Source organism: Ranitomeya variabilis, chromosome 6, assembly GCF_051348905.1.
Source record: "Ranitomeya variabilis isolate aRanVar5 chromosome 6, aRanVar5.hap1, whole genome shotgun sequence".
In the NCBI taxonomy this organism is placed as follows: domain Eukaryota; kingdom Metazoa; phylum Chordata; class Amphibia; order Anura; family Dendrobatidae; genus Ranitomeya; species Ranitomeya variabilis.
Genome location: NC_135237.1, coordinates 282,411,858 through 282,537,553, shown reverse-complemented (window position 1 = coordinate 282,537,553; position 125,696 = coordinate 282,411,858). Strand labels below are relative to the sequence as shown.

The window sequence follows — 125,696 nt, the reverse complement described above, 5'->3', positions numbered from 1 at the left end:
ACAAATTATCTAAACTATTATTTCAGCATTGGCAGGGACAAAAACTAAAAGAGCCACCTTGGCAGAATGCAGCATTAATGCTGCACAAGGTGGCTCTTTTAGTTACATACGCCTGGGGGGTGACAGGTTCCCTTTAACCCCAGATTTTACATTTTCACAAGTAGAAATAGGTAAAATCACTACACAATTTGTTACACAATATTCCAAATGTGGCTATACAGTATTATTTGGCCACATGGCAAGACTCAGGAGGGACGAAGCACTTGTTGACACTTGGAGAACAAATTTTTGTGGAATTGATTGCAGAATCCATATACAGAGACCCTGTGCCAGAAGAGCAGAATCCCCCCTCAAGTGACACTGCAGCGGCCCAGAGTCCTGGTTGTTGCAGTAATGTCATTCTCCTCTAGGGGCGAGTGATGTTACGTTTGAAGGCAATAAAGGAGATCTCTTTACCAGGTATCACAAACCATGCAACACACTTCACACTCCAGTCCACCAGGGGGAGCTATGCTCCTATTTATTAGGGCACTCTTCACAAATAGGTAAAACTGGTGGCCTGGATAGGAAGTCAGTCAGTTCCTGTCAGGCAGACAGAGAGGAAGGAGGAACATCGAGTAGTTGCTGACAGAGTTGGCCCCTGATAGGGGTGGGATCCTGTCAGAGGCCTAGACAGAAGGCCGCGGAGCTGCGCCTGCCCCACGTGCGGCAGCATCCTAAGAAAGAGACACGAACAGCGAATTGTATTGTAGAGGGTGAGAAACGAAGTCATAGCAAAAGGAGAGGAAACCAGAAGGAGTTCTGCTCTGCAAAGGCTGCCTTCTTCTGAGACGCAGCATCCGGTAGCCGGAACACCGACGGAGCAACAGTCCTTTATGCCTTGCTCCAGAGACTGGCAGGACAGCTAATTTCAACTTACTTATCCGCCCTATACCCAGGAGGCACGGTGGCAACTTGTGGGGGCCAGAGCATGCTAGAGTCCCTGTAAAAAGCCTCAGGCCATCAGTCATACGGGTTTGTACCTATCCTTCTGGGGGACAGAGAGAAACATAACATCTAGAACATCTACAACAGTTGTGAGGACCTTATGAGAGTCTCAGCAGTAAGGTACTACAACACCCAGGTGCTAGAGGAAGGCTACTGATTTCCACCTGGATAAGGGGACTCTGGATTTGCCTTCAGACCGGCCGGACTCTGCCTGCCCTGTGATCTGGTGCTCTGGACTGTGGCTGCTGAAGCCTTCAGTAAAAGGTAAAGAGACTGCAACCTTGTGTCCTCGTTCTTCACTGCGCCTCACACCATCCACCATCTACACACTGGGAAGCCCTGGGGACACACTTCACCTGTGGGAAGGTATACCATCTAGCTGCCATAACATCACCCCAGCGGACCCCTTAAAGCAGAGTCGGTCACCCTGACCGAATACCACAGGTAGCGTCACAAACACTTTCCCTTTAAAGACCTTTCCCCCATTTACAAAGGACCTCCCAAGGGCCACGGACCGGGTCAGCCACCGTGACATCCCCCCTGAGAATCGAAGGACCCGGTACCGAGTACCCCACAGCCCTACGGGGTCGATCCAACACCAATTTGGAAATTACATCCAGAAATGAGCAGCAATTGAAAATTGCAAATCTGTCAGAGTAGTACCCAGTACATTGTAGTGCACAGTACAACTATGTAGAGTTAACTCTTGTGACAGTTTTATAGATTGGGTCGATCCGGATCGCCTAAGGTTGGGTGTAACAGGCCGCTGTATCTGGCAGCCAAGAAGTCATTGTTTGACTCTTGGTTCCATAACAACCATTGATTTTGTCGATGGGTATGAGAGGGATCCCCTTCCCTCTCACAACCTTCCAAATGTTGTGATTGTGGCATCTGATGGGTTAATCAGCCATGGGTGGTGCTGGTGCACTCTCTGGCTGTTACAGTAGGAGCTCGGCTGTTAGCTGCCCTGAGCTCCTGTGGTGATCGTCAAGAAGGTGCTGATATATCTGCTCCTCCTGCGCGATTGGTCAGTCAAATTGAGTGATCGGGGACTGATGACATGGGCTCCTACACATCTCCTGCCGTTCAGCTGTCAGGGACCACTGTCCACACAGAACTGCCACTGTGTGTTTGTACCTAGTGACAGTGTTATTCCATGATGGACATGGCACGTCATGATACGGTAACTTACACCCTTTCATGATGTGCTATGGCTGTCATTAGTCGTAAAGGGGCTAAATAAAATGCAATAACCATAGATGATTATTATTGAGTAGTTTGGTGTGAACTCCTGCAGAAAACAAAAAACACAGTATTTCTGCAACATGTGAACACGGCCTTATACACACAAAAGCCAAATGTCATATAGTGAAGCTTATGTAAAGACTAGCTGTTTCCAGCCAGCTAACGCTCGGCACGCTCATTGCTCTCTAATTAACGCTGCTGGTGATTAAACTAAAGTAAATAATGACAACATTCAATAGCGTTTACGCAGGTGGTAATTCAACTTAAAATGAAGTTAATAACAATAATAATCATTAAAAATCTAAATAATACTAAAAATACATTTTATTCACAGTGTAAAATCAAAAACAAACTGGATTCAGTAAGATGTGCGTTTTTTATTCATTCCATCATCTAAACAAATTTCATAACGAAACATAAATTAAGTAAAAATTTCTCTGTAAACACAATTAAATGTATAGTCATTTTCAAAGAATTTTCCTTGACTTCTACCAGGTACAATTTAATGTGTGGGGACAGGATTGTGTGTCATACTGTGGTGGGGGGGCGGGATTATGTGTGGTAATGTGGTGGGAGGGCGGGATTATGTGTGGTAATGTGGTATGGGGGCGGGATTATGGGTGGTAATGTGGGGGGCGGGATTATGGGTGGTAATGTGGTGGGGGGTGGGATTATGTGTGGTAATGTGGTGGGAGGCGGGATTATGTGTGGTAATGTGGATGGAGGTGGGATTATGTGTGGTAATGTGGTGGGGGTGTGGGATTACATGTGGTAATGTGGTGTGGGGACGGGATTGTGTGTGGTAATATGGTGGGGCGGGATTATATGTGGTAATGTGGTGGGGCGGGATTATGTGTGGTAATGTGGTGAGGGGCGGGATTATGTGTGGTAATGTGGTGGAGGGATTATGTGTGGTAATGTGGTGGGGGGGCGGGATTATGTGTGGTGATGTGGTGGGGGCGGGATTATGTGTGGTGGGGGGCGGGATTATGTGTGGTGATGTGGAGGGGGGGCGGGATTATGTGTGGTGATGTGGGGGGGCGGGATTATGTGTGGTGATGTGGTGGGGGGCGGGATTGTGTGTGGTAATGTGGTGGGGGGCGGGATTGTGTGTGGTGATGTGTTGGGGTCGGAATTATGTGTGGTAATGTGGTGGGGGGCGGGATTGTGTGGTAATGTTGTGGGGGGCTGGATTATCTGTGGTAATGTGGTGGGGGGCAGGATTATGTGTGGTGATGTGGTGGGGGAGTGGGATTATGCGTGGTGATGTGGTGGGGGGCGGGATTATGTGTGGTAATGTGGTGGGGGGCGGAATTGTGTGGTAATGTGGTGGGGGCGGGATTATGCGTGGTAATGGGTGGGGGCGGGATTATGCGTGGTGATGGGGTGGGGGTGGGATTGTGTGTGGTGATGGGGTGGGGGAGCAGAATTATGTGTGGTGATGTGTTGGGGGGTGGGATTATGTGGTGATGTGGTGGGGGGTGGGATTATGTGTGGTGATGTGGTGGGGCAGAGCTACTGTGCAGGGGCAGGATTAGCGAGTGTGATGTGGGGGGCGGGATTATGTGTGGTAATGTGGTGGGGGGCGGGATTATTTGTGGTAATGTGGTGGGGGGGCGGGATTATGCGTGGTGATGTGGTGGGGGGCGGGATTATGGGTGGTGAAGGGGTGGGGGGCGGGATTATGGGCGGTGAAGGGGTGGGGGAAGGGATTATGGGCGGTGATGGGGTGGGGGCGGGATTATGGGCGGTGATGGGGTAGGGGGGCTGGATTATGGGCGGTGATGGGGTGGGGGGGCGGTATTATGAACGGTGATGGGGTGGGGGGTGGTATTATGGGCGGTGATGGGGTGGGGGGGTGGTATAATGGGCGGTGATGGGGTGGGGGACGGTATTATGGGCGGTGATGGGGTGGGGGGCGAGATTGTGTGTGGTGATATGTTGGGGGGCGGGATTGAGTGTGGTGATGGGGTGGGGGGGGTGTGATTGTGTGTGGTGATGGGTTGGGGGCGAGATTGTGTGTGGTGATGGGTTGGGGGGCGAGATTGTGTGTGGTGATGTGTTGGGGGGCGAGATTGTGTGTGGTGATGTGTTGGGCGGCGAGATTGTGTGTGGTGATGGGGTGGGGGGCGTGATTGTGTGTGGTGATGGGTTGGGGGGCGTGATTGTGTGTGGTGATGGAAGGGGGGCGGGATTGTGTGTGGTGATGTGTTGGGGGTGGGATTGCATGTGGTGATGGGGTGGGGGGCGTGATTGCGTGTGGTGATGTGTTGGCGGGAGTGATTGCATGTGGTGATGGGTCGGGGGGCGAGATTGCATGTGGTGATGGGTTGGGGGGCGAGATTGCGTGTGGTGATGGGTTGGGGGGCGAGATTGCGTGTGGTGATGTGTTGGGGGGCGGGATTGCGTGTGATGATGTGGTGGGGGGCAGGATTGTGCATGGTGATGTGTTGGGGGGCGGGATTGTGCGTGGTGATGTGTTGGGGGGCGTGATTGTGTGTGGTGATGGGTTGGGGGGCGAGATTGTGTGTGGTGATGGGTTGGGGGGCGAGATTGTGTGTGGTGATGTGTTGGGGGCGGGATTGTGTGTGGTGATGGGGTGGGGGGCGTGATTGTGTGTGGTGATGGGTTGGGGGCGTGATTGTGTGTGGTGATGGGTTGGGGGGCGAGATTGTGTGTGGTGATGGGTTGGGGCGCGAGATTGTGTGTGGCGATGGGTTGGGGGGCGTGATTGTGTGTGGTGATGGGTTGGGGGGCAAGATTGTGTGTGGTGATGGGTTGGGGGCGAAATTGTGTGTGGTGATGTGTTGGGGGGCGGGATTGTGTGTGGTGATGTGGTGGGGGGCGGGATTGTGTGTGGTGATGTGTTGGGGGGCGGCATTGTGTGTGGTAATGAGGTGGGGGGTGGGATTGTGTGTGGTGATGTGGTGGGAGGTGGAGCTCCTGTGCAGGGGGCGGGATTAGCGAGTAATCACGATGCCTCTTATATATATATACGTAGATGAATAAGTTATGGCTGGTACAAACATAAATGAATAAAACCTGGGATAAAAACAATAAGCAAATACCCTGCAGTCAGTAAATAGCAACAGTACAGGGAAACTACACAATGTACTTAGATAACACTATTTTAATCAAAAGAGCACAAAAGCCATCCCACTGCGACGCACTGTAGTCTGTAGTGTAAGGAAAAGGTTGGGAGGTACAGTCATTTTGGTTTCCAGAAAAGCCCTTTAACCCCTTTCTGTCATCGGACGTACTATTCCGTCCATGTGGGGTGGGCCCTACTTCCCAAGGACGGAATAGTACGTCCAGCGTGATCGGCCGCGCTCACGGGGGAAGCACGGCCGACCGCAGGCAGGTGTCAGCTGACTATCGCAGCTGACATCCGGCACTATGTGCCAGGAGCGGTCACAGACCGCCCCCGGCACATTAACCCCCGGCACACTGCGATCAAACATGATCGCAGTGTTCCGGCGGTATAGGGAAACATTGCGCAGGGAGGGGGCTCCCTGCGTGCTTCCGTGAGACCCTCGGAGCAACGCGATATGATAGCGTTGCTCCGAGCGTCTCTTACCTCCTATCCCTGCAGGCCCCGGATCCAAAATGGCCGCGGGGCTGCATCCGGGTCCTGCAGGATCTACTTCTGGGTCCAGAGCAGGCGCTGGTAAGCCTGCAGCGCTGTAAGTCAGATCACTGATCTGACAGAGTGCTGTGCAAACTGTCAGATCAGCAATCTGTGATGTCCCCCCCTGGGACAAAGTAAAAAAGTAAAAAAAAAAAATTCCACATGTGTAAAAAAAAAAAATCCTAAATAAAGAAAAAAAAAATATATTATTCCCATAAATACATTTCTTTATCTAAATAAAAAAAACAAAACAATAAAAGTACACATATTTAGTATCGCCGCGTCTGTAACGACCCAACCTATAAAACTGTCCCACTAGTTAACCCCTTCAGTGAACACCGTAAGAAAAAAAAAAAACGAGGCAAAAAACAACGCTTTATTATCATACCGCCGAACAAAAAGTGGAATAACGCGATCAAAAAGACGGATTTAAATAACCATGGTACCGCTGAAAACGTCATCTTGTCCCGCAAAAAAGGAGCTGCCATTCAGCATCATAAGCAAAAAAATAAAAAAGTAATAGTCCTCAGAATAAAGCGATGCCAAAATAATTTTTTTTTATAGCTTTTATCGTATAAAAGCGCCAAAACATGAAAAAATGATATAAATGAGATATCGCTGTAATCGTACTGAAAATGTTACCAATAAAAACGTCAACTCGTCCCGCAAAAAACAAGACCTCACATGACTCTGTGGATCGAAATATGGAAAAATTATAGGTCTCAAAATGAGGAGAGGCAAAAACTTTTTTGCTATAAAAAGCGTCTTTTAGTGTGTGACAGCTGCCAATCATAAAAATCCGCTATAAAAAATGCTATAAAAGTAAATCAAACCCCCCCTTCATCACCCCCTTAGTTAGGGAAAAATAATAAAATTAAAAAAATGTATTTATTTCCATTTTCCCATTAGGGTTAGGGTTAGGGCTAGGGTTAGGGCTAGGGTTAGGGCTAGGGTTAGGGCTAGGGTTAGGGCTAGGGTTGGAGCTAAAGTTAGGGTTAGGGTTGGAGCTAAAATTAGGGTTAGGGTTGGGGCTAAAGTTAGGGTTGGGCTAAAGTTAGGGTTGGGATTACATTTACGGTTGGGATTAGGGTTGGGATTAGAGTTAGGGGTGTGTCAGGTTTAGGGGTGTGGTTAGGGTTATCGTTGGGATTAGGGTTAGGGGTGTGTTTGGATTAGGGTTTCAGGTAGAATTGGGGAGTTTCCACTGTTCAAGCACATCAGGGGCTCTCCAAACGCGACATGGCGTCCAATCTCAATTCCAGCCAATTCTGCGTTGAAAAAGTAAAACAGTGCTCCTTCCCTTCCGAGCTCTCCCGTGCGCCCAAACAGGGGTTTACCCCAACATATGGGGTATCAGCATACTCGGGACAAATTGGGCAACAACTTTTGGGGTCCAAGTTCTCTTGTTACCCTTGGGAAAATAAAAATTTGGGGGGCTAAAAATCATTTTTGTGGGGAAAAATAGATTTTTTATTTACATGGCTCTGCGTTGTAAACTGTAGTGAAACACTTGGGGGTTCAAAGTTCTCACAACACATCTAGATAAGTTCCTTGGGGGGTCTAGTTTCCAATATGGGGTCACTTGTTGGGGGTTTCTACTGTTTGGGTACATCAGGGGCTCTGCAAATGCAACATGACGCCTGCAGACCAATCCATCTAAGTCTGCATTCCAAATGGCGCTCCTTCCCTTCCGAGCTCTGCCATGCGCCCAAACAGTGGTTCCCCCCCACATACGGGGTATCAGCGTACTCAGGACAAATTGGACAACAACTTTTGGGGTCCAATTTATCCTGTTACCCTAGTGAAAATACAAAACTGGGGGCTAAAAAATCATTTTTGTGAAAAAAATATATATATTTTCACGGCTCTGCGTTATAAACTGTAGTGAAACACTTGGGGGTTCAAAGCTCTCAAGACACATCTAGATAAGTTCCTTAGGGGGTCTACTTTCCAAAATGGTGTCACTTGTGGGGGGTTTTAATGTTTAGGCACATCAGGGGCTCTCCAAATGCGACATGGTGTCCCATCTCAATTCCAGTCAATTTTGCATTGAAAAGTCAAACGCCGCTCCTTCCCTTCCGAGCTCTGCCATGCGCCCAGTCGTTTACCCCCACATATGGGGTATCGGCGTACTCAGGACAAATTGCACAACAACTTTTGGGGTCCATTTTCTCCTGTTACCCTTGGTAAAATAAAACAAATTGGAGCTGAAATTAATTTTGTGTGAAAAAAAGTTAAATGTTCATTTTTATTTAAACATTTCAAAAATTCCTGTGAAACACCTGAAGGGTTAATAAACTTCTTGAATGTGGTTTTGAGCACCTTTATGGGTGCAGTTTTTAGAATGGTGTCACACTTGGTTATTTTCTATCATATAGACCCCTCAAAATGACTTCAAATGAGATGTGGTCCCTAAAAAAAAATGGTGTTGTGAAAATGAGAAATTTCTGGTCAACTTTTAACCCTTATAACTCCCTAACAAAAAAAAATTTTGGTTCCAAAATTGTGCTGATGTAAAGTAGACATGTGGGAAATGTTACCTATTACGTATTTTGCGTGACATATCTCTGTGATTTAAGGGCATAAAAGTTGAAAGTTGGAAAATTGCGAAATTTTCAAAATTTTCGCCAAATTTGTTTTTCACAAATAAGCGCAAGTTATATCGAAGAAATGTTACCACTATCATGAAGTACAATATGTCACGAGAAAACAATGTCAGAATCGCCAAGATCCGTTGAAGCGTTCCAGAGTTATAACCTCATAAAGGGACAGTGGTCAGAATTGTAAAAATTGGCCCGGTCATTAACGTGCAAACCACCCTTGGGGGCAAAGGGATTAAGCACTATAGTTCATGTAAGTTCACAGTCTCCATGAATGTAGCTATTTATACAAATCATAAACTGGAAACCCGCTAGAGGTGGCCTCATCAAAGATGTCCGCGGCAGCCTCCGTGTCCACCAGTTATGACGTCACTGGTCGGCGACGCACAGTGCTCTGTAGGCCACCGTAGTGACGTCATCAGTGCCACCAGTTGTGGGAGAGCTCTATCTGCACGTGTTATCCTGTGTATCACAGACGCAGTTTTATCCCCGGTGACAACAGCTCGGCACTGAGGACCCTGCCAAGATATTCACACGGCGCTGCTGCCAAGCACTGTGCGCGGTGATGGGGCGCAGAAACTGGCGCAACCGGAGGAGGGATCAGCCCCCGGCAGTGCAGAGGACCCCCGAGGAAGAGGAGGAAAGGCGCAAGGCAAGAGAGCAGGCGGTGAGGAGGTTACACTACGGGCAGCCAGTGTAGTGAGGACCTCCCCTCCCCCACACATGTCCCAGTGTTAGGGGCGGCTTGGTCTGGTCGTGGTGTTCTAGCAGACGTCCCAATAATAATGGGGAGGACTGGTAAAGCGGTGTGGCCACTTGTGTCCCCAAGTAGTGAGTCCATTGGTGGGCTCAGTAGCACAAAGTATAGAAGGGTGTCACTTCCCTTACCAATGTGTCACAGTAATGCTGCAGCCTCTGATCGGCCGACCCCCTTCCTGGCTACAGCTGATCAGTGGCCACTTATTGACTGCGGCATTAATGTGGCATCATGTGACCGCCGGGGACATCATAGAGCTGTTAGCTGTAATCTCATCCCCCACCAAACCGCATATATGGGCTATAGACATGGAGTGACCTTGTGCTTCCATGACTGCACCGTCTCAGTGAGGGAGAATTAGAGGGGCCCCGGTGATCAGGCGTCACCTGTAGATTGGTGATGCCATTCTGGATGAGGACCTGTCTGCTTATATATTTGCATTACCCCTCTAATGGCAAGTTGGGGCCATCTCTTCATACAGCTCTGTATTGCGCTCTTCCTCTCTTATCACTCCTGGAATGTATAACGATAATGAAAAAGGCTGGTACCATTCCCCTTTTAAGAAGGGTCCATGTACAGTTGGCAGTGTCAGTATTGATTGCATAGCGTCACCCTGCTAAAGCACCAGATTCGCTATATACTATTAAATGTGTCTCTTAAACCTGATGAGACTGATGTACTTAACTTCAAAAATCCATGTCAGAATGGCTGTTTAATTCTGCTGTGAAAACGAACATTTTGATCTTAGACTTGTCATCTCTCAAAGAGGATGATACAGCCATTCTGACTTGAATTTTCAGTGTAAGTTCACCAGCCTCACCAGGTCTATTTAATGTAGAATGCAGTTTGTATTGTGAAATCTGATGACAGATCTGCTGTATCATGGGAAATCTTACAATATCACATTGAATTATCTCCATCTCATACAGTTTTTGTGTATTGCGGAAGTAAGCCTTTACATTATAATTAAGGGGGCAACCTCTAGGACCCCTACTGATCTTGAGAAGGTAGAAGGAAGGGGCTGTATCCCTTTTACCTGCACAGTTGCAATTGTGGCCACCCGCCATGCAGTGAAATGTAGGCACCATCTATTTCCCCCAGAATCTATGTATGGTATGTCATTTGTTAACCTCGTAGTATTGCATTTAGTATGTAACATGGACTTTGTGATTGTTTCTAAGGCCTGGGAAAGCGGCTATGCTGAAATCATCAAGGAAAACAAACTGTTTGAGCATTACTACCAGGAGCTGAAGATCGTACCAGAGGGGGAATGGGAGCAGTTCATGTCCGCAATGCGGGAGCCTCTACCAGCCACCATAAGGATCACTGGATATAAGAGGTAAGGCATCCTGAGGTCCAATGTGCAGTTGCCCCAAAGCCAGTATGGGGTGTGCGCTGACTATGTTCTGGGCCAGGCTGCGCCACTGAGCTCGAGTATGAGCAGTGAGCTGTTTGGCCGTGTCTGTGTTTATTTCCCAGGTATGAACTGTTTACTGGTAATCTATATATTTTCTTCCTAGAAATAGTTTGTTCCATTGAGAAGTACATGTCACTATCTGCGGTAGATAAAGGGAATCTGTCACCAAGTTGCTGGCAAATAATGTAAGAGCAGCATAATGTAGGTGCAGAGAGCCTGATTCCAGCAACGTGTCACTTACTGGGCTGCTTGCTATAGTTTTGATAAAATTGTCTTAGCAGGAGATTATTACTGGAGGACTAGTAAACCTGCTGCCAGGTAGTCTTCATGCTCATGAGCTTTGTATAATCCCACCCCCACCACTGATTAGTAGCTTTCTGCCTATGCACAGTGTGCATAAAAAGCTGAGGGTTATATAGAGCTCAGCATTCATAGAACTGCTGTATTTTCTGAAAACTACAGCAAACAACCCAGTGAGTGATACTTTGCTGGAATCGGGGTCTCTACATAATGCTGCTCACAGATGTGGTAGCAAAAATCTACGAAAGGGGTTTCTGTAACTACTTCAGCAGGGTACAGCAAACTTTTTTTTTATTTTTTTTTTTATGGGTCTTCCAACTGCTTGTATATATGTGAGTTCATGATTAGGGTCAGCGAGGTTCCAGCCTCTGAGGTCACTCACTGATCCCTAAATGATGGCAATCTGTTCCTTTCTCCTAACCTGTAGATAACGTATTTTAGAAAGGTCTTTTAAGTAAACTGAGAGAGGCGGGAAGAGAACAATTATTATCCTGTCCTGTACTCTCTGAAGGACCCTACCTGTCCTTGCTTTACATTACATTGATGTCAAAGGCAGAGCAGGAAAAGCCAAATTCACCTCACCTTCAGTAGTGGATGGAGTTGGACCTAAGTAAAATATATCTTTCAATCCTTTCCTGCCTATAAGGGATGTTCTCTTATTCATTAACCTTGTTTAGTAGTAGATCGTAGCTTTATTATGGTATTAATAGAAGCTTTAATGTATTTTTTCTTTTATATTAATATATTTGACCTTTTAAATCTGCACTTTTTTATAGTCATGCAAAAGAAATCCTGCATTGTTTGAAAGAGAAATACTTTAAGGAGATACAGAATATAGAGGTTGATGGCCAGAAGATCGAAGCCCCCCAACCTCTTAACTGGTAAGACTATTTTGCTATGAGATTTGATGCTTTGGATATGCATAACGAATGGCCGCACAATGGGATTTCCACCTCACTGGTCTCTGTATAGTCCATGGCAATCTTGCAGCCAGACACTGATTCATGTTGCCTATGGTTTGGGCAGCAGGAATCGACTGACAGGTCCCCTTTAACCCCTTTCTGACATCTGACGTACTATCCCGTCGAGGTGGGGTGGGCCCGTATGACCACCGACGGGATAGTACGTCATACGCGATCGGCCGCGCTCACGGGGGGAGCGCGGCCGATCGCGGCCGGGTGTCAGCTGCATATCGCAGCTGACATCCGGCACTATGTGCCAGGAACGGTCACGGACCGCCCCCGGCACATTAACCCCCGGCACACCGCGATCAAACATGATCGCGGTGTACCGGCGGTATAGGGAAGCATCGCGCAGGGAGGGGGCAGGTCCCGGATCCAAGATGGCCGCGGCATCCGGGTCCTGCAGGGAGGGAGGTGGCTTACCGAGTGCCTGCTCAGAGCAGGCGCTGGTAAGCCTGCAGCCCTGCACAGCAGATCGCAGATCTGACAGAGTGCTGTGCACACTGTCAGATCACCGATCTGTAATGTCCCCCCCTGGGACAAAGTAAAAAAAAAATTCTCCACGTGTGTAAAAAAAAAAAAAAAAAAAAAAAAAAAAATATATATATATATATATATATATATATATATATATATATATATATATATATATATATATATATATATATATATATATATATATATTATTCCCATAAATACATTTCTTTATCTAAATAAAAAAAAAAACAATAAAAGTACACATATTTAGTATCGCCGCGTCCGTAACGACCCAACCTATAAAACTGCCCCACTAGTTAACCCCTTCAGTAAACACCGTAAGGAAAAAAAAAAAAAACGAGGCAAAAAACAACGCTTTATTATCATACTGCCAAACAAAAAGTGGAATAACACACGATCAAAAAGACTTGATATAAATAACCATGGTACCGCTGAAAACATCATCTTGTCCCGCAAAAAACGAGCCACCATACAGCATCATCAGCAAAAGAATAGAAAAGTTATAGTCCTGAGAATAAAGCGATACCAAAATAATTATTTTTTCTATAAAATAGTTTTTATCGTATAAAAGCGCCAAAACATAAAAAAATGATATAAATGAGATATCGCTGTAATCGTACTGACCCGACGAATAAAACTGCTTTATCAATTTTACCAAACGCGGAATGGAAAAAACGCCTCCCCCAAAAGAAATTCATGAATAGCTGGTTTTTGATCACTCTGCCTCACAAAAATCGGAATAAAAAGCGATCAAAAAATGTCACGTGCCCGAAAATGTTACCAATAAAAACGTCAACTCGTCCCGCAAAAAACAAGATCTCACATGACTCTGTGGACTCAAATATGGAAAAATTATAGCTCTCAAAATGTGGTAACGCAAAAAATATTTTTTGCAATGAAAAGCGTCTTTCAGTGTGTGACGGCTGCCAATCATAAAAATCCGCTAAAAACCCGCTATAAAAGTAAATCAAACCCCCCTTCATCACCCCCTTAGTTAGAGAAAAATAAAAAAATTAAAAAATGTATTTATTTCCATTTTCCCGTTAGGGTTAGGGCTAGAGTTAGGACTAGAGTTAGGGCTAGGGTTAGGGTTAGGGTGAGGGCAAGGGTTAGGGCTAGGGTTGGGGCTAGGGTTAGGGTTAGGGCTAGGGTTGGGGCTAGGGTTGGGGCTAGGGTTAGGGTTAGGGCTAGGGTTAGGGATAGGGCTTGTGATAGGGCTAGGGTTATTGCTAGGGTTAGGGCTAGGGTTAGGGCTAGGGTTGGGGCTAGGGTTGGGGCTACAGTTAGGGTTGGGGCTAAAGATAGGGTTAGGGTTTGGATTACATTTACGGTTGGGAATAGGGTTGAGTGTGTCTGGGTTAGAGGAGTAGTTAGGGTTACTGTTGGGATTAGGGTTAGGGATGTGTTTGGATTAGGGTTTCAGTTATAATTGGGGGGTTTCCACTGGTTAGGCACATCAGGGGCTCTCCAAACGGGACATGGCATCCGATCTGAATTCCAGCCAATTCTGCGTTGAAAAAGGAAAACAGTGCTCCTTCCCTTCAGAGCTCTCCCGTGTGCCCAAACAGGGGTTTACCCCAACATATGGGGTATCAGCGTACTCAGGACAAATTGGACATCATCATTTGGGGTCCAATTTCTCCTGCTACCCTTGGGAAAATACAAAACTGGGGGCCAAAAAATAAGTTTTGTGGGGAAAAAAAAGATTTTTTATTTTCACGGCTCTGCGTTGTAAACTGTAGTGAAACACTTGGGGGTTCAAAGTTCTCACAACACATCTAGATAAGTTCCTTGGGGGGTCTAGTTTCCGATATGGGGTCACTTGTGGGGAGTTTGTACTGTTTGGGTACATCAGGGGCTCTGCAAATGCAACGTGACGTCTGCAGACCAATCCATTTAAGTCTGCATTCCAAATGGCGCTCCTTCCCTTCCGAGCTCTGTCATGTGCCCAAACAGTGGTTCCCCCCCACATATGGGGTATCAGCGTACTCAGGACAAATTGGACAACAACTTTTGGGGTCCAATTTATCCTGATACCCTTGTGAAAATACAAAACTAGGGGCTAAAAAATCATTTTTGTGAAAAAAAAAGAATTTTTATTTTCACGGCTCTGCGTTATAAACTGTAGTGAAACACTTGGGGGTTCAAAGCTCTCAAAACACATCTAGATAAGTTCCTTAGGGGGTCTACTTTCCAAAATGGTGTCACTTGTGGGGGTTTTTAATGTTTAGGCACATCAAGGGCTCTCCAAACGCAACATGGCATCCCATCTTAATTCCAGTCAATTTTGCATTGAAAAGTCAAACGGTGCTCCTTCCCTTCCGAGCTCTGCTATGCGCCCAAACAGTGGTTTACCCCCACATATGGGGTGTCGTCGTACTCAGGACAAATTGCATTTGTGGTCTAATTTCTTCTCTTACCCTTGGGGAAATAAAAAAAATGTGGGCGAAAAGATCATTTTTGTGAAAAAATATGATTTTTTATTTTTACGGCTCTGCATTATAAACTTCTGTGAAGCACTTGTTGGGTCAAAGTGCTCAACACACATCTAGATAAGTTCCTTAAGGGGTCTACTTTCCAAAATGGTGTCACTTGTGGGGGGGTTTCAATGTTTAGGCACATCAGGGGCTCTCCAAACGCAACATGGCGTCCCATCTCAATTCCAGTCAATTTTGCATTGAAAAGTCAAATGGCGCTCCTTCCCTTCCAAGCTCTGCCCTGCGCCCAAACAATGGTTTACACCCACATATGGGGTATCAGCGTACTCGGGACAAGTTGCACAACAATTTTTGGGGTCCAATTTCTTCTCTTACCCTTGGGAAAATAAAAAATTGGGGGCGAAAAAATCATTTTTGTGAAAAAATATGATTTTTTATTTTTACGGCTTTGCATTATAAACTTCTGTGAAGCACTTGTTGGGTCAAAGTGCTCACCACACATCTAGATAAGTTCCTTAGGGGGTCTACTTTCCAAAATGGTGTCACTTGTGGGGGGTTTCAATGTTTAGGCACATCAGGGGCTCTCCAAATGCAACATGGCGTCCCATCTCAATTCCAGTCAATTTTGCATTGAAAAGTCAAATGGCGCTCCTTTCCTTCCGAGCTCTGCCATGCGCCCAAACAGTGGTTTACCCCCACATATGGGGTATCAGCGTACTCAGGACAAATTGTACAACAAATTTTGGGGTCTATTTTCTCCTGTTACCCTTGGTAAAATAAAACAAATTGGAGCTGAAATAAATTTTGTGTGAAAAAAAGTTAAATGTTCATTTTTATTTAAACATTCCAAAAATTCCTGTGAAACACCTGAAGGGTTAATAAACTTCTTGAAAGTGGTTTTGAGTACCTTGAGGGGTGCAGTTTTTAGAATGGTGTCACACTTGGTTATTTTCTATCATATAGACCCCTCAAAATGACTTCAAATGAGATGTGGTCCCTAAAAAAAAATGGTGTTGTAAAAATGAGAAATTGCTGGTCAACTTTTAACCCTTATAACTCCGTCACAAAAAAAAATTTTGGTTCCAAAATTGTGCTGATGTAAAGTAGACATGTGGGAAATGTTACTTATTAAGTATTTTGCGTGATATACGTCTGTGATTTAAGGGCATAAAAATTCAAAGTTGGAAAATTGCAAAATTTTCAAAATTTTCGCCAAATATTCATTTTTTTTCTCAAATAAACGCAAGTTATATCGAAGAAATTTTACCACTATCATGAAGTACAATATGTCACGAGAAAACAATGTCAGAATCGCCAAGATCCGTTGAAGCTTTCCAGAGTTATAACCTCATAAAGGGACAGTGGTCAGAATTGTAAAAATTGGCCCGGTCATTAACGTGCAAACCACCCTTGGGGGTGAAGGGGTTAAAGAATCTGTCATCAGTTGGAGCATGTACAACTGGCCACATCATGGAGTATTGGCCTCAGAGCTGACCATAACTTATGTCCTGGTTCATTAAGACTGGCATTTTATACACCATTCTCAATGAGGGCTGTGATGAATTCATTAACAAACGCTCACATCGTATCAGTGGCGTGCGCCTCACCAGAAATGTTACTCCAGTCAAGGACTGGAGTAACTTTCCTGTAATAAGAATTCCTGCCCTTTTTGATGGATTTAATGGGCAGGCGTAGCCACACCCTGGCTTCTTCATGGCATTCATGACTTTTTCCTTTCTAACTCTCTTAATCTCCTGGCTCTTACTGAAACCTGGATCCAGCAGTCAGACACCACCGCTGCTGCTGCTCTTTCATATGGTGGACTACACTTTTCTCATACCCCAAGATCAGACAACAGAGCAGGTGGAGGCGTTGGTCTGCTCCTTTCACCCAAATGTACCTTCCAAGTTATCCCCCATGTACCCTCACTTATATTCCCTTCCTTTGAGGTCCATGCTGTCAGACTCTACGTCCCCTTCTCCATGCGAGTGGCGGTGGTGTATCGTCCTCCCGGCCCCTCTCATCAGTTCCTGGATCACTTTGCCACATGGCTTCCACACTTTCTCTCCTGTGACACCCCCATCCTTATCATGGGTGATTTCAACATCCCCATTGCTTCTCCCCTCTCCACATCTGCTTCTCACCTTTTATCTCTAACCTCCTCTTTCGGCTTCTCGCAGCATACTAACTCTCCAACGCATGAAGATGGAAACTCCCTTGACTTGGTCTTCTCCCGGCTTTGCTCAGTGGATGATTTCACAAACTCCCCTCTCCTGCTCTCTGACCACAACCTTCTTTCATTCTCTATCAAGAACTGCCACCCCGCTCAGGTCACCCCCACTTTCCACACTTATAGAAACATACAGGCCATTAACACCCGGAAACGTATGAAGAACTTGCAGTCCTCATTGGCCCCAATCTTCTCCATCTCATGTCCTGATTCTGCTCTGAAGCATTACAATGAAACCCTGCAAAGTGCCCTGGATGAAGCTGCACCTCCTATACATAGAACAACTCAGCACAGACGGCGACAACTGTGGCACACGCTGCAAACACGTTTCCTGCAGCGGTGCTCCAGGTGCGCCGAACGTCTGTGAAGAAAATCTAATCTACCCGAAGATTTCATCCATTATAAGTTCATGCTAAAAACATACAACTCTGCCCTTCACCTCTCCAAACAAACCTATTTCAACACCCTCATCACCTCACTGTCAAATAACCCTAAGGGTATGTGCACACGTCCGGATTTCTTGCAGAAATTTCCTGAAGAAAACCGGAATTTTTCTGCAAGAAATCCGCATTTTTTTTTTTGCGTTTTTTTTTCCCGCTTTTTTCACGTTTTTTTTAGCATTCTGCAAGCGTAATTAGCTTGCAGAATGCTAAAGTTTTCCAAGCGATCTGTAGCATCGCTTGGAAAACTGACTGACAGGTTGGTCACACTTGTCAAACATAGCGTTTGACAAGTGTGACCATCTTTTTACTATAGATGCAGCCTATGCAGCATCTATAGTAAAAGATAAAATGTTTAAAAATAATAAAAAAAATGGTTATACTCACCTGCAGGCGTCCGTTCCTATAAATGCCGGTGTGGTTCAGGACCTTCCATGACGTCACGGTCACGTGAGCGGTCACATGACCGGTCTCGACCAATCACAAGACAGTGACGTCATCGCAGGTCCTTCACCGCACACCAGCTATAGAAACCGAAGCGGCAGCATGCAGCTGAGAGGCGGGAAGACATCGAAGGTGAGTATAGGACTATTTTTTATTTTAATTCTTTTTTTTTTGACCAATTATATGGTGCCCAGTCCGTGGAGGAGAGTCTCCTCTCCTCCACCCTGGGTACCAACCGCACATAATCTGCTTACTTCCCGCATGGTGTGCACAGCCCCGTGCGGGAAGTAAGCAGATCAATGCACTCCTAGGTGTGCGGAATCCCCTGCAATTCCGCATTTTAATGAACATGTTGCTTTTTTTTCCGCGATGCGATTTTTTCGCGGGAAAAAAAGGCTACATTTGCACAAAAAATGCAGAATACACTGAAAATAATGGGAGGCATATGTTAGCGTTTTTTTTCGCGTTTTTATCACGTTTTTATAGCGAAAAAAACGTGAAAAATACTGAACGTGTGCACATGGCCTAAACGTCTCTTTGACACTTTCCAGTCCCTACTTAACCCAAGAGAGCAGGCCCCAACCACAGATCTCCACGCTGACGATCTGGCCAATTACTTCAAAGAAAAAAATTGACCACATTCGACAGGAAATCATCTCCCAATCTCTTCATACCATGCACTGTCCTCCCTCCCCCACTGCATCTAGTTCACTCTCTGACTTTGAACCAGTTACAGAAGAAGAAGTAAGCAGGCTCCTTGCATCTTCTCGCCCGACCACTTGCACCAGTGACCCCATTCCGTCACATCTCCTCCAGTCCCTTTCCCCGGCTGTCACCTCTCACCTAACAAAAATATTCAACCTTTCCTTCACTTCCGGTATTTTTCCCTCCTCATTTAAGCATGCCATCATACATCCATTACTTAAAAAACCCTCCCTCGACCAAAATTGTGCCGCTAATTATAGACCTGTCTCTAATCTTCCCTTCATCTCTAAACTCCTGGAACGCCTGGTCCACTCCCGTCTTACCCGCTATCTCTCAGATAACTCTCTTTCCGACCCTCTTCAATCTGGCTTCCGCTCTTTACACTCTACTGAAACTGCCCTCACTAAAGTCTCTAATGACCTACTAACAGCTAAATCTAATGGTCACTACTCCATGCTAATTCTCTTGGATCTCTCCGCAGCATTCAACACTGTGCATCATCAGCTCCTTCTCACTATGCTCCGCTCCATCGACCTCAAGGACACCGTTCTCTCTTGGTTCTCCTCCTATCTCTCTGACCGATCCTTCACTGTATGTTTTGCTGGTTCCTCCTCCTCTCACCTTCCCCTTACTGTTTGGGTTCCTCAAGGATCAGTCCTAGGTCCCCTCCTCTTCTCTTTGTATACTGCCCCTATTGGACAAACAATCAGTAGATTTGGTTTCCAGTACCATCTCTATGCTGACGACACCCAATTATACACTTCTGCTCCTGTTATCACGCCGACCTTTTTAGAAAACACCAGTAATTCTTACCGCTGTCTCTAACGTCATGTCCTCCCTCTATCTGAAACTGAACCTGTCAAAAACTGAACTCCTCGTGTTCTCTCCCTCTACTAACCTACCTTTGCCTGACATTGCCATCTCTGTGTGCGGTTCCACCATTACTCCAAAGCAACATGCCCGCTGTCTTGGGGTCATCCTTGATTCCGAGCTTTCATTCACCCCCCACATCCGATCACTGGCTCGCTCTTCTTATCTGCATCTCAAAAACATTTCTAGAATTCGCCCTTTTCTTTCGACTCTGCAAAAACTCTTACTGTCTCACTTATTCATTCTCGTCTGGACTATTGTAACTCTCTACTAATCGGCCTCCCTCTTACCAAACTCTCCCCGCTCCAATCTATCCTGAATGCTGCTGCCAGAATCATATTCCTCACCAACCGTTACACCGATGCCTCTACCTTGTGCCAGTCATTACACTGGCTACCCATCCACTCCAGAATCCCGTACAAAACTACTACCCTCATCCACAAAGCACTCCATGGCTCAGCACCACCCTACATCTCCTCTCTGGTCTCAGTCTACCAACCTACCCGTGCCCTCCGCTCTGCTAATGACCTCAGGTTAGCATCCTCAATAATCAGAACCTCCCACTCCCGTCTCCAAGACTTTACATGTGCTGCGCCGATTCTTTGGAATGCACTACCTAGGTTAATACGATTAATCCCCCAATCCCCACAGTTTTAAGCGTGCCCTAAAAACTCATTTGTTCAGACTGGCCTACCGCCTCAATGCTAAAAAAAAAACAAAAAAAAAAAACAAAAACATAATCAGGTTCCTCGCATCATGTTCTCATACACTTTATGCAGTTAATAGCACTCTATGTCTGTACTGCTACATACTTAGGCTGTTAACTGGTTCATGCAGCTTTACATGAACACCCGAGCCTTACACTATGGCTGGTCCAAATAACTAAAGCAATTGTTACCATCCACCTCTCGTGTCTTCCCTTTTCCTCATAGATTGTCAGCTTGCGAGCAGGGCCCTCATTCCTACTGGTATCTATTTTGAACTGTGATTTCTGTTATGCTGTAATGTCTATTGTCTGTACAAGTCCCCTCTATAATTTGTAAAGCGCTGCGGAATATGTTGGCGCTATATAAATAAAAATTATTATTATTATAATCTTCCCAGCTTTGTCAATTATGCCATAGCTGCCACTATCTGGTGCCAAAAGTTGCATAATTTTTGAACCACTGAGTTGCGCAAATATTTAGTGACTTTTCAATATGTTTTACTCCTGTTTTCTGATGTAAACACTTTGATCCCAAAGTTTTAATTTTTTTTTTTTAAATTTCTCCTCTGTTACAGAGACATTAACTTGTAAAGAATATGTTAAAATTTGTTTTGTTCAAGGGGGCTGTGTAATTATACTGTTGCATTGTTTTGACAATCCATAAGCAGAATGCCAACAAAAAAAACAACAACTTTATAATCGGACCATAATATGCTTAAAATAATATTTTATTAACTATGATGTAAAACTGGGGTCCTCAAACTTTTTAAACAGAGGGCCAGTTCACGGTCCCTCAGACATTGGAGGGCCGGAATATAGTTTAAAAAAAAAAGAAACTATGAACAAATTCCTATGCATACTGCACATATCTTATTTTGAAGTAAAAAAACAAACAAAACGGGAACAAATACAATATTTAAAATAAAGAACAAGTAAAGTTAAATCAACAAACTTACCGGTATTTCAATGGGAACTGTGGGCCGGCTTCTGGCTAATGAGATGGTCAATGTCTGGTTCCATATTTGTCACTGCTAGTCATAACAAGTGAAGCAATTGTTCTCTTTCTTGACATCATGGTTTTCCTAGGGATTCCAAATTGCTGTTAGTAAAATACCAATATATATATACAGCGCAACAAAAACAATATACCAGCAATAAAATTGCCCACCGAGACATACCGACTGCACTGCCCACAATGCAGTCTGATCAGTGCCCATCAATGCAACCTTGCCAGTCAATATCCTTTCTGCCTCACCAGTGCCCATATTGGTGGAACTCTGCGGTTACCTCAGGCTCAGACTGATGTGGTGCGAGAGTCCCCAATAGGCAGGTAAATGTCCCCAATAGGCAGGTAAATGTCCCCAATAGGCAGGTAAATGTCCCCAATAGGCAGCATAGTCCCCAATAGGCAGCATAGTCCCCAATAGGCAGCATAGTCCCCAATAGGCAGCATAGTCCCCAATAGGCAGCATAGTCCCCACTAGGCAGGTAAATGTTCCAATAGGCAGCATAGGCCCCAATAGGCAGGTAAATGTCCACAATAGGCAGCATAGTCCCCAATAGGCAGCATAGTCCCCAAAAGGCAGGTAAATGTCCCCAATAGGCAGCATAGTCCCCAATAGGCAGGTAAATGTCCCCAATAGGCAGCATAGTCCCCACTAGGCAGGTAAATGTCCCCAATAGGCAGCATAGGCCCCAATAGGCAGGTAAATGTCCCCAATAGGCAGGTAAATGTCCCCAATAGGTAACATAGTCCACAATAGGCAGGTAAATGTCCCCAATGGGCAGGTAAATTTCCCCATTTGGCATGATAGACCGGACCCAGCGTTAAAAAAGCAAAACAGTACTTACCTATGTCCCCCTCTGCTCTGAAGAGGCGCCCACTCAACTCCGTCTTCTTCTGGCACAGGCGGTGTGATGACAATCACGCCGTCTGTGCTGCATACGGAGGGCCGTGCATCGCCTTTCCTCGCCGCCTCGTCGTTCCGCCCGCTATTACAGGGCCTGCCGGCATTGAACTGTAGTGAAGTTCAATGTCGGCCAGGCCCAGGGGCCAGATAAATGTCCTCGGCGGGCTGCAATTTGAGGACTCCTGATGTAAAACATGAACATGATATGTATTAAAAACAAGGGAATCCACAGTTGAAAAAAAAAATGATGGAAGCGTGGACCAGAGAACAATTATACAGCGTGAAGAAAAAATGCAACAATGAAATGTATGAATAACTAGAGTAGTACAATAAATAAGTAGACACAACAGCACAGTGCATGATATAAGATCACATGAAAATTATATACTGGGTGTGCGTGAGGAATACAATAATACAATACAATTTTTTTTTTTTTTTACACACATCTCCAAAAGTTAATAGTGAAAATTACATAGCCTAATAGCTGCTACTTGGGTAACACCTGCTTTATTTGCATGTGAAGTTTATATGATTTGGCACTATGCACTTTATGGACCCATGCGACTCTTTATTTACATGAATATATTTTCCTTGTTTTAATATATGTCCTGTTCATATTTTACATCATAGTTAATAAAATATTTATTTTAAGCGTATTATGGTCTGATTATGAAGTGTTTTTTTTTTTTGTTCTTTATGTCTGTACTTTGAGAGACATTAATCTATATGACGTGTTTATAGGTGTATTTATCAATCCGTAAGCAGGCAATAACATGACAGGGACCCCCCATCCTCCCCCCTATTCCCCACAAAAGCATAGAGCAGGTTTCTCAGTGTGAGACATGACAAATGGTCGGCCCTCCTCACTGATCTCATTGCAGAGCTGTGTGTGATTACGACGTGCCAGGAGTAGAGTGAAGTGTGATAACCTACATCTCACAGCAGTACAACAGAACTGAGCGATTTCTCATTACAAACACTGCAGTCCCCAAAATGACTGGCCTGAGGTGAAAGTCTGTGTAATCGCACTGATCTGTGCTACTCCCAGCACTTTGTAATCACACAGCTTTCCAGTTAGACCAGTCTGTCATTAAAGGGCCACTGTCACCCCCCCCCCCCCCAGCCGTTATAAACTAAGGCTACGTTCACATTAGCGGCGGCGCCGCATGCGTCATGTGCCCCTATATTTAACATGGGGGCGCATGGACATGCGTCGCACTTGCGTTTTGCGCCGCATGCGTCGCTGCGGCGCCCGCGTCCGGGCGCAGAGGACGCAGCAAGTTGCATTTTTGCTGCGTCCAAAAGCAATTAAAAAAAGGACGCATGCGGCGCAAAACGCAGCGTTGTGCATGCGTTTTGCTGCGTTTTTGTTTGCGTTGTGCGCTGCGGTGCCGACGCTGCGGCGCACAACGCAAATGTGAACGTAGCCTAAAAGAGCCACCTTGTGCAGCAGTAATGCTGCAGTCTAACAAGGTGGCTCTTTTAGTTTTTGATTCATTTATTAGCTCAATAAAGCTTTTATAAATTGGCCACAAATACCAGATATTATACCTGGAGGCGGTCCGAAGCGTCCTGTATGAATCCCCCAACTGCCGTCACTCTTCTCTTCAGGGCCGATGGTACCCGCCCCCTTCGCGTTGTTGCTTCTTAAATCCGGCGCCTGCGCTGTGCGTGCCTGCCTGGGGCCTGCGCAGTCTTCATTATCAGTAGCAGCTCAGATGCAGGGTGCCTGACTGCGCAGGTGCGGGCAGTGCGGCCGCCCTGTTACTGAATCCCCGCCCCGCACTGTGTTATTCATTATGCACAGTGCGGGGCTGGCATTCCTGGGCATGCGCACTGCGCTTGTCAGACGCTCCCCCGGTCCCCCGCCTTCCAGCATTGCCCGAATATACAGGTTTCATTGCCGACGTTTGGAACAGCCACAAAGAACAACGCTGGAAGGCGGGGGACCGGGGGAGCGTCTGACAAGCGCAGTGCGCATGCCCAGGAATGCCAGCCCCGCACTGTGCATAATGAATAACACAGTGCGGGGCAGGGATTCAGTAACAGGGTGGCCGCACTGCCCGCACCTGCGCAGTCAGGCACCCTGCATCTGAGCTGCTACTGATAATGAAGACTGCGCAGGCCCCAGGCAGGCACGCACAGCGCAGGCGCCGGATTTAAGAAGCAACAACGCGAAGGGGGCGGGTACCATCGGCCCTGAAGAGAAGAGTGACGGCAGTTGGGGGATTCATACAGGACGCTTCGGACCGCCTCCAGGTATAATATCTGGTATTTGTGGCCAATTTATAAAACGCTTTATTGAGCTAATAAATGAATCAAAAACTAAAAGAGCCACCTTGTTAGACTGCAGCATTACTGCTGCACAAGGTGGCTCTTTTAGTTTATAACGGCTGGAGGGGGTGACAGTGGCCCTTTAAGGTACCTTCACACTAAACGATATCGCTAGCGATCCGTGACGTTGCAGCGTCCTGGATAGCGATATCGTTTAGTTTGACACGCAGCAGCGATCAGGATCCTGCTGTGATATCGCTGGTCGTTGAATAAAGTTCAGAACTTTATTTGGTCGTCAGACCGGCGTTTAACGTCAGGTTTGACACCAAAAGCAACGATACCAGCGATGTTTTACGCTGGTAACCAGGGTAAATATCGGGTTACTAAGCGCAGGGCCGCGCTTAGTAACCCAATGTTTACCCTGGTTACCAGCGTAAAAGTAAAAAAAACAAACAGTACATACTCACCTGCGCGTCCCTCGCCGTCCGCTTCCTGCTCTGATTGAGCGCCGGCCCTAAAGTGAAAGTAAAAGCACAGCACAGCGGTGACGTCACCGCTCTGCTGTTAGGGCCGGGCTCAGTCAGAGCAGGAAGCGGACGCCGGAGGACGCGCAGGTGAGTATGTACTGTTTGTTTTTTTTACTTTTACGCTGGTAACCAGGGTAAACATTGGGTTACTAAGCGCGGCCCTGCGCTTAGTAACCCGATATTTACCCTGGTTACCAGCGTAAAACATCGCTGGTATCGTTGCTTTTGGTGTCAAACCTGACGTTAAACGCCGGTCTGCTTACCACTGACAAACCTGCTGTAAGCTTTTGTGGTGTGTTTTTTTTTTTTTTTTTTTTTTTTTTTTCCTCCTGTCTACTTATGATTGGTCAAATTCATGCAGTGGCATAATTACTTGCCCCCTAGTTAAAAAAAAATAAATTAAAAAAATCATATCTCTGGTAATGCCCCCATGAGTTTTAACCTATTCTTTACAAGGTAGTATCTCTGCAACAGAGAGGAAAACTAAAAACTATGGCCTTTGATTCATCAAAAGCTTTTACCCCAGAATTGCAAAGTCTTTTATGGTCAGCTGTGACAAAGTGGATGGGGCGTGGTGGCCACTGCTCGTCGAATTGATGACGAGCGGCGGCATTCACTATGCCACAAATCTTACTCCAGCAAGGAATGGAGTAAGATTTGTGGCGAGACGTACACTGAGGTGCACGCCACTCGTCCAACACTCCTGACTCTTTATGAGGCATTTGCCTCTTAATGAATTGTGAGCCTCGTTCTCCACATGGCCTCCTCATCAAGACTGAGGTGAAGATCGACTGTTTTGATCGGGGTTTATTTTATTCATCTTTACAGCCACTATTTCATGATTCAGCCAGTTTAACTTGCTGAAATTGGCAAAAGGCCCTCTTTAATGGTTGGAAGCATGTTTTCCCGCTTATATAGTAAGGTTTTAAGTTATATTCACTGGTTAATTCCTTTATCACCTGTCTACAGGATAAGTGATAACTTACAGATCGGTGAGGGTCCGACCACCAGGACTCACTGACCAGCAGAAAGGGTAATTTTTATCCTTGTTGAATAGAATGAATGAAACAGAAGTCATGGGCATTGCTGCTCTATTCTAACGAGGATGAAAGTTCCCTGTTCTTTCGGTGCTGGTCTTAGCAGTCTGGCCCCTGTCGATCTATAATTTAGCACCCCTTCTTCAGATAGGTAGTTTTCTTCTCTTCACAGTAGAACCCCTTTAACATTATGTATGTATTTACTAATGTAAATTGAGTTCCTGCAAACTACATACTCCTCCAAAATGCTATATAGGAGTAATTTTACTCTGCTGTACAGTGTAGCTCATCCTGTGGATGTCAGCGTGTGTGTGATGACGAGCGACCCATATTGGGAGGTATTGAAATTCCATTGTATTGTAGTGAATGGCGTTTAGATTTAACGCCAGATTTATCAAACAGATCCGCTCTTTTTCCAACACTTTTATGTACTGTATGTTCTTGTAGAATGACGTAATTCTGTATGCCTTGGTGGCACAGCAGTGTAATGTTGCAGTGTGTACCCCATTACCTCAGACTAAAAGTCCTTTACCCTGCACATAGGTACCCTGATGAGCTTGCCTGGCACACGAACCTGAGCAGAAAGATAATTCGCAAGTCCCCTGAATTGGAGAAATTCCATCAATTTCTTATTAGCGAGACTGAGTCGGTAAGTTGGTATCCTAGGAGCTTTTCTTATTCTGTTGCAGACTTTGTAAAACTTCTAGAATTTTTTCTGATGTACTTCTATCACAAATATACAAACTTCTTCTTATCGAGGCTTTAGGAATAGCGTCAACGCAAAGATTGTCAAGTCGGATCTTCTAAATGGATTATTTCTATGCAACATCTTGTGTTTTTTTAGGGTAATATAAGTCGCCAAGAAGCAGTCAGTATGATCCCTCCTGTTCTTCTTGGGGTCCAGCCACATCACAAGGTAAGAGGCAGTCAAGAAGAGAATATTGACCCCTTAGTGCCGGTGCCAACGTTGACCTTAACAACCAAACCACATTTATCAAAATTTTGAAAAATTAGCTGTTCTCTTCTTTGAATGCTTACACATTTAAACCAGATTGTCGTCCCACACAAAAAATATTTCCCATATGTTTACTTTACATTACCATCATTTTCAGAGTTTTTTTTTTTTTTTACTTTGTTAGGTATTTTCCATTCCCTTTGAAGTTTCTTTGAGGGCCCTATATATATTGGAACATTCTCAGAAGTGATACCATTTTAAAAACTGCTCCTCGCAAATTAATCCAAACTGCTGTCAGGAAATATTTTAATTCTTCAGGTGCATCATAGGAATTAGCACACAGTGGAATGGAAAAACAAAATTACATTTTCTCCATTAAAATGTAGCTTTAGCCCCTGATTTTTTTATTTATTTTTTTTAAAACTCAAATAGATTTTTATTAAGAATACAATTACAATGTACATGTTATATTCTTGTTTTCAGTACAAAGTTTTCCCCCATACCCAACCCCCATTATTCCCAACTTATCCCGCCCCCTCCCAGTAAGACAGCCCACCTCTTTTATTATCACGACCATCAATAATACTGAATGAATATCGTCCCATTTAGGACCACAGACCTCATATTTAGTTCTCACCAACTCAGGTCTTTGATTCACCCGTCCCCTATATCGAACCTATCCCAATTTCAAGCCACGAAGACCACAATTTATCAAACATTTCTATTTTCCCTCTTTTCTTATAAATCCCTTTTTCCAATGTCAGACCCTGCTTCACTTATTGGAGGAATTCTCTTCTTGTAGGCGGTTCATCCTTAATCCAATTTCGTGCAATTACCTTTCGAGCCATATACAACAATCTGGCAATTGCTATCTTCAGAGTGTTATCCACTCCAATCTCATCCACATATCCCAGCAAACACACCCTCGGATCCCTTGGCACCGTGCACCTATACGCTCCTTCCACACGACTCAAGGCCACCAACCAAAAAGCAGCCAGTCTCGGACAATTCCACATCATATGAAATATGCTAGCATCTGCAGACTAAAGGTACCGTCACATTAAGCGACGCTGCAGGGATATCGACAACGATGCCGATCGCTGCAGCGTCGCTGTGGTCGCTGGAGAGCTTTCACACAGACAGCTCTCCAGCGACCAACGATGCCGAGGTCCCCGGGTAACCAGGGTAAACATCGGGTTACTAAGCGCAGGGCCGCGCTTAGTAACCCGATGTTTACCCTGGTTACCATTGTAAATGTAAAAAAAAAAAACAGTACATACTCATCTTCTGATGTCCGTCAGGTCCCTGGCCGTCTGCTTCCCGCACTGACTGTGAGCGCCGGCCGTAAAGTAAAAGCAGAGCACAGCGGTGACGTCACCGCTGTGCTGTGCTTTACGGCTGGCCGGCGCTCAGTCAGTGCGGGAAGCAGACGGCCAGGGACCTGACGGACATCAGAAGGTGAATATGTACTGTTCTTTTTTTTTTTTACATTTACAATGGTTACCAGGGTAAATATCGGGTTACTAAGCGCGGCCCTGCGCTTAGTAACCCGATATTTACCCTGGTTACCATTGTAAAACATTGCTGGCATCGTTGCTTTTGCTGTCAAACACGACGATACACGCCGATCTGACGACCAAATAAAGTTCTGGACTTTCAGCAACGACCAGCGATATCACAGCAGGATCCAGATCGCTGCTGCGTGTCAAACACAACGATATCGCTAGCCAGGACGCTGCAACGTTACGGATCGCTATCGTTATCGTTGCAAAGTCGTTTAGTGTGAAGGTACCTTTACACCTTGTACACTCAGAATCATCACGCAGACCTGCCTTATACAATACTTCCGGAGATTTGTAGACCCTGTGCACTATATAGAGCTGTGACAGCCTATACGGTTCGCTTAGTGACAGTCGTGGAACCCACTCCAGCACCGAATCCCAAGTTTTGTTCTCCATTGGGCCCAGATCCCTCTCCCACTTAGCTCTCGCATTGATCGGAAATCCCAAAAGGTATGTATGCAGCAAATCTTTATAAAGAGTGGAAATAACCCCCCTAGTAGTCCCTTCGCCGCACACATATTCCAACACTATACAGTCATGGCCAAAAGTATTGACACCCCTGCAATTCTGTCAGATAATACTCAGTTTCTTCCTGAAAATGATTGCAATCACAAATTCTTTGGTATTATTATCTTCATTTAATTTGTCTTAAATGAAAAAACACAAGAGAATGAAGCAAAAAGCAAAACATTGATCATTTCACACAAAACTCCAAAAATGGGCCAGACAAAAGTATTGGCACCCTCAGTCTAATACTTGGTTGCACAACCTTTAGCCAAAATAACTGCGACCAACCGCTTCCGGTAACCATCAATGAGTTTCTTACAATGCTCTGCTGGAATTTTTGACCATTCTTCTTTGGCAAACTGCTCCAGGTCCCTGATATTTAAAGGGTGCCTTCTCCAAACTGCCATTTTTAGATCTCTCCACAGGTCTTTTATGGCATTCAGGTCTGGACTCATTGCTGGCCACCTTAGAAGTCTCAAGTGCTTTCTCTCAAACCATTTTCTAGTGCTTTTTGAAGTGTTTTGGGTCATTGTCCAGCTGGAAGACCCATGACCTCTGAGGGAGACCCAGCTTTCTCACACTGGGCCCTACATTATGCTGCAAAATTTGTTGGCAGTCTTCAGACTTCATAATGCCATGCACACGGTCAAGCAGTCCAGTGCCAGAGGCAGCAAAGCAACCCCAAAACATCAGGGAACCTCCGCCATGTTTGACTGTAGGGACCGTGTTCTTTTCTTTGAATGCCTCTTTTTTTCTCCTGTAAACTCTATGTTGATGCCTTTGCCCAAAAAGCTCTACTTTTGTCTCATGTGACCAGAGAACATTCTTTCAAAACGTTTTAGGCTTTTTTAGGTAAGTTTTGGCAAACTCCAGCCTGGCTTTTTTATGTCTTGGGGTAAGAAGTGGGGTCTTCCTGGGTCTCCTACCATACAGTCCCTTTTCATTCAGATGCCGACGGATAGTAAGGGTTGACACTGTTGTACCCTCGGACTGCAGGGCAGCTTGAACTTGTTTGGATGTTAGTCGAGGTTCTTTATCCAACATCCGCACAATCCTGCGTTGAAATCTCTTGTCAATTTTTCTTTTCCGTCCACATCTAGGGAGGTTAGCCACGGTGCCATGGGCTTTAAACTTCTTGTTGACACTGCACACGGTAGACACAGGAACATTCAGGTCTTTGGAGATGGACTTGTAGCCTTGAGATTGCTCATGCTTCCTCACAATTTGGTTTCTCAAGTCCTCAGACAGTTCTTTAGTCTTCTTTCTTTTCTCCTTGCTCAATGTGGTACACACAAGGACACAGGACAGAGGTTAAGTCAACTTTAATCCATGTCAACTGGCTGCAAGTGTGATTTAGTTATTGCCAACACCTGTTAGGTGCCACAGGTAAGTTACAGGTGCTGTTAATTACACAAATTAGAGAAGCATCACATGATTTTTCGAACAGTGCCAATACTTTTGTCCACCCCCTTTTTATGTTTGGTGTGGAATTATATCCAATTTGGCTTTAGAACAATTCTTTTTGTGTTTTTTCATTTAAGACAAATTAAATGAAGATAATAATACCAAAGAATTTGTGTTTGCAATCATTTTCAGGAAGAAACTGAGTATTATCTGACAGAATTGCAGGGGTGTGAATACTTTTGGCCATGACTGTATCTCCTTGGATTCTAATGCATCCATCCCTATTCTGAGCTCCAAATGCGTGTCTCATCCGCAAATACTGATATTCCCCCGCGGGTCCGAGACCAAACTCCACCTGCAATTGGGAAAAGGATTTCGACTCCCCCTGCTCAATTATTTGATACACATATTGAATTCCCTTGGCCTGCCACTCTGGTAGTACCCCCAGTGCCACAAACTCCGGTAAATTATTATTATGCCACAGCGGGGAGAATCTGGTCAGACCCGTAATCCCACGAGTTTGTTTCAATCTACCCCACAGCTTACATATCAACAATATGGTTGGGTACAATTTCCCCAATGCCCCCAGGGATCCATCCTCCAAACACTGTATTACTGGCCTTCTTTTCGTCACCTTTTCCATCAATTGCTGTACCGCACTGGACGACCCCTCATGCGCCCAGCCCTTTAAATGCTGACTCTGGGCTGCAAGAAAATAGATTTCAAGGTTGGGCAAAGCCAAGCCCCCATCTTCCTTGGGTCGCTGTAGTGTCTCCAGCCCGATACGTGGATAACGTCTCCCTCATATCAGATTCCTGAAAAGGGAATTAATCTGCCTAAATTTCCCACGCGGTATCCAAACTGGAGCGTTGTGAAGAACATATAATATTTTCGGCATCAAAATCATTTTAATAAGATTTGCCTTGCCACCACAGATAAATGCAACTTAATCCAAGCATCCACTTTTGCCTTAAGAATGCCCGAGACCGGAATCGGATTCCTATGTATGAAGTCCTTAAAGGGCCACTGTCACCCCCCCCCCCAGCCGTTATAAACTAAAAGAGCCACCTTGTGCAGCAGTAATGCTGCAGTCTAACAAGGTGGCTCTTTTAGTTTTTGATTCATTTATTACCTCAATAAAGTGTTTTAAAAATTGGCCACACATACCAGATATTGTACCAGGAGGCGGTCCGAAGCGTCCTGTATGAAGCTCCCAACTGCCGTCACTCTTCTCTTCAGGGGCGATGGTACCCGCCCCCTGAGCGCTGTTATCTTCTGAAATCCGACGCCTGCGCTGTGCGTGCCTGGGGCCTGCGCAGTGTTCATTGTCAGTGCGGCCACACTGTTGTTGAATCCCCTGCCCCGCACTGTTATTCATTATGTACAGTGCGGGGCTGGGGTTCCTGGGCATGCGCACTGCGCTGTTTAGACGCTCCCCAGCTCCGACGCTCCCCCGCCTTCCCAGGAACCCCAGCCCCGCACTGTGCATAATGAATAACAGTGCGGGGCGGGGGATTCAGCACAGCGCAGGCGCCACCAACGGAAAACTAAGCAAGATCTGGGGGAAGACACCACGCCCTTTAGACCAGACCAGCCTGATTGACAGGCGAAAACGGCTACTTTGGTAACGTATTTTGGCAGCATAGGTGGGGAATCGGGGTCCACAAAATACACTGTTGTAATGCACAGCTCAGGCCCTATTTAACAGTATTTTTATCTCATACTGAAAAAACGAGGTGACAGGTGCCCTTTAAGTACGCCTTCATAGCTTCCCATACAGTAAGACCATCTGCACTCCCATCATTCAGCTCAAAAAATTCCCTCACCTCCTGTTTAATCTTATCTAAGTCTATACTATGCAACCAGTTAAGGTACCGTCACACTTAGCGACGCTGCAGCGATACAGACAACGATTCCGATCGCTGCAGCGTCGCTGTTTGGTCGCTGGAGAGCTGTCACACAGACAGCTCTTCAGCGACCAACGATGCCGAAGTCCCCGGGTAACCAGGGTAAACATCGGGTTACTAAGCGCAGGGCCGCGCTTAGTAACCCGATGTTTACCCTGGTTACCATTGTAAAACATCGCTGGCATCGTTGCTTTTGGTGTCAAACACGACGATACACGGCAATCTGACGACCAAATAAAGTTCTGAACTTTCAGCAACAACCAGCGATATCACAGCAGGATCCTGATCGCTGCTGCGTGTCAAACACAATGATATCGCTATCCAGGACGCTGCAACGTCACGGATCGCTAGCGATATCGTTTAGTGTGACGGTACCTTTAGGGTGAATCTTCCACTTTCTCCTGTTCACAGCCTGTGTCCCCAGCGGTCGGAACTCTACCTCAATTGGACTATGATCTGAGAGGGCCCTAGGTAAATATCGCACTTCCCCCCACCATCGTGTCCAACAGACGATTGCCAAGAGCCAAGTTAATTCTGGATAGAGTACCATGAGCCGGTGAATAACATGAATACCCCCTTTCTTTATCGCTTCATTGGGGGACACAGATAACCATGGGTGTATGCTGCTGCTGCTAGAAGGCTGACACTATGCAAAAAAGGAAAAGAACAATAGCCCCTCCCCGGCAGTATACACCCACCAACAGGCACTGAGCACCTCAGTTTGTGCTTAGTGTCTGTAGGAGGCGGAACTGGATCTCCCAGATCCGCAGCTAATCATTTTTTGCTTTCGCAGGTTTGTTGTGTTTTACTAATTATTTATTTTGTTTTTCAGATTAAACTTCTAGGGCATCAGGGTATTAATTCACCCTGCCTTCCCATTATTAGCGGCTGAGCGAGCAGTGTGGTGTCACCCACATTGCAACACTCAGGCCTGCTGGCAGGACATTTCTCCCCTGTGCCTTCATTGGTGCCTCAGGGTGAGTTTGGTGGCCGGTCCTTGCGGAATTTCCTCCTCACCCCTCTCCTCGGAGAGGGCTGAGAGGGAGACGGTAGTCACCAGCGGTGACCCCCCCCCCCCCCTTTTTTTCCCTAAAAGGGTTGATGCCGTCTCCTGGAAGAGGGTTCTTCTCTCAGCGTCCCTGCCTTCCCTTGGGCCCCTGGACAACCCTCATACAGCGCTGAAGATCAAGGTAATGAAGATATATCGGGGGGAAGGGGATTGTTTATATTACACGCCGGCTCCCTTCCCTCCCCTGGACCTGTCAGCGCTGCCCTGCCGTCTATTCCATGCATTGTCCATTCAGCGCCGCGGCTCCCCTTTTTTACTTTCACTTTCCCTCAGCTCGGGCCGGTCGGCCACGCCTCCTAATCGCCCGTGCTTTTTTGGCGCCCAGTGATATTTTAATACAGCTCACATGCCCCCTTCTGCCGCTGGACCTATCAGGGGTTTCTCTCTTCCCGGTCATTTGCTGTGCGCTTAACCACTCACCCCCTTCCCCACGAGGCCTCTATTCCTCCTCCATCTTGGATTCTGCTTCCTATCCGGACGCTAATCCACTCGGGAAGGGGGAGGGGCACAGATACCGGCTCAGCTGCAGCTCTTTCCTTCCTGTACGGTAGGCTTTCATCCGTACCCTAGCAACCCTCCCCTGCAGTATTTCATACTCCAGAGGCAGCGCTGCAGTAGTTTAGACTTACACAGGCAGAGCTTTCCAACCCTTTTTTTTCTTACTATAAGCTCACAGCCTACATATGTCCAACTCTATTGGGGCTTCTGTTTCCAAACCCACCATCATTCATTACTCTTGCTCACGCTGCAAGAAAAAGTGGACAGCAGGTCAGTCGTCACCCTTCTGCCAATCCTGCAGTCCAAACATATTTAATGGAAAACATACCAGTCAAATGTATACAGATAGTCACAACAGTTAACACTGTGAAACAAATAATAGTACTGGGTCGGACTGTAGCAGACAAACTGCAAATAGATATGTCCAACAAACACCAACAAGAAGCAGTCTTCAGTCCAATTATATGCAAATTACCAAAAGAACTTTATTAAGTATGTATCTTGTATGTATATGTGAATATCTTTCTCTGACACTCCTGTGTCTGTAATATATGTCAATTATTTGGCTGCACTACGTATATACATGATAGGTTATCACTGTATACATAATGAATAATGGATATTAGGATGTGGACCCACCTATGCCCTGTATTTGCGCATTGAGGATACCATGGGGGATTCTCTCTCTGCCGTTTGTTCACCTGTTATTCTTAATAAAGTTCTTTTGGTAATTTGCATATAATTGGACTGAAGACTGCTTCTTGTTGGTGTTTGTTGGTCAATCCTGCAGTCCGCCTACCATGTCTGCTCCGCAGGAAGCTTCCGAATCTCTGACTTGACTAAAGTATCCCAATCTCTGATCCAGGCCCTTGAACGACTTCCGCATCTAGCTACAGCCACCAGTGCTCCGACCGTCTCTTATGGCGAGTCGCACGCACCTGTTATCGACCCTCAGAAGAACGTGCCGGCCGTTCTAGAAAGAGGTCCCTGTCTGGCTCCTCTTCCAGCTCTCCGGGTCCCTCAGCAGTTCCCAGGCTGCTCACCTCTTCCCAATTCCCCTCTTCGGAGGAGGACCTTGGGTCGGACATAGATTCCCAGTTCGGGTCTGACTCTGACTCAGACCAGACGTCTGGCATACAGGCTATTGTGGATAGTCTCATCTTGGCTATCTCCCAAACTCTTAAGCTTAAACAGGACGAGGTTCCCTCACAGAATCCTGCTGTCTCCTTCAAACGGGTCAGGCATCCTTCTCGCTCCTTTCCCAATCACGAGGAATTTGAGTCTACCCTGTCTAAGCACTGGGAACATCCTGAGAAGCGCTTCCCAGGTAGAAAACACCTGGACGTATTATACCCTTTTAGTGCTGACCTTCTTGCCAAATGGGCAGAATCTCCAAAGGTGGACCCGCCGGTTTCCCGTCTTTCATCCAATATGGTCCTTTCCTTACCTGATGGTGCGTCGCTTAAAGACGCTACGGACAGATTGAGACTCTAGCCAAATCAGCTTTCAAGGCGTTAGGAGCTTCCCTCTGCCCCAGTTTCGCCTCCACCTGAGTGGCAAAGGCCATTTCCACCTGGGCCAAGATTCTTCGAGGCATTTTGGCTTCTGCTTCCCCACAGGAACTGGCTGATTTGGCGGACCAGATTGGCCACGCAGGCAAATACGTTTTGGCTGCCTGCTTGGATGCAACATCATTGCTATACGCCGCATTCTTTGGCTCAAAGCATGGAGCGCAGATACAACTTCTAAGAAGTCTCTCACCAACCTAGCCTTTCAGGGTTCCAGACTCTTTGGCTCTCGCTTAGACCAGATCATTTCTGATGCCACGGGAGGAAAAAGTACTTCCCTCCTTCAGTCTAGACCAGTGATGGGCAACCTTTTGAGCTCGGTGTGTCAAAATTCGCCAAAAAACCGAGCATAACTTGGGTGGTGTGTCACCTTGATAAAAAAACAATTTTGCGACATGTATAGTTTAAATAACAAATATGTATAATTAGAATTAACTTACCTGCTTAGTGACTTCTTTGTTCATCTGTCAGTTGGTTTCTTTTGTTGGTCTTGCTATTATTTAACTTGTGTGGGGTGCCGTGAACTAAGATAAGTGAGGGGGAGGGGGAATTCTTCCAGTGATGGCGAACCTGTGGCACTCCAGCTGTTGCAAAACTACAATTCCCATCATGTCTTTACAGCCAAAGCCTTTGCTTTGAATGGCCAGCCATGATGGGAATTGTAGTTTTGCAACAGCTGGACTGCCACAGGTTCGCCATCACTGATGCCTCCCTCTCACTTATCTCAGTAATGGCCAATGACACCCCACAGTTCACTGGATGATGGTTGCTGTAGTAGTCACAGGGCCTGAGTCCAGACAGCAATCACAGGGCCTGAGTCCAGACAGCAATCACAGGGCCTGAGTCCAGACAGCAATCACAGGGCCTGAGTCCAGACAGCAATCACAGGGCCTGAGTCCAGACAGCAATCACAGGGCCTGAGTCCAGACAGCTATCACAGGGCCTGAGTCCAGACAGCTATCACAGGGCCTGAGTCCAGACAGCTATCACAGGGCCTGAGTCCAGACAGCTATCACAGGGCCTGAGTCCAGACAGCTATCACAGGGCCTGAGTCCAGACAGCTATCACAGGGCCTGAGTCCAGACAGCTATCACAGGGCCTGAGTCCAGACAGCAATCTCCTCAGGCCTCAGAAGTGCAGCCTGGGACTTCTGGTCGGCGCAGCAGGGAGCAGCGCAATGTCGCCCAAACAACACAGATCCGACGCAGAGGCCTGGGACTTCCGGGAGCTGCGCCAAGCCTACCGGAAGTCCCAGTCCTAGACGCTCTGCACCGGAGCTCTGTTGTTTGGACCCACAGACCTCCTGCATGGCATCCGATCCGATAAAAAATCGGATCGGATGCCATTGTTTAGTATTCCGATACCGCAAGTATCGGGTATCGGCCGATATTTGCTGTATCGGAATTCCGATACTGAGATCCGATACTTTTGTGGTATCGGGTATCGGTATCGAAACAACATTAATGTGTGTAAAATAAAGAATTAAAATAAAAAATATTGCTATACTCACCTGTCCGACGCAGCCTGGACGTCCGCGAGGGAACCGGCAGCGTTGTTTGCTTAAAAATCGCGGTTTTCCTTCCTTACTTGAAGTCCCGGCTTGTGATTGGTTGCGTGCCGCCCATGTGACCGAGACGCGACCAATCACAGCAAGCCGTGACGTAATTTTAGGTCCTTCAGGATTTTAAAATTACGTTCCGGCGTTGTGATTGGTTGCGTGCGGTCACATGGGCGACGCAACCAATCACAACGCCGGAACGTAATTTTAAAATCCTGAAGGACCTAAAATTACGTCACGGCTTGCTGTGATTGGTCGCGTCTCGGTCACATGGGCGGCACGCAACCAATCACAAGCCGGGACTTCAAGTAAGGAAGGAAAACCGCGATTTTTAAGCAAACAACGCTGCCGGTTCCCTCGCGGACGTCCAGGCTGCGTCGGACAGGTGAGTATAGCAATATTTTTTATTTTAATTCTTTATTTTACATATTAATATGGTTCCCAGGGCCTGAAGGAGAGTTTCCTCTCCTTCAGACCCTGGGAAAGAAGCAATTTCTATGGGGCCGCGGCCGGCGTGTCACTGAAAATGACTACGCGTGTCAGCACTGACACGCGTGTCATAGGTTCGCCATCACTGGTCTAGACCAAAACGTTTCTTCAATAAAAAGGGCCCTAGGTCTTTTAGGCACTTTCGTCAATTTTGGACCTCTGACTCCTCTTCCCAGCAGGAGCAACCTTCCGCTTCGGGAGAGCGGAGGAGACCCTCTTACAAGCCTGCCCCCAGATGGAGAACTAAGAGCCAACCTTTCAGGTCCTCTGGCTTCCGTTCCGATAGATTTCGTTCCAAGTGATGGGTTGCCCCCACCTCGAATGACTTCCAGGGTGGGAGGCAGACTTCTTTCCTTCCGGGACGCCTGGCTGTCTGTAGTCAGCGATGCCTGGGTCAGAGAGGTAGTTAACTCCGGTTACAAGATCGAATTTTCTTCCCTTCTGGAGAATTGTTTCTTCCTCTCTCGTCCACCAAGGCAACCGTCTCAACTGCCCGGGTTTCTTCAGGCCGTCTCTTCCCTGGTCACAGCTGGCGTAGTCGTTCCTGTCCCTTCAAACGAGCGTTTTTCGGGGTTCTACTCGAACCTCTTTGTAGTCTCCAAGAAGGACAGTTCCCTTCGCCCAATTCTGGATCTCAAGCTTTTGAACCGCACGTTCGATTCTGCCACTTCAGGATGGAGTCCTTGCGGTCTGTGATTGCCGCCATGGAGCCTGGGCAGTTCCTGTGTTCGGTGGACATTCAGGATGCGTACCTTCATGTTCCTATCTGTTTACGGCACCAGAGGTACCTTCGGTTTGCTATCCAGGAAGAGCACTACCAATTCACGTCCCTCCCGTTCGGCCTGGCGACAGCCCCCAGGGTCTTCGCCAAGATCATGGCGGCGGTCATGGCCATCCTTCGTTCCAGGGGGATACTCATCATCCCCTACCTGGACGATCTTTTGATCAGGGGTTCCTCTCATCGAGACTGTGCGCGAAGCCTCCAGATCTCTCTGGACACTGACTCACCTCGGGTGGATCATCAACCAGGACAAGTCCTCTCTGATTCCCTGCCAGCGTCTGTCCTTCCTGGGCATGGAATTCGACACGAAGTTGGCTCGGGTCTTCCTCCCACTGGACAAGTTCTCCGGTCTCCGCAAGGCAGCCCGATTTCTCAAACACCCAGCTCCTCGCTCGCTTCGGTTCTGCATGGCAGTCCTGGGAAAGATGGTTGCCTCCATGGAGGCCATTCCCTTTGCCCAATTCCACACACGTCCCCTCCAACTGTTTCTTCTCTCCACTTGGAACAGATCCATGACCTCACTGGACCGCCCCATTCGTCTGCCTCGGCAGGTTTGGCAGTCACTGACCTGGTGGACCCTGTCTTCATCCCTCCTCAGAGGGAGGTCTTTCCTTCTGCTTCAGTGGCAGGTCATCACCACAGATGCCAGCCTGCTCGGTTGGGTAGCGGTCTTCCGACATCTCACAGCGCAGGGTCGCTGGACCCACCAGGAGGCTCCTTTTCCTATCAACTTACTGGAGATCAGAGCAATCTTCCTTGCCCTACTCCACTGGCAATCACTCCTGGCCGATCGTCCCGTCCACATCCAGTCGGACAACGCCACGGCTGTGGCGTACTTAAACCACCAGGGCGGGACACGCAGCAGTCAGGTAATGGCAGAGGCATCAAGGATACTTCATTGGGTGGAACGTCACGTTCCGGTCATTTCAGCTGTCCACATTCCGGGCGTCGAAAATTGGGCAGCCGACTTCCTCAGCCGCCAGTGTCTGACGGCGGGCGAGTGGTCTCTCCATCCCTCAGTATTCGACCAGATTTGTCTTCGTTGGGGCACCCCAGACGTCGACCTCATGGCGTCTCGGATGAACCACAAGGTTCCTCAGTTTGTCGCCAGATCCCGGGACCCTCTGGCCATCAGCCACGACGCCCTGGTAATCCCATGGTCGCAGTTTTTCCTTACCTGTTTCCCCCACTTCCCTTGATTCCAAAGGTAGTAAAAAAGATAGTCAGAGGGGATTCCGGTCATACTCATAGCTCCAGACTGGCCAAGGCGCCCCTGGTACGCGGTGCTGGTCAACATGCTCACAGAAACTTGGAGACTCCCAGACCGCTCAGATCTTCTCTCACTGGGCCCACTCTTCCACCAGAGTTCTCAGTCCCTGCATTTAACGGCATGGCTGTTGAGGCCGCGGTTTTGAGGGAGTCTGGTTTTTCTCATCAGGTCATACAGACCATGATCAGACCCAGGAAGCCAGCTTCTTCTCGCATTTACCACAGGTACTGGAAGGCTTTCTTCCGGTGGTGCGAGACACACATAGTTACATAGTTATTAAGGTTGAAGGAAGACTGTAAGTCCATCTAGTTCAACCCATAGCCTAACCTAACATGCCCTAACATGTTGATCCAGAGGAAGGCAAAAAAAACCCATGTGGCAAAGAGTAACTCCACCATGGGGAAAAAAATTCCTTCCCGACTCCACATACGGCAATCACACTAGTTCCCTGGATCAACGCCTTATCAAGGAATCTAGTGTATATACCCTGTAATATTATACTTTTCCAGAAAGGTATCCAGTCCCCTCTTAAATTTAATTAATGAATCACTCATTACAACATCATACGGCAGAGAGTTCCATAGTCTCACTGCTCTTACAGTAAAGAATCCGCGTCTGTTATTATGCTTAAACCTTCTTTCCTCCAGACGTAGAGGATGCCCCCTTGTCCCTGTCTCAGGTCTATGATTAAAAAGATCATCAGAAAGGTCTTTGTACTGTCCCCTCATATATTTATACATTAAAATAAGATCACCCCTTAGTCTTCGTTTTTCCAAACTAAATAGCCCCAAGTGTAATAACCTATCTTGGTATTGCAGACCCCCCAGTCCTCTAATAACCTTGGTCGCTCTTCTCTGCACCCGCTCTAGTTCAGCTATGTCTTTCTTATACACCGGAGACCAGAACTGTGCACAGTATTCTAAGTGTGGTCGAACTAGTGACTTGTATAGAGGTAAAATTATGTTCTCCTCATGAGCATCTATGCCTCTTTTAATACATCCCATTATTTTATTTGCCTTTGTAGCAGCTGCCTGACACTGGCCACTGAATATGAGTCTGTCATCCACCCATACACCCAGGTCTTTTTCATTGATGGTTTTGCCCAGAGTTTTAGAATTAAGCACATAGTTATACATCTTATTACTTCTACCCAAGTGCATGACCTTACATTTATCCCCATTAAAGCTCATTTGCCATTTATCAGCCCAAGCTTCTAGTTTACATAAATCATCCTGTAATATAAAATTGTCCTCCCCTGTATTGATTACCCTACAGAGTTTAGTGTCATCTGCAAATATTGAAATTCTACTCTGAATGCCCCCTACAAGGTCATTAATAAATGTTAAAAAGAAGAGGGCCCAATACTGACCCCTGTGGTACCCCACTGCTAACCGCGACCCAGTCCGAGTGTGCTCCATTAATAACCACCCTTTGTTTCCTATCCCTGAGCCAGCTCTCAACCCACTTACACATATTTTCCCCTATCCCCATTACTCTCATTTTATGTATCAACCTTTTGTGTGGCACCGTATCAAAAGCTTTGGAAAAGTCCATATACACTACGTCCACTGGGTTCCCTTGGTCCAGTCCGGAACTTACCTCTTCATAGAAGCTGATCAAATTAGTCTGACATGAGCGGTCCCTAGTAAACCCGTGCTGATACTGGGTCATGAGGTTATTCCTCTTCAGATACTCCACTATAGCATCCCTTAGAATGCCCTCCAGGATTTTACCCACAGTAGAGGTTAAACTTACTGGCCTATAATTACCGAGTTCAGTTTTTGCCCCTTTTTTGAATATTGGCACCACATTTGCTATACGCCAGTCCTGTGGTACAGACCCTGTTATTATGGACTCTTTAAAGATTAAAAATAATGGTCTATCAATGACTGTACTTAGTTCCTGCAGTACTCGGGGGTGTATCCCATCCGGGCCCGGAGATTTGTCAATTTTAGTGATTTTTAGACGCCGCTGTACTTCCTGTTGGGTTAAGCAGGTGACATTTAATGGGGAATTTTTATCACTAGTCATATTGGCTGCCATGGGATTTTCTTTTGTAAATACTGATGAAAAAAAGTCATTTAGCAGATTGGCTTTTTCCTCATCCTCATCCACCATTTCACCCAGACTATTTTTAAGGGGGCCAACACTGTCATTTTTTAGTTTCTTACTATTTATGTAGTTAAAGAATATTTTGGGGTTACCGTATATACTCGAGTATAAGCCGACCCGAGTATAAGCCGACCCCCCTAATTTTGCCACAAAAAACTGGGAAAACTTATTGACTCGAGTATAAGCCTAGGGTGGAAAATGCAGCAGCTACCGGTGAATTTCAAAAATAAAAATAGATGCTCCATACTGTTCATTATGGCCCCATAGCTGTGCCATATAGTGCTCTGCACCATTATTGCCCCATAGCTGTGTCATATAGTGCTCTGCACCATTATTGCCCCATAGCTGTGTCATATAGTGCTCTGCACCATTATTGCCCCATAGCTGTGCCATATAGTACTCTGCACCATTATTGCCCCATAGCTGTGCCATACAGTGCTCTGCACCATTATTGCCCCATAGCTGTGCCATAGTGCTCTGCACCATTATTGCCCCATAGCTGTGTCATATAGTGCTCTGCACCATTATTGCCCCATAGCTGTGCCATATAGTGCTCTGCACCATTACTGCCCCATAGCTGTGCCATATAGTGCTCTGCACCATTACTGCCCCATAGCTGTGCCATATAGTGCTCTGCACCATTATTGCCCCATAGCTGTGCCATACAGTGCTCTGCACCATTATTGCCCCATAGCTGTGTCATATAGTGCTCTGCACCATTATTGCCCCATAGCTGTGCCATATAGTGCTCTGCACCATTATTGCCCCATAGCTGTGCCATATAGTGCTCTGCACCATTATTGCCCCATAGCTGTGCCATATAGTGCTCTGCACCGTTGCCCCATAGCTGTGCCATACAGTGCTCTGCACCATTGCCCCATAGTTGTGCCATATAGTGCTCTGCACCATTATTGCCCCATAGCTGTGCCATATAGTGCTCTGCACCATTATTGCCCCATAGCTGTGCCATATAGTGCTCTGCACCATTATTGCCCCATAGCTGTGCCATATAGTGCTCTGCACCATTATTGCCCCATAGCTGTGCCATATAGTGCTCTGCACCATTATTGCCCCATAGCTGTGCCATATAGTGCTCTGCACCGTTGCCCCATAGCTGTGCCATATAGTGCTCTGCACCATTATTGCCCCATAGCTGTGCCATATAGTGCTCTGCACCGTTGCCCCATAGCTGTGCCATACAGTGCTCTGCACCATTGCCCCATAGCTCTGCCATATAGTGCTCTGCACCGTTGCCCCATAGCTGTGCCATATAGTGCTCTGCACCGTCCATTATTGCCCCATAGCTGTGCTGCTGCTGCAATAAAAATAATAAAACACATACTCACCTCTCTTGCAGCTCCTCGGCGCCATCTTCCCGGCGTCTCCCTGCACTGACTGATCAGGCAGAGGGCGGCGCGCACACTATATGCGTCATCGCGCCCTCTGACCTGCACAGTCAGTGAGGAGAGAGAGAGAGGCCGGGAAGATGGAGACAGCGCCCGGCGTGTGGAACGAGGACAGGTGAATATGTAATACTTACCTGCTCCCGGCGTCCCGCTCCTTCCCCCGGACAGCTGGTCTTCGGTGCCGCAGCCTCTTCCTCTATCAGCGGTCACTGGCACCGCTTCATTAGAGAAATGAATAGGCGGCTCCGCCCCTATGGGAGGTGGAGCAGCCTATTCATTTCTCTAATGAGCGGTCCCACGTGACCGCTCAGGGGAAGAGGCTGCTGCACCCGGAGACCGTGGGACGGGCAGGGGGGGCGACAGGAGCGCCGGGACTAGGTGAGTATGCATCAGCGCCCTCTCCCCCTCACCCGCCGACCCCACCGCCGACCGTGACTCGAGTATAAGCCGAGGGGGCACTTTCAGCCCAAAAATTTGGGCTGAAAATCTCGGCTTATACTCGAGTATATACGGTATTTTTGCTCTCTCTAGCAATGAGTCTCTCTGTCTCAATCTTTGCTGCCTTGATTTGCTTTTTACAGAATTTATTTAACTTTCTGTATTTATTTAATGCCTCATCACTACCTACTTCCTTTAATTCTCTAAATGCTTTCTTTTTGTTCCTTATTGCGCCCCTAACAGCTCTATTTAGCCATATTTGTTTCCTCCTATTTCTAGTATGTTTATTCCCATACGGTATATACTGTGCACAGGTCCTATCCAGGATGCTAATAAACGTCTCCCATTTTCTTTGTGTATTTTTGTGTCTCAGGATATCGTCCCAGTTAATTGCACCAAGATCCTCTCTCATCCGTTGGAAATTTGCCCTCCTGAAGTTTAGTGTCCTTGTCACCCCCCTACTACCCATCTTATTAAAGGTTACATGAAAACTTATTATTTTATGATCACTATTCCCCAAGTGACCCCCAACCCTTATATTTGATATGCGGTCTGGCCTGTTGGTTAATATTAGATCTAGCAGTGCCCCCCTCCTTGTTGGGTCCTGAACCAGCTGTGAAAGGTAATTGTCTCTCATAGTTGTCAAAAACCGATTACCTTTGCTGGAACTGCAGGTTTCTGTTCCCCAATCTATTTCAGGGTAGTTGAAGTCCCCCATAATAATGACTTCTCCTTGAGTCGCAGCTTCATCTATTTGCTTTACGAGGATATTCTCCATTGCTTCCATTATTTTTGGAGATTTATAACAAACCCCTATCAGTAATTTATTATTTTTTCCCCCTCCCCTTATCTCCACCCACAGGGACTCCACATTTTCATTAAATTCACCTATATTATCACGCAGGATGGGTTTTAAGGAAGATTTTACATATAGACACACCCCTCCCCCTCGCTTATCTGTACGGTCATTTCTGAACAGGCTATAGCCCTGCAAGTTAACAGCCCAGTCATGGCTCTCATCCAGCCACGTCTCAGATATCCCCACCATGTCATAATTATGCTCCAACAACATTAGTTCTAATTCGTCCATTTTGTTGGCGAGGCTTCTGGCATTAGTATACATGCACTTGATGTTACTCTCTGTACCTCTATTCTTTCTTAAATTATTAACTGTTCTAACCCCACCCCCCATGCCACCGCCACCCCCAACTTCCTTATTTGTGCCCAGCTCTCTATCTGCACTATCTTCCCCTCCTATAAAATGAATACCCTCCCCCCCATTCCCTAGTTTAAACACTCCTCCAACCTTCTAACCATTTTCTCCCCCAGCACAGCTGCCCCTTCCCCATTGAGGTGCAGCCTGTCCCTAGCGTAGAGCCTGTAGCCCACTGAGAAGTCGGCCCAGTTCTGCAGGAACCCAAACCCCTCCTTCCTACACCAATTCTTGAGCCACTTATTAACCTCCCTAATCTCCCGTTGCCTCTCTGGCGTGGCACGTGGTACAGGCAGTATTTCGGAAAATACCACGTTGGAGGTCCTTGCTTTCAGCTTGCAGCCTAATTCCCTGAAATCATCTTTAAGGACCTTCCACCTACCTCTAACTTTGTCATTTGTGCCAATGTGCACCATGACTGCTGGGTCCTCACCAGCCCCTCCCAGTAATCTGTCCACCCGATCAGCGATGTGTCGGACTCGAGCGCCAGGTAGGCAGCACACCGTCCGACGATCCCTGTCTTTGTGACAGATTGCCCTATCTGTTCCCCTAATAATTGAGTCCCCCACTACCAGCACCTGTCTGGCCTGCCCTGCTCTCCTATTTCCCTCCTTACTGGAGCAGTCACTCCTCCGGCTTTCAGAGGACATGCCTGGCTGCAGCAGTGCTACCCCTGTACTGGCACCCCCCTCATCTGCCAACTTAGCAAACTTATTGGGGTGTGCCAGATCAGGACTAGCCTCCCTGGCACTCTTCCCTCTAACCCGCCTTCTATCTGTCACCCAGCTAACTGCCACACTGTCCTGCAGCTCCATCCTACCATCCCCCTCCTCATCTATCCCATTGAGCGTCTGCTCTGTGAGCAGAAGACTCCTCTCCATATTGTCTATGGATCTCAGTGTTGCCAGCTGCACACTTAGATCCAAAATCTGGGCTTCCAAATGCACAATGTGCTCACATCTCGCACAGCAGTATGCACCCTCGACCAGCTGGTCAAGGACTGCATACATGTGGCAAGATGTGCACTGGATGGCATTAACAATTGTGGAGCACATTTCCTAATGGGGATTGCACCACACAGAAACTTTAATTAAAAATAAATACAAAGTATTAATTTAAAAAAAAAAAAAAAAAAAAACAGAAGCAATTCCTCCCTTGGAAACTCCCTGATTCCAAAGTCACTGAATCACAAGTCACACACTTACCGCCGTTCACACTTACGCTCAGGTCACACTCAGCTCGCTCACACTCGCTGTGCTGAAGATTTATAGATTTTTTTTTTTTCTCTCTATCTCCCCTCAACAGCAATCCACCTTGCTGTTCAGATACACTTCCAAAAAGGAAGGACACGACGTCTTTCCGATGACTTTTTCCCTTCCGGACTTTCTGGGCTTCCTGCAGTCGGGTCTCGACTCGGGGTTTGTCCCTCAGTACCCTAAAGGGTCAAGTTTCCGCCTTGTCCATTCTTTTCCGAAGGGACTTGGCTTCCGTCTCTCAAGTGAAGACTTTTCTGCAAGGAGTTGCTCATCTTGCTCCTCCTTTTCATCCTCCGCTGGAACCTTGGGACCTCAATTTGGTTCTCAGTGCCCTTCAGAACGTTCCTTTTGAACCGCTTCAGGATGTCTTTTTCCTTTCTTTCCTGGAAGGTGGCCTTCCTCATTGCCATCACTTCAATTAGAAGAGTTTCCGAGTTGGCAGCATTATGCTGCCGCTCCCCCTTCCTGATTCTTCATCAGGACAAGGTCGTTCTAAGACCTGTCCCCGAATTTCTTCCCAAGGTGGTTTCCACCTTCCACATCAATGAGGATATCATTCTTCCTTCTTTTTGCCCTTCTCCTGTTCATCCCTTGGAGAAGTCTCTTCACAAGCTTGACGTTGTCAGGGCCGTTCGGATCTATCTTTCTAGAACTGCCCATTTTCGCAAATCCGACTGTTTGTCATTGCTGAGGGTCGCCGGAAAGGCCTTCAAGCGTCCAAATCTACTATTTCTCGCTAGATTCGTTCTGCTATAACGGAATCCTACCGTGCTCGAGAGACACAGCCCCCTCCTGGGGTACGGGCCCACTCCATCAGAGCTGTCGGTGCTTCCTGGGCTGTTCATCACCAGGCTTCCGCTTTGCAGGTTTGCAAGGCTGCCACCTGGTCGTCTTTACATACATTCACGAAGTTCTACAAGGTTCATACCCAGACCTCGTCAGATGCAGGTTTTGGTAGGATGGTACTGCAGGCGGCAGTCGCACACCGGCCGACCTGAGCCCTTTTCTCGCTTCCTTTCTACCCACCCTTTTCCGGGACTGCTTTTGGACGTCCCACGGTTATCTGTGTCCCCCAATGAAGCGATAAACAAAGAGGGATTTTTGGTACTCACCGTAAAATCTTTCTTGGAGCCTTCATTGGGGGACACAGCACCCTCCCTGGTTATTTGTTCTTGGTACCGTGTTTGGGCCTACAAGTCCTGATTGAGTTGGTACTCATGTGTTCTCAGTTATGGTTGTTTCTCTTACTGCTTTTTTCACCAACTGAGGTGCTCAGTGCCTGTCAGTGGGTGTATACTGCCGGGGAGGTGCTATTGTTCTTTTCCTTTTATGCATAGTGTCAGCCTCCTAGCAGCAGCAGCATACACCCACGGTTATCTGTGTACCCCAATGAAGGCTCCAAGAAAGATTTTACGGTGAGTACCAAAAATCCCTCTTTCCCCAGCATGTCAAACTCTCCATAGGTCAGTCATTCCTAGTTCACGAATATAAGTGCCAAACGTAGTAATGTGTCCCACCGTCCTATTCTGGGAGTTTTTATTTTTGTCCCAAAAGTCATCACCCGTTCCAACACCTCCCTAATTTTCTTACTTGAGTATGGGGGCGGAATATACATTGCGGCTATACACATCAACACTCCATTTCTTTTACATTGTACCACCACATACTGACCATCCACATCCACCTGTACCATTACCTCTTCATAGTGCACTCCCACGAGCCCCCGATTTGTTATTTTCACAAAGGCTAAATGGATCCCACTTTTGTTACACAATGTCTATTGAATCCAGAAAAACTGCATGTATAGTCAAAATCTGCTGTTTGGGAACATGGCAGAGCTGAGAAGACAAGAAGCGATAACTGATTTTTGGCTAGAATAGATTGCGGACACCATATCACATTTATTGGGGCCCTGAGAGGCCAAAACGGGCTAATTGGCTAAACAAAGACCCTCCTTCCCCCTTCTACAAGTAACTCCAAGATGGGGGGTTTCATGTCCCAATGTTGTTTTTTTTTTTTTTTTTTTTTAATGTCTTTTAAATATTGTAATGGGAGAAAATAGATCATACAATTTGTTATGCAAGTTCTCCCGAATATGTTGATATGAAATGATGTAGTAATTTGCCATTTTGACTTAAAGGGGTTGTGTGGTCCAAACCAATAAGACTGCAGACTTATGAATCCCCCCCCCCCCCCCCCCCAGTGCACGCACTATGCTCTGGGGAATTTGCCTTTTTTTGAGCAAGGAATGGATGTGATGTATGAGTTTTACATACTCCCGGGAAGAATCCGTCTAGTGGGCGAGGCCGCGCTCCATACACTTGTACTGACCGAGGTCGCGCCCCATCTAGTGACTAGTATGGAGTGAGGCCTTGCCCATTAGACGGTCTTTGGCCAGGAGTATGTATGACACATACGTACCCTCCATTCCCGGTTCAGACACCAGCGAATTTCCCCTGCAACGCACAGCACTGGGTAAAATTCATAAGTCTGCAGTCAGATGGTGATTTGGACCGGACAAACCCTTTTAATGTCATTCTATACTATTGCTTGTTTTTACTAATGACTGTTTTTCACTCCTAGATCTTGGACATGTGCGCAGCCCCAGGTTCTAAAACTAAGCAGCTTATTGAAATGTTGCATGCCGACATGGATATTCCTTTTCCTGGTACGCATGGTCTGCCCTTCCTTTATCTCTACCTTGAGGTTGTTTTCTGAGTTGTATAGTTTAATACCTGCATTTTCAGCCATTATTCAGTCACATCCTAGACTGGCTTTTAAATGGAAATACTACAGTATGTGATAGACTACAGGCTGTAAGGAGGAGAATTGGGGAAACCTAATTGCCGCAGAGCTCATAGCTTCTGCATCCCACTGGGAAGAGCCCATCAAACAGAAATAGGAAGACTTAAGAAGTATGTAAGATGATGGGGGAAAAAGATCCAATAAACTGTTTCGTCCACAAGCTTTAAAGGGAAAGTGTAAGAAGCATCTACATCACCAAACCATTTATATGTATCACGAGTGTGTCACGTCCTCCTGGGTGATATGGGGTTAGAAGATCACTACATATTGTGAATCGCAGATCTTCCATTTAGCCTGTGTGTTAACATCTCATATTAAATGGATTTGGTTTCCTTTGGTGCTGAAGAGGTTAACAACACTTTCTGTGCTGGTCAGAAACTTGTAGCTCCATTTTCAGCTACTTCTGATCTGGTCATTACATCTACCTATAAAACCTGGCCAGATCTTCTCTGTCTTGCCAGTGAAAACTCTGCTTCCTAGCTTGTTGGAGACGCTCTGCTGAATAGGAGTTCTTTGTTGCTGCTGAAGATTGTTGTGTGCTGTTTTTGTGTGTATGCTTTCCTCATTGTCCTATTCCCATTTGCTTGGGGTACATTCCTATCCTTCCCTATATTGCTATTTACCTTTGGTGAGTGTTTGTTGCTTTCTGTTATCCCTGCTTTGTCTTTGTGTCTTGTTCACATAATTCTGTCTCTGGCCTCATGGGGTAGAGGAGGGGACAAATCAGGGTTTAACAGGAGCATAGTAAGGTCAGAGACAGGGCCTCTACCTTCGAGGGTACCCCAGGGACAGTGATAGTTGGGGTTCCAGGGACAGTTTGTGGCCCCCTTTCCATACTGAAGACCAACATAGCATGACAATATGACTGTGTAGCCCTTTTAAATGATATGCAAGTTAATACTTGTATGACCCCAACGCTATGGTCCAGCAACGAGAAATTGCATTTTGAAGTTGTGTGTGTATAATCCAATGCACTTCCAGACACGTATATACAGAAATTCAGAAACACAATTTCTCATTGCTGGAGCATTGCTTTGGTGGTCATAAAGGGATCAATGTTCCAATCTTTTAAGCTGAATCTGCCATGTCGCCACACACTTTTAACCTGCAGATGTGGGGTTAATATGCAGGTTGATGGCTTTTTAAGGGTATGTGCACACGTATAATGGTCCTCTGCGGATTTTCCGCAGCGGAATTGAAAAATCTGCAGGGCAAAAATGCAACGCTGCGTTTTTGCTGCAGATTTATCGCGGATTTACCGCGGTTTTTCTGCAGATTTCACTGCGGTTTTACACCTGCGGTTTTCTATTGGAGCAGGTGTAAAGCCGCTGCGGAATCCACAGAAAGAAGTGACATGCTGCGGAATGTAAACCGCTGCGTTTCCGCGCGTTTTTTTTCCACAGCATTGGCACAGCATTTTCTGTTTCCCATAGGTTTACATGGGAGCAAAATCCGCAGCGTGTGCACATAGCCTTAAGCTGCCCAGCCACTGCGCTGACTGAGAACCAACACTGTACTGATGCAGTCATGAGCTGGCTGTCAGTCAGTGCCGTGGTGTGATTAACACTGTTGCTCACTGTGTACTAAGAGGTGACGGAAGCCGCACCACTATGACTGAAAGACTGAGGCTGTTCTGAGAAATAAAGTTAATTTGCTCTCTGTAGTCAGGCTTTCAGTGCGGCATCCACACAGCTTTAGAATGCTGTTAACCCGCAGATTAAGCCTACATCTGCAGGTTAATAGCGTTTGGAGACATGGCAGGTGCCCTATAAAGACAGTCATATAAATGGTTTGGGGACATAGCAGTTTCTCATTGGTTCCCTTTGAACTCCAGACTGTTCATGAGTCGTAAAGCTTGTGGCCACCTGAGTGCCGGCATTCTCTGTATTTCCCATTCGTGTCAGTCACTCGCTGCTGAGCGGGGAAGCGTTCTTGCTTATATGCAAGGTAAAATCTCTTACTGTGTTGTTTGGCATAAAAACTGGTATTTGGGGAATGACATTTTAAGAACCTGTTTGGTTCCATATACAGTATGTAACTTAAAGTGTGGCTTTCTATTTCAGAGGGGTTTGTCATTGCCAATGATGTGGACAACAAGCGGTGTTACCTGTTGGTTCATCAAGCTAAGCGGCTCAATAGTCCTTGTGTCATGGTTGTGAATCACGACGCCTCCAGCATTCCCCGACTCCTGGTAGAAAATAATGGCGAGCGTGACGTTTTGTTTTATGACCGAATACTTTGTGATGTGCCGTGCAGGTATTTCTAGGTTCCTTTTTGTATGTCTGTCAGTTCACGTAACCAGCAGCTCACCAGTGGCATCAGCATTATCTAGCTACATCCATGGTTAATCAGCTGCTGTCAGGCCAGTGGCACAGGAAGAATGATTGCCTGACTTTTTGCGGGATGACTTGCAGTTGTCTGGCACCATTCATTCTCCCATATGCCGTATGTCTTTCCATTTTCCTAGACCTGTAACGTTTTTATATTTCCGTCAGTGGAGCTGTGTGGGGGGCTTGTTCTTTGCGTGGTGAGTTGGCTGAATAAGAGAACTCTTCAGTACCTTGCAGAGTTCATGGTGCTGCTGGTTATTTCATTTTGTAACGTTCCTTTCTTGGGCAAAGCAGAACCTACCCAGAGATATAGAATTGAAAGCTTTATATTTATGTTCCTTTTTAAAGCCATTTCTGATTTTTGCATTAGTAATGCGTTTGTATCAAATGAGTAATACAAACTTTCCCAATTATATACAGCAAGAATGATATAAAAACGACATTGTACAGTAACTTGTGCATCTATGCATGTACGGTGTGTTCATTATACTTTGCATCACAATGCTATCTCTAAAATCCAGCGTGTCCCTCTGTTCTTCTCAGTGCTGACATCTTACAACGTGATTTAGGTTGAGATCTGTTGTGAAGCTCTGGTCACAGTGGGAGATCTGCTTCCCTTCCTGATAATGACACATCGGATGCTTGTCTGACATTACGCACCATTTGCCCATTTTGTGCAGCTGCTATTGTCTATTTGCTCATTTCCAAGCTGTGCAAACCCTGTAATGTATGTGTTCATTCTTAATTCTACCCATGACTGCCACAGTAATTCATCCTTGTGCATTAGGTCTGACTATTGTCTCGGAGCATTTTCCAAGCCATGTCTAGTTGTTGACCTTTTTTTAGTCTAATGTTCTTTTACTGTACAACCAGTGAGTAGACCTCCTGCGGTGTCCATCCAGATTTCACAGTGATGCCCTCTTTCTATTACAGTGGTGATGGGACTTTGAGGAAGAATATTGATGTTTGGAAGAAATGGACGACTTTAAACAGTTTGCAGCTGCATGGGTAAGTGCTCCCTGTAAAAGGTTTGAGGATGTTGTCCACCACTGCAGACAAATTATTATTTTTATGTGAATACATGCATTTGGAGCTAAAAATCATTTTTACAATTTTGGTTTCAATAAAAATTTTGCACCGTTTGCTTTTTACAGGCGCTCTTGTTTCCTTGCACATTCAACTTTCAGGTGGTCTATGGTCCTACATCAGCAGAGAGGAGCTCAGTAACACAGATGAGAGTTAGAAACTCTCCCAGTAGACCTTCAGGGTCTTCACGTTAAAAAAAAAAAAAAAAAAAAAAAAAAAAAAGTTCCTCACCGGAGAACAACCCCTTTAAGGAGGATGCAATCACTCTCTTGACTAGTCAGTGTTTCTCCTAACAATTCTGGAGCATCTCGACTTAGAACTTGGGACCCGATTTAATTTTTGTGTGTAGATTTTGGTGTTTTTCATTTTGTTTCTTATTGTTTAATTTGTGCCTTTAAGTCTATTTTATGAGTTGTTTTTCTATGTTCACTATTGTGGAAGGAGTTTGGGGTTTCCAGTTTTTTTGTTTTTTTTTTCTAGCTGATTCATCAGTTGTGACTTTTTGGCTCTAAGGCTTCTTTCACACTTCAGTTGTTTGGCGTCAGTCTGCTCCGACATAGTGACGGATCGACGGATCCATCACAATTGTTGAGAAAATGGTTCTAACGGGTCTGTTTTTTTGACGGATCCGTTACTTGGGGGTTGTCTGGGAAAAGTATCTACTTTTTGGAGCATGCGCAATTGAAAAAGCGGATTGGGGCGACGGATCCGCTGAAATGACGGTCACGATGGATCCGTCGCCCATAGGCGGCCATTCTATGGAATGGCGGACGCGACGGATCCATCGCGAACCGCCATTTCGGCGCAGACAAAAAGCGTTATAATGTCCGTCTATGTCTAGATGACGTCCGCCAAATTTCGACGGATCCGTCACATGGCGGATGGAACGGACGACCATCCGTCACAATCCATCGCTAATGCAAGTCTTTGGGAAAATAGCGGATTCGCCCCCCAAAAAATGGCGGATCCGCTATTTGATGAAAACGGCGGATTCAAACGGACGCCAAACAACTGAAGTGAGAAAGAAGGCTAAGGAGCTTGCAAAACAAAGGAAAATGATAAGAAAAATGAACAATATTTACTCATTTTGCACAGAATTTATGAACCATAGTCTCTATTTCTCCTACGCCTCATTGGGGGGCACAGGACCATGGGTGTTATGCTGCTGCCACTAGGAGGACACTAAGTAATACAGAAAGAGTAGCTCCTTACCTGCAGTATACACCCTCCTGCTGGCTCCAAGTGAACCAGTTCTTGCTTAGTGTCTGTAGGAGGCACTTGGGTCTGCTTTCAGACCCCACCGTTTTTTTATTTTTATTCTATTTTTCCCTTGACGGAGCGAATGGGGGCGACTGATCCTTTCTAGGTTCCGATCTCCCCCGAACCTTCAACAGGCAAGAACGTGGAGCGTCCCTCCCCGTACCCTTTCCTGCACCGTTGGATGCCAGCCCTGAACTCACTTTACGGGCCACGGTTTCTTCTCGTTCCGATCTCCCCCCTCCATAGCAGGCGACCACATGGAGTAGCCCTCCATTTACCTCTCCTGTAGCCAGGTGCATAGCCGGACATGATGATTATGGCGTCCATGCAGCTCCTCACTGCATCACCACTGTGATAGCGGATAATGGAAGGCAGCAGAAGTTCTCCACCCCCTCCCTGACTATGGCGACGGTGGATTGAGCACCGGCCCACCGCATCTACCGTGAGTGTACACCTGCAGGGCCGAGGTGCTGGGGGTCCTGGTCCCTGGGATAAGGGAGGTCCTCAGATACCTTAAAGCCCAGGTCCGTGGGTCACGTCGGTCCGCAAATAGCGGTAGTGGCTCTGCAGGCCGCAACCGCAAGCTTAAAATTTAGCCCCCGGCTTTTCTCTCTTCCAGGCCGGAACCTTGGCTCTGCCCACCGGCAGTTACTGCCGCCCACTCTCTCTGGTGCTTCTCGTTCTACGAGAAGCGCCTTCTCTTCCTGATCTCGGCGGCCATCTTTGGACACCCACAGGGCTGATGCTGCAGCGCTGCTCCAGCATTTTGAATCACAGCCTCAGGGATTAGCGATTTCACATTGCGGATCTCCCCCGGGGACTCAAGACACAGGACCTGGGTAAGCTGCAGAAACATAGCTTAACCCTTCCCCTGCTAGTAAGCGCTCTCCTCAAGGCTACACTATGTCTCAATCAAAGCCTAACAAAAAGTCTGGGAAAACCCACACTGTGTTTTTTGCTGCTTGTACCTCTTGTAAGGTATCTCTACCCCGGGGTCACAATACTGCATTATGCTCAGCTTGTAAACCGGTGACTGCTCACGAACCACCTGTTACCGATACCGAACCCAGTGAGCCTAGTCCCCCTGAGTGGGCTACCTCCCTTACCCGGTCTATGGCATCCCTGGCCAAAGCGTTAGACTCGTTCCGAGACCCTTCCTCTAACCAGGGCACTCTTACGGACAACGCTTCCGATGATCAGAACCCCTTGTACACTAGGGGTCGTACCTTACCAAGGAGCTCTCGCTCTTCCAGGAAAAAAACTCATGCCTTGTCCCCAGACCATCACCGGGAATCAGCTTCTGAGAGTTCCATCTCTCGCTCCCCCTCCCTCAGGGCTAGTAGAGAACCTCTCTGAGGACGATTCTGACACGTTCCTAGATCCAGAATTTCAACACGATCAGGAGACTCTCGACTCTCTCATTGAGTCAGTAAACAACGCCCTGAAGCTAGATGAGGAACCTTTATCTAAAATGGATCATGCTGTGTCCTTTAAGAGGACCAAGCGGGATCACAGAGTGTTCGCCAATCATCCTGAATTTAAGGAAATTGTTGAATCTCATAGGATCCGTCCAGATAAACGCTTCACAGGGCAAAGGACCATGGAGTCAAAATATCCCTTTGCTCCTGATCTAAGTAAATATTGGTCACAGTCTTCTCCGGTAGATCCTCCAGTATCGCGCCTAGCTACTAAATCTATCTTATCCTCTTCACAGGGCGCCTCGATTAAAGACCCCACCGATTGTCAGATCGACAATATGGCGCGTTCAGCTTTTGAAGCCTCAGCAGCCGCACTCTTTCCATCTTTTGCCACTACGTGGGTGGCTAAGCCTATGACCCATTGGGCTGAGGTCTTGTCTTCAGCTGTTCTGGATACCAATCTTCCCCCCCCAAAGGAAGCAGACCTTGCTACTCAGATAGCCAGAGCTTGGGGATTTTCTAGTGACCGCATCTCTGGATGCCGCTGACTGCGCTTCTCAAGCAGCAGCAAACGCCATCACCATTCGGAGGTCCTTATGGCTCAGGGACTGGCTTGCGGATTCTGCTATCAAAAAATCATTGACTTCTTTACCATATCAGAGCGGTCGCCTTTTTTGGCGAAAAACTCGATCAATTCGTTTCCGACGCCACTGGAGGGAAGAGTAAATTTCTCCCACAACAGAGGCCCTTTCGGAACCAGCAACAGCAGGCTCGGTCCCGATTTTTTTTTATTTTTTTTTTTTTTCCCCCGTTCCAACTCAAATTGGTCCTCTACTTCCACATCTTCCGGACCCGGCCGGGCACAACGCAGGGATAGAGGTCCTCAGACCTCTTACAAACCTTCCCCTTTATGGAGAGGCAGGCCTAGGCAGTCAGGATCCAGGGGTCCAGACCGGGCAGATCTCCCACACAATGACTCCGTGTGGTATCCGGGGGACACCCTCAAAGTAGGCGGCCGCCTGCTTTCCTTCAGCGATGTGTGGCTCTTGGTCGTTCATGACGAATGGGTCCGCGACCTAGTGTCCTCCGGATACAAGATAGAATTCTCCTCCCTTCCACCAAATCGTTTTTTCCTGTCTCCTCCTCCCAGGGCAAAGGCATCAGAGTTCTTCCAAGCCATAAGCTTTCTAAAAGAAGACGGGGTTATTATCCCGGTCCCTCAAAGCAAAAGGTTTCAAGGTTTTTATTCAAACCTGTTCATTGTTCCAAAGAAGGACGGTACAGTACGGCCCATACTGGACCTAAAACTGCTGAACAAGTTTGTCAGGGTACGACGGTTCTGAATAGAATCGCTTCGTTCTGTCATCGCCTCCATGGAAAAAAGCGAGTTCCTGGCGTCTATAGACATCCAGGACGCGTACCTCCACTTTCCAATTTTCCCCTCTCACCAGTGGTTCCTTCGCTTCGCAGTTCAGGAACAACACTTCCAATTCGTTGTTTTGGCCTTCAGCCTCGCCACCGCTCCCAGGGTATTCACCAAGGTCATGGCGGCCACCGTGGCCATCCTTCACACCCGAGGCGTGGTGGTGCTACCGTATCTAGATGATATCCTCATCATAGGCCCCTCTTTCCGCGCCTGCAAGGAGGCTGTGAACATCACAATAGATTCTCTTTCTCGCCTTGGTTGGAAGATAAACTTCAAAAAATCTTCCCCAGAAACAGCTCAGCGAATTTCCTTTCTAGGAATGATACTGGACTCGTCCCAGGGGTTGGTGCTTCTTCCCCCGGAAAAGATCTCAGCCTTACAGCGGGAAGCTCAGAAGCTCTCTCAACCTCGCACTCACTCTCTGCGCTTCAGTATGAGAGTCCTCGGCAGGATGGTAGCCGCTATGGAGGCGGTTCCATTTGCCCAATTACACCTCCGTCCCTTACAGCATGCCCTCCTGGCTGTTTGGGACAGGAACCCGTTCTCCCTCTACCGTCGGTTCTTCCTTTCCCCAGTGAGTCAGACAGTCTCTCAGGTGGTGGACATTGAAGTCCTCCCTGAATCAAGGGAAGTCTTTTCTTCCAGTACATTGGCTAGTTGTGACAACAGATGCCAGTCTTCTAGGCTGGGGAGCGGTGTTCCTACATCACACTGCTCACGGCCGCTGGTCGCTTCAGGAATCATGCTTTCCGATCAACATCTTAGAAATTCGGGCAATCAGGTTAGCTCTTCTCCAATTCCATCCCTTCCTGGCGGGTCGTCCCATCACGATTCAGTCCGACAATGCCACTGCAGTGGCATACATCTACCAACAGGGGGGAACCCACTGCATGGCAGCCATGAGCGAGGTAGGCTACATTCTCCGTTGGGCCGAGGAAAACCGCTCAATGATTTCTGCGGTTCACATCCCGGGAGTGGACAATTGGGAGGCAGATTTCCTCAGACGTCAAGGCCTCGACTCCGGGGAGTGGTCTCCATCCGGAGATCTTCCACCAGATCTGCTGTCGTTGGGGAAATCCAGACGTGGATCTGATGGCCTCACGGCTAAATTCCAAAGTTCCTGACTTCACAGCTCGGTCCCACGATCCAGCAGCCATCGGGGCAGATGCACTCGTACTCCCGTGGAATCACTTTTGGCTTCCGCACATATTTCTTCCACTCCCCTTACTGCCGAGAGTCATCAAGAAGATCAGAGCGGAGGGGGTACCAGTAATCCTGATTGCGCCAGATTGGCCGCGCCGGGCGTAGAACGCGGAACTAGTTCAACTAGTCGCCGATGTTCCCTGGCGATTACCGAATCGCGCAGACCTGCTATCACAGGGCCCCACTTACCACCCGAACTCCGAGGCCCTGTGTTTGACAGCATGGCCATTGAGTCCTGGGTTCTAACCCAGGCAGGTTTCTTTCCGGAAGTCATCTCTACCATGATCAGCGCTAGAAAGCCTACGTCTATGCGCATTTATCATTGCACTTGGAAAACCTTCTTTTCCTGGTGCAACGGCCGGGGATGTTCTCCTCTTGAATTTTCCATTCCTTTCATCCTCAAATTTTTACAAACGGTTTGGACTTAGGTCTTGCCCTTAGTTCTCTCAAGGGGCAGATTTCAGCCCCGTCCTTCTGTTCCAACGCAGGATTGCCAACAGATTACAAGTGAAGACGTTCATTTAGGGAGTCTCCCATAGGGTGCTGCCCTATAAGATGCCGTTGGAACCATGGGACCTTAATCTGGTCCTCGGAGTCTTGCAAGAAGCTCCTTTCGAACCTCTACAGGAGGTTTCCCTGTCCTTTCATGGAAGGTTGCTTTCCTGGTTGCGGTCACGTCCATTAGACGAGTCTCAGATCTGGCGTCTTTGTCTTGTCAAGTTCCGTACCTGAATTTTTATCAGGATAAGGTGGTTTTTCGAACATCCCCGTCCTTTTTGCCAAAAGTTGTCTCATCCTTCCATCTCAATCAGGAGATTGTCTTACCGTCACTCTGTCCGGCACCAGTACATCGCATCGAGAAGGCCCTCCACGCACTGGATTTAGTGAGAGCTCTCAAGAGATACATCTCACGGACGGTGTCTTTCCGCAGGTCAGATGCCCTGTTTGTGCTCCCGGAAGGGCCAAGAAAGGGGTTTCCCGCTTCCAAGGCGACAATAGCCAAATGGATTCGTTCAGCTATTCAGGAGTCCTACCGAGTCAGAGGTCATCCTGTCCCAGCAGGGATTAAGGCTCATTCCACTCAGTCAGTGGGTGCGTCTTGGGCCATCTGGCACCAAGCTTCGGCAGCACAAGTTTTCAGAGCTGCGACCTGGTCCAGTCTGCTTACGTTTACAAAACATTACCATATTCATTCTCAGGCCTCGGCAGATGTGACCGTTGGCAGACGAATTTTGCAGGCGGCTGTGCCGCATCTGTAACCTGTGGGTACAAGGAGCAATTACAGTTGATTGTTCCCCACCCAGGGACTGCTTTAGGACGTCCCATGGTCCTGTGTCCCCCAATGAGGTGTAGGAGAAACAGGGATTTTTGTGTACTCACCGTAAAATCCTTTTCTCCGAGCCAATCATTGGGGGACACAGCACCCACCCTGTTAGCCTAACGGCTTTGGTTTTCTGTGTTGGTTTGGTTTTGTCATAGTTCTTCTTGGTTAAATGTTAAGCTCCTACTGCTTTGTTACCGAACTGGTTCACTTGGAGCCAGCAGGAGGGTGTATACTGCAGGGGAGGAGCTACTCTTTCTGTATTTCTTAGTGTCCTCCTAGTGGCAGCAGCATAACACCCATGGTCCTGTGTCCCCCAATGATTGGCTCGGAGAAAAGGATTTTACGGTGAGTACACAAAAATCCCTGTTTTGAAGCATTTGGAGCAAAAAAAAAGCTCTCTGAATGTTATGGTACAAGACAAAAATTAGATACAAATGATCGGTCCCTTAGTGCTGTTCCTCTGTTAAGTTAAAGGTAACCTGTGACATCTCGCACATGCGTGCCATGTCCTCTTGCTTCCTGAGCATCACTATTGCCTCCTGGGCATGTGCAGTGGGACAGTACACCTGGTTCACTGTGCATGCTCATGAGTGGACACTAGGAAAGGACATCATGCACATGTGCAGCATTTACAGCGGGAAAGACTTGGAGAACTGGGAAAAACATCAGTCACACCTCTACAGGTACTGAGGTCGGACCACTCGGGAGTAGCAGCGCCCTGCTGGATGTGTCCTAAATCATTTGAATATCGGGATTGGTGAGAGAAACCTATTTTTTATTTTGGGCACACATACAAAGGATGGAGGAAAAAAAGGCTCTAAATTGTTGTGGTATTGGTTTGGTAGCTTGAAGGAACTGACAGGTATGGAAACACACTTAGGTTATTTTTTAATATCTTATCTTCTTGCATAATCTCAGTTGAGTACTGTGAGGGGCCAGTGGTTGACAGCTGATACGTACAGGCACGGTGGCTCAGTGGGTAGCACTACAGCCTTGCAATGCTGGGTTCCTGTGTTCAAATCCCACAATGTCTGTAAAGCGCTGTGGAATTTGATAGCGCTATATAAGTCAGTAAGGCTTCTTTCAACAGGTGCAGCGGATGCATTTTTCCAGCGCATCCGCTGCCCCATTGTGAGGTGCGGGGAGGTGGGGGCGGAGTTCCGGCCGCGCATGCGCGGTCAGAAAAAGCGGACCGTCGGGAGCAAAAAACGTTACATGTAACTTTTTTGGTCCCGACGGTCCGCCACAGCACGGCGCAACCGTCGCACGACGGTTGCGACGTGTGGCAATGCGTCGCAAATGCGTCGCTAATGTTAGTCAATGCAGAAAAAACGCATCCTGCAAGCACTTTTGCAGGATGCGTTTTTTCGGCAAAACGACGCATTTGCGACGTGTGGCAATGCGTCGCTAATGTTAGTCAATGCAGAAAAAACGCATCCTGCAAGCACTTTTGCAGGATGCGTTTTTTCGGCAAAACGACGCATTTGCGACGTATTGCAGTTAACGCTAGTGTGAAAGTAGCCTAAAATAAATACTAAATATGAAACTTTCATGAGAATGATGAGAGAGTGGGACATTCTCTTCATGAATGCAAAGTGTTTGTAAATATTGTAACAATATGTTTAAAAAGCGACTGGAAACTGCAATGCGTGTGTATATAAGTTCTATAAACGATTGTTATAATGCATATAATATCTTTCCCCTTCCTGAGTGGAGCACCCCAAAATACCAGCCTGGAATTTTGTACTGACTGTTACATTAAGAAATGCTCATTCTCATGTTTCTCATGAAAAACTCCCACCTGAGGAAGATGGTGTTCCCGTCGAAAGGCGTTGTGGTTAAACATTACATGTTGTTTGAGTTTCCTTCAGCGCTCCTGCGACCAATCTTTTTTCCTGCTATCTGCTCCTGTCCTCCCCTGGAGGTGTTCGGCTGGAGCTGCGGTGGTGCTCGACAACCTTTCCTCCTTTTCTCCTTCCTTGGGCTACTTTCTTAGCGCCCCCTTGTGACCGCCTTCACTGACCCTGATCATTCTCATGTTTTAACATTTAAAGGGAATCTGTCATTAGGATTAACCCTCCTAAGCATCTATGTGAACGTGTAGGTCATAGGAAGCTGTGATCCGATTTGATATTTCAAAGAAATCCATGTTTTTCTTAATATCTACCTTATTTTTTTGGATTATAAGTGTTAAGTCCTTTTCAGTCCCTGGCTTACTAGAAGTAGGCATCCGAGTGAATGACACGCAACACAAAAGATTGTGTGATCATAACAGGGAAAGCTCAGGAGCCCGTCTGACTCACCGGGTGCTCACCCCTCCTTTATACAGAGAAGAGTTATACATTTTAAGACATGCGCACAAGCGCTCATATTCTCTTACAAAGCTTATCTATACTGTGAAATTTACGACCTCTAGTATGTAGGTAAAAAGTTACATCAGTCGAGAAGGAATGCGTCCATAAAAAAGAAATGTCAACTTTGCTCTAGTTTCTTCTGATAAGAAGTCAGATGTTTCAGGACAAAGACACAATGGATTCTTTCAGTCTAATCTCTACAATTCCCCCCTTTGACATATTCTTTTTTTATTAATTACCAAAGGGCCAAAGACAAAGCCTTTATTTTTGGTATTACACATGTACACGCTTATATCATTAATAAGAGAATCAAATCTAGTATCAATTCTTCCGTTTAACTCTCACAACCTTTTCTTTGTTTTGCAATAAGTATACTAAAATATAAAAAAACAAAGATTAGTACAGTAATATTAATTAGAATCACTAGAGGATAACATAAGAATAAAGAAAAAAAAAACTTTATACTCTTGCATCTATTACACAAAGTTTATCTGTGCATACTGAGATACCCTTGAGCACAATCTGGAATAGTACGTATATGACTACAATAATTATATGTATATAATATATAACTATATGTATTATGCTCTGCATAATCCCAGCAACCCACCCACCAATCCCTCTGAACCAGTTGGCTGGGTTAAGAAAAGAAAAGGTATCTGACCACCAGCTATCTTTATTCTGGTCATTATCTTTGTCATACTGATCTCTGAGTCGTTGTACGTCCTTTAATTTAAATGTCATGTACTAATTTTCTATGATGTTGCACGAATCTATTATTCAAAGGGGTTAAAGAATTCAGTCTATCCCATGCCTCCGTTGAGGTTAATACTATTAACATCAATATTCTGAGTTTTATACTGCTCTTTTGCAATGGCTTGCATGTATCCATGATGCCTTTCCTTCAAGCTTGACTGATGTAGGTGTTGTCAACAGGACTTGGAAGGGTCCGTCAAACCTTGGTTCAAGAGCCTTTCTGGTGTGTCTTTTTACATAGACTTGATCACCTGGTTCCAACTTGTGACTTCCTTCAGTGTTGTCAGGATCTGGAAGGGAAGCAAAAAACTTGTGCATGCACCTTAGTTAATTGTTTCTGAAGATTTTGCACATAAGAAGTCAATGACTCAATATTTAACACAAGTTGTTGTGGAAAATAACATCCTAAATTGGCAGTCCTGCCAAACAAAATTTCATATGGAGACAATTTAGTCTTACCCCTTGGGGTATTGCGTATTGAATAAAGGGCCAGTGGAAGGCATTCTGTCCAAGGCTTTCCTGTTTCAGCCATGGCTTTCTGTATTTTTAATTTTAAAGTTCCATTCATGCGTTCCACCTTTCCAGAACTTTGAGGATGGTATGGAGTGTGTAACTGACTTTCAACACCCAACATTTTCAGTACATTTTGAAATATTTCTCCAGTGAAATGAGTACCCCTATCTGACTCGATCACTTCAGGGAGACCGTAACGGGGTATCAGTTCGGCAACTAGCTTTACAGCAGTGTTTTTAGCTGAAGCCTTCCGAACTGGATAGGCCTCTGGCCACCCTGGGAACATGTCCACACACACCAACACATACTCATACCCATTACTTTTTGGCAGCTGGATAAAGTCTATTTGTAATCGCTGAAACGGATAGAGAGGTCGGACGTGGTGCTTCATAGGGGTCTTTGTCGTCTGTCCGGGATTATGTGCCAGGCATATAGCGCATGCAGCACAATAGTCTCTTGCGTAGTTGCCAAAACCTGGAGCCAACCAGACTTGCTTTGCCAGTAGTGTCATTGCATTTGCAGACACATGAGTAGGGTGGTGCAGTCCACCAACTACAATCGGATACCAGGCTCTAGGTAGACATATTAGTCCATCTTTCTTCCAAATTCCTGCTTGTTCTTCTGCCCCTTCCTTTTTCCACCTGTCCCTCTCCTCTTCTCCTGCATCTTCCTGTGCTTGTCTCAGTCTATCTTCAGTATTTTCTGTGGGGTTTACAGTATGAACCTGCTGTAAGGGTTTAACTGCTGCTGCTTTGGCTGCTTTATCAGCCCTATCATTTCCCCTAGATTCCCTAGTGTCGAGTCTCACATGTGCAGCTACCTTGATTACTGCTACTTCTTTTGTTTCTTGTGCAGCCTCTAAGATCTGTTTGATCAAAGAAGCATGTTTTACAGGTTGTCCTGACGCTGTCATGTAACCTCTAGCTCTCCAGATTACTCCAAAATCAAACACAATACCATGTGCATACCTAGAATCAGTGTATATATTAGCTATCTGATTCTCAGCTATTTTTAGCGCTTCAATCAATGCTGTCAGTTCTGCTTCTTGTGCAGACTGTTTCGGTGGAAGAGGTTGTGCTTTGAGAGTTTCAGATTCTGACACAACTGCATACCCTGTATGAAAGTTACCTGTGTCATCTGCAAACCTACTACCATCTATAAACAGCTCTAAATCTGGATTTTGAAGTGGTGTTTCGGATACATTGGGTAAGCCTACCGTTTCTTGTAAAATGAGCTCTGTACAATCATGTGTGTCTGTAGGGAAAAAATTTGCGTGTGGATCAGTGTCCTTATTCCCCCCTTCAGACTCGAGAGGTAGCAGTGTAGCTAAATTGAGAGTCTGAAGCCTTGCAAATGTGATAGTAGAGGGGAGCAGCAAAGAACACTGTAGCCGCAAATGTCTGGTAGCCCTAACGCTGGAGCTGAAACAAGGGCATCTTTTAATTGTTGGAACGAAATCTGACCTTCTTTTGTCAACAAATAAGGTTCACTTTTTACACAGTCATACAGTGATTGCATTAGTTGACTGGCATGTATAATCCATTGTCTACAATGAGACACTATTCCTAAAAATGCTCGTAGCTGTTTATGATTTCTAGGCTCATTCATCTGTCTTATTGCTTCAGTTCTTTGAGGTGTAAGATGCTTTTTACCTTGAGAAATGCAATGACCTAGAAAGACCACTTTGATCTGACAAACTTGTAGCTTTTGTCTATTCACTTTACACCCTTCTTTTCCTAGAAAACATAGTAAACTTACAGTGGACCTTTCTGCAGTTTCTAGATCTGTGATAGTAACGTATGAGGATTGGGTACAACTGGGGTGATTGGATCTAGAACTTTGTTTATTTCTCTTAGATCATGTACCATACGATATTTGGGCATAGAACTCTTATCAAGAGTTCTCTTCTTGACTGGATACAGAGGAGTGTTAGCAGGTGATTGTATCTCTACCAAAACTCCTTTCTCTCTATATCCCTCTATCTGTTTTGTAATCGCTAGTTCCTGCTGGGCACTCACAGGGTATTGTCTGAGCTGTGGGAGAACAGCTCCTGGTTGCACAGATAATTTTACAGGAGAGATATGTAATAATCCCACATCAGTGTCACCCTGTGCCCACAGTGTTTCTGGGACCATTGAGAGATCTAGATCTGTGGTGTACTCTTTTTCTTCAGCATAATCCTCAAAAGCCTGAATTCTGACATATTGTTCTAATGTTTCTGCATCATCAGGGATAGTCAACATAACTGTGCCATCGTCCCTAAAATTGATGTTAGCTTCTAATTTCTTTAGGACATCAGTTCCTAACAAACATGTTGGGGCACCTCTGGCATACAAAAATCTGGATGCAAAACATTTAGGTCCTAATGAGACCTCTAGGGGCACAGTATATGGCAGTGTTCGAATTACCCCATCATAACCCTCAGCAAAAGTTGTTTGTTCTGAAATATCTTCCGGATTTGGAAGAAAATCTTGATTCAAAATTGAGGAAGTTGCACCTGTATCTATCAAAAATGGAATCTCTCTCCCCCCCACATTCACCTGTATCATAGGTCTTCTAGCTGGTAGGGAAGTTTGTAACACATTGAGTCAATCTGAATCTGGTATGGGACCATCTATGATGGTAGATTTCTGCTGGTTGTCCATTTGGGGAGGGTTATTTCTGGGAACAAATTTGCCTGACTTTATATCTGCCAACTTCTTCCTGCACTCTCTTTGGAAATGACCTGGCTTTTTACAGTAGTGACAAGGAAAATTGTGTCTCACTCTTCCTCCTGTATTAGCTTGTGCTATTCTAACAGGCTTATGATTCTCTCTCATATCCATGGCTATTCCTAAACATCGTTGTTTCACAATATTTGGTTGTTCAATTGTTCTCCAATCTGGAGTAGAGGATTTAAATTTTTCTCTGATTTTCGGATCTAGCCCCTCTATTAATTGTTTTGTAAAAAGTCTCCTTACTGAAGCATCAGTCAAATCCAATCCTTCATCCCTAAAGCTATTTTCTAGTTCCTGACTATATTCTTCAATACTTTGCCCAAATTTCTGCATAATCACACCTGTAGACCCCCTTTCCCTCTGTTTTCCCCTCATGAAAATTATTAATGCCTCTGTGAACTGGGTACCTGATGCTTCTGTCTGTAAGGCACCCCCTTCTGCCACTGGTCTATTGGGCTGTAGGTGTGTCAATAATTCCTGAAAAAGTCCGGGGGACATTTTCATTCTACATAATTCTTCCCCGTCCGCCCAGACCCCAGCATGAGTCTGCATGATTTGTTGTATATATTGTGCAAATCTAACTGGAAACTGGACAGGATCTGGTGCGTTATGTAAGAGGGACATACCCTCAGCAGGGGACCAAGGGAAGTATTGTCTGGTCTGATGATATCTGGTGTTCATTACCCCGTCAGCACCAGCTTCTCTAAAAGGTCTTGGTACTACCCTAACAGGGGCAAGTACAGCGCCATATCTAGGTGTACCACAGGCTAGGCAATCATTTCTCCAATCTGGATTTTGTTGTCCACAGTGTGAACATTCCCATCCTCCTACCCCACCAAGATTGGGATACAAGGCTGGAAATTGTTTTCCTCCTTCTGCTCTTCCAGATGGTACAAATGATTTGGGCTTTTGGATCTAGGTAAGGTGGTGGGATTATATTACAACTTTTTCCCTTTCCCATGATCCATTTGGAAGTGTCTGGATCATACTTCCAATTCTCCTCTTTAGCTGTTTTTGAGACCTCTATCATACAGTGTATGATTTCTTCCCACCCATTGTCTTTGATAATTCCTCCTCTTTCTTTACTCAGTCTTTCCCATTCTGTACTGAACATAAGTGCTTCTGAAATTCCCAATTTTTCTCTCACTCTTCTAATCTGACTTCTGACTGCCTTTCCACATCTTTCCTGTATGATATCTGCTGCTTCCACTTGTCCTAAGACAGTTTTGGTCTGTTTATTTCTCATTTTAGCTATTTCTACCCCAGGTGACGTTTGGACAATCACTGTGGTGATGTCTCGTTGCCTTCTCTCCTAGGGAGCTAAAATATCCTTTCAATATTTGCTATTTCTACCCCAGGTGACGTTTGGACAACCACTTCCTCTGTTGGTGGCGTCTCGTTGCCTTCTCTCCTAGGGAGCTAAAATATTGAAGAGCTCGTCTGCTCCGTTTCTTCTAATATGCAGGACGTACTTAAGTGCTATTATGCACACAAACCCAGCAACACCATACAGATCACAAAACTTTCTGTGTCAGTTAGCATACTTGTCCCAGGCTCATGAAAACCGCGTCCTGGGCTCATTCTATCACACCTTATCCAGGGAATGTAGAAACAAGTTCTATAGGAGAGTCAAGCATGGGCGGAGGTCTCCCAGAAGGACGCTACCTCATAACCCAGTTAGGCTGACTTCACCAATAACCTTGTTCTAACAATCGTGGCTTATTGTTCTACGTACTTCTATTCTTCTTTCACAACATGTCACAACCTTCACACTGTTCACACACTGTTCACACACTGCTCACACACTGCCAGGGACTAGACTCATAAATCTATACAATATGGTAACCCGAGTTTTATAGGTATCTACTCACTACTAGACTAACCCAGCGTGACACGGCTCATAGAGATCTTTCGGATAATACAGGGCAGATAAAAGAGAACTAATAATGTCTCTTACCTGGCCAGGTATTTCAGTTCATTTGCCGTCCATTATCCCAGATCTCCGTTGTCCGTATCCGCAGGTAAATCTCGAGCAAACACTCTCTCCTCAGGTCCCTGTTCAGGCGCCAAGAAATGTTAAGTCCTTTTCAGTCCCTGGCTTACTAGAAGTAGGCATCCGAGTGAATGACACGCAACACAAAAGATTGTGTGATCATAACAGGGAAAGCTCAGGAGCCCGTCTGACTCACCGGGTGCTCACCCCTCCTTTATACAGAGAAGAGTTATACATTTTAAGACATGCGCACAAGCGCTCATATTCTCTTACAAAGCTTATCTATACTGTGAAATTTACGACCTCTAGTATGTAGGTAAAAAGTTACATCAGTCGAGAAGGAATGCGTCCATAAAAAAGAAATGTCAACTTTGCTCTAGTTTCTTCTGATAAGAAGTCAGATGTTTCAGGACAAAGACACAATGGATTCTTTCAGTCTAATCTCTACAATAAGGCACACTTTTTTTCCCCCAAATTTGGGGGGAAAAGGGGGTGTATCTTATAATGCGGACATACATTATCGGTACTGTTGCTGCAGACTGGGATGAGGGGGGTGTCCGGCGGTGCTGCGGGGGTCTTCGGTGCTGCTGCAGGTGTCTCCAGTGCTGCGGGGGGCTCTCCCAACATTTTGTGAATGAAAGGCCAGAGCCTCCGCAGTTCCATGGTTTCCGAAGCGGTGGACTTCGGGTAATTGGCCCCCGTGGGCGGCTCATACGCAGAGGGAGATCTCGGCAGAAAATGTCGGGAGACCCCCGCAGCACTGCCGGATAATCTCATCCCAGTCTGCAGCAACAGTACCGGTAAGGTATATCCGCATTATAAGACGCACCCCCATTTTCCCCCCCAAATTTGGGAAAAAAAAGGTCCGTCTTATAATCCGAAAAATGTCATAAAATGTCGGCAGAGCCCTCACACCGCTGGACACCCCCAGCCGCACATTGCAACACCCCTCATTCCAGCCTGCAGCATCACCCCACTCCTGCCTCCTCCAGCAGTGACCCTGGGACCCCGCTTCACAGCAGCCACCACCCCCGGTAAGCAATAAGACGCATGGATTATAAGAAGCACCACCATTTTATTAAAAAAACAAACTCCCGTTTTTCTCCTCAAAATTTGGGGTGCGTCTTATAATCCGAAAAATACGGTAAATGAGCTGTTAAAGGGACTCTGTCACCTGAATTTGGAGGGAACAATTTTCAGTCATATGGGCGGGGTTTTCGGGTGTTTGATTCACCCTTTCCTTACCCGCTGGCTGCAATATTGGATTGAAGTTCATTCTCTGTCCTCCATAGTACACTCCTGCGTAAGGCAAGATTGCCTTGTGCAGGCATGTACTACGGAGGACAGAGAATGAACTTCAATACAATATTGCAGCCAGCATGCAGCCAGCGGGTAAGGAAAGGGTGAATCAAACACCCAAAAACCCCGCCCATATGACTGAAAATTGTTCCCTCCAAATTCAGGTGACAGAGTCCCTTTAAGATCTATGGGCCGGACACAGATCTGTCTGAGAATCTTCCTCCAGAGCTTATTTTAAATTAAAGGGGATGTTGTCAGTGTGAGACCAGTAATGACTAACAGTCATACCTACTCGTCTAGGTATCTCACACTGGTATTACCCCTTATATTTAAAGGGAATCTGTCAACAGGTTTTTGCTACCCCATCTGAGAGTAGCCTGATGTAGGCAAAGAGACCCTGATTCCAACAATGTATCACTTAGGCTACTTTCACACTAGCGTTAACTGCAATCCGCCACAATGCGTCGTTTTGCCGAAAAAACGCATCCTGCAAAAGTGCTTGCAGGATGCGTTTTTTCCCCATAGACTAACATGAAGCGACGTATTGCGACGGATTGACACACGTCGCAACCGTCGTGCGACGGTTGTGGCGGACCGTCGGGACCAAAAAACGCTACATGTAACGTTTTTTGCTCACGACGGTCCGCTTCCCGCTCTGACTGACTCCCGGCCGTAAGGCAGTACAGAGCACAGCGGTGACGTCACCGCTGTGATCTGCTTTCACTTTACGGCGGCACTCAGTCAGAGCGGGAAGCAGACGGCAAGGGACCTGAAGGACACTGGAATGTGAGTATGTACGTTTTTTTTTTTTTTTTTTACTTTTACGCTGGTAACCAGGGTAAACATCGGGTTACTAAGCGCGGCTCTGCGCTTAGTAACCCGATGTTTACCCTGGTTACCCGGGGCCTTCGGCATCATTGGTCACTGGAGAGCTGTCTGTGTGACAGCTCCCCAGCGACCACACAACGACTTTCCAACGATCACGGCCAGGTCGTATCGCTGGTCGTGATCGTTGGAAAGTTGCAGAGTGTGACAGTACCCTTATGCTGTCCTCAAATTACATACAGTGGGGAAAATAAGTGTTTAGTCAGCCACCAATTGTGCAAGTTCTCCCACTTAAAAAGATGAGAGAGGCCTGTAACTGCCATCATAGGTAGACCACAACTATGAGAGTCAAAATGAGAAACAAATTCAGAAAATCACCTTGTCTGATTTGGCAAGATTTATTTTTCAAATTATGGTGGAAAATAAGTATTTGGTCACCTAAACGATTTTGCAAGTTTTCCCACCTACAATCGTAGGTACACTTCAACTGTGAGAGACACATCCAAAAATAATAAACAGAAAATCACATTGTATGATTTTTGATAGTTAAATACCGTAATTAAATTGTATTTAAAGGAGGAATTGTCCAACAGCCGCGAGACATAGACGTGTGGACTCGAACATATTTTTTTCAAGCATGCCAATGTCACGTGGTTAGCACATGAGCAAGTTTGGATAACACCTTATCCCATCACTAAAGAGGTCTCCTGATTTCCCCCTTTTGTGTTGACAATTATGTGTTTATTTTTTATGGATAGAAGACTTAGATATGTCATCGCTGTACCTGGAAAGGTGTAAATGACTTTTTCTGCACAGCAGTTTTCCATAATAGCCCTGTGCAAAAGAATTGCGAACAGACATTTGCTTTGTTCCTATTGATATTTGAGTGCTCTTATTATATTGAATAGTTGTATAGAAAATGTAAAATGTCATGTTACTATCTGTACGGCAAACATGGAGTTAAAAACAGTTTGATCAGTAACTGCACTGGAAATTAATGTTTCAAACTTTATTGCATTGTTTTCCTTTTTTTTTTTAAATCTTTATGGGTTTAATTCCCTCTTGTTGATGGGAAGTGTTAATTTATTAATTCATTCAGTAATGTCAGTTGATAAGTCTTCCAGCCTGCAGTGCTGTTCTGCAAAAATCTTTTGAAATCTGCTTTAAGTTGTTGTTAACCTTCATTTTCCTTTTTCTAGGTTGCAGATTAGGATTGCTACCCGTGGAGTTGAACAGCTGGCAGAAGGGGGAAGGATGGTGTATTCAACATGCTCACTGAATCCCATTGAAGATGAAGCGGTTATTGCCTCCCTGCTGGAGAAAAGCGAAGGCAAGGCCAAACACCCTCAGTGTTGTAAAGCAAAAATATCTCATAATGACTGCAAAATGTGCCGAGGAAACGGCTTGAGCCATTAGCCGGAGTACAGAATGTTACCCTTGATATTCATGGATGTTATAGGTTTTGTAGGCCATGCTATGGGCTGAAAATCAATTGAATGCACTTTTCCCGCATGATCCGTCTTTATAAGCAGGTCCTGATATTCTTCTAAATCCAACAACTTGCAGTGCCGGTATACAGGTGTCAAACGGTATCAGTGGTGTTCAGCTGCGCTACTTAATCCTATAGTATCTTGGGTAGAGATGACATTGAAAAAACAACAAGTAGACGACTACCATTTTTGGGCACACAAGAAAATAAGTCACAGTTAAGACTGTTTTGTAGGATCTACATTTTAATACTTAAAGGGAAATCTGTCACTAATTATTTGCACCTACATCTAAGAGAAGTGTGAGGTAGTGGCTGAGATCCTGATTCCAGCAAAGTCCCACTTACTGGGCTGCCTGCTCTGGTTTTGTTAAATTCACGGTTTTCTCTGCTCCAGATTATTATTTTTCCTATCGCCACGACAGCACCCCTACGAGAGAGGGGATCCGCCCACCTTCCGGACAGGAACCTACAGGATTTAAAGGGGCGGTCCCCCTCATCACTCCAGTTTGGGTTCCTGTCCGGACGGCGGGAGCCTGCAGGCAGTCTTACCCGGGCCTCCATGCCTCTGCGCGGTGTCTTTAAGGAACGGCAGAATCGGGGGGCTCGGAAGCAGCGTCGGGGGTGTTCTGCTTGCAGACCCCCCCTCGTCTGGCCAAGTGGATCGCGTCCCAGGAGTCGGGCAGTGCCGTCCTGGTCCGCAGTTGAGCACGGTGCACACCGGCGCTGGTGAACCCGGAAGTAGTTCTTACACTTCCGGGGTAAGCCGGGGGAGGAGCGCTGCAGCGTTGTAAAAGAGCGCCGCCTTTGCAACGATGCGTGCAGCTATGTCCTCAGTCGGGGACGCCGAGCACCCTCATGGAGAGGGAACGGAGCAGCGCAGTAAAAACGGTAGCGGCCGCTCAAGGAGAAGCAGCAGCAGCGTGGTACGGGGGCAACGTGCGAGCGCCCCAGCGTCACAATTGAATCCCACTCCTTCAGAATCGGTATTCACAAAGTCAGCCTTATGGTGAGTGTTAACAAAACTCCTGATGCTGATATGGTCTGTTATTTGTGCTTTGTTTTAGGGGAAAAAAACAACTAAATCTAAGCACAAGCAATGTGCTCTATGCACGACTCCAATGCCTGACAGTTATACCAAAAGGCTTTGTCAGGCTTGCATATGTCAGACCTTAGAAGAGGAAGCTCCCCTCCGGTCATCAGACCTTAGAGCGGTCATCAGGGAGGAAATAAGCTATTCCCTTAGAAGCAGCCGCCAGGGAAGGTCGGGCAGGGACATGTCTCCAGGATCTAGTCTGTCCCTCCAAGAAGGTGAATGTTCCCGCTCCTCATCTCCATCCTCCTCAGATGAAGAGGGAAGGCCTTGTTTCTCGGTGGATAACATGGACACGTTAGTTAAAGGAGTCCGAGCTACCATGGGTGTTACAGAGAGCAAGGAACCAAGGTCCGCACAGGACATAATGTTTGCGGGCTTGTGCCAGAGGAGTCGTAAAGCATTCCCGGTTGTGGATACAGTTAAGACCCTTATAAAACGGGAATGGGATAAGCAGGATAAGGGTTTCCTGCCGTCATCAGCCAAAAGGAAGTATCCCTTTGAAGACAATGATCTGGCAGAATGGATGAAAGTCCCGAAAGTGGACGCAGCGGTGGCTTCTACATCTAAAGCCGGTACTTTGCCGCTAGAGGATGTGGGCCTTCTAAAAGATCCGTCGGATAGGAAGGCAGACATGTTTTTGAAAAAAGTATGGGAATCATTTGTGGGGGCGTTCAAACCTGCCATCTCTAGCACATGTACGGCTAGATCCGTTATGGTGTGGATATCCCAGCTGGAGGAACAGCTGAAATCCAAGGTGCCCAGAGACAAGATGCTGAACTCCCTTTCGCAAATATGGGATGGTGTGGCGTATTTAGCGGATGCATCGGTGGATTCCTTAAAATTAGCAGCGAGATCGGCAGGTCTCTCAAATGCTGCTCGCCGAGCCCTATGGCTTAAGACCTGGAAAGGGGATGCCCAGGCGAGAGCTAAACTATGTACAATACCGTGTAGGGGTGAGTACCTGTTTGGCCCGGTATTGGATGACATCCTAGCTAAGGCTGAGGATAGGAAGAAAAGTTTTCCTAAAACTTTCAATCTTACCTTTAGGAATACCTTCAGAAGACGCTTCCAATACCGAAGACCTTACCACAACCGAGACTGGGAACCAACAGACCCAAAAAAGAAAGGTTCGGACTTTAATGCCTCATCATCTTCCTCAAGAAGAAGAAGAAATTATCGCTAATAAAGATCTTCCAGTAGGGGGCAGGTTAAAATATTTCTATGCTCAGTGGGCTAAAATAACTGCAAGCAATTGGGTTTTAGGTATAATTAATTCAGGGTTAAAATTAGAGTTCCGAGAAAAACCTTCTGATTTTTATATCTTGACTGCCCCCGATTCCTTACACCAACAAGAGGCCCTTGAGAAAGAGGTCCAAACGTTAATACGGAAGAAAGTTATAGTGGAGGTTCCTAAACATCAGCAGGGGAAAGGGTTCTATTCCCCTTTATTTTTAATCTCCAAACCAGATGGATCCTTTCGAACCATCATAAATTTACGGAGATTGAACAAACATCTTCAATATCATGCCTTTAAAATGGAATCTATTAAAACGGCAACTAAACTTCTTTTTCCCAGATGTTATATGACAGTCCTGGATTTAAAAGATGCGTATTACCATCTGCCAATTCACCAGGATCATCAACAATTCCTCAGAATGGCGGTGCGCTTAAACGACCAGGTCAGACACTTTCAGTTTACTGCAATGCCGTTTGGTCTATCTATGGCACCGAGAGTGTTTACTAAGGTCATGGCGGAAGTAATAGCCTATGTCAGAGAACATGATACGTTAATTGTACCCTACTTGGATGACTTCCTGGTAGTGGGAAATTCGTTTTTTCAGTGTGGTGGTCGCCTAAATCATGTAATATCTTCCTTACAGGACTTGGGTTGGATAGTCAATATGGAAAAATCAAGATTGGAACCATCAGCGACTCAGACTTTCCTAGGTATTCTGCTAAATTCGGAAGAGCAACTATGTTTCCTTCCGGAAGAGAAAAAGCAGAGGATTGTGCACAAAGTCAGTACGGTAACAAAAAAACCAGATCTGACTTTGAGAGACGCTATGTCCCTTCTGGGATCCCTAACGTCTTGCATACCAGCCGTTCAGTGGGCTCAATTCCACACTCGGGTGTTGCAGGCCCAGGTCTTGAATGCAGAGAGCAGTCTTCAAGGGCAATTAAGCGGAAGACTCAGGCTGTCCGCCGCCACTCTACACAGTCTGAGATGGTGGTTAAACAAGCGACATTTAGGAAAAGGAGTACGCTGGAGTATAGTTCCAGACAACGTGGTTACAACCGATGCCAGTCCAATAGGATGGGGAGCTCATATAGGAGATGTTAAGACTCAAGGGCAATGGTCTCTCTTAGAGGCCCAAGAGTCCTCGAATTGGAAAGAGCTGACGGCAGTAAAAAAGGCCCTTCTCAGGTTACTACCATCTCTGCAGGATTCACATGTAAGAGTCCAATCAGACAACACAACAGTAGTAGCGTATCTCAACCATCAAGGAGGTACAAGGTCAAGATCTCTAATGAACACCACCACAGACATATTCAACATAGCCGAGACCCACTTTCGCTCTCTGTCAGCCGTTCACATTCAAGGAGAGCTCAACACAGAGGCAGATTACCTCAGCCGTCATTCTCTGCGTCAGGGAGAATGGGTTCTAAGTCGACGGGTGTTCAAACAGATAGTAGACCTATGGGGATTGCCCGTTATAGACCTATTTGCAACGAGAAAGAACAGACAGACCAACAGGTTTGCTTCTCTTCGGGTGGCGGACGAGCCCTGTATAATAGACTCCCTTCAAATACACTGGGATTTCCCTCTGGCTTATGCGTTCCCCCCAATGTGTCTGATCCCTATAGTACTCAGGAAGATCAGGGAGGAGAGGGCGAGAGTGATCCTGATTGCCCCCTTTTGGCCCAGGAGGGCATGGTTCTCGTTACTCAGGACAATGTCTGTGACCGATCCCTGGGTATTGCCAGTCAGTCCGGAGCTTCTTTCGCAGGGTCCATTCCGTTACCCCAATGTGGAATCCCTGCATCTGACGGCGTGGAATTTGAGAGGGAGTTATTGAGGAGAAGAGGGTTTTCAGAGGCTCTGATAGCTACCCTTTTAAATAGTCGGAAAGAGATTACTACCAAGATCTATGCTAAGACTTGGAAAAAGTTCCTTGCCTTCTACCAAAAACCCTTTTCAGGCAAGGTTCCAATTCCGGCTATTCTGGAGTTTTTACAGAAGGGCCGAGAATTGGGCTTGGCAGTGAATACCCTTAGAGTCCAAATTTCAGCTTTAGGGGCATTATATAACAACGATGTGGCGGGAAATAGATGTAACCCAGTGTATATTCCTAGATTACCCCCATGGGATTTAAATTTGGTTTTAGACGCCTTAACAGAACCCCCCTTTGAGCCATTAGATTCTGTCTCCATAAAAAATTTAACTTTAAAAACAGCCTTCCTGGTAGCCCTGACCTCTGCTAGGAGAGTGAGTGATTTACAAGCATTGTCAATTGATCCTCCTTATTTAATGGTCTTTCAAGATAGGGTAGTATTAAAACCGGACCCCGCATACCTACCAAAAGTAGCTTCTAAATTTCATAGAAGTCAAGAAATAGTTTTACCATCTTTCTGTGACAATCCGAATTCAGCGGATGAGCAGAAATATCACATGTTGGATGTTAGAAGAGCTTTATTAGAATACCTACACAAAACAGAACCATGGAGGCAGAGTAGGGCTCTGTTTGTTTCCTTTCAGAATCCAAGGAAGGGGGCGACTGTAACTAAGACGTCTATCGCCAGATGGATAAGAGATGCCATATATCTTGCTTATACGGCTAGAGGCCAGACACCACCAGATGGCATCAGGGCCCACTCCACTCGAGCCATGGCCTCATCCTGGGCGGAAAGAGCGGACGTCTCCATAGATGTAATATGTAAGGCGGCAACGTGGTCATCTCCTTCCACCTTTTATAGACATTACCGTCTTGACCTATCATCAGAGGCCAATTTAGTTTTTGGCCGTTCAGTACTTAGTGCTGTAGTCTGTTGTGAATTAGACTTTTTTGGCTCCCTCTTGTGGTCACTAGTGATATGACTCTGGGATTGTCTTTCTTCAGTTTTGGCACCCACCTGGGTCGTTAGTCCAGGGGTGTTGCTATATAAACTTCCTGAATTCTCAGTCTGGTGCCTGGCATCGTTGTAATCAGTTCCTTTCTGTTTGCTCCTGTCTGCTGGTCCTGGATCTTGCAAAATTAAGCTAAGTCTTGCTTCTTTGTTTTTTGGTTACTTGCATTGCTCTTATTTTTTGTCCAGCTTGTACTAAATGTGATTCCTGATTTTGCTGGAAGCTCTAGGGGGCTGGTATTCTCCCCCCGGGCCGTTAGACGGTTCGGGGGTTCTTGAATATCCAGCGTGGGAATTTTTGATAGGGTTTTTGCTGACCGTATAAGTCATCTTACTATATTCTGCTATTAGTCAGTGGGCCTCTCTTTGCTAAATATCTAGTTCATTCTTACGTTTCTTTTCTCCTTACCTCACCGTTATTATTTGTTGGGGGCTTGTATCCAACTTTTGGGGTCTTTTCTCTGGAGGCAAGAAAGGTCTATCTTTTCCCTTCTAGGGTTAGTTAGTTCTCCGGCTGGCGCGAGACGTCTAGAACCAACGTAGGCACGTTCCCCGGCTGCTGCTATTTGTGGTGCTAGGTTTAGATATACGGTCAGCCCAGTTACCACTGCCCTATGAGCTGGTTTTTTGTGTTTGCAGACTTGGTATTTACTTTTGAGACCCTCTGCCATTGGGGTCATAACAGTATGCCAGGCCAAAGTTGAATGTTTATGCATTGCAGAAGTGGGATAATAAGAAAGGAAATTCTGAGGTGTTTTTTTTTTGTTTTTTTTTCCTCTCTTTGTTCCTCCCCTTTACCTCTGAGTGGCTTAAGCTTGCTGTAGACATGAATGTCCAGACCTTGATTACAAGTGTAGATCAGCTTGCTGCTCGTGTGCAGGGCATACAGGATTTTGTTACCAGTAGTCCAATGTCTGAACCTAAAATACCTATTCCTGAACTGTTCACTGGAGACCGATTTAAGTTTAGGAATTTCAGGAATAATTGTAAATTGTTTCTATCTCTGAGACCCCGTTCATCTGGAGACTCAGCTCAGCATGTTAAAATTGTTATCTCTTTCTTACGGGGCGACCCTCAGGATTGGGCCTTCTCGCTAGCGCCAGGAGATCCGGCATTGGCAAATATTGATGCGTTTTTTCTGGCACTCGGATTGCTTTACGAGGAACCCAATCTTGAAATTCAGGCAGAAAAAGCTTTGCTGGCTATTTCTCAGGGCCAGGATGAAGCTGAAGTGTATTGCCAAAAATTTCGGAAATGGTCCGTGCTTACTCAGTGGAATGAGTGTGCTCTGGCCGCAAATTTCAGAAATGGCCTTTCTGAAGCCATTAAGAATGTGATGGTGGGTTTCTCCATTCCTACAAGTCTGAATGATTCAATGGCGCTGGCTATTCAAATTGACCGGCGTTTGCGGGAGCGCAAAGCCGCTAATTCTCTGGTGGTGTTGTCTGAACCAACACCTGATTTAATGCAATGTGGTAGAATTCAGACTAGAAATGAACGGCAAAATCATAGACGTCAGAATGGGTTGTGTTTTTACTGTGGTGGTCTTGGTGAGGGTTCGGTGACACCTCCTTAAAGGGGGGGTACTGTTGTGAATTAGACTTTTTTTGGCTCCCTCTTGTGGTCACTAGTGATATGACTCTGGGATTGTCTTTCTTCAGTTTTGGCACCCACCTGGGTCGTTAGTCCAGGGGTGTTGCTATATAAACTTCCTGAATTCTCAGTCTGGTGCCTGGCATCGTTGTAATCAGTTCCTTTCTGTTTGCTCCTGTCTGCTGGTCCTGGATCTTGCAAAATTAAGCTAAGTCCTGCTCCTTTGTTTTTTGGTTACTTGCATTGCTCTTATTTTTTGTCCAGCTTGTACTAAATGTGATTCCTGATTTTGCTGGAAGCTCTAGGGGGCTGGTATTCTCCCCCCGGGCCGTTAGACGGTTCGGGAGTTCTTGAATATCCAGCGTGGGAATTTTTGATAGGGTTTTTGCTGACCGTATAAGTCATCTTACTATATTCTGCTATTAGTCAGTGGGCCTCTCTTTGCTAAATATCTAGTTCATTCTTACGTTTGTCTTTTCTCCTTACCTCACCGTTATTATTTGTTGGGGGCTTGTATCCAACTTTTGGGGTCTTTTCTCTGGAGGCAAGAAAGGTCTATCTTTTCCCTTCTAGGGTTAGTTAGTTCTCCGGCTGGCGCGAGACGTCTAGAACCAACGTAGGCACGTTCCCTGGCTGCTGCTATTTGTGGTGCTAGGTTTAGATATACGGTCAGCCCAGTTACCACTGCCCTATGAGCTGTTTTTTTGTGTTTGCAGACTTGGTATTTACTTTTGAGATCCTCTGCCATTGGGGTCATAACAGTAGTCCCTCCCAGGTGATTGATCTTTGAAAATCTCTCGTAGGGGTGCTGTCGTGGCGATAGGAAAACCGGTGTTTACGTACCGGTAATAGGATTTTACGGAGCCACGACAGCACCCGCACATTCCCCCCCGTAGTTGATCACTGGTTTCTAAACCCTTTGGGAAAAGTGTGCCTTTTAAAAAATCACTCTTTAGAAGGTGATGGTATTTAGTAATGTTTAAGTATATATGTTTATGTACTAACTCAATGGCGGTGTCCCTTATACTGGAGTGATGAGGGGGACCGCCCCTTTAAATCCTGTAGGTTCCTGTCCGGAAGGTGGGTGGATCCCCTCTCTCGTAGGGGTGCTGTCGTGGCTCCGTAAAATCCTATTACCGGTACGTAAACACCGGTATTATTATTATTTATTGTTATAGCACCATTTATTCCATGGCGCTTTACATGTGAGGAGGGGTATACATAATAAAAACAAGTACAATAATCTTAAACAATACAAGTCATAACTGGTACAGGAGGAGTGAGGACCCTGCCCGCGAAGGCTCACAATCTACAAGGGATGGGTGAGAATGCAGTAGGTGAGGATAGAGCTGGTCATGCAGCGGTTTGGTCGATCGGTGGTTACTGCAGGTTGTAGGCTTGTCGGAAGAGGTGGGTCTTCAGGTTCTTTTTGAAGATTTCGATGGTAGGCGAGAGTCTGATGTGTTGTGGTAGAGGGTTCCAGAGTAGGGGTGATACGCGAGAGAAATCTTGTATACGATTGTGGGAAGAGGAGATAAGAGGGGAGTAGAGAAGGAGATCTTGTGAGGATCGGAGGTTGCGTGTAGGTAAGTACCAGTTCTCTAATGCTGAGCGCTGCATAGCCCCTCCAACATCACTGATTGGCAGCTTACGCACAAAGATGTCAATCAGTGGTGGGTACGAGGTTGTAAGGGGCTCATGATATGGAGGACCGCATGGCAGCACGTTTACAAGTCCTCTAGTGTTAATCTGCTGCTCATAAAACAGTGATTTTATCAAAACTACATCAAGCCGCCCAGTAAGTGACACATTGTTAGAATCGGGGTGTTTCAGTGATAATTTTATTAAAGGGTTATTCCCATATTATCGGATAGTACTTGTAAATCTAAGCAATTTTATAATTTATTGCTTATTAAAATTTGCAGCCGTTCTTGAAATGACTTGGAAACCGACCACCACTGCTAGATGGCAGAACATGTCCAGTGCTTACAAGCTCTTTTTCTATTGAGCTTGTAAGCACTGTTTTGAAGCTGGCCAGGATTGCTGGAGCACTCTGTTACCTCTTAATCCTGACCAGTTTCAACCCATTTCCTACAAACTTGAATGCAGCAGTGATTGGTCTCCTGTAAGGAATAATGTTAATATTTAAAGGACGGCTGTAAATTTTAATAAGTGATAATTTCCAAAATTGATTTTATGTCTACAAAGATGTGAATAACTTTTTATAAAGGGATTGTGCACTACTCAGCTCTTGTAATCAGCGACTGTGTCCTGTCCCAGCGGTGTAGGCACTGACACTCTCAGGGCTTGCGTGACATTATGTCATGCAATCCTAGCTGCCAATTATAGCTGGCTTCTTTTTCCTCTCCAACAGACATAATTGACTTATGGAAGATTGCAGGTTCTCTCACTTCCTCTGGATTTCTTGATTTTGTCCATAGGAAAGGAGAGTGAAGTCAGCACTGATTGGCCGCCAGGGATTGCGTGACATAACAATATCACATGATTCCCAGGAGAGCCAATGCTGGCACCTTCCCAAGGGTGTGGTGAGTATAAGTGATATTATTTTATTGGGGGAAAACATGGGTATTCAGAAGTGGTTGTTGGAGTAGTGGATAACCCCTTTTAATATAGCAATCTGATCTCAATTTAGTAAAAATGATTGCTATGTTCTTATTTGTTTAGGATCTCTTGAGCTTGCGGATGTATCTGCTGAGCTTCCCGGCTTAAAGTGGATGCCTGGGATAGCCCATTGGAAGGCAAGTGGTTTTAGTTTCATGTAAATATGTGTGTGCCTATATAATATGACATATGTTCTGCAGCCTGTGTACCTCAGACTAGGGTTCCACTTTACTTAGACTGCTATTATCCCATTTATTTGCCCCTCTGCCCTATAGGGCCATCAGCTCTGCTCTGCTAAAACGTTTTTGCTGTGCTAGTTGCCATCACACTTGTACAGTAGAGGTGCTCATTCTGGGGCTACAAGAGAAGGGATTTTGGGTGGTCACCTCTGCCTGTTTAATGGTAGAAAGCCTAGAGATGCATCGCGGCTCTTGGTAAGTTCTGTGCTTCCACAGCCATCCATTAGGGAGTCAGAATGGGAAAACATCAGCTGTCACTATACCAGTAATATATTGAAAAGTCTAAATAAAGACACAATCCTCTCTCTAACAGGTAATGACAAAGGAAGGTCAGTGGTTTGACAAGTGGGAAGATGTGCCCACAAGCAGACATACCCAGATCCGACCTACCATGTTTCCTAGGGATGAAATGAAGATGAAGGAAATGAACTTGCATCGCTGGTACGCAGCCGTCATTGTATTACTAGTAATAATATTAACCCTTTCCTGCTATGATTGTTTTTTGAACTTGCCAGAGCTTTTTTTTTTTTGCTTTCTTTTATTAGTGCAATTTTGAGATAAATAACTGATTTTTTTTTTTATAATATTATATTATTATATAATTTTTTTTTTTTTTGAGGAGACAGACCTGGCAGACCTTGTGGGGCCTCTATTAGACAGGGCAGCTGTCGTGATTATTGTCCAGGGCACCAAGCAGTTTAAATCCAATTCTGGCCATTTATCTCCAATCCCAGCAGTTGGGGATGCACCCCGCTGTGTTTGCTGCACTTTTGAGCCCACTCCGTATGTCTTCTCTGACTTTTGGCATACAAATGTTGGGAAGGGGCAGTCCAGGACTTAACAAGTGATGACCTATCCATAAGATAGATCATTAATGAGAAATAAGTGGGCTCGGACACCTGAAAACACAGCAGCCCCATAAATTACTCTTTGACTGATGCCAAGTAATTATTTTTTAATTAAGTGAATGGAGATAAAAAGCTCAGTACATTGCCTCGGCCACTAAGCAGTGTCTGGGGCTACCGGGTACAACCCCATACATCGCTTATGTCCATAGCATGTCATGTCCTGGACAACCCCTTTTGATAATGTTCTGTGAAATATGTTTTTTGCACGTGTGATTGATTTTGGATGCTAACCAGTCGTGAGTGCTGTGTATTGTTGTAACAAAGCTGGGAATTTCTTATTCCTCTTTAGCTTTTACCAAGCGGAAGTTCTTCTATCTCCATTATTTTGTAGTACTTGGTTGAGTAGAACCACTGAGGATCCAGATGTTGTTTTGAACCCAAAACAGTTAAAGGGATATGCTGATCATTGCAAGACTTCAGTCTGGGGTAGTTGTGGGGCAGCTGGCTATGCTTTGCCGTGCTTGGTTGTCCTTGTTGTATGTCTACTGCTCTGGTCACAAAAGTCCCCCACTTTGGAAATTTAGTAGTGGGACCCACAGCAATCTGACAATGATCCTCTCTTTGGTGGACAGATGGTAATTTATCTAGAATGGAATAAATCTTTATAAGAAATTTGTCGCCTTTTTTTTTTTTTTTTTAAATTAAACTCCTTTGACTACTATAAGAGATACTTGTTCCAAAGATGTCATTATCATGTCTGAATTCGCTTTCATGCATCTGCAGTAAATCCTCCAACTTCCATGCTATTTATTGAGATGAATCGTTTAGGCATTTACTTCTCAAACCTTAGGAGACCGAGTGGTGAATTAGACCTGCTGGCTTACTGGTAGTAATTGCATTGTTTCTAGAGCACACAGTGGAGTCTTTAATGATGGTAGAGAAAACACTGAATGAAGCCTCACTATTTCTTTGTCTTCAAAATCCACCTTGAAGGTAATAATAATCTTATTTATTTAGCTCCAACATATTCCACAGCACTTTACAATTCAGAGGGCACTTGTACAAACAGTATCAGACATTACAGAGTAGCACATATCTGTACAATCTAAAGAAAGTGAAGACCCTGCTCACAGGAGCTAACAATCTTATAAGGAAATGGGGGAGACCCAGGAGGTAAAACAAGCTTGTCGTGTATAGTCCAGCCATTGTTAAAAAAAAAAATAAGGTCTCTTATATGTCCAGATACAAAGTGCTACTGATTGCATGGAGAGTGTGCGAACAAATGATGGGACCAGATGATGAGAACTTAAGGCCCCGTCTCACACAGCGACGCTGCAGCGATACAGACAACGATGCTGATCGCTGCAGCGTCGCTGTGTGGTCGCTGGGGAGCTGTCACACAGACCGCTCTCTCCAGCGACCAACGATCAGGGGAAAGACTTCGGCATCGTTGAAACTGTCTTCAACGATGCCGAAGTCCCCCTGCAGCACCCGGGTAACCAGGGTAAACATCGGGTTACTAAGCGCAGGGCCGCGCTTAGTAACCCGATGTTTACCCTGGTTACCAGCGTAAATGTAAAAAAAAACAAACAGTACATACTCACCATCTGTTGCCCGTCAGGTTCCTTGCCGTCTGCTTCCTGCTCTGACTGAGCCGCCGTACAGTGAGAGCACAGCACAGCGGTGACGTCACTGCTGTGCTCTCACTGTACGGCGGCACTCAGAGCAGGAAGCAGACGCCAAGGGACCTGACGGGCAACAGATGGTGAGTATGTACTGTTTTTTTTTTTTTACATTTACGCTGGTAACCAGGGTAAACATCGGGTTACTAAGCGCGGCCCTGCGCTTAGTAACCCGATGTTTACCCTGGTTACCAGTGAAGACATCGCTGGATCGGTGTCACACACACCGATTCAGCGATGTCAGCGGGACCTCAACGACCAAAAAAAGGTCCAGGCCATTCCGACACGACCAGCGATCTCACAGCAGGGGCCTGATCGCTGGTATGTGTCACACATAGCGAGATCGCTACTGAGGTCGCTGTTGCGTCACAAAACTAGCGATCTCGCTAGCGATCTCGCTATGTGAGACGGGGCCTTTAGAAAGGGAGAACCGGGAAAAGTTAGATGGGTAAGTTGATTGGCCTGTCTAAAATGATGTGTTTTTAGGACACACTGACAACCCTGGATACTGGAAATTAACCGGATTGTCTGGGGTAGCGCATTCCAGAGAATTGGTGCAGCACAAGAAAAGTCTTTGACACGAGCGTGTGGGCGTTCGGATTATAGAGCATGTTAACCCTAGATCATTAGCAGAACGGAGACAGACAGGAGATGTTGGGCGGTGTAGAATTAGAGAGCTTTGTGGTGTGATAAGTTTATATACCATAGCAGTCGGACAACCAGGGCAATGATTGGCACAGGGTGATGCAGCTAGGCAGAAACCTAATCCTGGCTGCTGCATTCAGGATAGATTGCTGAGGGGACAGTTTAGTAAAATGGAGACAATTTATTAGAGAGTTGCGGTAGTCCAGATACAATGAATCAGATCAGCAATAAAGCAGTGTGCAGATGTAGAAAGTGAAGGAAAGATGGGAGTCAAATATATCTCCAAGGTAGCGGGAGCGTGCGATTGGGAGATAGGGTGTCTGCAACGTCATTTCATTGTGAGATAATCTGGTGGTTCAGGAGTTCAGATGAGCTGGATATGATACATGATCGGACACGCCAAATTATTATGCCAAAAAATATTTACCAAAACAAGTTAAGGGAAAATGTTTTATCACCATTCTGATGCCAAGAAGTTTCCATTTCCTTTTCTCAGCCTAAGGATCTTGCCACATCATCAGAACACTGGTGGGTTTTTTGTAGCAGTGTTAATAAAGAAGGCTCCTATGCCTTGGAACAGAAGGCAGCCCAAGGTAAGCCATAACAAAATATTGTGAATCTTTTATTTTTAGAATTTTGTTGATTTTAGCTGAACATTTGTGTGTGTTGGGATTTTTCAAAAATGACAACCGGAACCGCTAACCGTTTGTTTGCCATTTCTGAATTAAAGGGGTTGTCTGGACAAAATTAAAACTTTGCCCAGGGAACTGGATATGTGGAAAAAAAATAACAAAGTTTGTCAATTGCCAACTGGCTCCCACCTGGATCTGGCACAGGCCTCTGTGGTCTGCACTGACACATAAAGCGCTGAAGTCACTGTTTCATCTGCCGCTGGATCACTTTGGCCTCTGATTGGCTGCAGCAGTCTGGCGCCTGGTGGAACGGTGACCTCACAGAGCGGCCTGTTTGATCTAGGTGGATGCTTGTTGGGGGAGTTTCATTTAGGCCGGGATCACACATGCGAGAAATACTACCGAGTCTCGCATGTTAATACCCATCAGTGCCACCGTCACTCAGGAGCTGAGCGTGCGGCTGCATGCTCCACTCCTGAGTGACGGCAGCAATGCCGGGTATTAACATGCGAGGCTGGGCTGTATTTCTCGCATGTGTGATCCTGGCCTTAATTTGAAATTCTTTACATTTCCAGTCCCCTAGGAAAATTGTATATGCACCAGGACTACCCCTTTTAACCTGTATTCATACTTCATATATTTACCAGGAAAGCATATGCCAAACCTATGCATACTGAACCACTGATCTAGTAGATAGAAAGTGTCATTTTTGGGGATGAGAGAGTTAAAAATGTGTCATTCCATACAGAGTAAAACTGTAATAAAAAAGTATACCACACAAGATTAACAGAGTCGAACTTTACAACAGATGCAGCGACCATTCCTTTTCTCAGCTCTCCAATTGCATCTGTCACAATAAAAAAAATGTTAATGTTTCTGTAAACCAATATAATGAAGCCAATGTTACACATCCATATTTCTCTTTCCAAGTATGGCCGGTCCGTGCATCGAACTGCGAAACATAGTGTGTGAAAGTAGCCGTACCAAGCTATTGCTGTTTGTTACTTACTATTGGCCAATCTATCACCAACTTTAAGGTTTGGGTGGATTTTTGGGTTTCTTAAATTGTAACACATTAAAGGACTCTGTCAGCCCCAAAGCAAATTATAAGCTCCCCACATAGCTACATATTACACTGCCCCTATAAAAATCGCACTTTTTACTTAGTAATCTGCTTCTTACTAGTGAAAATTCTCTTAGCATATTGGATTTAATTAGGTGACAGTTCTCGCCTCAAAGGGGCTAGTGGTGACAATTAAGGCAGCGAGGTGTGCAAAGGCGATAGCACTTAATAGCTTGGCCACGCCAGGGGTGCACCGAATAAAGATGATTTTCAGCACAACTAAGGGACAGATTACAACACGAAATGTATGATAATTATATGCCTAAGTACCCTACATGACAGAAAGATAACATCAGGACTAATTTTGCAAATGCAGGAGTTTAAGGGCTCGTTCAGACAAGCATGTTATACAAACGCGGTGATTAAAGACCAGACAACACACTGACCAATATTATTCAATTAGGCCACTCAGATGAGTTTTTGCAGCATTTTCTTCAGAGTATTGAATGAGAATCGCCTGTTCAAGTATGAGTGTTAAAAACGAAAATCACATCCCATACAGATCTGTGTAGAATCCGATTTTTTTATGAATACATTGCCATTATTAACCTAGGAAACTGAACTGGATCATATATATTATAAAATGGATTTGCATTCATGTGGTCACGTGCTGACTAGACTGTATCCTGCCTTGATCAATTGCAAGTGTATGGACTGTGGCCGGATACATGCTAGTTGGAATGTGACCGGAAGTATATACAGATCGCGTAGTTGTGGTCTCATGATTGTTTCCGGTCTGCACCGGAGAATCCTCACTGCGCATGTGATGCGAGGATTCACAAGTCTGCAGTCGCAGAGAGTGACTGCAGAATTGTAGTTTTTAGACCCGGCAACCCCTTTAATACCTGTGTATCTCTGAAGACAATTTTAGTTATCCTTGAGATAATGTCCACATAATGAATGTCCCTGCTCTTCCCTAGATAACATGTGATACAGACTATTTCCCCCACCGTGTCTATTGTAGTAATGCTGTAGTCTGATAAATGACCTGAAACGATGACCCGCTTTCTTGCAGGCGCTGCGGCGGGCTCCTGCTGCCGTGCCAGATGTGCCAGTAGTTGCTGATGTTCCCGGGTATGTCACAGAAAAAGCATCTGAGCCAGCAGCAGAAACAGGCGATGCAGAGAAAGAAGGAACCAAACCTGATGGCTGTGCTGAGACTGATTCTGTGAAAAAAGACAGTGTGTGCGGGTGAGTTATTAGAAGGCACAGGTTGTGACTCCGGGTGTTAATAGAACAAGATGCAGGGCAGGTGCTGTTATCTGCATCTGTGTATTATACATAAATTACCATCATTTAGTGGCAGGAACAATTCAGAGAACTATTGAAAAAATGTAATATTTAAACTTAAAGGATTATCAAAGAATAATCTCTGTAAAGTAATCCAGCCATGGCTTCAGATCCTCATTGGCCTGACATGGGCAGAGCTGATTGGAGGAGACCTCAGCACGGCCAAACAAATTAGTTTATTTAACCAGTTAGAATGTATTTATAGTTATCAATAAATGTAATCCTTTTCTGTCTCCACCATCACCACCAATTTGTGTGCTTCCACATATTTATCACTGCAAAGAATAGGAGAAGCGTTGTAACTTATTTGTCCATCTGTGAAAAACACTGATGGCAAAAGCAGACACTCAGACCGTACACTTGATGAGGCACTGATCACACTGGAACCATTTTTTCCTTGTACATGTTTAAACACGGGTGTGTGAATGAGACTGCTGGAAGAATATCTGGTATCTGCTGAGCATGTGCGACCTGACTGAAAAGAACTACAGAACGTATCCATGGTCCACCAGATAGAGAAAAGCTTTGACTAGATTAATAAACAACGTTCATTAGAGAAATACTTTACCACCATGTAGCCACAATACAATGGCCCAATGGTTGTCTTTTAAATTGCAATTGGAAATATTTTGTTAAATAATATCCACATTGTTTAACACCGGTTTTATTTTCCCGCGTACAGGCCCCCTCCATCCAAAAAGATGAAGTTATTTGGATTCAAGGAAGATCCCTTTGTTTTTCTATCAGCGGATGATCCAGTCTTCCCTCCTATACAGTAAGTCATTGTTTTTATGCTTTTACAGCAGACTTGTCATATAAAAAAGGAAGATAAATGTGGGCCTACTGCATCTCACCCCCTATGTACCACTAGACGTGCCCCCCCCTGTGTGCCGTTGGATGTGCCCCCCCTGTGTGCCGTTGGATGTGCCCCCCCTGTGTGCCGTTGGATGTGCCCCCCCGTGTGCCGCTAGATGTGCCCCCCCGTGTGCCGCTAGATGTGCCCCCCCGTGTCGCTAGATGTGCCCCCCCGTGTCGCTAGATGTGCCCCCCCGTGTGCCGCTAGATGTGCTCCCCTCCCCCCCCGTGACGCTAGATGTACCCCCTGAGTTCCGCTAGATGTACCCTTACCTCCGTGTGCTGCCAGATGTACCCCCTTCCTGTGGGTCATTAGATGTACCCCTTCCTGTGGGCACTAGATGTACCCCCTTCCTGTGGGCCGCCAGATGTACCCCCTTCCTGTGGGCCGCCAGATGTACCCCCTTCCTGTGGGCCGCCAGATGTACCCCCTTCCTGTGGGCCGCCAGATGTACCCCCTTCCTGTGGGCCGTTAGATGTACCCCCTTCCTGTGGGCCGCCAGATGTACCCCCTTCCTGTTGGCCACCAGATGTACCCCCTTCCTGTGGGCCGCCAGATGTACCCCCTTCCTGTGGGCCGCCAGATGTACCCCCTTCCTGTGGGCCGCCAGATGTACCCCCTTCCTGTGGGCCGTTAGATGTACCCCCTTCCTGTGGGCCGCCAGATGTACCCCCTTCCTGTGGGCCGTTAGATGTACCCCCTTCCTGTGGGCCGCCAGATGTACCCCCTTCCTGTGGGCCACCAGATGTACCCCCTTCCTGTGGGCCGCCAGATGTACCCCCTTCCTGTGGGCCGTTAGATGTACCCCCTTCCTGTGGGCCGCCAGATGTACCCCCTTCCTGTGGGCCACCAGATGTACCCCCTTCCTGTGGGCCGCCAGATGTACCCCCTTCCTGTGGGCCGCCAGATGTACCCCCTTCCTGTGGGCCGCCAGATGTACCCCCTTCCTGTGGGCCACCAGATGTACCCTCTTCCTGTGGGCCGTTAGATGTACCCCCTTCCTGTGGGCCACCAGATGTACCCTCTTCCTGTGGGCCGTTAGATGTACCCCCTTCCTGTGGGCCGCCAGATGTACCCCCTTCCTGTGGGCCACCAGATGTACCCCCTTCCTGTGGGCCGTTAGATGTACCCCCTTCCTGTGGGCCGCCAGATGTACCCCCTTCCTGTGGGCCACCAGATGTACCCCCTTCCTGTGGGCCGCCAGATGTACCCCCTTCCTGTGGGCCGCCAGATGTACCCCCTTCCTGTGGGCCGTTAGATGTACCCCCTTCCTGTGGGCCGCCAGATGTACCCCCTTCCTGTGGGCCACCAGATGTACCCCCTTCCTGTGGGCCGCCAGATGTACCCCCTTCCTGTGGGCCGCCAGATGTACCCCCTTCCTGTGGGCTGCCAGATGTACCCCCTTCCTGTGGGCCGCCAGATGTACCCCCTTCCTGTGGGCCGCCAGATGTACCCTCTTCCTGTGGGCCGTTAGATGTACCCCCTTCCTGTGGGCCGCCAGATGTACCCCCTTCCTGTGGGCCACCAGATGTACCCCCTTCCTGTGGGCCGCCAGATGTACCCCCTTCCTGTGGGCCGTTAGATGTACCCCCTTCCTGTGGGCCGCCAGATGTACCCCCTTCCTGTGGGCCGCCAGATGTACCCCCTTCCTGTGGGCCGCCAGATGTACCCCCTTCCTGTGGGCCGTTAGATGTAATCATTGCAGCAGCTCTCAGCCCATTCAGGGCGAGTTCTTTATTGCAGACTGCAATATGCGAAGCCTTCTGGACCGTATCCTCCAAAAAAATCTTTTAAGCAAATGGTTCCAGTTCATATTGTGCAGAATTCTCTGTATGGCTCTTCCTGTGCAGTATATTGGTCTACCACAGCACTGTGTACCTGTGTAGGAGTATGACAGATTGGGGAGCGAATGTTTGTTATGTGGGTGTTCTGTCATCACATTGCATTGCATAATTTTGTTTTATTTCCATAGGGCAGTAAAACTACCATGTCATTTTATACAGGTTTATGCATTATTTTTTTTCATTTTTTTTTTGTTGGCACCTAATTAAATTTCTATTGGCAGGAAATTCTATGCCCTTGATCCATCTTTTCCACAGCAGAATCTTTTGACTCGTACCCAAGAAGGGAAGAAGAAACAGCTGTACATGGTCTCCAAAGAACTAAGAAACGTGCTGCTTCATAATAGTGAGAAGATGAAGGTATTTCTTTCATATTTCTCCTTCAGAGGAGACTTGCTTTAGTTTAATCTTTTAGAAAGGGTGAAATTGGGATGGGATAGAAATATCTTATAAACAAATCAAATATGGGACTTTCAAGAGAATCAGGGATAATGATAATCAAAGTAGAGGACCAATAATTGTACAAACCCTACCCTGTCCCTGCCTGACAGCGGAGTTTGGCACCCTATTAAAGATGAACGACAGTGGGGCCCCTGCTCCTCGACGTCTGTCCCAAACAGGACCCTATCAATATAGTGTGGCAAGGATGTCTGTAGAACTCAAGTGCTAGAATGCTCTGATGTAGCCTATTACATTATGGGCAAAAATGTAAACAATGAGGGAAGATTGTTGAGCCCTATATATACGGCATCACAGTTATGCCAAGAATATAGATACAAACGTTCACATCACAGTTATGCCAAACCATATATGTACCTGTTCATGACACCATACAGTTTTTGTGCCTAAATGGAGCCTACCCCCAAAAGCTCCTTCCAATGAATGCTCACCCAAATAAATGGTCCATAATAACAATGCAAACAGATATTCAAATCATCTTCATATCCCCCTTTAGAACATTAGTCCCCATTAACATGTATATGGAACTCGACGCGTTTCCCCTCTCAACATGAGGTTCATCAGTAGTATACATGTCAAAAAAAAAAAATGACTTGGCTTAGTTGTCATCATGTATTCATAGCGATAAAATCATCAGGTCACAGGGTGAGTCCCCTCTCGATAAGGCTACTTTCACACTAGCGTCGGGCTCGGCCCGTCGCTGTGCGTCGGGCCGACGTTCCCGACGCTAGCGTTGTCTCCGCCGCACAACGGGGGCAGCGGATGCATTTTTCCAGCGCATCCGCTGCCCCATTGTGAGATGCGGGGAGGTGGGGGCGGAGTTCTGGCCGCGCATGCGCGGTCGGAAAAGATGTTTACGACGGAGCAAAAAACGTTGCGATCCGTCACAATGCGTCGCTTAATGTTAATGGTGAAAAAACGCATCCTGCAAACACTTTTGCAGGATGCGTTTTTTTCGGCAAAACGACGCATTGTGACGGAATGCAGTTAACGCTAGTGTGAAAGTAGCCTAAGGTGCCTCATGTGTCCCATATTTGATTTATTTATAAGATATTTCTATCCCATCCCAATTAGGGAACGTAAGGGATAGAAGGGACAGTCGACATAGAGTGGGGGTGCCACTGCGCAGGATATAGGGTGCCAACCTCCGCTCTCAGGTAGGGTTGTTTGAGATCTAGAGGTAGGGCAAGGCACTATCCTTGGCCTTTTCTATCTTGATATATGTGTTTTTGTGTCTTGGTGACGGTACTGTATAGTGTACTGGTATTTTGTATTAATAAAGTATAAATTTTTTTATATAATATTTGGGGTTTTCTGTGAGCCAGTAAATTAGAGGTTGTAACAGTGTGCTGACCTGGCTACATCAAGGGTGCACTGACTCGTCCTCATTGCATGTGAGATAAGTCAAGTTATCTGCAACTATAAAGCCGGGTGCGCTCGATCCACAAGTAGCAGCGATTTGGATGCAGGGAATTTTCGCTGCGTCCAAAGTGCTGCGGTCTATTGAACACAGGTGAATCTGCTTGTGTTCACTGAACCTTGCGGCTTCACCGCCTACAATGCCTTCTATTGGTGAAATTTCTCTTGCGGAGGCTCGCGTCTCCACAAGAGAAATTGACATGCTGCTGTCTGGAAAGACACGCCGCATGTCAGTCTCCGCTGGTGAGGCGTGTGCGCATAGTGGACATGAGATTTCTTGAAATCCCATCCACTATGCTGTAACAGTTGGACTCTGCATAAGTATGCAGTGTAGCAACTCCGGATCATTAGCACATACCCTAATACTAAACTGTATATTGGTATGGTTTTTAGGGACCCCTAATCAAATGTTTAAGAAGCTGAATTTGCGTTTTGGGGGTGACACTCCTGTTAAGTGTGTATATTACGGCTGCATATTTGCTATGGAAATTCTACAGCAAATATGTCCCATGTGGTCACATCCTGACACTTGGGTGAATAAGTCACATTATTCATCAAGATTGTGATCTTCTTCATTTCCTTTTGGGGTTATCTTCTAAGTGTTTGGTCATGAGCGAGACCCTTAAAATTTTATTGGAAATCGTTATTGTGCATTTCTTTTCCTATACGGATGTGAACAAAGGCTCTAGCTGTCAGTTTACAAAACCCATTTTGATATGTCTTTTTAATAAAATGTTCCCATGTTATAGGAGGGGTCCTCTGTTTTGGATTCTCATTTCCTGGCCTGAGTGGGGATAAAGAACATCTCATGCTCTAGAGGACCTGTCCTGCATTACACAAATGTCCCACTGATCTGAATGAACGCTGTGTAATGTCTAAATTTTCCCTGTGGCGTGGACATTAAAGAATAGACAAAGTGGCACAGAGCTTTCCTGGCACATCACAATATGCTCAGAAGGCAAATCCATTAAACTATTCTTGTTCATTTACAGCATTTTAAGGTTTTTAGTGCAGTGCATCTGGTCTGCAATTTCCTTCAAGTAATTTATGTATCCCATATACAATGTAGAGCACTATACACTCTATACAATGTAGAGCAAAATCGGTAAAGGCATGCTATCTTAAATGAGATAGGTGAAAATGGAGATCTAGTCGGAAATAACAATATGAGTTCTCCATCTTAAATACACTTTTGCATTCATTTCCAGGTAATTAATACTGGTATAAAAGTGCTGTGTCGTAATAATGATGGCGAGCAGTATGGCTGTGCTTACAGACTAGCACAAGAGGTAAATGGAAATAACAACTTATTGAAATCTGACATATGTCTCCTATTATAATGTATATATGTATTGCTATAGAATAACCTGTCTAGATTTTGCATCACCGGCGGTATATGTTCTGAAATGTGTGCTCTTGTGAGTGGTGAGCAGGACTAGTTATGTACACTTCTTTCATCTTCCATTTTCAGGGAATATATACAATTTATCCATTCATTAAGTCAAGAGTTGTAATGGTTTCTGTAGATGATATCAAGATTCTTCTCACTCAAGAAAATCCTTTCTTGAGTAAATTCGGCAGTGAAACTCAAAAGCAGACTAAGGATTTGGGTAAGTATTTGTAGCAGTACTCGTGTATTCTTATTTATTTGAGGGTTTCCGTACATATCATACTCATAGATATTACATTGACAGACTGGTACAGACAGAGCACTCTGCGCTCCCTCAGTCTTACAATCTACAGGGATTGGGAAACGAGGCAGTAGGTCTGGAAGTGAAAGGTCTTCTGTGGTAATGAGGTGGCAGCGGGTCTTTTCTGGTCATGTCTGAGAGACAATCGGATGTGTTGAATACTGAATTCCAGAGGATGGGGGATGTTTGGGAAAATCTTGGGAGGCAATTAGGTGAGGAACATACGGGAGAGAAGGATGGCTTGTGGGGATTGGCGATAACGTATCGGGAGATAAGTTTGGAGATTGGTAGTAGTTTCATTTGGGTTTGCTGCGGAATTGGAAGCCAATGAAGATATTTGCAGAGAAGTAGTGAGGGGAGAGGTGAATTAATCGGGCAGCAGAGTTAAGAATAGACTGGAGAAGGTGCGAGAGTTTTAGATGAGAGGTCACAGAGCAGTATATTGCAATAGTTGAGACGGGAGATGATGAGGGCATGTACGAACATTTTAGTTGATTCAGTGTTAAGCAAAGGATGGATTATGAAAATATTTTTGAGTTGTATGCGGCAGGAGGAGGCTAAGTCTTGGATATGGAATTTGAAGGACACGGCAGAGTCAAATGTAAATCCCAGGCCACGGACTTGTGAGACAGGGGAAAACCTTATGTCATCAGGATGGTTGACTTGGATGGAAAGATGATGAGCCTTGAGTTTTAGAAAATTTGATAAGGAGGATATGACTGATAAACAATCTGGGATTCTGGACAGCAGAGAGGTCACATCTGGGCCAGATGTGATATGCGCACTATTATTCTTTCCATTGTCTGTTAGACTGCCAGTGATAACTCAGTGCTGTACTTGACTATGGGTCTTTGGCAATGAAAGGAGTTTGTTTGAGTGTAGAACCATCATTCCAATCCGACAGGGCTCTAGGGCCCCCAGTGTGGATAGGTGGGACAGAAAGAGAGGTAATTGGAGCACTTGCATTTTTTTCCCCACAAAACAACACTTTTCCATGTATTGGTCTTTGCCAGTGGCATCTGGTGCTATATAAACTTGGAACTTAGTTGATTGGGCAGATAAGTGAGGCTTTGCATGGTTACCATTGCAGCATGATGATCTTCAGTGTGAGGCAATACTGGCATTACTATGTTTCTATGTTCTGACTGATTTTTCCTCCCACATGGAAATGAATGTATTATAAAAGGTAATGTTTTTGTTTTTTTGGTGGACTCTTAGTTCAGTCTGTCTTGGCTGTTGTGTAACACAATTGTGTTCGAGCTTAACAACTCTGCAGCAGAAGGCTGTGGGATTAATCAGGCCAAATCTGTTTGATTTTCGACTACATGCCGCATGCAGCATTTCTTCTCAAGTGTTGTCAGCGTGCCAATCTCTATTTGGTAACCACAATGCTCACTAATTGCGGTTTAACTTATCTTTTCATGTTCTGTATCCTTCCCACTATATTTGTTTAGAGCGCTTTAATCTTCCAGCACTGAATAGTTTGCGTTGGCTAGAACAAGAATAGACTGGACTATAAATATGTATTGTGATAATGAACTTTTTTTTTTTTTTTTTTTTTATTTTATTTTTTTTTATTTTGTAGTAATGGGAAGTATCATCCTAAAATATGAGCCAGATCCACAGTAAGTAAAGCCCATTGTATTGAATGTTGTAATGTTTTATATGCTTTTTTTTTTATTATTATTTTTCTTGCCCATTTTACAGCTGTTAGTTTGGGTCACAAGGCCATAATAGAGACAAAAAATACTATTATATGGTTATGTATACAGTTGTGGCCAAAATTATTGACACCCCTGCAATTCTGTCAGATGTCAGATAATACTCAGTTTCTTCCTGAAAATGATTGCAATCACAAATTCTTTAGTATTATCTTCATTTAATTTGTCTTAAATGAAAAAACACAAAAGAGAATGAAGCAAAAAGCAAAACATTGATCATTTCACACTAAACTCCAAAAATGGGCCAGACAAAAGTATTGGCACCCTCAGCCTAATACCTGGTTGCACAACCTTTAGCCAAAATAACTGCGACCAACCGCTTCCGGTAACCATCAATGAGTTTCTTACAATGCTCTGCTGGAATTTTAGACCATTCTTCTTTGGCAAACTGCTCCAGGTCCCTGATATTTGAAGGGTGCCTTCTCCAAACTGCCATTTTTAGATCTCTCCACAGGTGTTCTATGGGATTCAGGTCTGGACTCATTGCTGGCCACCTTAGAAGTCTCCAGTGCTTTCTCTCAAACCATTTTCTAGTGCTTTTTGAAGTTTGTTTTGGGTCATTGTCCAGCTGGAAGACCCATGACCTCTGAGGGAGACCCAGCTTTCTCACACTGGGCCCTACATTATGCTGCAAAATTTGTTGGTAGTCTTCAGACTTCATATTCCATGTACACGGTCAAGCAGTCCAGTTCCAGAGGCAGCAAAGCAACCCCAAAACAACAGGGAACCTCCGCCATGTTTGACTGTAGTGACCGTGTTCTTTTCTTTGAATGCCTCTTTTTCTTTATCGCTTCATTGGGGGACACAGGACAACCATGGGTGTATGCTGCTGCTGCTGCTGCTAGGAGGCTGACACTATGCAAAAAAAGGAAAAGGCGTAGCTCCTCCCTCTCAGTGTACACCCACCGACAGGCACCAAGTATCTCAGTTGGTGTTTAGTGTCTGTAGGAGGCGGACCTGGATCTTCAGATCCGCTGCTAACCTTGAATTTCTTTACAGGTTTTGTTGTTTTTATTAACGATTTGGCTTTCTTTTTCAGATACAGCATTCAGGGATTCAGGGTGCAATCTCCCACCCTGCCTCCCCAGGAGGGCGGCTGAGCCAGCAGTGTGGTGTCGTCCACATCGCAGCTCTCCGACCGCCGGCAGGACATTATCCCGTCACCCTCCCAGGTGCTCCAGGGTCTTTATGGTGGCGGTCCTTGCCAAACAGTCCCCCTCACCCCTCTCCTCGGAGTGGGCTGAGAGGAAGACGGTGGTCACCAGCGGTGACCCTCCCCCTTGTCTTTGGGGTCGAGGCCGTCTTCTGGATGAAGGATTCCGTTTCCAGCGCCCCCCTCTCTCAACGGGCCCCTGGACGATCCTCTCTCCTCACGCTACCTGTGGAACCGGACATGCAGGTACCAGCGCTTCAGCAGCAGCCGCTTTACCGCAGTATCCCCCCTGACTAGACGTGCAGCGCTCTCTCCCTGACACAAAGTCCCGTTTTTTTTTACTTTCGTTTTCACCGCTGCGGCCGGCCACGCCCCCTCCTCGGGCGCGCTTTTTCGGCGCTCTTTTCCTCCTCCACTCAGGGGGGCTCTTACATCTCGGGCACGCCCTTCCCTTTTGGCGTGGCCCTATCAGGAGCCTTGGCTTATTCCTCTCAGCACAGCTCCGTCCCTCCTTCACCACTGGCACTTCCTGTCTCTGCAGCTCCGTGCACAGGAGAATCGTGCGTTGGGGACACAGATAACTCTGCTCTGTGGTGCGGAAGGATTGCGACGCTATATTGGCCCCTCCCTTGGTATTATCCATACCACTGTAGGCCCCTTAGTCTTTTTTGTAGTATAGCGCTGCAGAATCTCCTTATGTCCAACTCCTCTGGAGCCTTCCGTACCAAAACCTGCCATAACTCACTACGCCTGTGCTCATTGTAAGATAAAGTGGTCAGTAGGCCAATCGTCGCCTCTCTGCCAGTCCTGCAGTCCTCCTGCCATGTCTACCCCGCAGGAAGCTTCTGACTCTCGGGATGGGGGCGCTCCCCCTCCCCCTGAATGGGCCGTTGCTATCTCGCAGTCGGTCTCTGATTTGACTAAGGTGTCTCAGTCCCTGGTCCAGGCGCTTGAACGCCTTCCACAGCTACCTACAGCCACCATTGCTCAGACCGTCCCTCATGGCGAGTCGGTCGCACCTGACCCTGAACCTCAGGGAGACAAATTAGCCAACTGCTCTAGAAAGAGGACTTTCTGGCTCTTCGTCTAGTTCTCCGGGTCCCTCCGCAGCGCTCAAACTGCGCTCCTCCTCCCAATTCCCCTCTTCGGAGGAGGACATTGGGTCTGATGTGGATTCCCAGTCCGGTTCTGACTCTGATTCAGACCAGACTTCTAGCATGCAGGCTGTCGTAGATAGTCTTATTTCGGCTATATCGCAAACCCTCAAACTAAAACAAGACGAGGCTTCTCCCCAGGATTCCTCTGTCTCTTTTAAGGGGGTGAAGCGTCCCTCTCGCTCCATTCCTACCCATGATGAGTTTGTCTACCCTGTCTAAACACTGGGAACATCCTGAAAAGTGTTTTTCATCTGGACGTGCTCTATCCCTTTAGCGCTGACCTTCTTTCTAAGTGGGCTGAGTCTCCCAAGGTCGATCCGCCGATCTCCCGTCTTTCTTCCAAGACGGTTCTCTCCTTACCGGATGGCGCGTCGCTTAAGGACGCATTGGACAGACAGATTGAGGCACTGGCCAAGTCAGCTTTCGAGGCAACGGGTGCTTCCCTCTGTCCCAGCTTCGCTTCCACCTGGGTGGCTAAGGCCATCTCTGCCTGGGCCAAGATTCTCCGCCGGGGCATTTTGGCTTCGGCCTCCCCTACTGAGCTGGCTGACCTCACAGACCAGATTCACCACGCAGGAAAATACCTTCTCACTGCCTCCTTAGATGCAGCAGCCTGTTCGGCCAGGGCAAGCAGCAACATTGTCGCTATTCGCCGCATTCTTTGGCTGAAAGCATGGAATGCAGATGCTACCTCCAAAAAGTCTCTCACCAACTTAGCATTTCAAGGTTCCAGGTTTTTTGGTGCTCGTCTCGATCAAATTATCTCTGACGCGACTGGTGGCAAGAGTACCTCTCTACCCCAGTCCAAGCCAAAACGCTTCTTTAACTCATTTCGTCCCTTTCGGCCGCTTGCAGCCTCAGATTCCTCATCGCAACAAGAGCACCCCGCTACCACGGGCGAACGCAGGAAACCCTCTTACAAGCCAGCTCCCATGTGGAGGTTCAGGGCTCCACCCCCCAGGCAGTCCGGACCTCATTCCAACAGATACCTTTCTAAGTGACGGGTCGCCCCCACCTGGGAGTCTTCCCAGGGTGGGAGGCAGGCTTCTTCTCTTGAGAGACACCTGGCTGTCGGTGATCAGCGACGCCTGGGTCAGAGAGATTATTACCTCCGGGTACAAGATCGAATTTTCTACCCTCCCGGAAAATCACTTCTTTCTCTCTCGTCCCCCAAAACAACCGTCCCATTTACCCGGTTTGCTCCAAGCCGTGGCGTCTCTGGTTGCCGCCGGAGTTGTAGTTCCCGTCCCTTCCGACAAACGTTTTTCTGGGTTCTACTCGAACCTTTTTGTAGTCCCAAAGAAGGACGGGTCTCTCCGCCCTATCCTGGATTTGAAGCTTCCGAACGGCCACGTCCGACCTCGCCACTTCAGGATGGAATCCCTGCCGGTCAGTGGTCGCCGCCATGGAACCCGGGGAGTTCCTCTGCTCGGTCGATATTCAAGATGCGTACCTTCATGTCTCCTTCTGTGTATGGCATCAGAGATTCCTTCGATTCGCAATCGAAGACAATCACTACCAATTCACGGCTCTCCCTTTCGGTTTAGCATCGGCCCCCAGGGTTTTCACCAAAATCATGGCGGCGGTCATGGCCCTCCTTCGTTCCAGGGGGATTCTCGTTATCCCCTACCTGGACGATCTGTTGATCAAGGGGTCCTCTCGTCTAGACTGTGCTCAGAGTCTCCAGGTCTCTCTGGACACCCTGACCCGCCTCTGCTGGATTATCAACCGGACCAAGTCCTCCCTGATTCCGTCCCAACGACTGCCCTTCCTGGGCATGGTGTTCGACACGAACTTAGCTCGGGTCTTTCTCCCAGAGGACAAGTTCTCAGTTCTCCTCACAGCGGTCCGTCTTCTCAAACGCCCAGCTTCCCGGTCGCTTCGGTTCTGCATGGGAGTCCTGGGGAAGATGGTGGCCTCCATGGAGGCTGTTCCCTTCGCCCAGTTCCACACCCGCCCTCTCCAGCTATTCCTCCTATCCACCTGGAACAGGTCTTTGGATTCCCTGGACCGCCCCGTCCACCTTCCTCCCCAGGTTCGTCAGTCCCTAACCTGTGGACGCTGTCCTCCTCTCTCCTGAGAGGAAGATCATTTCTTCCCCTTCAATGGCATGTCATCACCACCGATGCCAGCCTACTCGGGTGGGGAACAGTCTTCCGACATCACACGGCTCAGGGCCGTTGGACCACCCAGGAAGCTCTTCTTCCCATCAACCTTCTGGAGATCAGGGCAATCTTCCTTACGCTAATAAACTGGCAGTCTCTTCTGACGGGTCTCCCCGTCCGCATCCAGTCGGACAACGCCACGGCCGTGGCGTACTTAAACCACCAGGGCTGGACTCGCAGCTGCCAAGTAATGGCAGAAGCGGCAAAGATCCTTCGGTGGGTGGAACGCCACATTCCGGCCATATCAGCCGTTCATATCCCCGGGGTCGAAAACTGGGCAGCCGACTTCCTCAGTCGCCAGGGTCTAGCAGCGGGCGAGTGGTCTCTCCACCCCGCAGTTTTCAACCAAATTTGCCTTCGCTGGGGTATGCCGGACGTCGACCTTATGGCGTCCCGTATGAACCACAAGGTCCCTCAGTTTGTCGCCAGATCCCGGGACCCTCTTGCCATCGGACACGACGCTCTGGTAATTCCATGGTCCCAGTTTCAGTTTCCCTACCTGTTCCCTCCCCTTGATTCCAAGGGTGGTAAAGAAGATCAGTTGGAAAGGATTCTAGTCATACTGATAGCGCCGGACTAGCCACGGCGGCCGTGGTACGCCGAGCTTGTAAATATGCTCGCCGATACTCCTTGGAGACTCCCGGATCGGCCAGACCTCCTCTCGCAGGGACCTCTCTACCACCAGAGTTCTCAGTCGCTGAGTTTAATGGCATGGGACTACGTCTCTTATTTGAGAACTTAGTTACTTGTAAGTTGGGACTATTTCTCTTATTTGGGAACTTGGTAAATTTGTAAGTTGGGACTGCGTCTCTTATGTGTGAACTTGGTAACCTGTAAATTGGGTCTGCGCCTCTTGTGTGTGAACTTAGTAACCTGTAAATTGGGACTGCGTCTCCTATTTGTAAATTTAGTAGAACAACGGAAATAATCTTTTTGACTTTATTCCAAATTTCATGCATGGTGTGTGCCCTTTAAACCAGCAGAAAGCGCCGTTTAGACTTCTACCTTTGGTCTTATGTGATTGTGATTCCTCATTGTTTGTGTATGCGCCTTTATACTACAGTAAGCTATGTATGTATATATATGTGTATGTGTGTGTGTATATGTATATATATATATATATATATATATATATATATATATATATATATATATATATATACGCGCGCACACACACATATATGTATATATATATTTTTTTGTATGTAAGCCTCTTTTAATCAACTTAGCGCCTTTTGTCTCCATGTAAACTACTCTGCTGGGATTGCGTGCAGTATTTCAGTCTCCTCTCCTTGCCTGCCTTATTTGTGCAGGCATTTGAGTGTTAATATCATTTTGGCAATCATCTAGCTGGGTCTGTTGTATTACTCTGCTGTCTCCTTTTCTAGCCTGCTTCAACTATACAGGCACTTCAGCCAATGTTTCTATGATAACCACTTAGCTGGGATCGTGTGAGTCATTTTATTGCCTCCTCTCCTTGCTTGCTTCCACTGCGCAAGTGCAGTGGGATTAACCTGGTAAACCGGAAGTGTATGCCGGCTGGTACATGCCTCCAGATCTCTGCACGCCATAGCAATACTCACAGGTGATATTTATTTTGCATGATTATTAGGCTATATTAAAACGAGTCTAGGCTGTTAACTTCACATTTCCCCTGAGGAAGTTGCCCTTGTAGCATCGATACGCGTGGGGCTCAAGTTCTCCCCAGTACGAGCACTTTATATTTGAACTACCTCATCTCTACTTGGCATCTTTGCACTTTGGGCTCCTTTGGAGTTTACTATCTGCCTCGCTCCTGGTCTTTAGGTAATATATTCCTTTATAACTTGGCTATTGTTTCTGGGTGGTATATCTTGATTTAATATATGGTTATCCTACCCCCAGTTTTCTGGTTAACATCTTATATATATTGTTTTGCTTTCATTGGAATTTTTAGGGTGCATGAGGGGGCATACTCTGAGCCTAAATTTTGTATATATTATACCTTTGTCCTCAATACTGTTTGATGTCTGTAGGGTATACGTTGGTGGTATATGAGTATATATTAGTGTACGTGTTTCAATTCATATGCACGCACCTTCCCTAAATATTTGTCATATTGTTCAGTGCTAAAATGACATTTGTCTCCAACTGTCTGGGGGGTTGCATGTAGCTTACTAGCCATGTGCTGTTTTTTCCGTTTTTAAATGCTTTTAAATGTATGTCTTGTTTTGATGTGCCTTTTTGTATGAATAAAGTTATCTTTTGATGGTCGATCCCAGTGTTATGCATATCCTTTTTCTTAGTTTTCCGGCATGGCCGTTGAGGCCGCAGTCTTGAAGAACTCTGGTCTCTCTCCCCAGGTCATACAGACCATGATCAGAGCCAGAAAACCGGCGCCTTCCCGTATCTACCATAGGTACTGGGAAGCGTTCTTCCGGTGGTGTGAAATTAATGAAGTTTTTTTTCAATGTCTTTTTCTCTTCCGGATTTTCTCGGTTTCCTCCAGTCTGGTCTCGATTCGGGCTTATCCCTCAGCACACTCAAGGGACAAGTGTCCTCTCTGTCGATCATCTACCAGAGTGACCTTTCCTCCATTCACCAGGTTAGGACATTTCTACAGGGAGTTGCGCAAATCGCCCCTCCTTTCCGTCCTCCTTTGGATCCTTGGGACCTTAACCTGGTCCTTGGTGCTCTTCAGGCTGCTCCCTTTGAGCCTCTTCAGGACGTGTCCTTTTCCCTTCTCTTGGAAGGTCGCCTTCCTCATTGCCATTACATCTATTAGGAGGGTCTCCGAGTTGGCAGCCCTATTCTGCCGTTCCCCCTTCCAGATTCTTCATTCATTTTGCCCTTCTCCGGCTCATCCTTTGAAGAAGTCCCTTCACAAGCTTGACGTGGTCAGGGCCATTCGGGTCTATCTTTCTAGAACCGCTCCCTTCCGTCAATCCGATTCTCTCCTTGTTGTTTCCGACGGTCGTCGGAAGGGCCTTCAAGCGTCTAAATCCACTGTCTTGCGCTGGATTCGCTCGGCAATTTCAGAATCATACCGTCTTCATGATGCACGTCCTCCTCTGGGGGTGCGAGCTCACTCCACCAGAGCTGTCGGAGCTTCTTGGGCTGTTCGCCACCAGGCTTCTGCCTTGCAAGTTTGCAAGGCCGCAACCTGGTCGTCTTTGCACACGTTTACGAGGTTCTATCGTACCCAAGCCTCGTCCGATGCAGGTCTTGGTAGGAAGGTACTGCAGGTGGCGGTCGCACACCGGCCGACCTGAGACCTTTTCTCATTTCTTTTCTACCCACCCTTTTCCGGGACTGCTTTTGGACGTCCCATGGTTGTCCTGTGTCCCCCAATGAAGCGATAAAGAAAGAGGGATTTTTGGTACTTACCGTAAAATCTCTTTCTTGGAGCCTTCATTGGGGGACACAGCACCCTCCCTACTTGTTTATTCTGGTACTGTTTGGGGCCTGGAGGCCCTAGTTTAGTTGGTACTTTTACTATTATGTGTTCTGTCGCTTCTCCTACTGCTTTTTGCACTAACTGAGGTACTTGGTGCCTGTCGGTGGGTGTATACTGAGAGGGAGGAGCTACGCCTTTTCCTTTTTTTGCATAGTGTCAGCCTCCTAGCAGCAGCAGCATACACCCATGGTTGTCCTGTGTCCCCCAATGAAGGCTCCAAGAAAGAGATTTACGGTAAGTACCAAAAATCCCTCTTTTCTCCTGTAAACTCTGTTGATGCCTTTGCCCAAAAAGCTCTACTTTTGTCTCATCTGACCAGAGAACATTCTTCCAAAACGTTTTAGGCTTTTTCAGGTAAGTTTTGGCAAACTCCAGCCTGGCTTTTTTATGTCTCGGGGTAAGAAGTGGGGTCTTCCTGGGTCTCTTACCATACAGTCCCTTTTCATTCAGACGCCGACGGATAGTACGGGTTGACACTGTTGTACCCTCGGACTGCAGGGCAGCTTGAACTTGTTTGGATGTTAGTCGATGTTCTTTATCCAACATCCACACAATCTTGGGTTGAAATCTCTTGTCAATTTTTCTTTTTCGTCCACATCTAGGGAGGTTAGCCAGTGCCATGGGCTTTAAACTTCTTGATGACACTGCGCACGGTAGACACAGGAACATTCAGGTCTTTGGAGATTGACTTGTAGCCTTGAGATTGCTCATGCTTGCTCACAATTTGGTTTCTCAAGTCCTCAGACAGTTCTTTGGTCTTCTTTCTTTTCTCCATGCTCAATGTGGTACACACAAGGACACAGGACAGAGGTTGAGTCAACTTTAATCCATGTCAACTGGCTGTAAGTGTGATTTAGTTATTGTCAACACCTGTTAGGTGCCACAAGTAAGTTACAGGTGCTGTTAATTACACAAATTAGAGAAGCATCACATGATTTTTCGAACAGTGCCAATACTTTTGTCCACCCCCTTTTTTATGTTTGGTGTGCTATTATATCCAATTTGGCTTTAGGACAATTCTTTTTGTGTTTTTTCATTTAAGACAAATTAAATGAAGATAATAATAACAAAGAATTTCTGTTTGCAATCATTTTCAGGAAGAAACTGAGTATTATCTGACAGAATTGCAGGGGTGTCAATACTTTTGGCCACAACTGTAGCTGTGAAAGACAAATACCTGAAAACAGCCCAAACCAAGCATTTCCTGAATTCCAACAAACGCAAAGCTAAAACTGAAAAAATACCGTGCATGAAAAATTCCACTAAAAATCCCCACAAATTTTGTTATGCCATTTATAATCTGGCCACAGGTGTGGTTTTATTTTTTTTGTTTTGTTTTTAACTCTGTTTCACAAAAATTGAAAAACACAGCATTTATCTTATTTTGTGTCCTGTGCTAAACTACAAGTCTGCAGTCACTCTAAGTGACTGCAGACTTGTAAATCCTCACAGCACGCTGTGAGGATTCCCAAGACTGCAGTGAGCGGGAATGTGTTACCTCAAATATGAGATTTGCATATTCATGGCGACATTTCGAGTAGACTGTATGCGTCCTCTCCCAATACATTTGCATTGAGCAAGGCCGTACACAGTCTAGTTGGCACGTGACCACATGTATGCAATCACGTACTTGGTCACGTCCGCTCCCCCTCCAGTGCCAGCACCAGAGAATTCTCTCAGCGCAATGTGAGGATTCACAAGTCTGCAGTCACATAGTGACCAGACAGTCCCTTTTAATATGTTTTGCTAATTGTATTGGTAATACGATAGTAGTAATAATGGGTAAATTATCTTTCATGACTTTATTTTTGTCCATTCAATACATTTTGATTGCATCTTTTTTTTTTTTTTTTTTTTATTGTTAAATAAATCTACGATTTTCTACTTTATTTAGGAAACCAGAGACTCTTCAGTGCCCCATCGTTCTGTGCGGATGGCGAGGTAAAACATCGATTCGCTCCTTTGTGCCAAAAAATGAGAGAATGCATTATTTGAGAATGATGGGAGTGGAAGTTTTCAAGAACCAGGAAACTACAGAAAAGGCACCAGCAGAACCAGAAGGCCATCAGGAAACTAAAGATATGGATATTGGATGCTTGAAGGAAGAGGAACAACTGGCAGGAGATGGGGATCAAGGACCTGACAATATTGATGGTACTGATCTGAAGAAAGATGATGCCTCAGCATGTACAGATAAGTCTACTGCCAACGGCACAAATAGTGAAAATCATTAAAAACATGAACAGCCAGTCCAATGGACCAAGTCACCTTTTCATAGTTGTGACTGTTACTTTTATGTAAGAAGTCTATTTTTTTTTCTGTAAGTATTGTTTAAATTTTAACTTGAGGCTAAACCCTGCTTATATCAATTTTATGTTTGTTCTTAAGGATCCATTTCTTTAAAAATAAAATTCCTAAGTCCTAATCATTTGCCATAAACATTAATTGCTGAGTTGTTTAAAGTATGCTTGGAATAAGGTAGGAAAAAAATTGCACTTAGTGAAGATAAGATTAGAACCTGGTAAACTACTCTCACAAGTTTTTTTGTTGTATAATTTTTAGTGCAATTTCAGTAGGTTTTGATGAATGGGACATGAAAAATGTATCAAGTATACAGTTAGCATATTGCAGTTATGTCCTAGAAAGAAGCCCTGGATGAATGAGAATGGCCATAAAATAAGCACTCCCGTTACGTTTTTTCCCCTATAAACCTGTGTATTTAACATGGCGAAAGCCATGTTCTCCAGCGTCCATCTCCATTCCTGTCCTCTTCTGAGTCAGGATAATTCTGACTCTCTAGATCCCACTGTGTTCTAAGTGGCTTTTACAATGCTAGGCCTATGGAGCATCAGAACGATGATCCATACGCTTAGAGTGTAAGGCCATTTCCACACTTTCAGCATTTGGTCAGTATTTTACATCAGTATTTGTAAGCCAAAACCAGACCTTAGAGACTTCCGTCATGTCTAAGCCCCAATGTGATCTAGAGTGTCTGAATTGCCATCACATAACTTTCAGAAGAGTGCAACAGTGCTGCATACCGGAGTAGGTAGGTAATGACCGGTGAGTATATTATCACACGGACACTACACTACGCTAACATTTGCACAGGTTTTGGGAGAAAAGGTTGAGAGTGCTTAAGAGCTCATTCAGACGTCCGTGCAAATCTGTCAGAGATTGGACTGCAATGAACAGATGACTGCAACTGACCGGACCCGAGCGTGACAGCCTCGTAGAAATACGTGGTCTCGCTCTAGTCACAAGACTTGCAGCTAGTCTTAGTTGCATTAGCGGTTTGTGCTCAGACCAATTTGTATAGACGCCTGAATGAGCATTTGAAAGCAGGTTCCCGATAGCTGACAGTTCCTCCCTTTTTATTGAATTTCATAACTTTCTGATCTCTGGCTAGTGAACGTGACAACAGGGCTGAGAATGGGTCTCCTCAATGCCATCTATTCATTGTATATGGGAATACCAGATAACGGAGTACAGCTCTTTGCTGTATCCAAAGGTCCCAAAGACTAAGAGTGGGGCAGGGGTTGTGCATGCATCCATTCTTGGTGTTTCCAGGGTCCAGGACTTCATTCATTGGATTGTTTGGGGGTCCCATTGGTCAGACCACTAGCAATCTGAAACCTATAAAGACCTACATATCTACACCCATTACCCTAATGAAATTCATCCCCTTGAGGTTGATATATCTGTAAGTGAACATGCAAATAACTTATATTATAAGAATTCTTTACTGTATGCTAAACTGACAGCAAAACCAGTTGAAGTAGAACAGTGTTTCTGAATCTGGGGTCCTTGTAGCACTGGGGGTTACCTGTCACTAAGGGAAAAAGAGAAAACAATCTGCCTTCAGTGCTCTGTTGCTGGTTGCGAGACTGCTGAGGAGTGAGCATGTCTACTTCCAAGGCCCACCATACTGCTGTACCCTTTCCTTCTATCTACCTTGTCAGAATTTACACGTTGTCAAACTAGAATTCCCTTGAAGTATTTCGCTGGCTGGTAATGTTGGAGGCAGAGGGAGGAGAATTAAGTGTGTGTGAAATCTTAGTACGTTAGTCTTGAAGAGCGCTTCGGTTCCTGGTACTACTATCTCCTGCTTTGAGGCTCGCTGCACATATGGAAGCTCTGAGATGTTTGATCAACAGGAATGTTGTGTGACTTACTGCAGTTACCAGAACAGACACCATTGTATCATGTGATGTGCCAGAAAAAAAAAAAGCCAGGTGTGGAGGGCAGAGTAGGCTGCCAAGACGCTTCCATTGAAGATCACGAGACTTCAATAGAGCCCCCTGGAGAGCCAGGTCTACGGTCACCATCTTTGCAGTCTCCACTACTGATTATCATGTTTTAGGGGCCAATTTTTATTTACAAAATTAAAAATAGATGGGGGGGCTTCCTCTCTTCTCTCTGTTAATCTATGGCCTTGCAGCCACTATCTGCACACACGTAGCCATGATCTGTTACACTTGTTTTTTATATTGCGTCATTGTTAAATATGCTTATTTTGCACATTTATTTAATCAGGACTTTTCACCAGGTGCGTTACTCTTAAAGAAAAAATGTCATGATATTTTCATAAAAAATGTAGTGGTTTATTGAATTGTCCACAGAAAAACCACATTGCAGCAAATCATAAAATAGGTGAAATAGTTACGAACAGATTGTCCATTTGTTCCTATCAGCGTTTGTTCCACATCTTTCCCAAAGTTCTGAATGGTAAAAGCCATCTGTCTGTGTCAAGTCTGAAGTCATCATGGCTACCAGTTGTTCCTTCCTTCTGTGACTGACGTCCATGGAGAATTATCGTGAAGGCAGGAGGTGACAGCCCCCTCCCTCCTAAGAGACGTAATATATATATATCCCACAGACCACGTGTCCTCTCTATATGGTGTTAACTTACGAGCTATATATACATAAATAGCTTTTGTAATGGCAGCAAGAGGCAGTGTGTTCAGTACAGAATTGAGAATAAGAATAATTAATTAATATTTAAGTCATCATGTTGATATCATAAAGATCATTTGTGCCAATACCTGCATGGCAGCAGAAATCTGGAGGCCATGTTGTGTCGGCACACATAAGGTGGTGGTTACAGTTCATATGCTGTGGGCCTGTATACTGGTGGGGATGGAATCTTTTGGGGCATGCCATAAAAAGAAATGTTTTGCGGTAAGCTTCTTTCTTTTATCTTTAATGCTGAATCCTTGGCACTGTACCAAGCATCCTTGCCGCCCAACCCACAAACCTCATTAAAGGGTTATTCCCATATTCATAGAGGGATATTGTTGGATAGTAAAACAAGCACTTGCACTTCACTGCTTTATTAATTTTTTTTAGTCTTTCTGGAGTTAACCCCCCTTTTTTTTTTAAAGCTCATTGCCTAGATAATTGACCACTGTGCTGTCTAGCTGGTAAGGACTGTGCTTGTTCGGCCATCGCTGCTAGACAAGGCAACGTGTTATAAAGAAAAGATTTAATTGCTCATGAACGGCTAGAAATTTTAATAAAATTGCCAAAGTCATTTTTCCAATAAACAAACAATACCCATCTATGAACGTGGGAATAGGCCTTTAACTTACATAGTCTATGTAGTAAAGACTCTTCACATTTCTGTAGCAATGTCCATAATGCATGTGTGTAAGGCCCTGCTGGTCATAAGATGGAGGAAAATTGCAGAATTTTAATATACAATAGTTGAACATTTTGCAAGGTATTCTCCTCGGATCACTCGTAGAAAATACTGTTGCAGCATTAATACCTGTGTATATTAGAAAGTAACCACAGCGGTCATGAAATCTACCAGAGTGAAGCTGCATTGTTCAGTCACGGGCATTAGGGGGCAGCATTGCTACACTGACTAGTTTACTTCTCATTGAGCATTCTAAAGGTGTTCCAGTTCTGGAATGAGGCATATAAGGATTTTACTCTACATCAGTGTAATTATATGTTTTCTATTAAATGTGATTCTTGATTTGATGGCTTTCTTTTTTGCTTGCAATGTAAAACACAACATCACTATTAAAGAAATGGCCTCGATAAATTGTTAATAAGACAATTCAATCTTCATGTTTACCATGCAGATGATGACGACTTGCTTTTTAAGATGATTGCATACATGCTGGTGCTTCCAACGTCTATTATGAGACAAAGAAAATTAGAAGGAAGAATTCATCCAGCAATGTTCAAATTGACCTTTCTTGTAGTTCTACAATTATCCGCCAAGTGCTCCCCGATCTGTCACAACCACTTTCCACACAGAAAACAACTTGAGTACTGTTTATCATATGACCTTGATATGATATAGTAGATTTCTATGTACATTTTTCAGGGATCACACTTTGACGAATCAATTTATATTCTGCTGGGTTGAAAATGAATATTTTGGGGGAAAAAAAAAATCTGAATTATTCCGGTAGTGGAAGAGAATGTGATGTATTGTAAAATGCAAATGGCAATACCCATTTTTGTCAAAACCTGTAGACTATGTTAAATTACATAGAATCCATCAGAACAGACAGTTGTCACATATTTCAATTCCTACTGCTGTCAGTCATTGGTTTTGCACGGTTTACAATAAACTAATTGTGAGATCTCATTGGATATTAATTCACATAAGTGTGTGCCACTATAAGAATATAGATAGTAAGGAAAGGAGGAATGGGGGAAAGAAGAATAAAGTATGTGAATAAAATATAACTTTTATTATCTAGTATAAAATATAATGGTAAAGTATCAAACGCCCACAGGGAAGTGTATATTGGATCACTGCTGTGTATATATTAGAAGTTAAATAGCTGTGATCCCCATGAGTTCCGGAATTGTGCCCAGGTGTAAATATATATAAATTATTAATTGAAAAGACAGGACTTTTTTTTTATAACAAAATATTAATAGTAATGGTATGGGGTCATGTAAAATAAATGACTGCGAGAAATGTCAGAAATAGAAGACCTAGATATAATACGTGTCTGAGCTAGCCACCCACTGGTATTATGATGAGCCTAAGGGGATACTCGGTGATTTATACACTCAGGTCAACTAGAGACCGCATGGGGCTTAAACCACACAAATCTTTATCCGGTCAACACCAGAGCCATACAAAAAACTGAGTCCACCAAATGTCTGATATCAACGTCACAGGATTTGAACCACACAGATCTATATGTGGTCAGCGCCAGAGCCATGCAGGAGATATCGGCTGTTTAGCCTGGTATTATTTGGGAGACAACGCCAGCATAAGGAGCACTCGGTATGCTGTAGCCGACACACTATACGACACTGGTGTGTGTCAGTGTGTGCTGCGGCTGGAGGGCACCTGCTATTACTGTACTATTTAACCCTATTTCATGGATTATATCTGTCTAACCCTATTTTGCACCTTGTACGCTGGAATACCGTCTTTTTCGAAGGGTTTGACCGCATAAAGATTTGTGCGGTTTAAGTGCCGTCTGTAGTTGACCTGAGTGTATAAATTACTGGGTATCCCCTTAGACTCCTCATAATATCAGTAGGTGGCTAGCTCAGACACATTATATTAGGGTCTTCTATGTCTGACATGAGTTATAACCCTTTCTCTCATAGTCATTTAATTTACATGACCCTTGTTTACTCTGCCTTGATCGTATACATCTGGCTCTCTTAATTATCTGACCAAGATGAGCACGGACCACTCCCCTCTGCTTCACACCTGAATGCACTTTGTTGTACATATATTGTATAGCATAAGTCTGCCAAGATGTCAGTTTTGCCCCGTTTACCACATACAGGTCCTTCTCAAAAAATTAGCATATAGTGTTAAATTTCATTATTTACCATAATGTAATGATTACAATTAAACTTTCATATACTATAGATTCATTATCCACCAACTGAAATTTGTCAGGTCTTTTATTGTTTTAATACTGATGATTTTGGCATACAACTCCTGATAACCCAAAAAACCTGTCTCAATAAATTAGCATATCAAGAAAAGGTTCTCTAAATGACCTATTACCCTAATCTTCTGAATCAACTAATTAACTCTAAACACATGCAAAAGATACCTGAGGCTTTTAAAAACTCCCTGCCTGGTTCATTACTCAAAACCCCCATCATGGGTAAGACTAGCGACCTGACAGATGTCAAGAAGGCCATCATTGACACCCTCAAGCAAGAGGGTAAGACCCAGAAAGAAATTTCTCAACAAATAGGCTGTTCCCAGAGTGCTGTATCAAGGCACCTCAATGGTAAGTCTGTTGGAAGGAAACAATGTGGCAGAAAACGCTGTACAACGAGAAGAGGTGACCGGAACCTGAGGAAGCAGTGGACTGAGTCTGGTGTGGAAACATCCAGAGCCACCGTGCACAGGCGTGTGCAGGAAATGGGCTACAGGTGCCGCATTCCCCAGGTAAAGCCACTTTTGAACCATAAACAGCGGCAGAAGCGCCTGACCTGGGCTACAGAGAAGCAGCACTGGACTGTTGCTAAGTGGTCCCAAGTACTTTTTTCTGATGAAAGCAAATTTTGCATGTCATTCGGAAATCAAGGTGCCAGAGTCTGGAGGAAGACTGGGGAGAAGGAAATGCCAAAATGCCTGAAGTCCAGTGTCAAGTACCCACAGTCAGTGATGGTGTGGGGTGCCATGTCAGCTGCTGGTGTTGGTCCACTGTGTTTCATCAAGGGCAGGGTCAATGCAGCTAGCTATCAGGAGATTTTGGAGCACTTCATGCTTCCCTCGGCTGAAATGCTTTATGGAGATGAAGATTTCATTTTTCAGCACGACCTGGCACCTGCTCACAGTGCCAAAACCACTGGTAAATGGTTTACTGACCATGGTATTACTGTGCTCAATTGGCCTGCCAACTCTCCTGACCTGAACCCCATAGAGAATCTGTGGGATATTGTGAAGAGAAAGTTGAGAGACGCAAGACCCAACACTCTGGATGAGCTTAAGGCCGCTATTGAAGCATCCTGGGCCTCCATAACATCTCAGCAGTGTCACAGGCTGATTGCCTCCATGCCATGCCGCATTGAAGCAGTCATTTCTGCCAAAGGATTCCCGACCAAGTATTGAGTGCATAACTGAACATTATTATTTGATGGTTTTTTTGTTTGGTATTAAAAAACACTTATTTGATTGGTCGGGTGAAATATGCTAATTTATTGAGACAGGTTTTTTGGGTTATCAGGAGTTGTATGCCAAAATCATCATTATTAAAACAATAAAAGACCTGACAAATTTCAGTTGGTGGATAATGAATCTATAGTATATGAAAGTTTAATTGTAATCATTACATTATGGTAAATAATGAAATTTAACACTATATGCTAATTTTTTGAGAAGGACCTGTAAGTGTAACATAAAAGTGTGATGCTCAGAATTAATTCCAGAATTGAACCAGAAGGGAACTGAAGGTAACTGGATACAGTCACTGTAAACAATCTTTGTTTGTTTTCACTCTCACCCCTATAGTCTTTCACTTTCTATTATCCCCCCTAATCCCTACACCTAGTAAGGAACTGGTCATCTCTTCTTCAATCCTCCCCATCCATCTCACCTCCTCTCTGAACTGTTTCTCAACATACAATCCTCTGTCTCCAAACACAGACAGTCTCCTTATGCTCTCTGTTGCTCCCACCTGCTAACACATTCCCTGCTCCTCCTCACTCCCGGTGATATTGATCCAAATCCTGGTCCTCCTCACCACATTCCCACAGTCATTTCTACCTCCCAGCCACGCTCTATCACAATTTTCCGTAACCTCTCTAACTTTATACCCATAAGCCCAGCCCCTGCTTCCCCAGTCCCACTAACAGGAGCACTTTTGAACTCTCGCTCTGTCTGCAACAAACTTTCCTACATCCATGATCTTTTCATTACTCATAAACTTTCCTTCCTTGCCATCACCGAAACCACGCTCACCACCTCTGACACAGCCTCTCCTGCTGCACACTCGTATGGTGGATTCCACCTGTCCCACACCCCCCGCCACAGCAGCAAGCATGGTGGAGGAGTTGGTTTTCTCCAGTCAGATAACTGCTCCTTCACCCCAATCCCACTGACACCCTCTGTTACCATCCCTTCCTTTGAGTTGCACTCTGCACATCTATTCAACCTCCAATTGGCTGTCGTTTACCGCCCCCCAGGGCCAGCCGCCACCTTCCTTGACCACTTCACCACCTGGCTACTTCATTTCCTTTCGGCGGATATCCCCACTATCATGGGCGGCTTCAACATCGCTATTGACACTTCCCTTACAGCTGCCACTAAACTTCTATCTCTCACTTCCTCCTTTTGGCCTTGCTCAATGGTCTTCTGCAGCCACTCAAAGATGGCCACACATTGGACCTCATCTTCACCCATCTCTGCTCCCTATCTAACCTCTCTAACTTACCTCTCCCTCTTTCTGACCACAACCTACTCACATTCTCTTCCCTCTGCACTCCTTGTCCACAATCCCTACCTGACAAACTTGCACAACCTCGCAGAAATTTTAAGCACCTCAATCTACACTCGCTGTCTGAATCCCTTCTCCCTCTTACAGGCATAAGTTCCCTACACAATGCGGATGTCGCTGCCACTCCATTTAACACTACAATAGCTGTATCTCTGGAATCAGTTGCCTCACACATTCCAAAGCTCGGAAAATCAACAGACAGCCCTGGCACACCAGCCTGACCAAAGAACTGAGACAGGCTACCAGGGTCGCTGAGCGGAGATGGAAAAGATCCCACTCCAATGAGCACTTGATTGCATTCAAACAGTCCCTCACTACTTTCAAGTCCACACTCGCTGCAGAAAAACAAACCTACTTCTCATCTCCCTGTCTCACAACCCTAAACAGTTATTCAACACTTTCATTTATTCGGACTCCCATGACAGCACTACGAGAGAGGGGATCCGCCCTTCAGGAACAGGAAACCTACAGATACAAAAGGGCGGCACCTCTCCCTATGCATCAGTTGGTTTCCTGTTCCTGGAGGGACAGGATCCTACAGATGAAAATCCTCGTAATGGATCCCAGGCCGGCCGGCCGAATCTGGTAGCAGGGGGGTCTCCTACCTCGGCCGGTGCGGATCTCCCTGGAGACGCCATGGTGGTCCTGGCTGGACTGCACGTCGGTGGCGTGTTGTAGCAGGGAGCAGGGTCCGGAGGATTCCTGATCTCCATTCTGTGCCGGCGTTGGTGAGTATAACCGTCCCCCTTGGTCCATGCAGCAGTGCGGCGGTGCAGCGGTGTAGTGGGGTAGCGGTGGCAGGAGAGAAACGCCGACCGGAGCGCTGTTGTACATCTCCGGCGTCCTGCACCGCTCTCAGGAGCGTTTCCGGAGTGCTGTGACGCCGGGGGCGGAGTCAGCAGGCGCTTCCGGGTTACTGGATGGCTGCGCATGCGCAGTCTATCCAAGATGGCGGCGCCCATTGATCCTGGACACCGGATTCCTCATTAACCACCGCTGACCTCCCAGCTGCGGTCTGGTCAGCAGAAACCAATGGGATGACGCCAGGCAGCCTGCTGACCGGAACTCAGGGGGATTTAAGCAGGTGTCGGATTTAGAGCCCTGCTTTTGGCCACATTTCCATCATGGTGAGTGATGGTGAGCAGCCTCAGCTACTGGATGTGCGACAGAAGCCCTTGGAGAAGGAGCATGTCAGGAGTGACCAGTCCAGCCGCAAAAGCTCGTCCAAGCAGGGATCGAGAGTTTCGACTGGGAAAGAACCCCCTCGTGTTCCGGTACCTTTGTTTGGCGTACGCTGGTAAGTGATCTACGTGAATGTTCACTCAGTGACGCGGGCCCCCCTTATACTTTGTCATTCTAGGGAAAGAAAAGTGCAAAGACGAAACATAAGGAGTGCGCCCTATGTGGAATCCCTTTACCAGATTCTTGTCCCAAAAAATTATGTGCCCCCTGTATACAGCAGACGGTGAGGTCTACAGGTGTGGTAGGGGTTAAGGGACATCAGGTCGGATAGATGGTATCACCTTATTGTCCTCCCCTAGGTAGCGGAAGAATCTGCAAGTACGACTAACTTAAAAGAGATGATCCGTATGGAAGTAAGGGAATCCCTGCGGTCTCTATCCCAGGCGGGAGGTTCGAAACATAAAACTCCCTTAATCTCTGAGTCTTCGGAGGAAGAAAGAGAGGAAGGTTCCTATGGCTCTATTCCCTCTTCCTCGTCATCGGAAGAGGACTCTGGCCGATTTTGTCTACCTCTGGACCGAGTTGATAAACTAGTTAAATCAGTCAGAAGTACGATGGGCCTGGAAGAGCCTAAAACGCAACCTTCCAGACAGGAAATAATGTTCAGCGGATTAGACCATAAAAGACGTAGATCTTTTCCGGTGTTTGATAAAGTTCAGGATTTAATTCTCCGAGAGTGGAAGAAACCGGAGAAGAAAGGCTCGTTACCACCAGCATTAAAACGCAGGTATCCCTTTGAAGATGCAGCCGTTCATACCTGGGACAAGGCCCCTAAACTAGATGCTGTGGTGGCGAAGGCGTCCAAAAAAGCCTCATTACCCTTTGAGGATATGGGGACCCTTAAAGATCCACTTGATAGGAAGGCAAACACCTTCCTTAAAGGTACCTGGGAGATGGCGGCCGGATCTCTGAGACCAGCAGTGGCCGCAACATGTACAGGCAGATCTTTAATGGTCTGGCTGGATCAGTTGGAGTCACAACTTAAGGAAGGTGCGTCCAGGAATACAATCCTGAATGCGCTCCCAGTAATTCAAGATGCTGCGGCCTTCCTGTCGGACGCTTCATTGGATTCTGTCAGAATGGCGGCCAGAGCAGCAGGTCTTTCCAACGCGGCTCGTAGAGCCTTATGGTTAAAGTGTTGGTCTGGTGACATCCAGTCAAGATCCAAGCTCTGCGCTATCCCATGCAAGGGGGAATATCTCTTCCGACCAACTCTGGACGAGTTGCTTGAAAAAGCAGGAGATGATAAGAAGTTCCCTAATCTGGCATCAGCATCTTACCGTCGCCCTTTCAACAGGAGGAGGTTTGGTCGCGGAAGGAAACGCGCATCCTCACCCTCTAGAGATAATTTCAGATGGGAGGATAGACGCAGGAGAGGTACGGGCTATATGTTCCGCCATTCCTCAAAAGAACGGAAAAAGTCAGACCAATGACTAGCAATCCCTGTGGGAGGGAGATTGGCAGCCTTCTCTTCCGCATGGTCTGACATCACTAATAGTGACTGGGTCCGAGGCATTATATCAGACGGTCTGAGACTGGAGTTTAACCATTGGCCTCGTGATAAATTTAAACTAACCCCCTTACGTTCCTCCACTGTGGAACAGACAGCTTTGGAAGCGGAAGTCGTGAATCTATGTCTTAAAGCGCTGATTGAGATTCCAGATTCAGGAAAAGGAAGAGGGTTCTACTCTCCTTTATTTCTGATTCAAAAACCAGATAAGTCGTTTAGAACTATCATTAATCTTAAATCCCTTAATGAGTTCCTGGTTAATAAAACCTTCAAAATGGAGTCTATCAGTACTACAATAAAGATGTTGTTCAAACACTGCTTTATGGTAGTTGTAGATCTTAAGGACGCATACTATCATATACCTATCCATGAGAACTTCCAGAGGTTCCTGAGGGTGGCGGTGTCTATAGAGGGAATTGTTCGTCATTTTCAATATAGAGCCCTTCCCTTCGGCATTTCAGCAGCACCTAGGGTATTTACTAAAGTAGTCGCTGAGGTTATGGCACATTTGCGGGAATTCAATATCCTCATAATGCCTTATCTGGATGATTTTCTTATTGTGGGAAATTCAGCAGATCATTGCCTTTCACAAGCAAAGACAGCCATAGTCAAACTAGAACGTCTGGGCTGGATTATAAATTATGACAAATCCCGTTTACAGCCCCTAAAAATTCAGAGATTCCTCGGACTGTTATTAAATTCAGAAACCCAACAATGCTGTCTGCCGCCTGATAAATTGCTCCACATTCAACAACAGGTGTTAAAGGCGATTAATAAACCATCCATGACCCTTAGACAGGCTATGTCACTGTTAGGATCCCTAACTTCGTGCATTCCTGCCGTCCGTTGGGCCCAATTCCATACCAGACCTTTACAGTTTGAGGTTCTGGATAATGATAGAGCCTTACAGGGGTCCTTGCAGGGTCAGGTGAAGTTAAGTCCGGTAGTGCTTACATCTCTCAGATGGTGGCTAGTAGAAGACAATCTATCGGCAGGAGTTCTCTGGCTGACGCATGTGACTCGTGTAATAACAACAGACGCCAGCCCTACGGGATGGGGGGCACACATGGGTGACATCGTAGTTCAAGGGCTATGGGACCCTCAAACATCAGCCTCTTCTAATCAGAGAGAGTTAATGGCTATTGAATTGGCAGTTAAGGAACTCCTCGTGTATCTACAGGGTCACCACGTCAAGATCCTCTCCGACAACCAGGTGGCAGTAGCCTACATAAATCACCAGGGTGGAACACATTCCGAATCTCTGATGGGAGTAGCGGACCGCCTTCTCCAGACAGCAGAGAACCATTTACTATCTTTAACTGTTCTGCACTTAAAGGGGAAAGAAAACATAAAAGCGGACTTTCTAAGCCGCAACACCTTAAAACAAGGGGAATGGTCCCTGAACAAAGACATCTTCAGTCAGATTGTCCACATGTGGGGTCATCCAGACGTGGACCTGTTTGCCACCAGGGACAACAGAAAAACAAAAAAATTCTGTTCCCTGAATCCCAGGGAGAATCCGTTGGCAGTGGACGCCTTCCTGATCAAATGGGACTTCCAATTGGCTTATGCGTTTAACCCGCTGGGCCTATTACCTCTTGTGGTCAGGAAGATAAGGGAGGACCGAGCAAGGGTCATACTGGTCGCCCTTTCTGGCCCAAGAGAGCTTGGTTCGCTTGGCTCAGGACCATGTCGGTGGAAGACCCCTGGGTACTCCCGGACATTCCAAATTTACTCCATCAAGGTCCGATCACCCATCCGCAGGTGAAGGGGCTCCATTTGACGGCATGGAGTTTGAGAGGTCATTATTAAAAAACAGAGGTTTTTCCCCAAATTTAATTGATACCCTTATGAAGAGTAGAAAAAATATAACAACAAAGATCTACTCTAGAACCTGGAGGAAGTTCTTGGCCTCTTCAGATTTTAGAATCGAAGAAGGGTTACCAATTAACCAAATTTTAGAATTCCTGCAGAAGGGGTTAGAGCTAAATCTATCTACAAGTACGTTAAAAGTACAAGTCTCAGCCCTAGGGGCCCTGTTTTCTTGTAACATTGCTAATAATTATTGGGTATCAAGGTTTATAAAAGCTTCTAGTAGAGCTAGACCTATACACAAGAACAGGTCGGTACCTTGGGATCTCAACCTAGTCCTGTCAGCCTTGACTAGAGAACCGTTTGAGCCCTTACATTCGGCTTCAGTTAAATTATTGTCCCTCAAGACAGCATTTTTGGTAGCAATAACATCTGCTCGTAGGGTAGGGGACATACAAGCGCTCTCTAGACTCTCCCCGTATACAGAGTTTCTACAGGACAGAGTAGTCCTAAAACCGGACCCCGCCTATTTGCCAAAAGTCGCCTCACATTTTCACAGATCACAGGAGATAGTGTTACCATCATTCCTCCCTAACCCCTCTAATACTAAGGAAGAACTGCTCCATACGTTGGATGTTAGGAGATGCCTGTTAGAATATATCACAGTCACTAACGCTTGAAAGAGAGAGGATGCGTTATTTTTATCCTTCCAAGGTCCTAGGAAAGGGCTTAGAGTTTCGAAGTACACACTAGCGAAGTGGATTAGGGAGGCTATCTCTCTGGCTTATACTGCAGGTGGAGGTCCGGCTCCGCAGAATCTGAGGGCGCATTCCACCAGGGCCATGGCTACATCCTGGGCGGAAAGATCTGGAGTATCAATCGACCAGATATGTAAGGCAGCTACGTGGTCGTCCCCTTCCACCTTTTTCAAGCACTACCGGTTGGACTTGGGGTGCTCCTCTGATCTCACCTTCGGGTTAAGGGTGCTGCAAGCTATAGTCCCTCCCTAAGGTAGTTTTACATCTCTGTAATTCTCTCGTAGTGCTGTCATGGGAGTCCGAATAAAGCATTAAGCTTTTTACGGGTAGCGGCATTTTTCGGAGGCCCATGACAGCACCCTTAGTTCCCTCCCTATTCACGTGGGGGTTGCACTTCCTATAATGTATATAATGAGATATATATAGATCTCACGTGTGGTATTTGCATTGGATTAGTTTTGTATATAAACTGTATATAATATTTGTGTGCTACTAACCGCGGTAGTCCTCTCAGGCTCTAATATACAACTGATGCATAGGGAGAGGTGCCGCCCTTTTGTATCTGTAGGTTTCCTGTTCCTGAAGGGCGGATCCCCTCTCTCGTAGTGCTGTCATGGGCCTCCGAAAAATGCCGCTACCCGTAAGTAGCTTAATGCTTTCTCTCCTCCTTCCCCCAGCACCCCCTCCCTCTCCACTCATCGCGGCGGAAGACTTTGCCTCATTTTTCAAGCAGAAGATTGATAACATCAGAAACTGTTTTGGTCGACAACCCCCAGAGCACTTCCTCCTAACTGCCCAGCCCTCCTCCTCCAAAACAAACTTCACCATTACAGAAGATCAACTCTACTCTACTCTCAAGATCACATATCACCATCTGTGCACTCAACCCGATCCCATCCCACACCTCACCACAGTCTTCATTCCAACCCTAACCCATCTCTTCAACCTATCACTAACAACTGGTGTTTTCCCCTCAAATTTTAAACATGCCTCAATCACACCTATCCTCAAAAAGTCCTCTCTTGACTCATCCTCTACATCTAGCTAACGCCCCATATCACTTCTCCCCTATTCTTCAACTACTGGAACAACACTTCCATCTTGAACTGTCCTCCCACCTCTCTTCCTGCTCCCTCTTCAACCGCTTTCAATCTGTCTTCCGGACACATCACTCCACTGAAACTTCCCTAACTAAAGTCAAAACCAACTGAAAAGAGACCAAAACCTACCCCTAAAATCAATAATCTTTATTAATAATTACGTAAAATACCAAAAATGTCTATAAAGTGAGATAAAAATTACATCCCTATAGGGATCCGCCCAAGGATAGGGATAAAGTTAATCTCAAAGGGTACCCTCTATGGAGTTTATATGATACCAGAAAAAACACGTAGAAAAACCAAATAGAAAAAAAACAAGTAGAAAAAATGAAAAAAATTCTTAAAGCAATATAAAAAATTATCAAAAATTGAAACAATCAAAAAAACAAAAAATAAACTGATACCTTTGTGGATACACAATACCTCTACTGGCCCTATTTGGCCCTGGAAACTGTTCTCCTTCCTGACAGCGGAGGTTGGCACCCTATAAAGCGATATGGCGCCCCCACTCAACGACGGCTGTCCCTCCTATCCCTGGGTTATCCCTAATAAACTAATAATCACAGACACAAGACATACAAATATGGATACAAATTAGATCCATAAAAACAGAATGAGTATCCCTCTATATATGTTCCTCACTATGAACTCCCACCATTATAATAGCTCTGGAGACTGAAGCCTATAATGTACACCGCAGGCTACAGCTTGATGTCACCATCTGATAATGTGCCTTTTTTTAATAAACTCAAGGTTGTTACACTGAATGATGCAGGTAGATAAATATATTATATTGATGCTGATTTTTCTACCTTTATATCCTGTCTTCATAGATACATGACTACAATGGTCTATATCCCCTTAATAGGCTAATCAAATGTGTACATACAGCTCCATATGGACAAAGGAACATAAATAAAGTATTTCCTATATGACACACACTGATTCGCATGTCACAAATGTATAGCTCATAACCATCACTTAGCTCATAATTCCTCGGTATTCCCTTCAGGCCACCATGCAAATGCATCGGCTCACAACTGTCCCAACGCGTTTCTCCCCCGTCATTCAAGGGGGTTCATCAGGCGACCTTCAGATTCACAGTCCTTAATAAGTCATAGAGCTATAGACAAACGTGATAGTTCTGTCTGGCAAAAGTCTGTGCACCAGCGCTATGTAATCCACTCCTTTATATAAGATGGGATGGTATAATCTCCACCCACCTTCATTAGGCTTGGCGTCCCTTACGTTCAATCTCCATTATGCACGTGTTGTGCTATTTCCGGGTACAACGCTGCCCCATATGATGTCACACGTCATGTGTGGAACGCATCTGCGCTCCACTTTTTGCGCAGCCGCTGAGTCCTCCTCTATCTCCAGGAGCCAGCCGTCTACCCGTAATCAGTGCCGCCCTTTCTGACGATATCACATGTCATATGTGGAACGCATCTGCGCTCCACCTAATGCGCAGCCGCAGAGTCATCCTCTGCTTCACAGAGCCAGACGCCTACCTGACTCATCTCTCACTCCGATCTACTGCGCAGATATGTGCGTCCCAAATAACCACCATCTGTCTGCTATATACCACTGACCACTAACAATGGCCACCACTACTTAATGCATATGGCTAGATAAAAATATAACTAATGAAGCATAATCTAAACACAAGAGTGGATCTACATGCAATATCACATCTTGGGAGCTTTTGCAAATACATATATTGATTTATAGATATTCTTACTACATATTAACCTATCACCAATCTGATACACTCCCAATCAATCACGGATGTATATATCCAGGGGTAATCCTGCCCACTGGACTTAATGACCACCTAATCATAGGTTTACTGGCTCTATTGTTTTCTCGCATAGGTAATATATCAACACCAAAAATAGTTAAATGAAGCTTGAAAAGGTCAACTGTTCATTAAGTCCTTTAGGGTGGACTGTGTCCAACCAAAATATCCACCTGGACTCTCTCTGCAGAATTTTTTTGTCCCAATCTCCTTGCCGAACTGAGGGTTCCACTACTTCAATTGTCCTAAACATAATGGATCCCAAATCTCTCCCATGATGCATATTCACATGGCGCGCAATCGGTGTATCTCTCTTATTGCGTATATCGCCAAGATGTTCACCAATACGCACTTTGAACTGCCTTTTGGTTTTGCCAATGTAATTCAATGGGCAAGTACACGTGCATAAGTAGATGACCCCGACCGTCTTACAGTTTGCAAAATGTCTATTATTATATGTTCTGTTCGTAACTGTACTCGTAAATGTATTGGAGGGCGTTACAAACCGGCAATAGCTACAGTGTCCACACCTAAATGTCCCTTTTGATCTATTGTCCAACCATGTCCCCTCTTTTCTAGGGGGAGCATAGTGCCTATTAACCAGCTGGTCTTTTATGGATTTCCCTCTCCTGTAAGTCACTGACGGTCTAGGTGTAATCCATTTTGCAATGTCAGTCACTCCTCAGTATGTTCCAGTGCTTTCTAAGTATCTGCATAATCTTGGGGTTTTGGTCATCATATGTACCTATTAGTCTTGTGAGATTCTCAGAGTCCTGTATTTTATTTGTCATCAAGAGAGATGTCCTATCAGTACTGAGTGCATTGTGATATGCTCTTTTGATCACTTGTCCTGGGTACCCCCGATCTCTAAACCTATTAGTGAGATCTCTAGCCTTATTGCGAAAATCAGCTGTCCCTGAGCAGTTCCTTCTTAGTCGAAGGAACTGGCCCTTGGGAATGCCTCGTTTTTGCGGGGCAGGGTGGTAGCTCTCCCATCTCAGGAGACTATTAGTGGCCATAGGTTTACGGAAACTTGATGTTTTTAATTGGCCATCTGATTGTATGGAGATGGTCACATCAAGGAAGGCGATTTTTTGACCCCCTATCTCATACGTAAACTTAAGACGAAGTCCATTCTCATTAAGCTGATCCACAAATGTGGCAAAGTCTTCTTTGCTCCCTGTCCATAGGACGAGGATGTCATCGATATATCGGCCCCAAAATTGAATGTTGGGACCCCAGATGACATCCCCGTCCTTGAACACCACGGTATCCTCCCACCAGCCCAGGAGCAAATTGGCATACATGGGTGCACAAGGGCTACCCATAGCCGTGCCCCTGAGCTGGTGTTAGTACCTCCCCCCAAAGAGGAAAAAATTATGTCTGAGGACAAACTGCAATAGATCCAGTATAAACTCATTATGTGGTATTAGGTGCCTACCTCTAGTACTCAAATAATATCTAACTGCCATTATGCCCTGTTCATGAGGTATACTTGAATACAGGGCTTCCACATCAATTGACGCCAGGATAGTACCTGGTTCAACATTGATGCCCTCCAACTTTTTGAGAAAATCCGTGGTGTCCCTAAGATATGATGGAAGAGCCGTTACAAAATTCCTCAGGACTTGATCAAGATACACACTACAGTTCTGGCATAGTGCATCTATGCCAGACACTATAGGCCTCCCTTTTAATGGGGGGTATCCTTTGTGTATCTTAGGATTTGCATAAAATGTCGCAATCGGTGGAAACTTGGGCAAAAGAAAAGCCATTTCGTTAGAGGAGATAAGACATTTCCGTTTAGCTTCAAAGACAATCTCTTTTAGAGCCAACAAATAATCGGGGCTAGGATCACGTGCTAAGATCTCATAAGTTGTTCTATCAGACAGTAACTCAATACACATATCACGGTATTGTTCACTATTCATCACCACAGTATTGCCCCCCTTGTCTGAGGGCTTGATGACAAGGGACGCATTCTCTTTTAAATTCTGTATTGCCAGTATGTCATCATATGTCAAATTAGGGGGTATTCTATTCTCTTTAATATTAATTTTCTTAATGTCTTCAACCACGAGCTTCAGAAATATATCAATACTGCTATTTTCTCCAGTGGGTGGCATCCTTGTGCTCTTACACTTCAAGTTAGTAAATGGGCCATCTCCCATATTTCTTTCACCTTCTCTAGCTAGATCAGTTAATAGCAGAACATCTGGAAGCTCTTCCATTGATATGCCCAGTTGTCGACACTTGTCCCTATCATTATAAGCAAAGAATTTTTTCCATCTAAGCTTTCTGAGGAATAGGTGTACATCCTTCACTCAGACAAAAGGGTCAAACCTTGTTGTTGGCACAAACGTCATCCCCGCTTTTAGTACCTTATACTCCGCTGTTGTAAGCATGTGAGAGGACAAATTAATAATACAGTTACTGTCTGATTCGCGTGAACCCCAATCAGTTTCTCTATCATCCGAATTACCTACTAATTGTAGGTTACTGTACGCCCTCGAAGTTGGTATCGAGCATCTCGACTCTCTAAAAAAGAGGGAGATTGTTGTGCTGAGTAGGAAGACGATGATGTAGAGGCTGAGCTCTGATATGAGCCCCCTCTCCCTGCACTTGCTCCCCTCTTTCTCTGCCATCTCTTTGGACGACCTCCCCTCCTATGTTGATTAGAGAATCTATCAAAAACCCTAGCAGTCCCTCTTGGATTGGTCTCAGAGTCTGATGACTCTAGGTCAGAGGAGGAGATATCAATATTACCTGATTCCTGTATATATAAATTAGGGTATGCTTGTTTATTTTTAAATTCCGCCAAATCTCTTAGGAAACGTTTGTTTTCCTTCCTTCAATGACGCTTGATACTTTTCTACAGCCACCCTTAAATTTTCCTCCTTATTTGTGAAATCAGTCTCAGATTTGAATTTTAGCGCCCCTTCAACAAGTTCTTTTAATCTCTTAGAGGTTCTGTCAAATGTGTGTCTCTCCTCCTCCAATAAAATCTGCATAAATCTGAGGGATGACGATATAGATTCCTTCTCCCACTTTTCCAAAAGGGACACTGATCTACTCCTAGGGGCAGGGGTAATTCTAATCCTGAGCCCTCGTGGAACGATATTGTGTTTGATGTAATTGTCCAATGATTGGACTTCCCATCCAGACTTAATGTTTTCTTTATAAGCCTCCAACAGTTCGGCAAAAATACTTCTCAAATTGGGACCTGTACCGTGACCCAACTGCTCCTCTTGTTCGGAAAATACTTCCCTAGCCTCATCCAACCACCTATTAGTGTTAAATGGTCCCGAGAGAAAACCAGCCATAACAATCTAACAGTACTACAACCAACAGTTCAATTGTTTACAGGGGAGTAATTGACTAAACCAACTGAAAAGAGACCAAAACCTACCCCTAAAATCATTAATCTTTATTAATAATTACGTAAAATACCAAAAATGTCTATAAAGTGAGATAAAAATTACATCCCTATAGGGATCCGCCCAAGGATAGGGATAAAGTTAATCTCAAAGGGTACCCTCTATGGAGTTTATATGATACCAGAAAAAACATGTAGAAAAACCAAATAGAAAAAACCAAGTAGAAAAAATGAAAAAAATTCTTAAAGCAATATAAAAAATTATCAAAAATTGAAACAATCAAAAAAACAAAAAATAAACTGATACCTTTGTGGATACACAATACCTCTACTGGCCTAATTTGGCCCTGGAAACATTAGGCTTGGCGTCCCTTACGTTCAATCTCCATTATGCACGTGTTGTGCTATTTCCGGGTACAACGCTGCCCCATATGATGATGTCACACGTCATGTGTGGAACGCATCTGCGCTCCACTTTTTGCGCAGCCGCTGAGTCCTCCTCTATCTTCAGGAGCCAGCCGTCTACCCGTAATCAGTGCCGCCCTTTCTGACGATATCACATGTCATATGTGGAACGCATCTGCGCTCCACCTAATGCGCAGCCGCAGAGTCATCCTCTGCTTCACAGAGCCAGACGCCTACCTAACTCATCTCTCACTCCGATCTACTGCGCAGATATGCGCGTCCCAAATAACCACCATCTGTCTGCTGGTGTTTTTATGGATCTAATTTGTATCCATATTTGTATGTCTTGTGTCTGTGATTATTAGTTTATTAGGGATAACCCAGGAATAGGAGGGACAGCCGTCGTTGAGTGGGGGCGCCATATCGCTTTATAGGGTGCCAACCTCCGCTGTCAGGAAGGAGAACAGTTTCCAGGGCCAAATAGGGCCAGTAGAGGTATTGTGTATCCACAAAGGTATCAGTTTATTTTTTGTTTTTTTGATTGTTTCAATTTTTGATAATTTTTTATATTGCTTTAAGAATTTTTTTCATTTTTTCTACTTGGTTTTTTCTATTTGGTTTTTCTACGTGTTTTTTCTGGTATCATATAAACTCCATAGAGGGTACCCTTTGAGATTAACTTTATCCCTAT

The 125,696-nt window shown here is 45.7% G+C and overlaps 1 protein-coding gene across 2 annotated transcripts; it reads left to right on the top strand.

The window, feature by feature from the left end:
• The first annotated feature begins 8,858 nt into the window (after window positions 1-8,858).
• Window positions 8,859-104,999, top strand: NSUN2 (NOP2/Sun RNA methyltransferase 2). Of its 2 annotated transcripts, none has more exons than XM_077269692.1 (19): window positions 8,859-9,112; window positions 10,399-10,556; window positions 11,711-11,815; window positions 26,519-26,624; window positions 26,820-26,891; window positions 48,552-48,636; window positions 50,837-51,029; window positions 52,037-52,111; window positions 70,477-70,607; window positions 80,263-80,336; window positions 80,752-80,879; window positions 84,110-84,206; window positions 86,384-86,559; window positions 87,341-87,433; window positions 89,580-89,715; window positions 92,442-92,522; window positions 92,705-92,843; window positions 94,510-94,549; window positions 104,451-104,999. In XM_077269692.1, the coding sequence occupies exons 1-19, from the start codon at window positions 9,026-9,028 to the stop codon at window positions 104,788-104,790; spliced, it is 2,316 nt and encodes a 771-aa protein (XP_077125807.1). In that variant the 5' UTR covers window positions 8,859-9,025; the 3' UTR covers window positions 104,791-104,999. The 2 variants fall into 2 exon arrangements, with proteins under 2 accessions (XP_077125807.1, XP_077125806.1); XM_077269691.1 differs by having other exon boundaries at window positions 8,859-9,127.
• Window positions 105,000-125,696: the final 20,697 nt, after the last annotated feature.

What these genes read in the sequence shown, in the direction of transcription:
- NSUN2 (XM_077269691.1), top strand. Translation starts at nt 9,026, where the DNA reads ATGGGGCGCAGAAACTGGCGCAACCGGAGGAGGGATCAGCCCCCGGCA. An exon ending in CATGGATATTCCTTTTCCTG is followed by an intron (nt 48,637 to 50,836) that starts GTACGCATGGTC and finishes TTTCTATTTCAG; the next exon opens with AGGGGTTTGTCATTGCCAAT. An exon ending in AACAGTTTGCAGCTGCATGG is followed by an intron (nt 52,112 to 70,476) that starts GTAAGTGCTCCC and finishes TCCTTTTTCTAG; the next exon opens with GTTGCAGATTAGGATTGCTA.